The sequence below is a fragment of the Panicum virgatum genome, chromosome 7N (genome assembly GCF_016808335.1).
Source record: "Panicum virgatum strain AP13 chromosome 7N, P.virgatum_v5, whole genome shotgun sequence".
In the NCBI taxonomy this organism is placed as follows: Eukaryota; Viridiplantae; Streptophyta; class Magnoliopsida; order Poales; family Poaceae; genus Panicum; species Panicum virgatum.
Genome location: NC_053151.1, coordinates 28,941,910 through 29,083,239, shown reverse-complemented (window position 1 = coordinate 29,083,239; position 141,330 = coordinate 28,941,910). Strand labels below are relative to the sequence as shown.

The following is a 141,330-nucleotide window of genomic DNA, read 5'->3' as shown; positions in this document are numbered from 1 at the left end:
CCGGGTGAAATGCTACAATGGTATAGCCGTGCGCTTATGGATCCCATCTGTAATCGTAAAGACTATACCACGCGATTTGCAGTCCTTGGTGAAGTTGCTAGGGATGGGCTTAACACCCCTGTTCCTAGTGATTATGCCAAGGAAAGTCAACACGTGTTTCTGGCACCGTTACCGGGAACTAACCCCTCCTGGTGGCGATGTTAAGAAATGCCAACATGTACGTTTAATATAGTTCCGTCTCTAGGTCCACTAACTTGGTTCTTAAGTTGCCAAGGTGAGTATCCCTGTCCAAGTGCGTATCCGTCAACATGGTCCGGGATCGGCATCCATTACAGGTATTGCCCGCCAAACTCCACTGTGGTTCCCGAAGGAACGCCTCCCCGAAGGGATCCTGCACCCGCAATAGGTGCTCCATAGGATTGTGCCCAACACATAGTCCCCAGCCCCTGATCGGGGATCAGGTTAATTCACTCGCCTCCGCTAAGATCCTAGTCACCAACTCCACATATGGTGGATCTCCGCTCATGCCAAGACTATCAGCACGAAATCTCACACAACACTTTCTCAGCAAGCATAGCAAGGTATCTCAACCAGTCAACATGGTAGATACTAGGAGCACAAGGAATACGGTGAATAAATAGGTTATGCAGGTTCATCTCAAACATAATTAAGCACTAGGAAATCGAGCAAGCAATGCCTACTAGGTGGTTAAATCGTAGATAGGCGTGAACCTGTCGATTCTTCGTAGTCTTCTCAGGCTCTCCGGGGCTTCTGGTTGTCTGGGTAGTCTTCCTAGGTCTTCTAGGTGTCGATGAAGTCCACCAGAGTCTTCTGGTTGTCCGGGACGTAGATCAACTTTTCCCTGTAGGGACATAATCGTAAATACATATAAATATAGGGGCTAAAGTGCAAAATTACACAAACACTGCTCAAATAAGATCCAAATCACAACAAAACCTATACTAATGAGTAGATCATGATTTTAGAGGAATTATGAAACTGGTTTCATATTTTTCGGAGGTCCAGTTGATTTAGTATGATTTTTTAAAGTTTAAATCAATTTCTGGAATTTAATAAATGATTTTTGGAAAAAGAAAAACACACAGCGTAACACATGGCATTCTCTGGGCGTGCCACATGTCATGCTGACGTCAGCATGACGTCATCAGTGGGGTCCTATCTGCTGACGTCAGCACTGTGCCCTGCTGATGTTAGCGTTGACCAAGTCAACATGTTGACCATCGACTGGGTCAATGGTGGTGGGTCCACGGGTCAGAGGTCAGTGGGTCCCACATGTCGGTCTCAATGTGACACTGACGGCTGGGACCCACACATTGGGTTTTAAAGGAAAAAGAAAAAGAAAAGGGCAGCTGGGTTATTGGGCTTGAAGTGGACGGGCCGGCTTGGTTGGCCCAACATGGCTCGGCTCGACTCATGTTCAAAAGGCCGGCTCGGCTCGGGGTTGTCTTACAGGCCGGCTCGGATGGTCGGCTTAGGTTTAGCAGGTCGGCTCGGTTACTTGGCTCGTGGGCCGGCTCATGACGATGGCCCGGCTCGAGGTTGGTTCCAGGTTAAAGAGCCGAAAGCAGCCCAGCTCCGGGGCTCTCTTCACCCCTCCCACGCCCGCACCGAGCGGTGGTCCCGGGGTGTCGGCGCCCGCCCGCCCGTCCACTGACAGGTGGGGCCCGAGTGTCGGTGTCCGTGGGATCAGGTATGGCCCGCCGGATCCCGTGCTGCATGGCAGTGTATGTGCGGACATGTGCTTGTGCACCAGCGGCGGCGAGACAATCCGGCGAGGTGTCGGCGGTGGAGTCCAGTGTCGGGGTCCGGTCTGGCGGGCTCCATCTTCTTCCCTAGCGTCGATGATTCCCCTCCTTCCTCCTTTTCTTCCCCTTCTTCTTTCCCATTTTCTTCGTTCTTTGTTCCACGGCGTGGCGGCGTATGGCGGCTTGGCCTAGCGGGGGAGCTCCTCCTCTGTCGGCGATGTCCTTCCTTCTTGGCGGCGATGGTGATAGCAATGCAGAGGGGCTAGGTCGAGGCAGGACAATGGCTCAGCCATGAGCACCCGTGCGCGGCGAGCTTGCTTGTGGCGGAGTCGTGGCGAGGGCATGGTGCTCGACGGGGCTGTTGACGCTCCTTAGAGTGCCAATTTACGTACCACAAGCGCACAGATCGTGTAGCTTTTCCCTTAGAGTATTCCCCAAAGGTTTATCAATCCACGGAACAAGTGTATTACTATGCTTAACTAAGCACTAATGACGTTGGTAAAAGATCTATATTGAGTGATTGAGTGTGAAATAGATATAATCTAACCAATCTAATCTAATCTAGACTAGTGAGCAATGATAGGTGTGTGCACAAGATATGAAGAGCATTTGTCCATAGGGTCTAGGATCACTAGAGATGTAATCGCCAAGCAACGAAGAATGGATCTAATCTACCAAAGGTGTGTTCCAAGATCAAAACATTTCCCTCCCGCATACTGTCACTACACGAGGATAATCGGTAACGAATCAACAAGAACACGATAGTTGATGTAATCTAAGTAAACCATGCAAGAACAAAGCAAACCCAAAGCCAAGTCGCGAACTATTAAGTAACAAAGCATCATCAACAAGAATCGTGATAGATCAATCTCATAAAGGATTCGGCAATTACAACTCAAGATCTCCTTACAATCCCATGAACAAACGAGGACTTTACCCCATGAAGCTAGGCGAAGCGTAGTCGATCATGGTGACAAAATCTTCGGCAAGGGATGGATCCCTTGCTATCCTCCAACTTGCAGCGGCGCCGAGGGACGATGAGGCCTCCGATGTCGCCTTTCTCTTGTGTCTAACTCGAATGGATCTCTGGAAATCGTCTCTGGATGCTTCCTCTCTGATCCCCCTCTTGATTCCCCTCTTTGACGGCGGCTTCGGGGTATTTATAGGCGGATATGGTCGGTCGTTTTGGTAAAACATAGGCTAGGGTTGACGAATACTTCGCGCTGAAGAAAATTGAGGCCGATTAGGCCTCGAAACGGGCTAGGCTAGCCGGCCTAAAGGGCTCCAGGCCGGCCGGCCTGGGTTCTTTTTGGCCCCTCTCGGCTCCATCTTTCGCGTGCGGGTTCTTCTCCTTATTCCTCATCTTAACCCAGTTGTGACCATGCGTCGAAACATCTCCGAAAACATCCCATTTCCTGCCAAAATACAACATGCTCCAAAATCCAGGACAAAATCGAAAACGGTCAAGTTCGGGTGCCAAGTGGTGGGTTAGTACATGAATCATCCTGAATAATTTACCAAAACCTCCCCTAATTGTATAACAAAATGGGTACTTAAAGAGCGCCAACATTCCCCCCATGCTTAGCTTTTGCTCGTCCTCGAGCAAATCAGATCATCAAGTCCTTCCATGGGTTGCTCGAGAGTTCTCAAACTGCAAAATTTACTTATGCAAACAAGTCTAACAATATTTCTTCAAACAAATGTCAGAGGAGCAGCGAGGATAATCATTTCATGGGCATTTAAAAACTCATCCAATATTACTCCACGACTCTTACCTTTATCTGGCAACTTGAATATCGACAACACTTGCTTTTCTTGCCATCCTTGGAGGGTTTTTTTTTCTTTCTTTAGTTTTTAGAAGCAAAATACCTTGCAACAAAGGTTAGACCAAAAATTCTTGCACAAGTCCTTTCATGTCTCTCGATATAAGTGGATATCCTATTATTATTTGCAAACTCTCATCTCCCAAAAGTCTCTCAAGTATAAAGTGGGGCTATAGGTGAGGCTAGCGAAGTATATACATATATTGTCAAGTTAAGAAAACCTTCTAATGATTGCTTACCTTCTGAGTCAATGATCATGAGAGTTTCTCCATAATGTAAGGGGTTCAAGGGTAAGAAGATTTAGAATGGTGGACATGTGCAAAGGCATACAAAAAGATTGACTTCAAGGCACAAGCGTCGTTCTCGTTGTCGGATTGCACATGGTTGGAATTGAGGATATTGTTCAAACAACAAGGTGATATCTCTTTGCACTTCTCTAACCATAGAATCCCTTCATTTATTCTTTTCTTCTCTTCTTATTTTTTTCTTTTCTTTCTTTCTCCCGAATTTTCCTTCTCTTTTCCGAACCTTTTCATAGGACACTTTCTATAAAACATAGATACGCAAATCTCCAAAGTGGCTCCCTGGATTTTTGGAGCCCGAGCCGAGGCCAGAGGGGCCTAGGCCGGCTGGCCCAAGGGGTGTAGGCCGGCCGGCCTGGGGCTTTTCTAGATCGGATTCGGTCTGTCTTTCCAACACTCCTTCCTTTCTTCATCCCAAAATTATTTTTTATACAACTCATGCGCAGGAACAGAACGTATCCTCATAATTGGGTCGTGGTCAAGGAAGATGATAATAAACAAGATAATCTCAGGTTCGGGTTTTGGAATCCGGTAGATTTCATTAGTTGTTCCAATGAGGAATTCTCAATACCGAATATTGACGGGGCTAGCAATTCAGAGATGAAAAATACGGACATGATCATTGATCGAAATTAAAACTCCCAAGAGAAAGAAATCCTAACTCAACTCAATGTACATCCAATACTTATGGAGGAACGAATATAGCTTGTGGATGATAGGATTTTTACTCTCAACTTGCCAAGAACTTGATCAACCTTATGTTTGTAGGGGTTTTATTATTTTTATGAAATTAAAGTCCTCCAAATCATGCCTTACTCGCAAGCGTAATCAAAACCAAGCGCTAGATCAAAGCTCAAGTGTGGGTATTAACATGGACGAATAATTTACTAAGCCCCACAAATAAGAATTAATTTTCATGACAACGCTCGTGAACAATTGCTTTAAAGAAAATAAAGTAAAACTGAATGCATAAATAAAATTGCACGATCCAACAAAAAACAAAGACTCTTTTTATTTTGTTTTCATGACTCAACATTAATTTAAGACTCACTCTCACACACGCGAAAAATAAAGCACACAATGCTAGACTATGACTCTCACACAAACGAAATTAAAGACATGCACACGACGAACTTTCGGCTAAACAAAGACTAACAAAATTCAATCTACGAGCCATCACACCACTCCCCCCATGCTTAGATTATGCGGCGTCCTCGTCGCAATGATATAAAAGACGGGTGTGACGCTCGTCTGTGTTCTCAACGGCACCTAGGCCACTTGCATCTAAGGTCCCCTCCTCTTCCTTGCTTTTGTAGATTTCCGACAATCCCGAATAACTTCCTTATGTTGCGGAGAAGGAAGTTGTAATCTCTTTCAACCAAGCGCTCAATGTCGTCCATCCTTCTATCCATTGCCATGATTTGATCGTGACACCTATCGAAGGTGGCGTGGAGATCCGCGATTTCTTTGCGGCACTTGAAATAGCACCCGAAGTGATGGCCGCCGCGGTTGGGGTCGTCATCCTCGGGCTCGTCGTCGTCCTTCTTCTTCTCCTTGCCACTGTCACCTCCGGAAGGGTCGTCATCCTCCCTTCTCTCCTCTTCGGCCCACCCCGGCCAATCATCATCGTAGTCACGACCGGTGGCGCCCCATGAACCGGGGCTCATGTAGCTCTCCCAATCGCTGTCCCCCGCATAGTCCTTCGGCTCCGGGGTGTGCTCGATGTAGTTTTTCCTTTTAACTCCGAGAAGGTGCAAGGAACGCCTAGGTGCGGGTGGCTCTTTGTCTTGTCGCTTCTCGCCCTCGTCTTCATCGCTGATGACGACGACCACCCTTTGGTCTTGAGCTAGCTTCTCCTTCCACCACAGAGGGCCCTTCCCTCTGACGCTCATCCGTACTTGAGTATTAAATTTCTTCGGAGGGGCCTTCGCTTCACATCGCTTTGCTTCGACAAGGTGGGGCGAAGCACCGGTTGCCGAGATGGGGCTAGGCATCCGCTGGTTTGGCGTGGGGGTGTCGGGTGCCATGCCCCTCTCCTTGATCTCCATTGCTGCAATCATGGCTCTTGCGCTCGCTGGAACGGCCGTTGTTGATGTCTCTCACGAGGTGGTGGTGTAGATTGAAAAGTATGAGAGAATAGATCTAAACCGCGCCTCTATTTAAGTCCTGAAAAGACTTGGACGAGAAGTCCAATATCTTTGCGTCTTTGGCATGCGAAATCTATAAGACATGGGTTTAAAATTTCTTTATCTCGTACCTACCAAAAATCGAGACCGAGACACGCACGAGGAGGCTCAGGCCGGCCGGCCTAGGGTTGTTGGGCCGGCCAGCCCAGGGGGTTTTTCGGCCCCCTGGACTCCAACTTTTTCCGAGGTGCCCACCAATAAATTATGAGCCTATGTTTTACTCAAAGTTCGTCCATAATAAAAATAAAACTACGAAAATAAAATCTAAAAGAGAATATTTACAAACTTACCTTGCTTAACGTCGTTAGGCTTGACGTTCCGGTTCCTCATACATGGTATATATGTCGATGTAATGAAGGGGCACGACATCGGGCTCCAAGAATACCTTTAGTCGCTGTCCGTTCACCACATATTAGTCGCCTTTCACATCCATGATTGTCACCACTCCCATGGGTGAAACCGAGTGTACGACGTATGGTCCATCCCATTTGCTTTGCAATTTTCCTTTGGCAAAGAGTTTGAATCTTGAATTGTAGAGTAGGACCTTGTCTCCTTTGAATTCCTTGTTTTGTAATCGCTTGTCATACCATCTCTTCATCCTTTCTTTATAAATTGTTGCACTATTGTACGCTTTCAATCTTAACTCCTCCAATTCACTTATTTGGATTCTCCTTTTAATTCCAGCGGTGTCCGCATCAAAGTTCATCTCCTTCATTGCCCAATACGCCTTATGTTCTAGCTCAACCGGCAAGTGGCATGTTTTTCCATAAACAAATTGATAAGGAGTCATACCAATCGGGGTTTTGTGTGTCGTACGATATGCCCATAGTATATCATCTAGTCTCTTCGACCAATCTTTTCCTCCTTTTATCACAGTCTTCTTTAAGATATCCTTCAATTGCTTGTTCGAAGTTTCCGCTTGTCCGTTTGTTCGGGGGTGATAAGCCGTGGACACTCTATGTTCAATTCCCAATTTCTTCAAGCATTTACCAAAGTCTTTGCCCGTGAAGTGTGTTCCTCCATCGCTTATCAAGATTCTTGGGATGCCATATCGAGGGAAGATAACCGATTTAATCATGTGTGTGGACTCCTCCGTTGATGCCTTCCGACATGGCATAGCTTCAACCCACTTTGAAACATAGTCCACCATCACCAATATATGCTCAAACCCATGTGAGTTCACGAATATTCCCATGAAATCGATTCCCCAGACATCAAATAGATCTATTTGCAAGTTGTAGTTCAACAGCATGGCATTCCTTTGCGAAATATTCCCCGTCCTTTGGCATTCCGGACAAGTCGAAACAAATCTTTTCACGTCTTCATGCATCTCGGGCCAATAGAATCCACTAGCCCATACCTTAGCTTGAGTTCTAAAGTGCCCATAATGTCCTCCATATCCCGACAAGTGACACTTTCTTAGAACTTCTTCACGTTCCTCCCTCGGTATGCATCTTCTTAGGACTCCATCTTCTCCATATCTATATAAGTATGGTGGATCCCAATAGTATTTTCTTCTTTCCGCGCTCACTCTTTTCTTTGCATTCTTGTCCAAGTGATCCAAGGGCATCCCTTTTATTGCCCTTATTATATCATTCATCCAACTATCTTGGTAGAGAATTCTATATAGGTGATCATCTCTCATTTGGTCCTCGATAGGTTCTTTTCCATCATCTCCATGGTTCATCCTTGATAGGTGGTCGGCCACAACGTTCTCTGCCCCTTTCTTGTCCCTTATCTCCACATCGAATTCTTGTAGCAATAGGATCCATCGAATCAAGTGTGGCTTAGCATCTTTCTTGGACAAGAGATATTTGATTGCCGCATGGTCGGTATAAACTATCACATTTGAATTTACTATGTATGATCTGAATTTTTCGAAGGCGAATACCATGGCAAGCAATTATTTCTCCATTGTTGCATATTTAACTTGGGCTTCATTGAGAGTCTTGCTTGCGTAGTAGATAGCATTTACCTTCCCCTATTTCCTTTGTCCAAGAACGGCTCCTACGGCATAGTCGCTTGCATCACACATGATTTCAAAAGGTAGATTCCAATCCGGAGGTTGCATGATAGGAGCACTTATGAGAGATTACTTGAGTGTTCAAAAGGCGTGAAGACAATCACTATCGAAGGTGTATTCCACATCTTTTTGGAGAAGTTGTGTCAATGTCTTGGTGATTTTAAAAAAAATCCTTTATGAACCTCCTATAGAATCCGGCATGACCGAGGAAGCTCCTCAAAGATTTGATGTCTGTAGGTGGTGGCAATTTCTCCACGGTTTCTATCTTTGCTTTGTCCACCTCTATCCCTCTCTCAGAGATAACATGACCGAGAACAATTCCTTCTTTCACCATGAAGTGACACTTCTCCCAATTGAGCACAAGATCAACCTCTCCACATCTTTTTAGAACTTTCTCCAAATTTGCGAAGCAATTATCAAAGCTAGTACAATGCACCAAGAAATCATCCATGAATACCTCCATAATCTCTTCTATGAAATCTGAAAATATAGCCATCATGCACCTTTGAAAAGGAGCGGGCGCATTGCACAATCCAAAAGGCATCCTCCGATATGCAAAAGTTCCATACGGGCAAGTAAATGTGGTCTTATGTTGATCATCCGGATGAATAGGTATTTGGAAGAATCCCGAGTATCCATCAAGGTAACAAAAGTGTGAATGCTTTGCCAACCTTTCTAGCATCTCGTCAATGAATGGTAGTGGAAAATGATCCTTCCTCGTTGTCTTATTCAATTTTCTATAATCGATGCACATCCTCCATCCCGTGATGGTTCTTTGCGGTATCAATTGCTCCTTCTCATTTTTCACAACCGTGAGTCCTCCATTCTTTGGAACACAATGCACAGGGCTTACCCATTCACTATGTGGCACGGGGTATATTATTCTGGCATTCAACAATTTGATAACCTCCTTCTTCACCACATCACGCATAGCATGGCTCAACCTTCATTGATGCACCACGACCGGCTTATATTGCTCCTCGAGTTGTATACGATGTGTGCAAAAAGCGGGGCTAATACCTTTCAAGTCATTAATCGAGTAGCCGATCACATTTTTGTGCTTCTTTAATAAATTCAGCAACTTCTCCGTCTCTTCCGGGCTCAATTCGTCGCTAACAATCACCGGGAAAGTCTTGCCATCTCCCAAGAATTCATATTTCAATCCCTTGGGGAGTGGCTTCATCTCAACATCGGGCGCACCATCCTCTTCTTGATCTAGTTCTCCAATGTCTTCAAATTTTTCTTCCTCCAAATTCCGGTGTTGCGGCTTCAACTCTTCCATTGTTTCCCCTAGTTCTCCATCTTGATCATCTTGAGCATCCCCATTCTCCAAAGTGCGTTGGAGAGGTTCCCTGAAAGAATCAATGAAATGAATGCTCTCTACCCCTTTGTTATCAAGAGGTAGAGTTGAAGCACGAGACGGTTTTAATGAAATTCGAAAGTGCGCTTCTCTCCATCTAGATCAAAAGTGACAGTCCCTTTTCCAACATCTAGAATAGCATTTACTAATTTGAGAGAGGGTTTTCCAAGGATTATGCTTTCATGTTCATCATCACTAGCATTAATCACAAAAAAGTCGGTAGGAATATCTTTACCCGCTATAGTAACTTTTAAATTTCTAAGCACTCCTAGCGGTTTGATTAATCTACCATCTCCCATGATCAATTTAATGATTGTGGCATCTAGGTTCGGTGTTTCGTTAAAAAGCATAGCATAAACCTTGGAACTCATCACACTAACATGGGCGCCAATGTCACATAAAACATTGCAACATTTTATTCCGTCTATCATGCAATCAACACAAGGTGTGGGTGATGGATTACCTTCGCCTTGATCGCTTCCAATCGCATATACTTGGGCTATGTGCGCGTAGGGTGATGATTCCGATTTCACTCCCATGATCCTTTTGACCTCCAGCACTTCGTCCAAGTCAATCTCTTCCTCTTTTTCTTCAAAAAGTTTCCGAATAATATCACCGGCCGATTCCTTGCCAAATGTATATCCCGTGTGATTATCCGGCGGAAAGCCTTCCGCTATCACCTTCACCATTTCTCGCTGATTTGGATGCGGTCTTGCTTTGTCAAACAATCTTCCGAAGTCAATTGGTATCCAATCCATTTGCTCGAATTCCGTTAGCGATTTGGTGGTGCCCAAGGTTCTTCCTTTCTTTTCCGGGTCGTCTTTCGTTGCACTCCGGATCGATGCTTCTTCATCGTGGTTTGTCTCTATGACTTTCCCATGCTTCGGTTGTTCTTCCCTCACTTCCGATGTCTCTTTTCTGAAAATTCCAGCAAGCACCCGCACTTGAGATTCTTCCTCGGAGCTTGCTGAACATCATTTTTCCCAATCTCTTCGCACAGCCGCACCCTTGCTGATTTTTTATAGGAGTTGGGCGGCTTCCGTGAGTGTTTTCTCCATGAGATCTCCTCCTGCACATATTTGAACAAACTGCATGCACTCGGGGGTTAGGGAAAAATAAAAGGTATGCAAGAGTACATCACCGGAAAATCCGAGCTTCGGTCCTTGTTCAATCAATCCATTGAATCTATCCCTTCTTCTTCTCCTTGCGCGAAGTTGATCACTTGCTTCCGAATATGTTGAACCTTGCTTAACGGAAAGAACTGCTCGCAAAATTTCTTCATCAAGTCATCCCAATTTCCTTTTACCTCGAAGGATGCAAGTGCAAACCATCTTCTCGCTTCTTCCGCAAGTATAGGAAAAGATTCCATCTAAACCAAGCTAGCGGAACTCCGTCTTGTTGTACCGTGTTGCATAGCATTGTGAACCACTTGATATGTCTATATGGGTTGTCCATCTCATCTCCTTTAAAGGGGTTTGCCGCCGCCATCTTGATGATTTGAGGCTTGATCTCGTACTTGGTGGCTCGCAACACCGAATCTGATTTTTGCATGTCAAAGTCCTCCGATCGCAGGCTTGCATAATCCCTTAGTGATTTTTCTCCTTCCTCCACGTGTTGAATGAGATGGGCCATCCAGACAATCAAAACAAAAACAAAAAACAAAAATTTTCTAGGGAAAAGGTTAGGTGTTAGTAACCAACAAAATTAATACAAAGTTAAACGTAGCAAAATCGCTTGTTCCCCGGCAACGGCACCAGAAAAGCTTGTTGACGCTCCTTAGAGCGCCAATTTACGTACCGCAAGCGCACGGATCATGCAGCTTTTCCCTTAGACTATTCCCCCAAGGTATATCAATCCACGGAACAAGTGTATTACTATGCTTAACTAAGCACTAATGACGTTGGTAAAAGATCTATATTGAGTGATTGAGTGTGAAATAGATCTAATCTAACCAATCTAATCTAATCTAGACTAGTGAGCAATGATAGGTGTGTGCACAAGATATGAAGAGCATTTGTCCATAGGGTCTAGGATCACTAGAGATATAATCGCCAAGCAACGAAGAACGGATCTAATCTACCAAAGGTGTGTTCCAAGATCAAAACCTTTCCCTCCCGCATACTGTCACTACATGAGGATAATCGGTAACGAATCAACAAGAACATGATAATTGATGTAATCTAAGTAAATCATGCAAGAACAAAGCAAACCCAAAGCCAAGTCACGAACTATTAAGCATCAAAGCATCATCAACAAGAATCGTGATAGATCAATCTCATAAAGGATTCGGAAATTACAACTCAAGATCTCCTTACAACCCCATGAACAAACGAGGACTTTACCCCATGAAGCTAGGCAAAGCATAGTCGATCATGGTGATGAAATCTTCGGCAAAAGATGGATCCCTTGCTATCCTCCAACTTGCAGCGGCGCCGAGGGACGATGAGGCCTCCGATGTCGCATTTCTCTTGTGTCTAACTCGAATGGATCTCTGGAAATCGTCTCTGGATGCTTCCTCTCTGATCCCCCTCTCGATTCCCCTCTTTGACGGCGGCTTCGGGGTATTTATAGGCGGATATGGTCGGTGGTTTTGGTAAAACACAGGCTAGGGTTGATGAATACTTCGCGCTGAAGAAAATTGAGGCCGATTGGGCCTCGGAACGGGCTAGGCCGGCCGGCCTAAAGGGCTCCAGGCCGGCTGGCCTGGGCCCTTTTTGGCCCCTCTCGGCTCCATCTTTCGCGTGCGGGTTCTTCTCCTTATTCCTCATCTTAGCCCAGTTGTGACCATGTGTCGAAACATCTCCGAAAACGTCCAATTTTCTGCCAAAATACAACATGCTCCAAAATCTTGGACAAAATCGAAAACGGTCAAGTTCAGGTGCCAAGTGGTGGGTTAGTACATGAATCAGCCCGAAGAATTTACCAAAAACCTCTCCTAATTGTATAACAAAATGGGTACTTAAGGAGCGCCAACAGGGGCCAAGGTGGCGAGGCCAAAGGGCTCAGACATGGCCGGCGGCATGACACGACTGTGTGGCAAGGCTGGGTGAGGCGACTACAGTGGGATTAGCATGGACCAGGCAATGGTGGTGTGCGGCGGCGTGGTGAGTCTTCTCCCGGTGGCGACGGCGGCTCTTCACGGCTTCGGCCTCCCTTCTTCAGCGTCCCTCAGCTTCTTGTCCTCGGTGGCGGCGACGGCCGGGTCTAGTCCACACAGAAGATCGACTACGGCGGAGGTTGGCCAGCTCAGCGATCGACAGCGGTGACGACAAGGCAGTGCACGTGCGGGGCGGCACGGCACGGCGACATGGATGGCATGCTCGGTGGGGCCGTGCTATACAGTGTGCGTGCGTAGGTGGAGACCCAGGCTCGGCCTTGGCCCGTGCAGGTGCGCGGGCGGCGGTCCGGCGGCCGGCGATCCGAGTGCCCCAAGGGGCTAGGTGCCCGTGTGTGCGCGATGTCGTGCGCTGGCACGTGGCGAAACGCATGGCGAGGCGGCTGCGCGTGATTTGGCCAGAAAGATATTGCCTTGGCCTCCGTGGCGTGTGTGGGTGATCGTGGCAGGGCAGAGGCAGGGGCTCTGGTGAGCTGTGACACGAGAGAAGTCCCAGTCATGGCTAGGCCTGATCATCTGTCGGGTCGGGTTCGGGTCGGGTCACTCCGGGTTTCGGGTCAAAAAATATTGGCCCATGCCCGACCCATGACATGGTCAGGTCGGGTCAGGTTTGGGTTGGGTCGGGTTGGCCCGCAATTTTGTGTGTAATTTTTAGGTTGGATCGGTTATTTTTGAGTTTCGAGTCAAATATTTCGGCCTGTACCCGACCCGTCAATTGGTCAGGTCGGGTCGGGTATTTTTCGGGCGGGTTGGGTTGGGTTTATCGGGTCGGGTGGCCCATGATCAGGTCTAGTCATGGCCTATGCATGTAGACGGTCACCGCACCGCGACGTCGCCACGAGGCGGTGGTGGCGAGGCACGACGTACGCCAGAGTGGATCGTGGTGCGGCCGTAATGAGGCCAAAAGCTTGGCTTTTCGGACTGGCCAACACACGATCGCGCGCATGCGAGCACCTAGGAAGCTAAGGCTGCAGCACGGCGGTCGGCGAGGCAAAATGGTAACGGCGATCGTGGCTACGAGGTGAGGCAGCGAGACACGGCGGCAGCACAAAGGAGGAGGGCAAGCCGTGAGGAGCCTACCAGGTTTGCGCGAGGGAGAAGGAGTCGAGGCGGTGGTGAGCTGAGGCAGAGATGGCTCGGTGCAGTGCCGGACACGCAGGATCATCGACGTCGTGGTTTGAGGCACCGGCGTGACGTCGGGGTACCGGTGGCGATCCTCATTCCTCTTCCCCTCTTGCGCTTTCCTCTGCTCCTCGGTGCTGTGGAGTTCTGGCGGCGACGTTGAGGCTCGACGGCGTTCCTTTCTCCCCTCTTCTCCCCATTCACCCTCCTCTTCTTCTTCTCTGGTGGCGGCGGCGGAAACAGGGGAAGAGGGAAATCCCGGGACTGTAGGGTTTGGTCGGCTAATTGGGGTCCTTATAGGGGCACCACTAGGGTTTGAGGGGTTGGTGTACAGGAGCGGTGCCGATCCGCGGCGGCCGCGCCCTAGGATGCGTAGCGGCCATCCAGCCGGGCGGCTTGGGCGCCAAGCCTTGCGGCTCCGCGCACGGGCAGTTTTGGTGGCCAACAACGGGTGCAGGTGAAAGGTCCTTGTTTGGTTTTGGTAATTGAGTGACAACTTAGGTGGACTAATAAGTGTTTATATTGAGATACATAGGTGATTAGTCCACACAAAGACACTAGTATGAGCAAAATGTGCCATGGAGGAGAAATGACTAAGGGTTGATGCTATGCTCATATAGTGTGATGGAGGAACTCATTGCATATGAGACATGACATGGAGTCATGTGACCAAAGTGGAGAAGATCAAGACAATGCTTGATAGACCGGTTGCAATGGTGAAGGGCAAGTCAAGGCTTTGAAGCGACGGACCGCGAGGTGGTGAAGCTTGGGCAAGACTTGGCTCTGATGGACCGAGGCGACGGTGAAAAGTGAGCAAGGTCAAGATCGATGGACCAAAGAGGTCATGTGATGATATGAAGTAGATCATATCATTCAAGGAAGATCAAGCCAAGTGTTGACTCATGATGATGATCAAAAGGCTTGATGGAGATTGGTGCTTGAGTGGCATCAACATTTGGGAAGATGAAATGGAATGCGCAAGGCAAAGGTATGACTTGTAGGTGTCACAGAATAGTCCAAATAATACTGATCAAGCGCAATAATTAACAACATAAGATTAAAGGACACCTTCTGCACTCAACCAGTACACCCAGACTGCCTGCTGTAGCCAGGATCGATTACACGGGAACTCTCGCCAAAAGACGAGCACATGTGATTACAAGCAAAACCAGAGTTCAAATTACTTTACAACAAGAGTTTAACACAAAAGTCATCGGATTAATTTACAATAAAGTTTTACAATCCAGGGTTACATTTCAAACATCAGAGTTTAAACATAGCGGAAAACAAACAGAGTTGGAACAAGCTTCAAAATACAATACGGTAGATAACGTCGATGACAAAAGACTTGCTTCACATCTTGCCCACTGATGTGAGGCCCACATGCCCATACTTCACGGAGAAGACGGGACCCACTCGACGATCCAACCTAGAGGAAGAGGCTGACCAATCCAAGACGCGCAGATCTCCTCAAAGTCCTCCGGAATACAGCCTTCTCAAAAGAGTTACAACCAAAATCCTGAGTACTCTAATAGTCAGCAAGGCTTACCCGACTATTGGTATATACTTAGCCGACTCCTAAACATGCAAGGCTTTTTGGCTCTGTAGTTCTTTTGTTGAAAAGCCGCTAGTACTAGATCCTTACTTTCAACATTTTAGCTCCATTTGAGTTGACAGCTATAAACTAGGTTTTCCTAGTTCTCTATAGCAAACATGGTTGACCATCTTATCTTACCAAAGAAATATACCCATAAATTTAACTTCCATCTTTCTGTCCGTTCAATCTTTACTATGTTGTGACGCATTGACCAAGGCTTTCATATCCGCAAGTCACGGCGAATCGATCCGATTTAACCTTGCAAGGTGGACCTAACTCACACGTCAAGTGCGACCCCGTCGAGTCACACTGAGCAACTGTTCCCATGATTACCCTGAGGCTTGAATCAAGCCCGCTAGCACCCGGATGATGAGCCCCGCATGTGCGAACACTCGGTGAACCCGTGGATGACTTCACCATCCGTCATCCCTACCCAGCACCGCAGGTCGAGAATCAGATTCCAACGCAATTTAGGTAATTAGCTTACTGGTTTCGACTACCTCCTACTTCCGGCATGTGGTTAGTACTGTTCAATCCTCAGTCAACAGGCCAACAACGGAACGGTCCTCAATCGACACAGGCGGAGACTCAACTTTTCTTTAATCCATAATCATGTCCAACTTTTCCTCCGCTCGGTCTCAATTTTCATTCTTACAGTCACATTCTCACTTCTCTTACTGAAGTAACAACCTATATCATGGGTGACAGGGAATCACCCGTCTTCTACCGGGTTTTAGTTAAGCGTAGCAGTGCTAGCGATAAATCAAACTAGTAAGACACTGGGTATCCAAGCTTATGCATCTATGGTTCCAATCAATTCCTCCAACGTAAATGCACAATACTTTAATAAAACATGGAGTAATGGAAAATAAGGGATATGCTCCGGGGCTTGCCTTGCAGGTCAGCTGGGTTAGCAACTTCTTCTGGAGCTTGCTCAATGGCCTCCTCGGTCTGCTGCTTTCCTGCTGGTGGCTCCTGGATCGGCTCGGCAACCAGCTCGTTGGCGACTTCAGTGTCGGCAGCTACACGAACAAAAATGATGCCATGCATGAGATGAAAAAAAAAAGATGCAATGCAATGCAATACTTCTAAAAGAATGCATGGCCAAAACTGGAACACAACGTTCTCACTATGGTTCAATGAAATGGTGCAATGCTGAAATGGAATTTTAGTCCTTAAATTGTTTTAGCCTGAAGCGTCTCCATCAAAGAAGACTGGAGAGTACACTCGATCAAATCAGGCTCAGCTCTAAGGCCAAAAAGGATGTGTCCTAGGGTTTATCTACTGGCAAACAAGTGCAAGCAAAACCATCTAGCAAAGGTGACTAAACTAACCATTTCATGGTTCTATCAGATAGAGCATGAAATTAGGAAACTAATGCAACTGGTTTTTCCTTTTTAGGATTTTTTTCTAGCACTCTCTATGAATTTTACCAATTCAGCCACGTGAAAACATAAAGGACCGGTTAGACCAGTCGATAATACCGGTCAAACCGGTGTTGCCCCGACCGGTCTGATCGGTCACGCTCGGCGGTCTGACCGGTCACCGGGCGGCGCGACAGAGTAGAGCTGCTCTGCTCGGCGCGCGGCACGGCGACGGCGTTCTCACCGGCGCAGGGCCAGGTGGTGGTGCGGATGTGCTGGGACGTGTCCAATGGAGGGAGGCGGCCTCCGTGCACGCGGTAGCGGCGCGGGAGCACGCGCAGGCGCGGACGGCGACCAGCGGGCGGAGGTGGCGGGGCTACTGCGGCGGCGCTGCACATTCCTGGTGGCGGTGGTGCGAGAAGGAGAGGATAAAGGGTTCGGGGAGGACGAGTAGGCCTCGGGGAAGCTCACCACTACCTGGAATTGGTTCGAGGAGGGGTGGAGGATGGCCATCGACGAGAGGGGCAGAGCTCCGTCGGTCGGGTTTGGGTGGTCAATGGCGGCGGGTGCGATTCTAGCCGAGTATCGGCCCAATCGAGGTCGGGGGCTGTGGAGGTGCGGGGTGAGGGAAATCAGGGTTTGGAAGGGTTGGGCACGAGGAACGGAGGTGAGACGGTGACGGAACGGTCGGCACGGCGAGCGGCGGTGCAAGGGTTTCTTTGCTCCGCTCGCGGCGCGAGGAAGGGAAATGACGAATGCAAAATGGGATTGGCTATGCAACGGCTGCAGGGGGCTTAAGCGGCGGTGCAGTCATCGGCGCGGCGATGCGTGGCGGCACCGGCACTGTCGCCGCCGCTCAAGCGGAATAGAGGCGCAGACCGGTCCGACCGGTCCCGGCCAAACACAACCAATAATTCCAGATTCCATTTTTAACTGCTCAAAACTCAAATTTTCCCAATAGCACTGGAAATTTGGCCAAAATAGAAGTTGTAGAGGAAGAGTAGTTCTACAACTTTGATTTTGGGCGAAATTTGATTCGGAACTTGGATTAAGGAGAAAAGCGTGCTCAAAATTCAGCTAGAGTTGAGTACTATCGACGATCATTAACAAGCTAATGACATTACTAAGCCATGATTAGCGATTAAACATAGGATTAGCACAAAATATTAACACCGGGGTGTTACAGCCTCCCCCCTTAAAAGAATCTCATCCCGAGATTCAGGACAATCGAATTACGGTGGAAAGTTCCAGGCAAATACCTTGATGTGTGCGTAGAAAATCTGGATACTTAGACTTCAAAAATTCTTCCTCCTCCCAGGTAGCTTCATCCTTAGAGTGGTGACTCCATTGAACCTTATAGAATCTAATAGTAGTGCGACGAGTAATCCGATCCTTGCAATCAAATATCTTGGACACTCCGAATAAGTCAGATTAGGCTCTAATTGAATGGTGTCGCTATCAATGGCTTCCGTCGGAATTCTCAGACATTTCTTCAAATGTGACACATGGAAAATGTTATGAATTGCTGAAAATTTTGCTGGAAGATTCAACCGGTAAGCTACAGGACCACATCTCTCCACAATTGGATATGGACCAATGTAGCGGGGAGCTAATTTTTCTTTTACTCCAAATCTTTGCACGCCTTTCCAAGGTGATACTTTTAAGTATACATGGTCATCAACTTCAAAGACGAGTGGATTACTCCTTCTGTCAGCGTAGCTCTTCTGCCGAGACTGCGCGATTTTCAAATTTTCTTGAATAAGACGGACTTGTTCTTCGGCTTCCAGAACATATCGGGTCCAAAAATAGTTCTTTCACCCACTTCAGACCAATTCAAAGGTGTTCGATATCGACGACCATATAGTGCTTCAAACGGTTCCATTTTGATGCTCTCTTGATAGCTATTATTATAAGAGAATTCCGCTAATGGCAAACATTGATCCTATTTCTGTGGATAGGCTAAAACACAGGCACGGAGCATATCTTCTAAAATCTGATTGATTCTCTCTGTTTGGCCATCTGTTTGGGGTGGTAGGCTGAGTTGCAGATCAATTGAGTTCCTAAACAAGTATGCAATTGTTCCCAAAAGCGAGCAGTGAATTGACTTCCACGATGAAAGATGATAGTATTGGGTATACCATGTAGGCATAAGATGCGCTCAATGTATAACTCAACATATCTCTTCGTGGTATAACGAGTGCCAACCGGAATAAAATGTGCTGACTTGGTCAGTCTATCGACCACAACCCAAATAGAGTCATAACCTTTCTGAGTCCGAGGTAATCCAACTATGAAATCTATACTAATATCTTCCCATTTCCATTCAGGAATAATTAAAGGCTGAAGAGTTCCTGCTGGCCTGAGATGACTAGCTTTAACCCTTCGACAGATGTCGCATTCGGACACATACTTGGCAATCTCTCTTTTCATCCGAGTCCACCAAAATCATTGGTTCAAGTCTTAGTACATCTTGTTGCTACCAGGATGAATAGATAGTCGGGAAGTATGAGCTTCATCAAGAATTTACTTTCGGAGCTCAAAATCCTTAGGTACCACTATTCGGTTGTCAAACCATATCACACCTTCACTATCTTGACGAAACCACTGTATTCTGGGGTCCTCTACCAATATTCTCCTCTCAATTTCCTTCATCCCTTTATCCTTCTTTTGGGCCGCAATAATCAGATCACGAAGAGTAGGAGTAAGTTCGATATGAACCAACGTACCAGAGGGTACAATACTTAAATTCAATTTCTCCATCTCAAAGCAAATAGATTCACTTAAAGGTATAGCAGAGAGGTAATGACAGTGAGCCTTGCGACTTAACGCATCAGCAACCACATTTGCCTTCCCTGGATGATAATGTACTTCTAGCTCATAATCCTTAATCAACTCAAGCCATCTCCTTTGGCGCATATTCAGATTAGCTTGAGTGAAGAGATATTTGAGACTTTTGTGATCAGTATAAATATTACACAAGGTACCCATAAGATAATGTCGCCAGATCTTTAAGGCATGGACTACAACTGCTAATTCAAGATCATGTGTAGGATAGTTCTCTTTATGACGATTGAGTGATCGAGAAGCATAAGCTATTACTTGATTCTCTTGCATCATAACACAGCCAATTCCGGTGCCTGAAGCATCACAATAGACATTGAATGGTTTTGTAGTATCTGGTTGAGCTAGGATTGGCGCGGCCTCCGTGTGCGCGGTAGCGGCGCGGAGCACATGCAGACGCGGACGGCGACGAGCGGGCGGTGGCGGCGCAGCTACTGCGGCGGCGCTGCACGTTCCCGACGGCGGTGGCACGAGAAGGAGAGGATAAAGGGTTCGGGGAGGACGAGTAGGCCTCGGGGAAGCCCGCGATTACCTGGAATCAGTTCGAGGAGGGGCGGAGGATCGCCGTCGGCGAGAGGGGTGGTGCTCCGGCGGCCGGGTTTGGGTGGTCGGCGGCGGCGGGCGCGATTCCGGCCGTGTATCGCCCCAATCGAGGTCGGGACGGGGCTGTGGAGGTGCGGGGTGAGGGAAAACAGGGTTTGGAAGGGTCGGGCACGAGGAATGGCGGCGAGACGGCGACGGAACGGTCGGCACGGCGAGCTGTAGCGCTAGGGTTTGCTTGCTCTGCTCGCGCGCGAGGAAGGGAAACGACGAAGGCAGAACGGGATTGGCTACGCAACGGCTGCAGAGGGCTTAAGCGTGGTGCGGTCGTCGGCGCGGCGACGTGTGGCAGCGCCGGCACTGTCGCCGCCGCTCAAGTGGAACAGAGGCGATGTGCGTGGGTGGAGTGCTGTTTCTTGTTTGTCAGGTGTGCACGTTTTGTTGGTCGATGGAGTATTTGGACAGTCAATAATGATTTGATCATCAAACACGAGGAGTTTGATGCAGACAAATGCAAGAACTTATTTATTTTCTTCTTTTCACAAATTTTGTATAGGGCTAAGCCAAAATATTTCCTAGCCATCCCTTGTCGGCTTGGTAATCTCCTGTGATTTTCTTTTTTTGACTTTGTAACTTTTATTTCTTCAATAAATCTAAGTAGGGGCGCGCCCCTCCTGTTTATCTCAAAAAAAAATGTTTGCTTTTGCTGTTTTTTAGTAGGATGGAACCTATTCTTGTTAGAAATACGAAATGTGCTGCGGTGCATGGCGGCCTAGGACACGGAAGCGTAATTCTAAGGTTTGTTTGCCAGCAGCCTGTGCAACCCTCTTCTTCTTGGACTTTTTTTAATCTTTATAGGTCGCAATAGTAAAAATATATTGTTATATATAGATCGCACCACATTTGGTATTTCTAACAAGATCTATTCGAAACAGTTGTTGTTGCGGGCTAGCCGCACGGTAGCTGCGCAGTTAATAGAAGAAACAGTTCTTGTTGCAGGGCTTTTTTTTATAATGGATTAAATGGACAAAAAATAGAGATGGATTAAAATTGCACGAGAACAATTATAGCAATGCAATCTGGTATACTGTCGAAAAACTATGACGACGAGAACTTTTGCATCTCTGGAAATAAATGGCATGCTTTTGCAATGTCCACCTGACAACTTCAAGCGTGCAATGAAATACTCCTAAAGTAGCAGCGTTTGGTCCTGAGCACTCAGCTAATAACTACTCTACACCAGACTAGCCTTTAAATTGTTTTTTTCCGAAGAACCTCTTCGAAGAGGGCGGGGAGCTCCCGCATTTCACTTAAGAAGAATAGAATTGACCCGGCTTATGAGAAAAACTAGGCCCGAAAACCGAACAACACACGGTTTATTGGAGGAAAACCGGCGAACACCTAAACACGACAGCCCAGACGGCAAACCCTGAGCATCTCGAAGAACACAAAGGGGCCGCTGCAAGTCATCGTTGCCAAGCTATTCACCGAGGTGATGAGCAGCTCCGACTCCCCACAGCAGGCCACCCCCAAGGCTCCACACGCCAACGCCTACGCACAGCTTGTAGCAACACAGCTAGGACGAGGAGCAAACATGCCATCATTGCCAAGCTTAGCCACACCCCATGGCGAGCAGCTCCGACTCCGCATCCGAGCTTCGATCCCATCTGGCAGAAACATGCCATGGCGCAGGCAGCGGCACCAGTGGCAACCCAAACTTGCCGAATGTGACGAAACAGCTCACTTGGACAGGACAACACCAAGGCGAAGAGGAACCACCCAGACGAAACCATCAAAAGATGAAACAACGCTGCACGCCACTACCACTGGCCCAGAGCAACTAGGTGGAGTTTCCCTCGAAAGCTCTGCAATGTGAGGTGGATGTGCCATCGACGACGCTTCCAAGGAAGGCAGTGGCACCCACAGACGCCACCAACCTCCCCACCGCACCAAGGTAGGAGCCAGGCCCATGGGCACCACCACACAGAGGCCAAGGCTAGTGTGCGCGGCCACCGCGGCCACTCAAAGGCAAGCGCCAAGGTTTGAGGGCACCCGCCGCCTGTAGTCGCCCACTGTCATGCAACTCAAAAGCCTAGGGTGCACGGCGGCAGAGGACAAGCAAAGGACAAGAGCACAGCGAGAGGGTCCCCAGCTGCGGCGAGCCAAAGTCGCCGCCACCACCCACCTGCACAACTAACGCCGTGCCCACATGAGCAGACATTGCCACAGCTTCGGCGCAGCCTCCCACCACCTAGCTTTGCCCTTCCCCACCCCGGCTATGCTAGTGCCGCGTAACCAGCGGATTGGTCCACGTGGCCAGGTCGCTCGTCCTTTCTGAAACTAATCATAATTTCGCACGGCTAGTACAGTTCACCACAGCACACCGCACCACACCACACACATTTGTTACGTAGATTTATGCCGCTCACGATCATGCATCTCGAGTCGTCACATGGATGAGACATCTTTTTACAAAAGGCCACATGCCCACGTGGGCATGTCGATGGAGATCAGAGCGAGATAAAAGTTAAATTGAGAAGAAGAACAAAAAAAAAACTTCACCTTATATTACGCCCTGCCCATACCTCTGTCACTGCAAAAAGAAAGGAGCGGAGAAAAGAATGTTTCCTCAAAACAATAGAACGAACAAGATAAAAAAAATGTGTTACGGAGGCAAAATGTTATTGTATTTGGATGCAGTTTCAGTAAGGTACTTGATTTCTGTGAGGAAGTTGTTCGATGAGCCAGTGCAATTCAGAGGTCCGTCGAAGAGCCGCTCTACCGTCTGTCTGTTCGGTGTGGACGGCCAAATGAGTCAACAGGGAAACTTTATTTGCAACTGCATCCTGAAAATCCAATGCTCTACCGTCATGGGAAGCAGCAGCAAGCAGGGAAGAACGAATTTGGTGGCGTGGCGCGCCACATGATGCATAAATTCTTGGATCCTAAGAGTTGCTAATTAAGGTTCATTCTTTCGTTGGAGGGTATGTGATAAGCAAACGAGTTGTACCGCAATGATAATTGTCGGTACCCCAGGTCTGGGGTACCCCCTCTTGCTGTGCCTAGGCAAGAGCCTTATAGTTATCCTTAACTACGTCCAGCAGCCGGACCCCTACGGTCCGGAGCCCTGTTCGCCCGACAACGGTCCCGGACCTGTCCCCTGGTTAGTTCCGGGAGCACCACGTGCTCCCGGAACTAGCAGGCGCTCAGCCCGAACGGCCGATGGCTCTGGACCTCCCGTGGAGGTCCGGATCCCCAGGGAATCCCGGACCCCCCATGGGGTTCCGGACCCCCTGTATAGTAACCGGACCCCTCACCAAGGGAAGGAATCGACACCCCGCCTCGGGGTGGTCCGGAGCCGCCACGTGTCTGCAAGCACAGACACGTATATAAGGCCGCTTGGTCTCCATATTAAGGCTCACCTACCATTGCATTCATTGCGATAGGAGGACGTCCGCATTGATGTAGCAGAAGCCGAGGCGATTCTTTGACCAGGGGGCACTATTGATCGCGTATTACCAAGATGCATAGTGGAGCTGCTGGCGCCGCCCACGCCGCGCCTGCCAGTCTGCCATAACAGATGGATATGACGGCTCGGCTTCACCCATTATGACGCCTACATAATAGCCTCAACAGGTCACGACGCAAGCTACGTTCCCCCAACGGGCACCTTGCTGACGGGACAAGAGAAGACCTCCCTTCGTCGGAGGGTCAGCAAGGCATGGAAGCATATCGGAGGAAAGATTCGCCACCACTGTAGCCATTTAATTACTCTGCGGTACGCTGCACAGTCACGTTGGGCCCACCTGTCGGGGCATCAACGTCCTATGTATCCGCACCCCTTGGTCCATAAAAGGGGGGCGTCCGCTAGAAGAAAACTCAGGCTGAGTGAAAGCCAAGACCCGGCAGAGGATAGGTTCATACACAATCAAGAACAATACTTCTCCCAGTGGACGTAGGGTATTACGCTCCGGCGGCCCGAACCACTCTAGATTGTGTGTTCTTGTGCGCCTGACTCAGAGCTAGATTAGCCCAATCGCCTAGTATCTTCCCAAGTACTCCCTCTCTGGGAATAGGCGGGTGCGTTCCGACACCCGGCTGTGGGTACCCCAGAAATCCCACGATATTTGGCGCCGTCCGTGGGGATGTCAGGCGCGGGCTGGATCTTCAGGCTTCTGGGGCTGTGTTCATCCTCTGCAACGGCGAACGAGAAGATGAAGGAAGGCAGGGCGTCACCCACGCCACATGCCGTGGCACTGGGGCGCCAACGCCCACAGTGCGGCGGTGCACGGCAGCGGCGTTTGTTGTGCGCCGCCACTGCGACACCTCAGAGCCGGCGCGGCAACGCACAGCGGAGGCGCCGCTGGGCGCTACCGCCCCTACATCGGCTCAAGGTTTTCTCTCAAGCAACGGCCACGCTTCCTCGGCGGCAGCATGGCGTGGGCTTAAGGCTTTCTCTCAACATGGAGCCTGGAGCCGACGGCCATCCCGGAGGAAGTCGGCCGAGTCGTCGTATCGTCTCCGGCGCCACCCGAGGTGCTTGGTGCTGCTACAGATAGGACCCCGCCGCTAGGTGCGGGGGCCTTTGGCGCGAGCACCAAGGATAAGCCGGCGAACGACCGCCCTTCTCCACACTCCGTGCTCGTCCATACGAGCACACATTCTCCCGCTGCGCCAGGGCGGAAAGCCAGCTCCTGCCGCAGCGCGTGGAGGGCGGCTGGCTCCCGGTGGCGGACGGCGGCGGCAGGGGGCCTCTTCCATTCAAAGCCAAAGAATTTGTCTCATGCTACCTAAGCATGTGACAGCTCTTAGGCAAGGAGTGGCCCCCCGAGCTCCCGAGGTGATGCTAGATGATGCATTTCAGGCACATCCGGGGCGCCTTCGCCTCCGACGACTGTGAAGAATTCAGGAGTGGCCATACCACTTCCAACCAAAGAGCAATACGCTGAATAGCATGCAGCTGTAGGTTACTCCTAAGAAAGGATTAAGAGAGTTCCTCCTTTGTAATAATGTGGCACCTACGTGTGTGTCCGGAGCGGTCAAGGTCTGACCTTGTAAACCCGACCTTTGGCCCTATCACACAAACAGGCAAAAAACGGTCCGGAGCGGTGGAGGTCCGACCTCGTAATCCCGACCTCTGATGTATACCGTGACAACCACTATAATAAAGGAGATTTTCTTTCTCAGTCTTACCTAGGCTCCATCTTGATTACGCTTATTCGCCTTGGTTTAACTATTCTTTTCTCTTAAACGGAGTCTTCTTTTGTTACTGACAATCTGAGTTAAGTTGCTGGCTCGTGGCCAGGTGGGGACACCCCTTCTAGCTGGAAGGCAGTCCGGACCCCTAAGGACCTGTCCAGGAGAAGTGGTACTCGTATCCAGGGGTAGAGAAGTTCTGCAAAGCTTAGCCTGGTAATGTACCCTAAGTTTACGTACTTCACTACCCTGTTACAAGTACTCTAGTATTCGAGACTGCTATCTTTAGAGGTCTCGGGCTCCCTTCTAGTATAAGGCTTGGTTTCTCTGCACCTTACAATGAGGTCCAGTGACATATTTCATCGGGTCGCCTGCAACGACTCAAAGTCCACTCCGGTGGCCCGCTCCGGCGGAGACCGCTCACCACGGTCGACTCAAGTCCACTCCGGTGGCCCGCTCCGGCGGAGACTGCTCGCCACGGTCGACTCAAGTCCACTCCGGTGGCCCGCTCCGGCGGAGACCGCTCGCCACAGTCGACTCAAGTCCACTCCGGTGGCCCGCTCCGGCGGAGACCACTCGCCACGGTCGCCAAGAGCCGGGTCCGGGAAGTAGTGCTTGCTCCCTGAGCGATCCGAGGTCTGTGTAGTCGCTTAGCTCGGTTCCGCACCCTAAGCCTACACCTTCGTCGCCCTGTGGAGAGCGCTCTAGAACCTGAACCTGGCAACCGGTGTACCGGCCTCGGGGGTCCGGAGCACCCGCTCCTTGCATGAGCACAACGACGCAATCAAGATTGTGTGGAAACACATCACGATAGTAGGCCCCACCCGCGGGTTCGTGCCTCTCCCGAGGTGGGCCCGGGGGCCACTATCGGTACCCCAGGTCTGGGGTACCCCCTCTTGCTGTGTCTAGGCAAGAGCCTTATAGTTATCCTTAACTACGTCCAGCAGCCGGACCCTGCGGTCCGGAGCCCTGTTCGCCCGACAACGGTCCCGGACCTGTCCCCTGGTTAGTTCCGGGAGCACCACGTGTTCCCGGAACTAGCAGGCGCTCAGCCCGAACGCCCGATGGCTCTGGACCTCCCGTGGAGGTCCGGATCCCCAGGGAATCCCGGACCCCCCATGGGGTTCCGGACCCCCTGTATAGTAACCGGACCCCTCACCAAGGGAAGGAATCGACACCCCGCCTCGGGGTGGTCCGGAGCCGCCACGTGTCTGCAAGCACAGACACGTATATAAGGCCGCTTGGTCTCCATATTAAGGCTCACCTACCACTGCATTCATTGCGATAGGAGGACGTCCGCATTGATGTAGCAAAAGCCGAGGCGATTCTTTGACCAGGGGGCACTATTGATCGCGTATTACCAAGATGCATAGTGGAGCTGCTGGCGCCGCCCACACCGCGCCTGCCAGTCTGCCATAACAGATGGATATGACGGCTCGGCTTCACCCATTATGACGCCTACATAATAGCCTCAACAGGTCATGCCGCAAGCTACGTTCCCCCAACGGGCACCTTGCTGACGGGACAAGAGAAGACCTCCCTTCGTCAGAGGGTCAGCAAGGCATGGAAGCATATCGGAGGAAAGATTCGCCACCACTGTAGCCATTTAATTACTCTGCGGTACGCTGCACAGTCACGTTGGGCCCACCTGTCGGGGCATCAACGTCCTATGTATCCGCACCCCTTGGTCCGTAAAAGGGGGGGGGGCGTCCGCTAGAAGAAAACTCAGGCTGAGTGAAAGCCAAGACCCGGCAGAGGATAGGTTCATACACAATCAAGAACAATACTTCTCCCAGTGGACGTAGGGTATTACGCTCCGGCGGGCCGAACCACTCTAGATCGTGTGTTCTTGTGCGCCTAACTCAGAGCTAGATTAGCCCAATCGCATAGTATCTTCCCAAGTACTCACTCTCTGGGAATAGGCGGGTGCGTTCCGTCACCCGGCTGTGGGTACCTCAGAAATCCCACGATAATAATCTTTAACATAATTGCTACTTTATCTCTACAGAGCAATAAGTAATCCTTTTCTTTGATCTAGTGCTAGTTTCCCAATACTATTCTCTATTCATGTGTCAATTGAAGTTTGGTTTGACCACAAAGGCTTCTACCAACAGGTGGGCCAACTGGTCAGGAGTCAGGACGTGGGGTTCTTTCCTGTGTCGGGGAGACTTGCTCAAAGCAAAGGCGCGTGCAGCTGGTTGGTTGCCGTAGTGTTTGTTCTGAGCATGAAACAAAATTTGTGCATAACTGCTAAATAAATAAATCACCGGTTCTTCCCCCAGTCTCTAAGTTTCTTGGCAACTGAAATATCTTATCACACGAAATGCCTTGTCCATCTTAAATTTCAACCACAAAATTAGACTCAAGGGTTGAATAATGATTAATGAGGGCTACAGGCTAGCGGCAGCTAGCGCTAGCATGGCATGAGGTTGCGTTACTAGACCATGCATTTAGACGTGTAAAGCACTGTTTACATACCGTTCATACAGTGGAGTTTGAAATGAGACGTGTAAAGCACTATTTATGCACTGCTTATGGAGTGAAGTTTGAAATGCACGGCCAATTTGCACAGACCGGGGAACTCACGCTCAATGAAGAACGGCACACGCGGCGCGATGGAGCGCCGCACAGCATAGCACAGCAGTGTACATGCATGGCCGAGCAGGCCCTGCACAGGGCACGACACCGCGCACACGGCAACACAGGACAGGGCGACAGCGTCAAGGGCGTCCTAGATTCACTAGCATCCTGATTGTCAGACCTTTGCAACTACTACCTCCGTCCCAAAATAAATGTCCAAGTATGACTCTCTGAATTGGCGTTTGACCACTCGACTTATTCAAAAAAAATTGCAAACTTTCAAAGTTATAAGTCACGCTTATAATACTCATAGTCATTGATCAAATTATAAAAAATTTAATTATTTTTATAAATATTTTTTGAATAAGACGAGTGGTCAAAGTGTAATTTTGAATAGTAGCAAATGGACTTGTATTTTGGGACGGAGGGAGTAGTATCCGGTAGAGCACTAATTGCTTTGTTGAATCATCTATCAGAGCACTAATTCATCCTGCTCTTCAATTGCTAGCAGATAGCAATAGATCGAAAGAGGAGCGTTGTCGGGTCTGCATCGGATAGCGTGGGAGTGGCGGTCAACCTCTGCATCGAATGCAGAGTGTCCCGTGCCTCCTCACCGTAGAGCGCAACGTGTTTCCTTCGGTTTTCAACATTCGTCACTATTCATTTCTTTTTCATAACTTTAACTATAAAGACCTTAGTTCTCAAATATTTATCGTCGTTGAGTTTTTCTACAACTTTCACTATTTATTTTATTGAAAAAATTCGTAAGTTATCATTTATTTTGTTGTGATTTGTTTCATTATTGAAGATATTTTCAGCATGAATTTTATTTTTACACATTTGCATAAATGTTTTGATTAAGATGAATGCTCAAAGTTTTTAAAAAAATCAACCGTGACAATCATAAAAAACTAGAGAGTAGTAAGTTATCGATTATTTTGTTGTGGTTTGTATTTTATATTTGTACATATATTTTTAATAAGAAAACTGGTCTAAGTTATAGAAAAAAAACTAGCGACGGAAAACATTTAAAACCAGAGAAAGTAGCTTTCACTCAAAAAACATTGTCGGACAATGCAACGGGTATAATATACTCCCTCCTTCCCCGTTTATAAGGCATGGTGGAACATGACACGGTCTTCTAAACAACACTTTGACCATTTATTTATCATATATTATATCACTTTTGATTATAAACTTATAATCATTGTAAAATATATTTGATTATGAATCCAATCATATGAAATTTGCATTATAAAAATAAAAATTTAATAGTCAAATTATTGGTCAAAGATGACAAGGTTTGAATCTTGATATACGTGTATGCCTTATAAACAGGGAAGGAGGGAGTAGGAGGTATCGCTGTTCTAACAGCTCCTGCAGTTGCGCGCGCTCTTCAAGTTCATATGAAAAGTTATGAATTACTTTTGATATATAGATTTTAGATCGCCTTGTTTTGACCCATATGAGACTCAAAATCTAGTTTAGGGACCGGAATGATATGATTGAATAAATTTGAGGACGTAAACGTTTAATTTTCTAGTTTAGGGACCAAGATGACACAGTAGAACAAGTTAATTATGAACCAAGATGACACAGATGGACAAGTTTGAGGAACTGAACGGTCGATTTGTGAGTTTAGGGACTGAGATGACACAGCGACACAAGTTTAGGGACCGGTGATGGACTTTACTCTTTGAAAAACGAAATTCCATGCGCAGCTCTGTTAATCTCTTGTCCATCTTTTTAACCACCTGCTCCCACGCAATAAGCAAATTAAGAGCAACTCCAACAGATTGATTTTCTCCTTTTCCCTTTCTCCCCCATCACAATTTGAGTTTATCGGAGAGATGTGCTCCAACATATTGATTTTTTCCTTTCCCCTTTAATTCATGAGTGGGCAGGATCTTTTCATATGGATCTTATGGCTAGGAAAGAATGGATAGAAAGAGAAAAGAAAAAAAAGAAAGTGGAATTCCCCTTTAAAAAGGGGAGAGGGGAGGGAAATATAGGGGAAAGAGGAAAAGAGAAAATCAATCTGTTGGAGCTAAAATTTTTCTTCAAAATTCTCTATATGGCTAAAAAGTGGAAAGGAGAAAGGGAATAATCAATCTGTTGGAGTTGCTCTAAGACAGACATAGTAGAATAATCGTTAAACCGCCGACGCACATGTTTATGCTAGTGCCGCGTAACTAGCGGATTGGTCCACGTGGCCAGGTCGCTCGCGGATTGGTCCACGTGGCCAGGTCGCTCGTCCTTTCTGAAACTAATCATAATTTCGCACGGCTAGTACAGTTCACCACAGCACACCGCACCACACCACACCACACACATTTGTTACGTAGATTTATGCCGCTCACGATCATGCATCTCGAGTCGTCACACACGGATGAGACATCTTTTTACAAAAGGCCACATGCCCACGTGGGCATGTCGATGGAGATCAGAGCGAGATAAAAATTAAATTGAGAAGAAGAACAAAAAAAAAACTTCGCCTTATATTACGCCCTGCCCATACCTCTGTCACTGCAAAAAGAAAGGAGCGGAGAAAAGAATGTTTCCTGAAAACAATAGAACGAACAAGATAAAAAAAATGTGTTACGGAGGCAAAATGTTATTGTATTTGGATGCAGTTTCAGTAAGGTACTTGATTTCTGTGAGGAAGTTGTTCGATGAGCCAGTGCAATTCAGAGGTCCGTCGAAGAGCCGCTCTACCGTCTGTCTGTTCGGTGTGGACGGCCAAATGAGGCAACAGGGAAACTTTATTTGCAACTGCATCCTGAAAATCCAATGCTCTACCGTCATGGGAAGCAGCAGCAAGCAGGGAAGAACGAATTTGGTGGCGTGGCGCGCCACATGATGCATAAATTCTTGGATCCTATGAGTTGCTAATTAAGGTTCATTCTTTCGTTGGAGGGTATGCGATAAGCAAACGAGTTGTACCGCAATGATAATCTTTAACATAATTGCTACTTTATCTCTACAGAGCAATAAGTAATTCTTTTCTTTGATCTAGTGCTAGTTTCGCAATACTATTCTCTATGCATGTGTCAATTGAAGTTTGGTTTGACCACAAAGGCTTCTACCAACAGGTGGGCCAACTGGTCAGGAGTCAGGACGTGGGGTTCTTTCCTGTGTCGGGGTCTCGGGGAGACTTGCTCAAAGCAAAGGCGCGTGCAGCTGGTTGGTTGCCGTAGTGTTTGTTCTGAGCATGAAACAAAATTTGTGCATAACTGCTAAATAAATAAATCACCGGTTCTTCCCCCAGTCTCTAAGTTTCTTGGCAACTGAAATATCTTATCACACGAAATGCCTTGTCCATCTTAAATTTCAACCACAAAATTAGACTCAAGGGTTGAATAATGATTAATGAGGGCTACAGGCTAGCGGCAGCTAGCGCTAGCATGGCATGAGGTTGCGTTACTAGACCATGCATTTAGACGTGTAAAGCACTGTTTACATACCGTTCATACAGTGGAGTTTGAAATGAGACGTGTAAAGCACTATTTATGCACTGCTTATGGAGTGAAGATTGAAATGCACGGCCAATTTGCACAGACCGGGGAACTCACGCTCAATGAAGAACGGCACACGCGGCGCGATGGAGCGCCGCACAGCATAGCACAGCAGTGTACATGTGTGGCCGAGCAGGCCCGGCACAGGGCACGACACCGCGCACACGGCAACACAGGACAGGGCGACAGCGGCAAGGGCGTCCTAGATTCACTAGCATCCGGATTGTCAGACCTTTGCAACTACTACTTCCGTCCCAAAATAAATGTCTAAGTATGACTCTCTGAATTGGCGTTTGACCACTCGTCTTATTCAAAAAAAATTTGCAAACTTTCAAAGTTATAAGTCACGCTTATAATACTCATAGTCATAAATCAAATTATAAAAAATTTAATTATTTTTATAAATATTTTTTGAATAAGACGAGTGGTCAAAGTGTAATTTTGAATAGTAGCAAATTGACTTGTATTTTGGGACGGAGGGAGTAGCATCCGGTAGAGCACTAATTGCTTTGTTGAATCATCTATGAGAGCACTAATTCATCCTGATCTTCAATTGCTAGCAGATAGCAATAGATCGAAATAGGAGCGTTGTCGGGTCTGCATCGGATAGCGTGGGAGTGGCGGTCAACCTCTGCATCGAATGCAGAGGGTCCCGTGCCTCGTCACCATAGAGCGCAACGTGTTTCCTTCGGTTTTAAACGTTCGTCACTATTCATTTCTTTTTCATAACTTTAACTATAAAGACCTTAGTTCTCAAATATTTATCGTCGTTGAGTTTTTCTACAACTTTCACTATTTGTTTTATTGAAAAAATTCGTAAGTTATCATTTATTTTGTTGTGATTTGTTTCATTATTGAAGATATTTTCAGCATGAATTTTATTTTTACACATTTGCATAAATGTTTTGATTAAGATGAATGCTCAAAGTTTTAAAAAACTCAACCGTGACAATCATAAAAAAACTAGAGAGTAGTAAGTTATCGATTATTTTGTTGTGGTTTGTATTTTATATTTGCACATATATTTTAATAAGAAAACTGGTCTAAGTTATAGAGAAAAAAACTAGCGACAGAAAACATTTTAAAACCTGAGAAAGTAGCTTTCACTCATAAAACATTGTCGGACAATGCAACGGGTATAATATAGGAGGTAGCGCTGTTCTAACGGCTCCTGCAGTTGCGCGCGCTCTCTCTCTCTCCCGCTGAACATCACTCGGTGTTTGCGTCTTGCTTTCCGACGCTGCTGGCCGGCTAGCTGTTCTTTACTACTTCTGTGGTGCTCGATCCGCTCACCAGCTGGTTCCGGCAAGCCGCCGTCAACTCAGCTGCTGGCTGCTTCTTCGGGAGCCGCCGAGTGGTAAGCATCTCTGGTTCAACATCTGCCAGCTTGTCCCCAAATACGTCTCAATTTGTCTCACTCCATGCCAGTTTACGGCCTTTGCTGATTTTTATTAACATATCTTGTAATACTGCACGCAAGAGAAAAATCATGCTGCTTTCCGATTTGTGACATTTCAAACTCATCGAGGAAACTGATGGACGCTAGTACCTGCCAAGGGTGGGAGCGTCTTGACTGTCACAGAATGGTTTTTAACTTTACGAGTTTTGAGGTGGTTGAAATCAGGGAAACACCATTTTACAACGCTGAACTGTCGCAACCGCTCGATTTTCGATCACAAACTACAAAACTAGGTAACATGGGTCCATCAACCATCCAAAACCGGACAAAAATGCCCTTGAGCCAGTTTCAATGATGGGTTTCTATGTTTCTGGAAATAATAAAAATCTTATTTAATATATAAAACTAACAATTAAATTATTTTAAATAAAAAAGATGGAATTTATATCAAATTTTTCTAAAAATATTCTATCTATAGATGTTTAGAAGTTTTTATTCCTATTGTTTATTGCTCCAAATAGGATATAAAAAAAGCGGAACAAATAAGGTCCATATAATTCTAAGTAGATTAATAATGGATAGATTATATTTTAGAGAAAACATATACAGGTATCATATTATTATTATTTATTTAAAATAATAAAATAAACTAATTATGATATTTTAAAGATTAAATATGATTTTATTATTTCTAAATATAGAAAACCACCACTGAAACCACTTTCAATCGGCTCAAGGGTGTCTTTTGTGCGCTTTTAGATAGTTGGGGGACTTAGGTTAACCGGATTTGTAGTGCAGAATTGAAAAATCAGATAACCGTGACAGTTTAGAGTTGTAAAATGATTTTTTTCCATGAAATGAAAGAGCTATCCATCAGGAAGGTTTTGTGGCTTAAAAATAGGAGGTACATACTAGTTGCCCATGCTCTTCTCCAACGGTGAGGTCCTTGGTGGTCAAGATTGACTAAACAACTCAGAGCCGCATCTGCTTTTACCCATGGCAACCAACATACTTCATGCTCTGCTAATGCTAGTCTTCACTAGCTAGTTAAACCGACTCCAGCAGTGGGAGTAAAATGGAGTATTTCAAATTTGGTGCTCGAACTGACAGGATAGTACGTGGAGTAGCAGAGAGAGGTGGAGTAAATGACATGACTTTTTGAGGCGGAGCAAAAGAGGGATAGTCCCTCTGCTGGCCTTGGTCTTAGAGCCTTAGAGGATAGCAGAGGACTCTACCGTGAATGGTGACAAAACTGTGGTAGTGAGCCACAGCCACAGGGGCAGTGTTTTCCTACACACTAAACGCTAAACCATTAGTCACCCTCTGTTTAGCGTAGACGGTTTAGACGTTAAATTAAAGGGTTTGCATTGTAGCAATAAATATACATAGAAATATCATAATTCATAGTTTTAGTGTATGATTTTAGAATTTGATTAAATATATTAGCAAATGACATAGATAGTGCACACATGCTTTCTTATATTATCACACGAATACATGTCAATACACAACGCATTTTATAATTTGTTCTAACAACTAGCTTAAATATCAAATAGTCTCATATTAAAATGCATAAAGAATTGTTTAAACACATATTAAAATGCATGATTTAAATGGGTTTTGACTGTTCAAGCAGTTTCTTGACCATTTAAATGATGTTTCATGTAATTCATAGTTTAGGGCCTAAATTACACGTATACCCACCGTGTAGAGTTTAAACACGTGTAGATGGTAGGCGAACAATGCATAGGGGTATGCTTGAGGACGATAGGAAGGAGGTGGTGGGTTTCTGATGGAGTGTTGCAGTGCGTTCTAATGGAGGTAAAAACATGTTTCCATAATGGTTGCGGGCGGTGAAAATCAGCCCTCGAATTTCCTTTATTAGCAGATTATATATAGTGGTTTCATGACGTTTGAGGATGGCCAATTGTGGAATGGGCCTAATGGAAATAACGGGTGTGGTGACACTAATCTGTGGGGGCATCCATGTGGTGAAGAGAGAGGGCGGCGTGGTATGGGCATGGCATACGACAACAAGGTGCACGTGGGGAGTGGGGACTACTAGTGCGGAATGGCTCTAGGCCACCAAGTTGCCCATAGCAGCATGCCACCCATCCTGTCCTATTTTTCCCTTCCTTTTTTTTAATTGCTTAATTTATCCCAAATGGCCGATGTAACACCACTTGCCTTCTACTCTCCAACTTTGTTCCTTCTCCTCTTCCTCCTCCGTCGCTAACAAGGTGGGTCTAGGCTTAGGGCTCAAGCTTCGGCCATGGAGATCTTCTCCACCTCCGGTTTCAGAGGGGAGAGCTATGGGTAGTGCTGGTGGAGGTAGGACGGTGGAGATGAGGCAATAAGGATAGTCGGTGGTGGGAGCGACTGGCGGTGTGATTAGGAGAGGGTCATGGTGGAATGATGACATGAGCTACTGGTCGCGGGCGGGAATAAGGGTGCGACGTCGTGGAGGCACCGGTGAGCAGGGTGGTCAGCTAGTTGGAGAAAAGGATGGGGTTGGACGGATGCTATTGTCCACCTTTGCATCCCCTAATTGCCCATTCTAGTGAGGAGGATCAAAATGTGGCCATATTGGCTGCTATAGAAAGCTAGGGGGGAGGTGAGTATGCTTTTGGCTTCACCCAACATAGTGGAACAACCGAATGTAAACTTTTAGACTCAAGCCGGCCTACATAGGAAGGGGGAGGGAAGGAGAAGATCCGGTGGGTTGATGTCCAGGAAACCCAAAAGAGACGTGGTTGAGCTGGCTAGGAGAGGGGGAGAAGGGCCGCTCTTGCGAAGGAGATGGGAGATGGGAAAATGAAAATGGGATGGGTGGCTCAGGGAAAAACAGGGGGAGAGAAAGTAGAGAATGGCCGATTTTGGGGTTTCAGGCCGAATTGGGTTTCTAAAATTTTTCTAATATTTTTCTAATTGATGTTTCTAATATTTTTTGTGCTATCTAATCGATGTACATGTATTCTCCTTGCAAGATGCATATAACAAAGCCCTGAATTTAAGGAAGGTAGATGACCATGGGAATTATTACAGTGGGGCAGTTTCTCTTGTTGCTAATGGCTTGCAATGCACATGTTGCTGTCGGATCCTTCAATGGGAGTCAGTCAGATCGGATATCACTCCTTGAATTCAAGAAGGCAATCAGTGATGATCCACAACGGGTCTTTATGTCCTGGAATGACAGCATTCACTTCTGCAGTTGGGAAGGGGTCTTGTGCAGGTTGAAGAATCTACATCGTGTAACTTCTCTCGATCTTGGGGGTCGAGGCTTAGTTGGCACCATCTCTCCCTCGCTCGGAAACCTCACATTCCTAAAATATCTCTTCCTTCCCAACAACGGATTCATTGGAGAAATCCCTCCATCCCTTGGCCATTTGCCCCGCATCCAGTATCTCTGCTTGAGCAATAATACACTCCAAGGACAGACACCTGACTTTGCAAATTGTTCCAGCCTCAAGAAGCTATGGCTGGACGGTAATCACTTCGTGGGGCAAATGCCTATATTATTAGACAATATGCCTACTCGTCTTCAATACTTGCAGATTTCCCGTAATAATCTTACTGGAACCATTCCCCCTTGTATTGGTAACTTCACGACATTAGCATGGCTCTATGCCACTTATAATCAGATTCATGGAGAAATCCCGAGCCAAATTGGAAATCTTCCTGTGCTACAAGTCTTTGAGGTTATGAGAAATAAGCTATCTGGAAAGTTTCAACTGGCCATCCTTAATTTATCCTCTATCGTTGACTTACGCCTTTCCTCCAATTACCTGAATGGAGAGTTGCCATCCAGTCTTGGCAGTTCGTTTCCTAACCTACAATTTATTTCATTATATCATAACCTCTTTAATGGGCATATCCCAAGTTCATTGGCAAATGCGTCTAAGCTGATCATGGTCGACTTATCAGATAACAACTTCACTGGGGTGGTGCCTAGTTCTATTGGCAAACTAGAGGAACTCTGGGGTTTGAACCTTGAAATTAATCAACTCCACGCACGCAGCAAGCAAGACTGGGATTTCATGTATAGCCTGACAAACTGCACCAAGCTATGGGGATTGTCATTAGCGGATAATCAGCTCGAAGGACAAATACCAGATTCACTTGGCAACCTTTCCATGGGCCTTCAGATGCTGTATCTTGGAATTAATAGAATATCAGGTTCCATTCCTACCGGTATAGCAAACCTTCGCAGCTTGAATTACCTAGCACTGGGGGGAAATCACCTCACAGGTGCCATTCTAGAGCAGTTAGGAAATTTGGAAAATTTGAGACAGATATTATTACCGAACAACAATTTTACTGGGCATATCCCTTCGTCACTCTCAAACTCAACTCAATTGATATATCTTACTATGTACAACAACCAGTTAGATGGAAACATACCCCCAAGCCTGGGAAAACTCAAAGTCCTCCAAGTTATTGATTTTTCCTATAACAAACTTCATGGTCGAATACCAAAGGAGATTTTCAACATTCCTACAATAGAAATTGTTGATTTTTCTTTCAACAGCTTAGATGGACCACTCCCTCCTGAGATAGGTAATGCCAAACAACTGGAGTACCTGTATCTTTCGTCAAATAATTTGTCCGGTGCAATCCCTGACATGATCGGTAATTGTGAAAGCCTCCTAGAGCTTAAACTGGACCAGAATTTTCTTATTGGCAGTATTTCATTCCAGCATCCCTAGGCAATATACAGTACACAACTTGGGAGTTCTCATTATGTCTCATAACCACTTATCAGGATCCATACCAGAGTCTATTGGTTGTCTGCATTATCTTGGGCAAATAGATTTGTCATTCAACTACCTTGAGGGAGAAGTCCCATGAAGTGGTATAAGTATTCAAGAATACTACTGCTGTACAGATTGATGGAAATAAGGGGCTTTGTGGTGGGCCAGCAGGGCTACACCAACCAGCATGCCCTGTTAAGCAAAAGCAATCTACAGTACTCAGAGTAGTACTCCCTATAGTCGGCTTGGTGTCACTTGCTATGATCATTACTGTTGTCTTGATGTGCAAGAAAAGACAAAAGGCAGATTCTATGTCACTACCATCATTTGGTACTAATTTTCCTACAGTTTCTTATAACAGTCTTGCTAGAGCGACTGATGGGTTTTCTGCATACAATTTAATAGGCAGAGGAAGATATAGTTCTGTATACAGAGGTGACTTGTTTCAAGATGGAAATGTAGTTGCTATAAAAGTTTTCAGCCTAGAGATAAGAGGGGCCCAAAATAGCTTTATTGCAGAATGTAACGCTTTGAGAAATTTGAGGCACCGCAATCTAGTCACTGTCCTTACTGCATGCTCAAGTATGGACCCGGAAGGAAATGATTTCAAAGCTTTGATATATAAATTCATGCCAAGGGGGGACCTGTACGAAGTGCTATACTCAAACTCAACTGGACATGATGAAAACTCTTCAAAATTGGACTACATTTCATTGGCTCGAAGGTTGAGCATTATGGTCGATGTATCAGATGCATTGGAGTACCTGCACCACAGTAACCAAGGAAGTATTGTTCATTCGGATGTGAAGCCTAGCAATATTCTTCTAGATGAGAATTTGACAGCTCACATCAGAGACCTTGGCCTTTCAAGATTCAACGTTGATACTGCGGTATCATCTCTCGGTGGTACAAACTCAACTTCGTCAATCGCAGTAAGGGGAACCATCGGATATGTCGCTCCAGGTTGCGTCTAATTCATCTTTTTTTGAGTTATTTTCTCATTATCGTACTCGAACATGCATGTAACTTTGAACTGAACTCTTCATATGTCCTATCTACAGAATGTGCAGGGGGCGGTCAAGTCTCGACGGCCACAGATGTTTACAGCTTTGGAGTTGTTCTCCTTGAAAGATTTATGCGGAAGAGGCCAACAGATGGCATGTTTAAAGACGGGTTGAGCATTGTAAGGTTTGCAGAGATGAACTTCCCTGACAGAGTGTTGGAGATTGTTGATCCCCGGCTGTTACAAGAACTGCATCCCGACCATGGAACTTCAGAAGCTGTCAAGGAAAGAGGCGCACGATGTCTGGTCTCTGCTCTGGACATTGGATTGCGTTGCACAAAAGGCATCCCCGAGCGAACGAATCAGCATGCAGGAGGTGGCTGCAAAGCTGTATGGAATCAGGATGCGTATGTCAGAGGGAACTGAAGAAGAACTCGACTAGTCTTTAGGCCAGTAGGTGGAGTGGACTATTTTGCTCCACCTCAAAAGTTGTGTTATTTACTCCATCCCTCTCTGCTTTTTAAATACTCCACGTACTATCCTATCTTTTCGATGGATCAAATTTGAAATGCTCCGTTCTTTTACTCCGTCCGTTGCAAACAGCCTTACTAGTAATTGCTGAATGATTTGGTGGTCACTTGTCAGAACTCGCTTCGAATGTGTGTGTGGTAGTTACAATTAAGTGAGATAATTACTTATTAGGATTCTCATGCGTGTGCTCCCTTTGTAGTCAGCAGAGGCCGCCTGAATTTCTGGCAGCTTTTCTGTGTGCGTGGGTGGAGCGCTGTTTATTGTTTGTCAGGTGTGCGCGTTTTGTTGTCCTTCTTGTCTGGTTCAACAGAAAGATGTTTCAAATCCATTTAGCAGAAGAACAAAGGTGGATGTTTCTAATGGATAACAGGACAGCAAAGGACAGTATGTACTTCTCGAAGGAGCTAGCGGTAGACCATCAGGGAACTCAACAGTACTCCTACTGTTCCCATCCATCCATGATTGAAGGGCACGGCGACGAGTTGTGAGCAGTTCACTTCTAACATTGACAGGTGATTCAGTGACTGATTTTTGCTCATTGTCTTCAGCATCAAGTTCGCTGTCAGAGGTAGGTTCGTCTTCAGTATTATCTTCAGGTGATTCCCTAGATCTTTTCTTGCCATCTCTACTAGACTGGGAAGCAACAAAATCATTGTCAGCCTCATACACCTTGCTCCTATTTTTACCTTTCTTCTGAGAGCTACTTCCTCCTTTGCTCTTAGGATCAGGAGCACTACCATCCCAATCTTCAGGAGTTCCAACATTACTTGTATCAAAGTCCTCTAAGTCATCATCCACAGATTTCTTAGCAAGCTGCCTACTCTTCCGGACAGGATCTGAAGAAGGTTCTCTCTGGTCTTTGGCTGATGGTTCCTGTGCCATTGTCTCTTCAACTGATCTCTCCTTTCTAGCTTTCTTGTCTCGCGAAGAGGTTGACCTGTCAGAATCTCTGGCACCTTCGTTCTGCAAGCATTCACCCTTTTGAATCAGTTGCCCGTCGAGTATAGCACCTCGACGTAAACAAAAGAAGATACAGTAAATTCTCCCTAAGCCTAAAATGTTGAGATCAAATCAATATCTCAGTTGAAACTGCATGCACACATCTATATCATGATGACATATCCTGTGCAATCACTTATTTTGTGCAAGCGTGCAATCAAGCGATCTGAAACATTCAATCAACATAGCAAAACTATCTAATTTTCCATTCAAGCAGACTGCGAAACGAAAGCATTCTTAAAACTCACCACATATCCATGCTTTTGCTGCTGCCGCGAATCTACAGGCCGTGGAGGCTTGGCAGGCGGAGCGTCAGGGTTCGGTTTCGGCAGCACGCCACGAATCTTGAGCTTCACCTTCCCAAGCCTGTCACCGGCCGAGGACGACGAGTCACAATACAAAATACATATATATTAGTTACAATTTTTACAGTGACGGAGATCCTCGTTGGGGATTTATTCGCCGTGGGGACGGGGATGGGAGGAAAATTTCCCCCCACGGCGTTCGCGGGGACGGGGATGGGGAATTTTTATCCCCGCGGGGACGGGAATGTGGAGGCAACCCCCGACGGGGAATTCCCCGTTGCCATCCCTACGTTTGCCCCTCGGTCCCCGCGACTCAATGAGTTTGGCACTCAATTTGCCCACCTCATAATATTGCACACCTGGCACATGAACTTTCTCATTTCACAAAATGTTTACACTTCTCCATAATTTATTATCAACAATCAAGATTCTATTTATTTTCACTCACTAGCACCTATGGAGTACCAATTTGTGGCATAGCTTCATTTGGTGGGTGTAGCTCGGATCATCTCCGTGAACACAGTAGTTTGCAGCAATAGGCAGCGTGGAAGAAAGGACGATGGATGAAGCTTCAAAACCTGTGGTGCGGAAGCACAAAGCGGGGTAGACATCGAATGAAGCAGACTCTAGATTGAAAAGGTCATCTCGTTCATCACTTCTGTTATGAAGGTGTCACCGCCCTTGCTAGTACACTTTCCCACAGACATCTGATAGGCCACCCTCTACTGTCAGAAGCGACGGCGAATAAAACGATGAAAAATAGAAAGATCAAACCGTAGAAAAACACGAGGATTTAACGTGGAAAATCCCTCCAATGCGAAGGGTAAAAACCACGGGCGCCAGCCAGCAAGAACTTCACTATATCGGGTGTTTGTGTACAACGCCTAGCGGCGGTTTACAAGAGGAATAATATGATTGATATTTTCCGGTGAAGCCTATGGGTTAGATATATAGGAGAGTCACGTGGTCTCCTCAACTTCTACTAGCAATGTGGGATTAAAAGTTTGCACCACATGGGCCTTAATGGGCCAAGCCCAAATTCCAACAATCTCCCATCAGAATTTGGATCACAATATAACATACTCCACCTTGAGACAAATTTCTTCTTGTAGTATATCAAAATCATCACCTGAACACAACAAAGAACAGAACTTCTGGCGCCAAATAGTCTCTTAGGCTAAACTGTCAAACCAACTAAGCTTGAGCAAAGCTCAAACTTAGCTACAGGAACTGGTTTAGTCATCATATCAGCTGAATTATCATGAGTACTGATCTTTCATACCTTCAATTTACCTTGTGAAATAACATCACGAACATAATGGTACTTGACATCAATATGCTTTGTCCTTTCATGAAACATCTGATCTTTAGTGAGGCAAATAGCACTTTGACTGTCACAGAATAAATCAATGCAAGAATCAACTCCACACAGCTCAGCAAACAAACCTTTCAGCCAAACTGACTCCTTGCACGCTTCAGCAATAGCCATATATTCTGCTTCTATGGTAGACATAGCAACAACAGGCTGCAAAGTAGCCTTCCAACTCACAGCACAACTGCTAACAGTGAACACATAATCTGTGAGTGACCTGCGCCTATCCAAATCAGCAGCATAATCTGAATCCACATAACCAATGAGTCCCTGATCAGTTCTCCCAAACATCAAACAAGAATCTGTTGTTCCTCTGAGGTACCTAAAAATCCACTGAACTGCCTTCCAGTGTTCTTTACCAGGATTAGACATGTATCTGCTAACCAAACTCATAGCATATGATAAATCTGGGCGAGAGCAAACCATGGCATACATCAAAGAACCAACAGCACTAGAATATGGGACTTTTGACATGTATTCAACATCCTCCTCGGAACTAGGGCACTGAGCAGCTGACAATTTAAACGAGGTGCAATAGGAGTACTAACTGGCTTTGAATCATGCATATTGAAACGCTGAATTACCTTGTTAATGTAATTATGCTGACTAAGAAATAATAAACCAGATTTTCTGTCTCTAGTAATCTCCATACCTAGAATTTTCTTAGCAACACCAAGATCCTTCATATCAAATTCACTACTCAACAATTTCTTTACTGTAGTGATTTTTTTTCTGCTCTTAGCAGCAATAAGCATGTCATCAACATATAACAGCAAGTATATAGGTGATTCCTCAACAATCTTAATGTAAACACAGCTATCATATTCAGATCTTTTAAAACCATGTAACAACATAAATGAATCAAACCTCTTATACCACTGACGAGGAGACTGTTTCAAACCATACAAGGACTTCTTTAATTTGCAAACATAATTCTCTTTGCTTTGCACTATGAATCCTTCTGGCTGATCCATGTAAATTTCCTCCTCAAGCTCCCCATGCAAAAATGCAGTCTTCACATCTAACTGCTCAAGCTCAAGATCATGCATAGCAACAATACTAAAGAAAGTCCGAATTGAGCTATGCTTCACAACTGGAGAGAACACATCATTATAGTCAACACCAGGAATCTGACTGAAACCCTTTACAACTAACTTTGCCTTAAATCTTGGAGGCTCACTAGAAGACAAACCCTCCTTTCTCTTGAAGACCCATTTGCAGCGAACAGTCTTCTTTTTCTCAGGCAAGCTTACAATCTCCCGTGTGCCATTCTTCTCAAGAGACTGCATCTCCTCCTGCATAGCTGAGATCCACCTCTCCTTATCAACAGAATCAATGGCTTCAGAATATGTTGCTGGCTCACTAGCATCCTCCACCTGTTCAGCACAACTCAAAGCATAATAAGTTAGATTACACTCCTCAATTAAACGGTTTGGAGGTCCACAACTCCTCTTTGATCTGCGAAGAGCAATAGGTAAATCTACATCCTCCTTATGCTGCAAATCAGACTGTGAAACTGGAGGTGAGTGCTGAACAGTATCAGGAACACTATCTGAAACATCATTACCAACAACTTCATTTTCCTGGTCATCCATAAGCTCCACCTGCACACTAACTTGTGACTGCAATTTCTCAACTAAAGCATCATCTGTGGACAAACTGTCAGTAAACATCACAGATTCATTGAAAATAACACTTCTGCTCATGAAAGTCTTTCTAGTTTCAGGATTCCACAATTTATATCCTTTAACTCCCGAACCATAACCAAGAAACAGATATTTAATAGCTCTAGGCTCTAATTTTCCATTATCAACATGAGCATAATCAGTGCAGCCAAAAACTCTCAAGTGTGAATAATCTGCAGGTGTACCAGACCATACCTCAATAGGAGTCTTCTTGTTGAGTGGAATAGAAGGCGATCTGTTGATCAAATAACATGTTGTATTAGCAGCCTCAGCCCAAAAACGCTTGTTCATATGGGCATTGGACAGCATGCAACGAGCCTTCGAGATGATAGTCCTGTTCATACGCTCGGCCACACCATTCTGCTGAGGAGTGTATGGTATGGTGTGATGCCTAACAATGCCTTCTTTTCTGCAATAATCATCAAAAGCATCCGAACATAACTCTCCACCATTATCAGTTCGAAGCACCTTGACCTTCTTCTCAGTTTGCCTTTCTATCATAACTTTTCATTCTCTAAAAGCAGCAAAAGTATCATCTTTGCTTTTCAGAAAATAAGGCCAGACTCTTCTAGAGTAATCATCAATAATGGTAAGCATATAACGAGCACCACCATATGAAGGCTTACGTGAAGGACCTCACAAATCAACATGAACATAATCAAGTGTACCTTTTGTGGTATGAACAGAGGTATTGAATTTGACCCTCTTATGCTTACCAAATACACAATGCTCACAGAACTTCTTACCACTCAGAATGCAGCCATCCAGAAGGTTTCTCTTCATCAATTCTGTCATACCGAGTTCACTCATGTGTCCAAGACGCATATGCCAAAGGTCAGTCTTACTAGGTTCAGCATTAGCAACATTAGCAGCAGAAACAGAACCATGCAAAATACAACCTCTGAGAACATATAAATTTGAAGGATTGAGATCACCCAGCAAACATACAAGAGAACATTTAGATACCTTCACAACTCCACCTGAACCGGTGTATTTGAGTCCTTCTTTATCAAGTGTGCTCAACGAGATCAGATTTCTTTTCATCCCTGGTATGTGCCTTACATTCTTCAGTATGCGAATCATGCTATCATGGGTCTTGATCTGAACAGAGCCAATGCCAATAATCTCACACGGGTTATCATCTCCCATGCGCACAAAATCACCATTCTGCAAAGACTCATAGGAACTGAACCAATCTCTATTAGTGCAGATATGAAAAGAACATGCAGAATCAAGAATCCACTCATCATGACCAGCAACACAACCAGCAAAGACAACCAAACAATCTGACTCAGAGTTTTCACCAGCAGAAGCAACACTAGCCTTACCATCAGATTTAATTTTCTTCTTCTCCTTATTCTGCAATTTCCAGCAATTCTCAATCATATGAGATTTCTTCTTGCAATACTTACAGAATTTCTTCTTGGGACCTTTGGACTGGGAGCGGTCTCTACCGTCATTGCTCTTGCCACGATCGTTGTTATCACTTGAGGATCTTTGCTCTGATCTGCCTCTGACATGCAAAGCGTCGCCCCTAGAGGACGAGCCATCTGTCTGCACCATGCCTTTCATCTTCTCCTTAGACTGGAGTGCCTCACAAACTTCCGCAAGGGTTAGTTCATCACGGCTTAATAGTATAGTGTCATGGAAACTTGCATAAGAACTTGGCAAAGAGCATAATAAAAGAAGACCTAAGTCCTCATCTTCATACTTAACCTCCATCGACCCTAGGTCAGCAACGATCTCCTTGAAGACAGATAGGTGACCCATCACCGAATCACCCTCCTGCATCTTAAGCGTGTACAGCTTCAACTTCATATGCAATTTACTGATAAGATCCTTCGACATGCAGATCGATTCCAGTTTTAGCCACAATTCTGCAGCAGTCTTTTCCTGCAGCACTTCTTGTAGAATATCATTACATAGATGAAGCTGAATAAGAGAAAGAGTCTTACGGTCCTTGCGCTTCTCCTCATCGGTCCACTCATCCTTCTTTTTCTTCCCGAATTTTTCCAGTGCCTCATCAAGATCATTGGTTTGCGCCAGAATAGCTCTCATCTTGACTTGCCACAGCGAGAACCTTGTCTTGTAGTCCAACATCGGTAGATCATACTTCATCGACGCCATCACGAAACCCTAACTTGAAACCACGGCTCTGGTACCACTTGTTAGAAGCGACGGCGAACAAAACGATGAAAAATATAAAGATCAAACCGTAGAAAGACACGAGGATTTAACGTGGAAAACCCCTCCAATGCGAAGGGTAAAAACCACGGGCGCCAGCCAGCAAGAACTTCACTATATCGGGTGTTTGTGTACAACGCCTAGCGGCGGCTTACAAGATGAATAATATGATTGATATTTTCCGGTGAAGCCTATGGGTTAGATATATAGGAGAGTCACGTGGTCTCCTCAACTTCTACTAGCAATGTGGGGTTAAAAGTTTGCACCACATGGGCCTTAATGGGCCAAGCCCAAATTCCAACAATCTCCCATCAGAATTTGGATCACAATATAACATCTACCACTCTACATTCCCTACCGACGCTCCTCCTCTATCATGTCAATCTCTATAGGCACGGCTCTCATATCTGCCTCTCTACCATTGCGCCTTCACTATTGGCCTTCCCCATTGATGACTCTTGATGAGCGCCACCACGGTGCTCCAGATCACGATGCTGGAGTCTAGGTGGAACTCAGAGTAGTTACACTCCTCAACTCAAGACCGAAGAAACTGGTGGGTTGTGTGCCCTTCCAAAGCCAAGCACAGCCTCACACACTCTTCGCGTGATTGCTACAACAATGGGAATGAAGAGTTCGCGTGATTGCTACAACAGTGGGAATGAAGAGGACAAGGAAAAGAAGAAGCAAGTGGCGCCTCACCCTTGTCCTTCTGATGCGAGAGCAAGTGTAGGTGTAAGTGGGTCAGCATGATAGCTCATCGGCAGACGGCACATGGAAAGACAACTAGGGGAGGCGGGGCGGAAGGGGGCCAGTGGGCTGGTTAGGGAAGGTGTGCCAAGGGGTGGTAAAGAGGTAGAGGCAGCAACAAATACACTACGAGATAAGAGCACGGAGAAGAGAATGCTAGAGGAGCAGAAGCCGGAAGAAAGAGGGTCGATGTAATGGCCGCCATAGATTTTCTCAAATTAATCTAATTTAGAAAGAGGAGGGAAACGGGTGGAGCAAATTAGACTAGTCACATGTCCTAGGAAGTTAATAGATAAATAAAATAAAATGGTAAGGATATCTTAAAATGAAGAAGTTCCCACATCTAGTGTCAAATATTAAAACACGCGCACATTGAATGTCAAATTCAATGAGGCTTATGTATTGAGTGTCAATATTGAAATCTCTTCTCACAAACTCACATACTTGCGATACGTGTGAAACATCCGTGGACATTGATATCCAAGCATGAAGGATTGGAGGTAAGCATCAATACTATATTTTCACTATATAAATGCTTATGAACATTGGATTGGCAGATCTAGTTATCAATAATCTGGCTATATGTGTCTCGATGTTGACGAGTAGCCGGGTAACACTAAAACAAACAACGATACTAATGAAACACATGGCATCACATCTAGAGTTTGATATCTAGACACATATGTACAACCATGTTGATGAGGTATCCAAGATACTCACTCCGTTCTAAATTATAGGTCGTTTGATTTTTTTTTATATTAACTTTGATGCACTCTTCTTATATAAAAAATTTCATATTTTTTTGCTATGATTTAGTTTACCATATAATAAACTTTAAGAATGACTTGATTTTTCCCATATCTCATAAAATTTTTGAATAAGATAAGAAGATGAAACTTTGCTTAAAAAAAGTCAAACGGACTATAATTTTAAAAGGGTGGAGTATTGATCAGTTTCATTATTCGATCGATTAAGGAGAATTCAAGTCGAGATTATATAAATTCTGGCCATGGCGATTTGGCAAATATAGTTATGGTTTTATATAACTTCAGGTTTCAAAATATGTTACTCATTATAAGAGAAGTATTGTTTTCTATATCTTTGTGTGGAGAAATTCATAATTTAAACTGCCGTTTAACCTGTTTACACCTATATGGTGACCAGTTGGCTCTGTTTGAATGGACTTTTAGTTCATGAAAAAGATGATAAGTGTGTTCAAATGGTTGTTAACCTGTTTATTTGATAAACAATGGTGTTTGATTTGATTAGATAAACAGCAGGTGACTGATTGTTTAACATTATTTGAGTGAACGTTACATGGAGATGGCATTATTTCACAGCTATGCAAATAAAAAAAACGCTCGCCGCCGCTCCGCACGCTTGCCACGCCACGCACCGCAGGGCCGTCATCGCCGCCGCGCCACTCGCTGCTTGCCTGCCTCGACGCCCGAGCCCGCGAGCAGAGCTCACGTGCACGCCCCGCCCTCGGCGCCGACTGCCCCTGTGCACGCCCACGCGTGACACGAGCGGCACTGCTCGCCGCGCCCTCCGCCGTCAAGCCGCACAGCGCCACTGGCCCCGCTCGCCACCTGCCTGAGCGGTCGCATCATCCTGTGGACGTCTCTCCGCCCGCGCCGCCGCTTCACGACACCGCGGTGACGGCCAAGCGCCATTAAGGCCGGCCGTGAAGCTCGCCGAGCCGCCACCAACGCGGCCACCGCCCACCGCCTTACCTCGCCCTTAAATAGACCCCCCCACGTTCCGCCATCACCACGACCTCCACCGCCTTCCCTAGCCTCCTCCCCGAGCTCTCAGTGCCGCCACCACCGCCATAGCCGCCGAGCACACCGGCCATCGCGGAGCCGCCCCTCGTGCTGCCTCTGCCCAGGGTAAGAGGTGCATTAGGACCTCCTCGCCTCCCTCTCACTCTCCCTCCTCACCTTGGCCGCCGACAAGCCCCACCGCAGCGCCACCATGGCCGCCGCCGCCTGCTGCCGCCCGCCGCCATGAATCCCTGCCCTGCGGGCCTCGTTCCCCAAAATCGAGGGGGGGAATCGACCCCTTGAGCCTCTCTCTCTCACTCTTTTCCCCTCCTCCCGGCCGCCCCGAGGCCCAGACCGCCGGCGAGGGCCGCCACCGGCACGCCACCGCCCCTCCCCTGTTTCCCAGCAAGGGGAAAAGGGAGAAGATAGGCATTTTTGCCTTTAGGCCCCTGCTTTTCCCGTTATTTCTTAAAGAACCCTCTCACCTCTCAAGTCCTTTTACAAAAGAGACCCTTCCTATTTTTTTATTCGCAAATAAACCCTCCCACCATATATACTTAATTTTAAATAAACCCTACAACTTTTTAGTACATCCAAGATATTTCTAGAAATTATAATCAGGCCCTTCCACTCTCAGAACTAATTACAAATAGGTCCCTGGCCCCTTATTTAACCCCTAAACCTTTATAGAACCTATCATTTCATGCGCCAAACGACCTCGGATCGACCTAAAACTTTTCCACGCCTCTCATAACATAGTTTTAGCCATGCCACTAGGAAACTGCCCTAAAATATTAGTCCTATCTCCATATCTTAATTATTTCCGATTCGAGCTCAATGATAAAGCTTTTATTTCTTTTTTTTGATTATGTACTTGTTTGAATGCGTCGTAGATCACGATGTGAACGAAGGAGAGCCCGTCAACGAGCAGTACTGCGAGCCAGCGAACGAGGACCAGTTCCGTGACCCCGAACCCGAAGGATAGTGCTTCGATCAGGACCTCCCGGAAGGATTTGAAGACGGCAAGTTCAATCCCGCCCTTTGATGCATGTTTTGGTCCCAGTTTTTATAAACACCACCTATTGGCCTGTTTTACAAAATTGCATATGTTTTGCCTGCTAAAAACACGGTTGGATAGCCACCTCTTGATTTGTTATAACCATTCATTGACCACCTAGATTAATGTCTGAATGTATTTTGTTTGGACGTTAATCGCTGCTAGAACACTTAGGACCTTATAGACAATAAAACTTATTTTATAAAGAAAAGGTGTGTGGGGGGGAAGAGATAAAAGTGGAATTTTTGAAAGATAAGTTTAGACGGGATGGATGGCATTTCTGTGTGATTTGCCGATTGGTGTGCTTGTGCCTGTGTGGCAGAGCAAGGAAGGGAGATATCCATCTTGTCACAACTAAGGACCGAGTTGGTGTGTCATCTCACCTAACTCCACTATCGTGCAAACCACTCGACCGTTGAATGGGCAACGGCTTAGCATAAACCCCACTAGTTAGTCTGATAGCCATCAGGAGAGCTAAGAGCAACGGGTGATCAAGGAGAAGGGATTAGCTCTGTGTGACTTATACCCCGGTTAAAACCTCTGTGATAGGTCAATGACCCCTTGGTGCATCCCGTGATGGCTAGTCAGGTCTAGCTAAGGAGGGTAATGGCTTTGTTGGGATCTGTACCGACACTAAGGTGATCGAGTTGCGGTACCCCGCTTGTGGGTAAAGTTGCACACCTCTGCAGAGTTAAGAATCTATTCGAATAGCCGTGCCCACGGTACTGGGCGAGTTACGGTGTGGTCACATAACTAGTGTTTACTTTGGGATGGGTTGGCGTGAGTTGTTTTGGAAATATGTCCGGCAGTTGTGACGTGTGCTACGGCGGATGAGGAGTCTGGTAGCAGCTTAAAACTTGGATCTTGTGTGGATCAACCCCTCGTGTTACTCGGTACAAGAAAACTGGTTTTGGAAAATGCTTTCTTTCAAATGAACCCCTGCATAAAATATTGCTTTCCGCAAATCAAACCCTAGCCTTATCCTTGATTTACCATGTGCATTATATTCTGTTTATACCCCCTCCGTGGGTGTGGTTGGACCTGCTGAGTACGTTTGTACTCACCCCATTCTTAATTTTTATAGAGGAAGACCCAGACTTCGTTTCAGAGGACGTTGAGTAGGGTACCATCCTGCACCCAGCCTTGCCTGTGGATTAGGGTCACCCGCAGGAGATACCGCATGGTGCAAGACTCTGATGACCCTCTTTTTATAATTAATATCATTGTGTGGGTGTGGGTTGTAATCCTCGCGATAGTGGCGCTTCTCTGCCCATTACCGCGTAAAGTCGTACGGTGATGAACCATCTGATGTAATAAATGTGTCATCAGTCTTCTGGGACTGATGTTTGTATCACATTTAAGTCTTCTCTTATGAGGGGACGCCTCATTGGCGAGCGCGGCCGCCGCGGTCTTGGCCTCGGCGGCCTTGGCGCGCACGGCGGCCATCGCCAGCCGCAGCACGCCCGCGCCGTCCTGGCACTTCCCGCCGGGCAGCTGTGGCTGCGGCATCTTCGAGATCACTTACGTGCACAGGTCCGAGTTGTCCGTCTTCAGGCACAGGCTCCTGATGATGTCCTCGTCCGGGACGATGGGGATCGGCTTCGGCGGCGCCGGCTTGGGCTTCGGCTTGGCCTTCGGCGGCGCGTGCTTGGCCGCCGGCGCCCCCGGCTTGCTGTGGCCCCCGGGCTTGCGCGGAACCCAGACGGCGCTGGCCGGTGGCGCCACCACGGCGGCGAGGAGGAGGGCGAGGAGCTATGGCGGCGGCGGCGTCATTGCGTGCATGGCGAAGGGGGGAGAAATGGAGGCTAGAGCTGGTTTAGGGTGGGAGTAAATAGGCGGAGACGTGGTCAATTAATAATTGATTTATTTTAATTCTGATTAGTATATTCGATAATGATATATTTGAATGGGAGGGAAAGGAGGGGATTGGCTGGCTGCGTTTTCCCGGGAGAAGTGGGGGGAACGGGGACCGCTGGTGAAAATCGGTGGCTGAAAAAATGGCAAATGATGGACGGTGACCGAGCGATGCTAAGTTTGACCGTTTCGGGGAGTTCCAAAATTTTGTGTAAATTTTAGAGGATTGCAAAGCAGGAAAAATGAAACAGCGAAATGAATCGCGTTGGACTATGATTTTTCTTTTGTATCTGATATTTGGATAGAATATTAAATAGTGTATTTGAATGAATGAGTTGATTTGGCATTCTTGAAGAGTGATAGAGGAAATCGGGTTGGTCCATTAAGCTTAAAAGTTTTCAATGCAGACTTTATAGGACATCAGAAACAAGGCGGGTGTTTGGAGTCCTAGAGCACAACAAAGTGAAAAGCTTGATGCATTGATTTGGGTGTTCGTTAAAAAAAAAAGTGACTCACTCCTGAGAGTGCACTCTATCTGTTTTAATACACTCATATTGTCTATATATGTGCTTCCTTATCTATGAAGAAATATTTATGAAGAAATGTTTATTAGGCACACTCCAACCACACATGCATAAACGTAAGACGCGTGTGGTTACTCTACCACCGGTTTTCTACAGTATGGACAAAATGTTCGTCTAAATTGCCATTTAGCATATTTAATGGCTGCTTGGCTATGTTACAATGGACTTTTAGTCTGTGTATTAGACAGCGTTTAGCAAGTTTAAATGATTCTTTGACCTATTTGATTAGCTAAACGATGAGTGATAGACGGTTTCAACATTTCACGGAGATGGCAAATCACATAAAGCATTCAGATTTTGTTGAAGGGATTCCTACAGGAATTGCAGGATACAATCAATCGTGGAACTGCTCGTACCACAGAACCCTTTGCGTTTTGACAACTCCAGGAAAACTTCAGTCCTACTTGTCTTGAAAGGACGGTCGGACACTAGAAAGCAACAATTCAGCCAGCAGCAGAAAGCTTTCCCTTGGAGCAGCTCAAACTGTGGGTATGAGCCAGCAGCCACATGCTAAGGCCCTGTTTGGAACGCAGGAATTTTACAGGAATTGTGCAGGAATTTCACAGGAAACAGTTCGATTTCACAGGAAAAACGCAGGAATAGGAAAAATTTTCCCCCAATCCAAACGGGGCCTGAAACTTTCACAAAACTGATGAAACACTGCCACACAAACAAAGTGCTTGGCTTGTTTTTCTAGTTGTGCTATCATTGTAACTGAAAGTACTCATTTCGAAGTACCAGCGCCTTGAGAGCTTCTAAAAGAATGTTTGCAACAAGCTCGTAAAAAGACTGTTTATAACAGGAAACAATACTAACGTGGTAATCAACTACACCACGGCACCATTATGACCGTAATTAACTCAGTTACAGAAACAATCAGTGTTTACATTAACCACTCCGGTAACAAGGAACCATGATGACAAAAGAAAGAAGACACTGCATTCGCGTGCAACATTCAGTTACTTATTTATCAACATCATAGAGGGGGAAGTAGAAGGGGTTAAAATTTTATTGATTTAGCGCTAAAGTTGACTGTTAATGTTGTTCTACATCATCTGGAACACACAACGATTAGACAGATCATTTATGTACTGTACAGGTGCTAAGATGAATAAAAGTATACAAATTGAATAATGCGCAAGGCTGAGACTAGAGGGGAGCAAATGCTCGTGGCCTAAGGCTGACCTCACCAGTACGTTCAAATGGCCGTGCTCCTCCATCAACTGGCTGGCTCGAACCAGAGGGATGCCCAGAGAATGGAGTGTGCAGTAGTGTCCTTCTTGGGTACTCCATGTCCTTCTTGGGCACAAACCCAGCTTTCTTCAGAATCCTGCAAGTGCAGCGCTGTAGCTCTGTCTCTTGCGTAGGTGTGCTCTCTCTCTTTTGTCTGCCTCAGGTAGAATCATAAGCTGGGTTTGTGCTGAAGTATTTATAGGCTCCATAAAGACTGCAATAATATGGTTACTGAATTCTTTTATTTGGTACGATACGCTACGCTACCTCTTTCACCCTTGCCCCTTTCATCTCTGCCAGCCAATTGAGACAAAAAGCATTTGGTAAAGGTGGGAAGGCAATTGGAAGCTTCTTTGCTTGTGGCAAGTGGGCTGCATCTCAGTGGGTTTCTCTGGGAATCAGAGGGCCACACGCAGCACCATCTCTTGTCTGCCTGATAATTCTGTATAAGAAATACATATGCAAAAGCGCGGATATAAGAGTTGCATAATAAAACAGAACTCGCATTTGTCTGGTTCAAGGAAAGATATAAGAATTGCATAAAATGGAACTCGCATTTGTCTGGTTCAAGGAAAGATGCATGGCGACTTGAATAAGATAAATATATATATACTAACCACTATCTGTAGCTGTATCTGTTTCATCCTCTTCAAACTAGCTCTAAGGTTATGCTAGTTGGCTGTAAAATATTGTAGGCTTCTAGCCAGCTATAGGGTCATCATGCGTGGCTGCGAAAATTATGGCTGTAATCAGCTATTTGACCTCTATTAGTGGATTCATGACTTCACAGGAACTAAGTAAGGAATGCCACAAACTCAGTGCAATTCTTCATTTTATATAAAGACGACTCCTAACTGCAGGAAAAGAACATGCTGGATGAGCTAATCATTTCAATTATCTCGACTCATGTGTAAACTACACTATTTAGGCATTAACAGATCCAAGGAGAAAACATGACAACTTAGGATAAAATACACAGCCAACAGTGACATAATTTAACATTTATCTACAAGAAAGATAAGGACAGCACCTAATACTAAAAAATATGGAAAAGGAATCATCTAAGCTTAAATGCAAAGGAAATGGAGCAGCTAAATTCCTTGCGCACTCACAAATTATATGTTTATTCCTAGTTGCTCTGTTTTGATCCCCACCACTTAGTGTGAACCATAGCAATCTTGCAATTTGGAGGATGATTTGTCAGCTTAGAACTGCATGGGCCATCAACAGCAATCCTACTGGGTAAAGCACCCCTTGAATGAGTGGTTAGTCGACAAAAAGCAACTTAGGCACACAAAAAATAAGTTACACATGTTATCTATGAAGCATTATATAAACTATGAGTGTTGCTTCCTCCACAAAGCTGTATGTTTCTTTCATATGGTGCCAACATCCACAAGCTTAGCTGGTAGCCAAGTTAACTATGTGCTGACACCTCGCTGATCAGTGTAGTATAGAAAGGACTGATTAAGTATTATGGTTAACATAAACGGGGCACTCCATTAAAATAATTTGAAGAAAGTACCTTCTTCTAAATATGGATTTGTTGATAATGAGAAGTAGCATGATTTTTGCAGCATACAAATTAGACATGTGGACTCTCTGTTTTTCTTTTGTGCTTCATTTTATTTGTATCATCACCCCTTTTTTAATATTAATATATAACCAGTAGGGGAAACCCTCCTGTTTCATTAAAAAAAGGGAAAAGTCCAATTTTCACCCTCGATCTATCGCAAAAATCTGATTTTCAACCTTCAACTACGAAATTGGACAACATAGGCCATCCAACTGTCAAAACCGGGCAAATTTGGCCCATGGGGTGGTTTTGTATTTTCTAAAAAATTAAATAAATCTAATTAGATTTAAAAAATCAAAACTAATCCACTTTAAATCAGAAAAATATGGAACTAGTACCAATTTTTTTCTAAAAATAAAACCTATCTATTATTGCTCCATTTGAATCTTAGTTGTTAAAAATAATAGGCATAACTGTAAGTAGCCAAATATTATGAACATAAAAATATTAAATCTGAATAGCTCACAAGTCATGTGACAATAGATAGGTTACATTTTTAGAAAACTTTTAATACCCATTTCATTTTTTTTACTTAAAATGAATTACTTATAAATTTTTTAGTGTAAAATTAAATATTTTTTACTCCACATAAGCTGGGTATGTTGGCGCTGCTAGCTGTTGCTCCCAGATCCTATGGATGAAACAAATCTTGCAGGATTATGGACTGAGTTATGATAGGGTTCCCATTTTTATAGACAACATGTCCGCTATTAGCATTGCAAAGAACCCTGTCCTACACTCTAGAATCAAACACATAGATATCCGGTTCCACTTCCTACAAGATAACCATGAGAGAGGCCACATAGACTTGATCCATGTCCCTTCAGAGAGGCAAACCGCAGATATCCTAACCAAATCTCTTGAGCAGGACACCTTTGCTCGCTTGCGAGGGGAGCTTGGGGTTTGTTACCCCTTTTGATCGCTGACTTTTCTTTGGTTAGCTTTATAGGGTTTATTTGTTCTTCTCTTAGTTTTCTAGGCTTGGTAGTTGCATTGTGCATATGCATTGTACATTTCTACATTTTGCATTGCCTCACTTGCGCTAGCATTCTTGTATACATTGTTATGATCTCCTAGTGCTTGCTAGTGTGAGTTTATAAACGTGATCATGAATAGCTTGCTCCACTATGTATATGACATCATCTTAGTTAAGCTATTTTGATTTGAAATTTTGAAAACATAGTCACCCTGTCTTGGCTACTAGCATGTTAGGGCGTGTTGATATGCTTTGCTATCTCATTCATGCTAGTGTAGCCTTTCGTTCAGCAATTCATACTTGATATGATCTAAAATTGATAAAATTGCTTGAATTGTGCTTGAAATGGAATGGAAAGATCCATGTGGGATTGCTTATCGCACTGATCGAGCTTTCGGGACGGCTCACTTTGCACTTGTGAGAATCCGGGCAAGGCTGTGCATGGCTGAAACGAGTGTCTTAAGCTTCTGATTGCCTTTGGCATAGGCTTGGCCTCGTTGCTAAGTAAAGCATGATAAGTTTTCAACCCCTAGCATTAAAAATTGATTGATATAATTTGATTGCAAAATGAATGTTTACAACATGCTTTGGATGTTTTTGGCTCACCTGTATGAGTTTGATTAGCACTGTTTATCATTGCCTACTTGCTAGTGCTAGATCAAGGGTGATGCTTTTATTTCTCCTAAACTGAACTTGCCTAGCTCTAGACTGATTTGATATACCCTGTTGAGCTAGATGCAGGTCTTGTTTATGGATACACACGTGCTTGTGACTAGTTGTTGCTCATATCCTTGTATTCCTAAATGCTTTCACTTACACCTCCTGCATTGCATTCATTGCATAGCATATGTTCAGGGGGAGTCTCAGTTTCAAGGGGAGCTTTAGGTCTAAGCCTTGATGTGTGCATGCGCCAACAAGGGGGAGAAGTTAGTGATCGAACAAGAGGGAAATTGTTTGATTTTTCCAAAAACTTGTTGTGCACAGGGCTTTGAGAGTGCATACATGTGGTGAGAGTTGCATTGGTAAGGTGGAAATGCATGGAGTTTCTGCTTTGTTTAGCTCCTGCTTTTCCTTTCGCTTCTGGCATGACTGTGTCGAGCCATGTCTCTGTCTTTGAGGAGTCATGCCTGTGTTTGATCGATTGCGTCGAGCCGTTGCCCTTGTCTGAGGGAATCGATCTTGGCTTGGTTAAGTTACTTGTTCTTGCTTCTTTCGAGCTTTTGTCACTTGTTCAAGTTCTCTCTTGCTTCCTTGTTCTTCTCTGTTTTTGTTTCTCTCTTGGTTCGATTGTGGTGTGTTGACAATGCACTCATCAAGGGGGAGATTGAGGAATGTGGAGTACTCTATCCTGCTTGTGATGAGTGAATTGTCAACCGTGCAGTGTGTTCGTGCGCTTGGTCTTTGGTTGCAGGTACACGGGCGTCAAGTGTCGACGGAGAGCTGCGTGGAGGTGCTGTGGCCGATGGACCGTGCGGTGGACGCCGGTGAAGGGCAGCCGGGACCGGAGCTCGTGCTGGGCGGCAGCTGTGGCATCCACTCCTGGATCGAGGGCACAAGCGGCGACGGAAGGCGGGTTTCTTGGTTTGCGCCACAAAACCAAGGAGGCGGACGGCGGTTGAAGACGCCAAGTCGTGGAGGCACGAGCGTCGGTCTCGGGACTGACAGAGGCGACGGGCGTCGACGGCGTCTAGGGCCTCGCTGCGGGTGAGGAGGTGACGGGCGGCGGGCGGCGTCTAGGGCCGTCAGAAGGCCGAGGCAGGAACGGCGTCTAGGGCCACGGCGTGGAGGCGGGAATCTTCCCGCGCGTGGAGTTTTGGCGGTTTTCTCAAAACCGGCCACCTACCCGGGTTTCGCGGACCCCCCCCCCAAAACTGCGAACCGGATCTTCATCGACATGGCGGCATCGCGGAGAAGGCTTCAAGTCGAAGAAAGAACCTCAGCCGTCGGATGAGTCCAATGTATCTTTTCCGGTTTTGCCCCTACGGGCTTTCTAGTGTCTAGTTAAGTCTAGGGTTATTTTAGTCTTTAGTCTAGAGATTTAGTGGGGTTAAAAGAGAGAGGAGGGCAGCCAACTCACCCGCCCCTGGAGCTAAGGAACCAGGCGCCACTCTCATCTCCTCCAGGCGCCCCCTCTGTCCCTCTCTCTGTTCTCTCCCTCTCTTCTCTAGGAGTAGAAGTTGAACCATGGGATTTTGAGTTTTTGTACTGAGATTGATCGGGAAAGGAGGCCATTCCCTCCTTGTGCCCTCCGGGGTGTTGAATTCACTTCGATTTTGTTCATCTTGAGCCTCGTTTGTTTGAAATTCGATTTTCCTTTGTCGATTCATGAGCACGAGTTGATGGCTTGGTTCTTGATGATTTCGTGACTCTTTGAAGTGACTCTAATACATCTAGCCTAGTGCTACATCCCCTGGAATCACGAGTCCACTCGAAGTTCTTGGTTCTAGAGAAAACCCCCGTTCTTGCTCAAAATTCTTCGATTCCTCCCAAACTGTGGAGTGATTCATCGATTCTTTCCATGGACATGTTCACAAGTCCTTTGTGATCATGGCTGCAAAATTTGAGCTCCTTTGGACTTGATTTGATCTTCCAATCATCGAAGATTCCAAAGGTCGCGGGCTGAAAAGGGTTTCTGGACTCTGTTCTTCCTAGCACCAGATGAACCGACGCTTTGAAGTTGTCCGCATCGGATCAACCGGTGTGTAGGATCTTGGTACTTTAGGGTTTTGGACGTTCGGCTTGGTTGCACCGATGAAAGCATCGGTTCAACCGGTGAAGCCTGAATATCTGTCTCTGCGTGCTATTTTTGCCTTTGCACCGGTGTATTGAAGTTTGTCTACGTCGGTTTAACCGGTGCTCAGCACTTTTCGCCTTGTGATCTCTCTGGTCAATTGCACCGACGCTAGGGTTTTGTTGGCATCGGTTTAACCGGTGTTCACTACGTCGTTTTGCAGTCCCTCTGGACAACTGCACCGACGATTGGGCTTGATTTTGTCGGATCATCCGGTGCTCTATCACCGGTTCAACCGACGCCCTTCGAAGCCTCTGCATCGGTTCAACCGGTGCTCTCTTTGACTGCTGCCGGCTCTGCTCGTGGGTTGAACCGACGCCATTCAAACTCAAGCGTCGGATCAACCGGTGAGTTATACCATGTTGTTTTGTGCTGCTCTTCGTGGTTGCTTCCGCGGTCGCTCTTGCTTGTTCCTAGGGCTGCTTTGTGTTAGTGTAGCTCCTCTATAGCTACTCTACACTTCACCTAGGACTCAAGGGTTGGGTGTAAACTTGGGATCATAGGCCGAGTTTTCAATTGCGAGAATTTTTTATCGGCTCACATTCACTCCCCCTCTGGTCGCCTTTTCGGTCTCTCAATTAATCCCCACAAAAAATAGCTTCTTGGTTGATATAATATCAGTGCAAGGTAATTCTCATTCCTTAGTCATGTTTTCCCGCACATAAAATGAAAGTGTACCAAACTTAATAAAATAATGATCTTTTAGATTATTACTAGATGAAATAATTGAATTTGTATGGGCTCGATGAAAAACTGGCAGAAATGTTTTGATGAACTATGGGCTCGTCATCCTCTCCCTCTTTAAGCAAAGCCGTCCTCGGCTTTGATGCAATTTTGGAAACTTCTTTGATCAATTGATGAACCCCACCAATTATAGGCTTGTTTGGCATGGAATCAACAGTAATATCCTCAATCACATTCACGTCAGCAACAGATAGAGCTACATGATTTTTCTGAGTTCTCAATGAGCTACCGATTGAAATTTTATTAGAATCCACGAGCGGAAAATTAATGATCACACCCATGGTCAACAATTGATTGCTTACCGAGGGCATCAAAAGAATGCACCGCAACACACTGCTTTTGTGTTGAATAAAAATCGGCACTCCCATGTATAACTGGCCGCTCATGCACTTCGGCCTTCAGCTTTAGCAACAACTAAACTAGAAGGACAGTCAAAAGAGGACTATCCAAGTTGCTACTGGTTTAACCTCACCTAGATAGGTAATCCACATGCTTGGGAATTGGCTTCAAATTTTAATGCACAAGAGGTCTTTACTATTCTAACAGAGGCAGCGGCTCTGTGTTGGGCAATATGCTGTTGTCGAAATGATATTATCTTTGATACGTTAAACATTCATCATTTATGCAGATTATTTTCAAGGGGACCTATTGGCTGCGTTTTTTGTCAATGTTGCAGTATAAGGAGAGGACAAATGATCTATTCATGAAGGTTAGTATTTCTTTGGAGATAGTAGCCTTAGAACTGTTTGCGAGTCATGGATGGAAGCATAATAATAGACTTTGCCGGCTTAATTTTGCTTTTTGATTCTCCAGCTAATCCAGCTATTGAAGCTGAAAAAATGTAATAATTGAAGGCTGTGTACACTAAACCGTAGAGACCGGAAAATTCCATTATCGAAAAAAAGCTTCAGCAACAACTGAGACATTTGTTCCTTCAGTTTCAACTATTAATTGGCTCGGTGGCTAGAGAATTTGGGCCACAAGCAACAGCTACTTTCTCTTGGACTCAAGTGGAGGAGCAAATCGGCGACGGAGCACAACCTTGATATCTTCCCAAGTCTGGCAACGGTCATATCTTTCCACGTCAAGCCACCATGTCAAAGCATCTTTATCAAATACGTGTTCTGCGTAATATATCCTAGTGGCTGATTTGGATCGACGACCCCAGCACAGGTTCCGTGATCTCCCTCTCGCACTGCAACGGCCGCGGGGGCCGGGGGCGCCGCCGCCGCCGTTTCCGCACGGGACAGGGATGTTACCGTGGCCAGCACCTCGGTGCAGACCGTGTCCTTCATCAGCTGCTCATGCCTTAATTGGTTTCGATTCGCTGCTTGTTGCTTCTTCATTTTTTTCCCCTTCATTGACAGTTGCCACCCTTCCGTAGTTCTATTGCCTGTTTCATTTGGGGTACGTCGCGAATCCGCTAGAGCGGCGTCTCTAGGACTTGGAGAAAAATGGTATTTGATGCCTCTCAGAAGTTGGCTTCGCTGAAATAATGACTTCTCTAAAGATAGCTTCACTGGAAAGTTTTCGATCTACAAGTATGCACTACAAGTTTTGGTCCCCAAATATGCACTACAAGTTTTACATCTATTCGAACAAATGAATTTTTAAATTTTCAATCAGCCTCGGATAAAGAAATATCCTATATATAATAGTTGTAGATTTTTATGGGATCTAAAACTTTGTAGTTAATAATTTTTTTGCAGTCGTCTAGGTCACTTAATAGGAATTAGGCGGTATTATAAGGTAATCTTAAAAAAGTAGAATCTCATATCAAATCGCATATATGATTTGAATCTTTGTACTACATGCACGTATATTTTGGTCTAAAAATTGAAAAAAATCTCAAATTTTTTTGTTACCGTTTTTTCTAGCCTGGGAAAAAAACACTCATTCAGGAAAACTATATACACATGTGGGCTAAGTTACTGCTAACATGTGTAAATTGATTTACAAAAGCGGAAGTTGATATTGCTCGTCTGTGTTGCCTATTTGGGTGCATGTGAAAATGATTTGCGTGGTAGTGTGAGACCATGATCATGGGTAGCAAGCAAGTCGTAAACAGGACGAACGATATTGGTCCTTTGCCGGAATTGGACGCGATATTGTGTACTCCCTCTAAGTGGATTAAGGAAGTCATTTCAGATATCGTCATGGTCTCAAAAAAATATCTTTGACTGCTACCTTTTGCTATAAAAAATTATAAAAATATAGTCAATATATACTTCTACGAAACTACATTTCAAGATGAATTTACATGCATGCTTTCATATTTTCAAACCCAATCCAAAAAAATTATTTATAGTTAAAATTTAAAATATGTGATTTAATACAAACTGAAAACAACTTTCTTTAACAACACATAGAGAGTATCTTGTGTGCTCTAATTGTCAGCCCCACACCGCGACCGAGTTTCCCCTAAAAACTATACCCCACATGTATTGAGCGTAGGTCGACACAAGCCTTGCATTGCTGTTTGCCGAATGGATACCCATTGCCTGCCTCACGCTGCTTCCAGTGACAGGCCATGTGTTATAAACTGGGGATTTGCAGGGCAAGGGAGTTTTGTCCTTGCCCAGGAAGGTTCCTCGATGCTTCCTTCCCGAATTCACTCTCGTGTGGCGTAGTCGCCACTTGCTTCACTCTATGCTCCAGATGGGTGGGTTAACGATAACGGCTAGGTGCAGGCCGAATGAGATCTTCCGGCGATAGCTGCAAGCAGCCTTGGCGTGGGAGGCATGTCTACCTGAACAAGACCTTCAAGCATCTGGACCACCTTGCCCATCGCCGGCCGGTCAGCTTCGTTGTCCTGAATGCACCAGCAGGCGACCTTGCACGCCCTCTCCACCTCCTCGACGACGGCGTCGCCGCCCAGCCTGCGATCCACGAGGCTCATCACATCCCCCTCGACAAGCTTCCGCGCGACCAGGACAGGGAAGTAGACAACCTCGTCATCATCCTCGCCGCCGCCACCGCAGCCGCACTCTTCCTCCGAGTTCATCCTCCCGGACACGATCTCCAGCAGCACCATCCCGTAGGCGTACACGTCGACCTTGGGCGTGACGGGCATCCCGCTGATCCACTCCGGCGCGAGGTACCCGACGGTTCCCCTGGCCGTGGTCAGCACCCGGCTCAAGTCCCTCGCCATGAGCTTCGCCATCCCGAAGTCCGCGATCTTGGGGCAGAACGATCCGTCGAGGAGGATGTTCTGCGGCTTGACGTCGCAGTGGATGACGCAGTCCCGGCAGCTCTCGTGCAGGTACGCCAGGCCCCGGGCGACGCCGAGCGCCACCCGGTACCTTGTGCCCCAGCTCAAGGCGGCGGCGGCGTCGCTGCTCCGGAAGAGGTGGGCGTCGAGGGAGAGATTGGGCATGTGCTCGTAGACGAGCAGCCTCCTGTCGCGCTCGCAGCAGAAGCCGACCATCTTCACCAGGTTGGTGTGCTGGAGGATGCCGATGGAGCCCACCTCGGCCCTGAACTGCTTCTCCGCCTGGTACGAGCCGTAGAGCCTCTTGACGGCGATGATCGTGGACGTGTTCAACGACCCCTTGAACACGGAACCGAATCCGCCGGCCCCGATCTTGTCTGAAAAATCTCCGGTCGCTCGCTGCAGATCTCTGTACCTGAACGCGATCAGCCCACCGTCGCAATGTGAACGATGCCTTCTGTTCCTCCTGGCCATCACCATCAGCAGCAGGACGAGCACCGAGACACCCAGAGCTACGATGCCTATTGCAATGGCGCCTCCAATGACCATCCCTCTGAGCTTCTTCCTCGTCTGAAACTCCTTGGCAGCGAGACGAAGGTGAAGAACTTCGCCGCTACCAGCGGCGGCATCAGCAGGCTGCATGTGTCTCACATTGATCAGCCCACCGTGCCACACGGAGCAACCACCGGTACCGAAGGAGTATGCGGAGCAAGAGCAGGTGCTCAGGCAAGCCTGCTCGCATTCGGCTGCGCTTGTCACTGCAGGTCCTCCTACGCTGCGTGGATCGTACGGCAACCTCACGGCTGCCACGGCGTAGAACCTGTCCGCCGGCCCGGCGGCGCTGCCGTTGCCGCCGCCGCCGCCGCAATCCAACGGGACGTCCCTCTTGCATCCGGCGGTTCTGTCGCCCAGCTCCCAGTCACCGGGCGCCGCCATGGAGAATCCCCTGAGGCAGCTGCACGGCGACGGCGAGGCCGCGTTGTCGTCGCAGACCGCGAACGGCCCGCAGGCGGCGTGCACGTCGCACCGGAGCTCCGGGTGCCTGAAGATCGTGATCCACTCCTGCGTGCTCTCCTGCCAGAGGAGGACCTTCCTCTGCCCGGACACGTCCAGGAAGCTGTACACGTCGTCGGTCCCGTTGCGCAGGTGGTACGCGAAGGACACCTCCCGGCCGTCGTCGACGAAGGTGAAGTCGAACAGGTGGCGCGCCGCCATCACCGGCACCGAGCTGAAGTACTGGTACTGCCCGTTCCAGTCGCCGCTGGACCAGTACGGCACGGACGAGTTCCACAGCATCTGGATGACGCCGGCAAGGCCCAGCTCCATGGAGTAGACGCCGGGGGACTGGTCCAGCAGGTTCCTCCGCGACACGAGGCGGCGCGCCCGGCCGGTGACCTTGTCCAGCCCGATCGTCGCGTCGGGGAGGAGGGTGTCCGCCGGGTGGTCGAAGCTCTGCCACAGCGCGTCGGTGGCCGAGCCGCGCAGGACGAGATTCCCGGTGTTCAGGAGCACGAGCGCTGAGGCGTTGGCCGCCGCCGTCACGTTGGCGCCGCTGGACCAGACGGTGGCGTTGGTGGCCCTGTTGAGCAGGACGAGGTTGCCGTCTCCGGAGAACGTGAGCTCGGATGAGCTTGGGTCCGCCAATGGCTCCTCCCTGTTTGCCACCCACACCGGAGTGAGCATGGGAATCTTGTTGAACCATATGCCCAGATGCCAGCGGTTGGTGTTGCGAGAGGACTCACTGCCGGCGCCGGCAAGCTGGAAGAAGCCGAGCGCGAACTTGCCGTTGCGGGAGACGAGCTTGTCGCCGGCGGCGAGGGACTGGCCGGGGATGAGTGCCTCCGTGATGATGGCGGCAGAGCTTGCGGGAGTGTGGTGTCTGGAGAGATGTAGTGCCACTACCAGCAAGAAGAGGAGACGCATGGCGATTGTTGGCAGGCAGAGTATAGCTTGCTGCTAGGAGGAAGAGAGTTGAGCCAGCGCAATGGCGTGGCTGCTGGCTGCTGGCTGCTGCGCAACCCGCAAATGGGCGAAATGGTTTCAATTCATCATCGCCTCCCTCTCGTTCTTGCAGTCTCGCTGGTCACGGGATGCTGAGGTAGCATGGCAGCTGTGTTAGGTATACTCTCCTGTTGGCGACGTTTCCCACTTGGAGTCTTGGACAACAAATTATTAGGCATAACAAGAGGGACTGAGGGGGTGTTTAGTTTGTGAAAAAGTTTGAATTTTGGTACTGAAGTATATTTCGTTGTTATTTAATATTTAATGTTCAATTATGAACTAATTAGATTTAAAAAGATTTATCTCGTCCTAATCAGTTAAATTGTATAATTAGTTATTTTTTCAACTGCATTTAATGCTTCATATATGTGTCCGAAGATTCGATGTAATGGGTACTGTGCAAACTTTTTTGCAAACTAAACACCCCCTGAATGCACGTAGAAAGCCTCCGTCGGAGATTTTGAGTTTTCCAAGATCAAAATATTCCAAGGGTTATTGCGTTCCGGCTCTCATTCCAAACTGTAATTGTGATTTTACCCTCATTTTTATCCGCTTTGTAATTTTATCCCTTCATTTTTAAATTGAAGACTGGGTTCGATGATGCTGATTAGATTAAATAATGGAATACTTTGATTTAGAGTAAACTTTAAAATTCCTTGTATCTGTGGCGCTCTGATTCCCGATTTCAACCTTTCAGCCACCAGTATGCGCATATGCCTATGAGATCGAACATCTCGATTTTTTAACCACCAATATACACTGACTTTTTTATACTATGTAATTATGTATTTATTTTGTTTATAAAAACATGATGTCACTAAAACTATTTGCCAAATTGCCATGCTTTCCTTGAAACGATTAAAACAAGAAAGTGAAACGAGTCAAAGTGCCATATTCGGAAGCGCGTGACAGAATTGAGGCGCGTGGATTGGAAGGAACTCACGCGCCGGCTTTCTCTGACCGGCGGCGGCGCCCGTGCACGGCCTACCGGCCGAGGCGTTGTTTTGTTCTTTCCATCAAAATTTTTTTTGAAGGAATATTGTATGCATGAAGTATTAAATAAATCTATTTGCAAAAACTTTTCAGAGATGGGTGTAACTTTTCGCGACGAATTTAATGACGGTAATTAATCCATAATTTGCTACAGTAACCATTTTCTAATCGTGCGTCAAAGGTTTCATTCGATTCGTCTCGTGAATTTACCCGGAAGTTTTGCAGGTGATTTTGTAATTAAACTTTATTTAGTATTACTAATTAGTGGTCAAAGATGAAAAAAAATTCCATCAAAACCAAACCATACGCGAAACATGCAGGGAACAGTGGCCGTCTCTGTCAAATTCTAGTCAAGTCTAGCAGCAAGTGGGCATGCGGCGGCTGCGGTCACGCATACTTCTTGTAGTCGATCGTATCGTCGATGCGCACAAATCAAAGTCTGCGTGACCAATCATGGCATCCTTGGACGATTCAAGTTTCAGATACGCCGGTCAGGTAGCTCCGGGGGGAAGGAAGCAAAAATGGCAACCTATAGTGCCGGGAACGCATTTGACCACATATTCTTACTTATGCACGCGTCCAAAAATTAGTCGGCACTTCGGTCCTTCACTCTGCGACGTCATCTGATGACCGGGAGTAAGATGCCAGAACGGCCGGGTGCAAGAGAGAAACTGCCTCATAGTCTTTTTTTTGTTTTAGGCCTCAGCCCCTCCAATACAATTTGTAATACCTGAACTCACCTACAAACTCACACTTCACGCACGCACACACCTCTTTGTGGATGCTCCGTTGGCATTCTGAGTTGTTCAATGTGAAACAGCAGCAGTTTCTGATGCCACTGATGGGAATAGAGTCTACGGAGAAATTATCCACCTTCGTCTCGCTGCTAGACAGTTTCAGCCTTTCAGGCAAGGAAGAACAGTTCTGTCTGAAAGCCTGTCTGCTTTTTTTAAAAAAAAAAAAGATTGCGGGAGCACCGCTATGTCATTTAAGAAGGAGAAGCATATAATTTTTTATAAAGTTGATATTATATAGATAAATCATGACGGAGGTGAATTGCATGACGATGGCCTGCACAAGACCTAAGTTATCCAATTTTAATGTTTAAATCTTCCTTTGGTTTTTAAGCAACTGTCACATCAAATGTTCGGATGTCAATTCGAATGTTCGGATGCCAACTTAATATAAAACCAATTTCATAAGTTGCAATTAGGGTTCTGGACGAATCTATCAAGTATAATTAATGCACGATTAACGGATGGTTACTGTAGCAATTAGTGATCAAATTATGGACTAATTAGGCTTAATAGATTCGTCTCATGATTAAGTCACGACTTATGAAATTAATTTTGTAATAAATCTTTATTTACTGCTCCTAATTGGTATTTAAACATGCTATGACGGGACTTATGACTTAAACTTAAAAAAGCACGAGGCCTAAACTTTGTTTCTTCGAGTTCGAGTTGGTGTTCATCGCTATCCTAATGGACATGAGGAACAGTAGGAACTTACACCTCAAACAACATCCTGACGGATGCCTTATTATGTTCAGATACAGAGATTTGAAGCGAGCTACCAATAATTTTTCAGTCAAGATTGGGACCGGCAAACACCGCATTGCAAGTCTTTTAGTGGCAGTAACATCCTCCTTATGTAAGCGCACGCCATCACCGCTAGTGCCAATCATATCTTAGCAAGTGAGGCCCTGTTTAGTTCGCGAAAAACTTCCAACAGCACAAGTCATATCGAATCTTCGGACACATGCATGGAGCATTAAATGTAGTTAAAAAATTACTAATTACACAGTTTAACTGATTACGACGATACGAATCTTTTAAACCTAATTAGCCCATAATTTGACATTAATTGTTAAATAACAATGAAATTGCTAAAATGTCAAAATCCAAACTTTTTCACGAACTAAACATGGCCTGATTGTTGGAAGTTTCTAATAGGGCTATGATAGGCAACAAACAGAGGGGCAATTTCGAGTCAGGAAAGAAGAGGAGATCAATGTGCTCATCAGAAGGCACAGCCTACAACTTGCAAGCGCTTGGTAACGAACAGAGCTGCAGTGGAAGGTACTAGTACCGAATCCAATTCAGCTATGGAGCTAGGTTTGTTCGCTCACTAGACAGAAAAGTAATCTTTTAGCAGCAGAGAAAATCGTCTGTCAGTGAGCGGAGATTAATCTCGGAGAGTTTTGATCGACGGAGGTGAACAGGCGCCCCGAGGAGCCAGCGCGATGGAAGCCGTCGGCACAGGACTGTACCCGGGCGATCCCCCGTAGATCCTCGCCAATCCTACCGTCCTACGAGGTAGGTGAGGCGATGGACTGGCTATGCATAGCGTGCGCAGCAAAATACTGGGTAGCATGTGTGAAACAAATTAAATAGGCTGCATGTGTGATGTCAGCCCGCGGAACGTGAAAGCCTATTGGGTAGCAGAAGGAGGCTGCATTGATGGGAGATGCAGCTGCCATGTACCCGTGTCTATCGTTCTGTATGCTGTGCAAGTTAGGTAACTAATTTGTTCTTTTCTTTTTTTATTTATTGTGACGCAGATGCATTTTTCTATGTGTAACTAATTTGTTCATAATATCGAATTATTTGTTCATTTCGTAGATTAAATTGTTTCGTGATATTAACTTATTTGTTCGTGATATTCATCTTTCATTATTTATGCTATACAGTTAAATGTTCGCGATGTATAATTTTTTGTTCGTTGTACAATATTGGAAAAATATTTTTTTCAAATATCATGCAAACATAGACAAGTGTAATTTTGTTTTGAAGACCTTGTCATAAGAAAGATAATGGTGAAATTCAAATTTAATTTGAATACTCGGTTTAATATTTATAACTTTTTTAGTTTTGAATTTGAATACATGTGGGTGATGTCATCATCTCTATTCTGTTTTGCATGCCACAGAATCTTGTCTTTAGATGCAAGATTTAATCACATCGTTAGCAGACCTGATGCACGGCCTAAAAGTCTACGCTCTAGAAAAAAATTAAACCGAGCCTCTTTAGGCATGGTTGATATATAATCGCTCCCGGCGATGGAGGCAGGCAGGCAGCGCCGTGGCGGGCTGGCGGTGGATTAAAATGGGCCCAAAGTTCCTCACTTGCACAGAACATATGGGCCGACTAAGATTAACGGTAGAAACAAGCCCGTCTCCCTGGCAATGAATGGATTGGCCCAATTCTACTGTTTATTCCTTAACCCCCAGAATTCTACTTTTTACAAATTCGTAGGCTGAAATCGACATCAGCGAGTTGATTCCTTTTTTTTTTGAATTGGGGTGAGTTGATTCCTTCACAATGCGTGCTTGAAAACAGATGGGACAGTAAATATTGCAAGTGCAAAACCATTCAGCCATTCAGGGAACACAGACCATTTTTCCCATTTAATTTGAGCAAGGCCAACATGAGAGCATCACCAGGATACACCAACCAAGCCGGCAAGAAATGATTCCCATTCTAGTTCCAGCAGAGCAGGCTAGCCCGACAGGCCAGAGAAATCGAAAGAACGGTGACGAGGAGCGCCATCGCTCAGGCCCTCTCGCCCCTGATGCGGCGCGCGAGCTGGATGTCCTTTGGCATGATGGTGACGCGCTTGGCGTGGATGGCACAGAGATTGGTGTCCTCGAACAGCCCCACCAGGTACGCCTCCGCGGCCTCCTGCAGCGCCGCCACAGCCGAGGACTGGAACCGGAGGTCCGTCTTGAAGTCCTGCGCGATCTCCCGGACGAGGCGCTGGAAGGGGAGCTTGCGAATGAGCAGCTCCGTACTCTTCTGGTACTTGCGGATCTCGCGGAGCGCGACGGTGCCGGGGCGGAACCGGTGCGGCTTCTTCACGCCGCCGGTGGCCGGCGCCGACTTGCGGGCGGCCTTGGTCGCCAGCTGCTTCCGCGGCGCCTTGCCGCCGGTCGACTTGCGCGCCGTCTGCTTGGTGCGGGCCATCGGAGCGGAGCGAGGAGGCTGCGATTCAATTCCACGGCGGCACGGGGAGGTTGGAGGATTTGGGTGCTTGGAAAGTGGAGCGCGAACGGCGGTGGATGGAGTTGGGATTCGAGGTGGGATATTTGTAGCTGTGGTCTGTGGAAGAAGGCTGAGGAAGGCGGGAGCGCCAAAATTTTGGGAGGCGCGGGCGGCGGGAGAGGTTTTGGCCGTTGGATGGAGATGGACGGTAGGGTGCTTCTGCTTGTTTGGCGATCCGTGTGATGAGCGATGGAGGCAGGCCATTGGCTAGGCGTCTTCGGCGGGGATCGCTGGTCCGACATGGTGGTTTGATGGTTTCACGGCGGCTAGCGCGGAGCTTGGCAATACTGGAGGAACGGGCCGGTGCAGCCCAGCGGCGGACGACCGGCCTGCCAGAGCAGGATGAGGCAAGGCGTCACGTTGTCGTGGGAGCACGGGGTTTTTTTTTTTTTTTTGGGTGGGAGCACGGGTTGGAATGGACGAAAGGAAGGCGGGTGGCGCGGTGGGTAAAAATCGCGCGGGCTCCAAATTCGTGATCCATCACTTGAAGGATGGTGATTCGTTGGTAGATCGGTTAATTAATTTATTTGGTCCAATCACTTGGCTCAGTGCGGTATATTTTGGTGTCTTCTGACTAGCTCTTGTTTAGTTGCCTTCAAAATTTCAAAACTTTATAAGATTTCTCGTCACATCGAATTTTTAAACGCATGTATGAAATATTAAATATAGCTAAATAAAATAACTAATTATATAATTTGTCTGTAATTTACGAGACGAATCTTTTGAGTCTAGTTAACCCATGATCGGATAATAATTATCAAATACAAACGAAAATGCTACAGTTCTTCATGTAAAATTATTTTTTTGCGTGTAACTAATTTGTTTGTAATGCCAAATTATTTACATGATGTGGATCCATTTGTTCATGATATGCATTTTCCGTTATTTATCCTATACAATCAAATGTTCGCGATATTTATTATTTTGTTTGTAGTATATTATTATTTGTTCGTCATGTTTATTTTATGTTTGTAGAAAATTATCATTTGTTCGTGTTGTTAAAATTTTTGTTTATAATAGCGGAAATTAATTATTTAGCATTAGAAATTACTTTTAAAAAAATTGTACAAATATAGTTAAGTGTGGTCTTGTTTTGAAAATCTTGTCATAAAAAAATAATAGTGTAATCGAAATTTAATTTGGATTCACAGATTAAGATTTATAGTATTTTTAAATGAAACTCCCCTTGAATGTGGGTGATAACACCAATTTTGTTTTTACCAGCATGCATGCATGCAGAAAAATGTGATAACAGTTGGAACAAATCACCTTAACATGTCTAAAATTCAGCCCAATAGCACGTGCTCTTGCAGGAGGAAAATTAATTCCGTTTCAGATGATGGTTGGTGTTAACATCGCTTGAAATGACGCCTAATCAAGTCTGACGGGTGGGCCTGACTGGTCATGTTGTCGTGTTGGAAAGGAGGATCAAGGATCAACCATTACTACTCTACTTCAGAGGACAAGATCAGTTAGATGACTTCATGGAGGATGAGCATCTACAGCAATAGTCCCTAAATCAGACCCTGCAAATATTAAATAGGGGCCGCCTCTATTTTTTAGGGGCTTCTAAATTTGTTTCAACTCCAACAATAGCCCTCAATTCCAATATATAATATAGGGCTCTGTCGCGGGGATTTTAGGGTACCCACAGTCGGGTGGCGGAACGCACCCGCCTATTCCCAGTGAGGGAGTACTCGGGAAAGGACTAGGCGGTTGGGCTAATCTAACACTGAGTCAAGCACACAAGAACACACGATCTAGAGTGGTTCGGGCTGCCGGAGCGTAATACCCTACATCCACTAGGAGAAGTATTGTTTTTGGTTGTGTATGAATCTATCCTCTGCCGGGCCTTGGCCTTGTCCCAGCCTGAGTTTTTCTTCTAGCGGGCGCCCCCGTTTTATATACCAAGGGGTGCGGATACATAGGGCGTTGAGGCCCCGACAAGTGGGCCCAACGTGACTGTGCAGCATACTGCGCAGAGTACTTAAATGGCTACAGTAGTTGTGAATCTTTTCTCCGATATGCTTCCACGCCCCGCTGTTCCTCTGACTCAGGGGAGTCTTCTCTTGTCCCGTCAGCTAGGTGCCCGTTGGAGTATCGTACCTTGCGGCGTGGCCTGTTGAGGCTATTATGTAGGCGTCATAATGGGTGAAGCCGAGCCGTCGTATCCATCTGTCATGGCAGACTAACAGGCGCGGTGTGGGCGGCGCCAGCGGCTCCACTACACGTCTTGGTAATACGCGATCAATAGTGTCCCCTGGTCAAAGAATCGCATCGGCTTCTGCTATATCAATGCGGACGTTTACCTACCGTAATGAATGCAGTGGTAGGTAAACCTTAGTATGGAGACCAAGGGCCTTATATACGTGTCTGTACTTGTAGACACGTGGCAGCTCCGGACACCCGAGGCGGGGTGTCAATTCCTTCCTTTAGAGAGGGGTCCGGGACCGCGGGGTCCCGGACCCCGCGGGGGTTCGGACCTCCTCGAGAGGTCCGGAACCCCCGGCTGCTCGGGCTGTGCGCCTGCTCATCCCGGAACACGTGGTGCTCCCAGACCTGTCCCAGCCGGGGGACGGGTCCAGGACTGTTGTTGGGTGAACAGGGCTCCGGACCGCAGGGGTCCGGCTGTTTGGACGCAGTCAGGGGTAACCACAAGGCTCTTGCCTAGACACAGCAAGAGGGGGTACCCCAGTCCTGGGGTACTGACGGTGGCCCCCGGGCCCACCTTGGGAGAGGTACGAACCCGCAGGTGGGGCTACTACCGTGATGTGTTTCCATGCAAGCTTGATTGCGTCGGTGTGCTCATGCAGAGAGCGGGTGCTCCGGACCCCTGAGGCCGGTTCACCTGTTGCTGGGTTCTGGTACTAGAGCGCTCCTCCATTTGACGACGAAGGTGTAGGCTTAGGGTACGGAACCAAGCACAGACTTCGGATCATTCAGGGAGCAAGCATCACTTCCCGGACCCGGCTCTTTGTCGACCGTGGCGAGCGGTCTCCGCCGGAGCGGGCCACCGGAGTGGACTTGAGTCGACCGTGGCGAGCGGTCTCCGCCGGAGCGGGCCACCGGAGTGGACTTGAGTCGACCGTGGGGAGCGGTCTCCGCCGGAGCGGGCCACCGGAGTGGACTTGAGTCGACCGTGGCGAGCGGTCTCCGCCGGAGCGGGCCACCGGAGTGGACTTGAGTCGACCGTGGCGAGCGGTCTCCGCCGGAGCGGGCCACCGGAGTGGACTTGAGTCGTCGCTGACGATCCGATGAAGTATGTCACCAGACCTCATAGTAAGGTGCAAAGAAACCAAGCCTTATACTAGAAGGGAGCCCGGGACCTCTAAAGATAGTAGTCCCGGATACTAGAGTACTTGTAACAGGGTAGTGAAGTACGTAAACTTAGGGTACATTACCAGGCTAAGCTACGCAGAGCTTCTCTACCCCAGGATATGAGTACCACTTCTCCTAAGCAGGTCCTTAGTGGTCCGGACTGCCTTCCAGCTAGAAGGGGTGTCCCCACCTGGCCACAAGCCAGCAACTTAACTTGGATTGTTAGTAACAAAGGAAGACTCCGTTTAAGAGGAAAGAATAGTTAAACCAAGGCGAGTAAATGTAATCAAGGTGGAGCCTAGATAAAACTGAGAAAGAAAATCTCCTTTATTATTGTGGTTGTCACGGTATACATCAGAGGTCGGGATTACGAGGTCGGACCACTACCGCTCCAGACCGCTTTTTGCCTATTTGTGTGATAGGGCCAGAGGTCGGGTTTACAAGGTCAAGGTCTGGTCAGACCTTGACCGCTCTGGACTCACACGTAGGTGCCACGTTATTACAAATGAGGAACTCTCTTAGTCCTTTCTTAGGAGTAACCTACGGCTGCATGCTATACAGCATGTTCTTCTTTGGTTGGAAGCGGTACCGCTTCTCCTGGATTCTTCATAGTCGTCGGAGGCGAATGTGCCCTGGATGAGCCTGAACTGCATCATCCAGCATCACCTCGGGAGCTCGAGGGCCACTCCTTGCCTAAGAGTTGTCATATGCTTAAGTAGCATGAGACGAATTCTTTGGCTTTGAATGGGAGAGGCCCCCTGCCGTCGTCGTCTGCCACCGGAAGCCAGCCTGCCTGCCGCTCGCTGCGGCAGAATCTGGACTTCCGTCGTGGCACAGCACGAGATTGGGTGCTCGTATGGACAAGCACGGAGCATGGAGAAGGGCAGTCGCTCGCCGGCTTGTCCTTGGTGCTAGCACCAGGGGGCCCCGCGCCTGGTGGCGGGGTCCTGTCTGCCGCAGCACCAAGAACCTCAGGCGGTGCCGGAGACGACACGATGACACGGTCAACTTCCTCCGGGATTAGGGCCGGGCATTCGGGTTACCCGAAATTTTCGGGTCGGGTAGTTCGGGTTTTAGGAATTTCGGGTTTCCAAAAATGATACCCGAAATCAGTTGGGAAAAAGAAGAACCCGAAAATTCGGGTTCGGGTTCGGGTTTTACCCGAATTACCCGAAATTCTGGAACTCCACATATGCAGTATAAAATCAAATCAAATACACCCAACCATACATCCAGTTCACACGTCCAAACTGACAGTTCAAACGAAATTAACTAACACTTCACACGTCCAAACTGTGACAGTTCACACTTCACATATCACAATTAATAAACATAGTTTTGAAGCACACAAATCAAATCATAGATGAAAAAATAAATCATTTCGGGTTGTTCGGGTATTTTGGGTACCGTGGCCCAATACCCGAACTACCCGTATTAATTTCGGGTACCGTGGGTTGGAACCCGGATTAGGGTTCGGGTTTTTCGGGTTTGGACTTTTTGGGTTCGGGCTCGGGTTTTTCGGGTTCGGGTATCGGGTATCGGGTTTTCTGCCCAGCCATATCCGGGATGGCCGTTGGCTCCAGGCTCCATGTTGAGAGAAAGCCTTGAGCCGACGCCATGCCACCGCAGAGGAAGCGTGGCCGTTGCTTGAGAGAAAACCTTGAGTCGATGGAGGGGCGGCAGCGCCCAGCGGCGCCTCCGCTGGACGTCGCCGCGCCGGCTCTGAGGTGTCGCAGTGGCGACGCACAGTAGGCGCTGCTGCCGTGCGCCGCCGCTCCGTGGGCGTTGCCGCGCCGGTGCCAGGGCATGTGGCGCGGGCGACACCCTGCCTTCCTTCATCTTCTCGTCCGCCGTTGCAGAGGATGAACATAGCCCAGAAGCCTGGAGATCCAGCCAACGTCTGACCTCCCCACGGACGGCGCCAAATGTTGCGGGGATTTTAGGGTACCCACAGCTGGGTGGCGGAACGCACCCGCCTATTCCCAGTGAGGGAGTACTCGGGGAAGGACTAGGCGGTTGGGCTAATCTAACACTGAGGCAAGCACACAAGAACACACGATCTAGAGTGGTTCGGGCCGCCGGAGCGTAATACCCTACATCCACTGGGAGAAGTATTGTTTTTGGTTGTGTATGAACCTATCCTCTGTCGGGCCTTGGCCTTGTCCCAGCCTGAGTTTTTCTTCTAGCGGGCGCCCCCCTTTTATAGACCGAGGGGTGCGGATACATAGGGCGTTGAGGCCCCGACAAGTGGGCCCAACGTGACTGTGCAGCATACTGCGTAGAGTACTTAAATGGCTACAGTAGTTGTGAATCTTTTCTCCGATATGCTTCCACGCCCCGCTGTTCCTCTGACTTAGGGGAGTCTTCTCTTGTCCCGTCAGCTAGGTACCCGTTGGAGTATCGTAGCTTGCGGCGTGGCCTGTTGAGTCTATTATATAGGCGTCATAATGGGTGAAGCCGAGCCGTCGTATCCATCTGTCATGGCAGACTGACAGGCGCGGTGTGGGCGGCGCCAGCGGCTCCACTACACGTCTTGGTAATACGCGATCAAAAGTGTGCCCTGGTCAAAGAATCGCTTCGGCTTCTGCTATATCAATGCGGACGTTTACCTACCATAATGAATGCAGTGGTAGGTAAACCTTAGTATGGAGACCAAGGGCCTTATATACGTGTCTGTACTTGTAGACACGTGGCAGCTCCGGACACCCGGGGCGGGGTGTCAATTCCTTCCTTTAGAGAGGGGTCCGGCCACTGTATAGGGGTCCGGGACCCGCGTGGGTTCGGGACCCCTGGCTGCAAGGGCTGTGTGCCTGCTCATCCCGGAACACGTGGTGCTCCCAGACCTGTCCCAGCCGGGGGACGGGTCCGGGACTGTTGTTGGGTGAACAGGGCTCCGGACCGCAGGGGTCCGGCTGTTTGGACGCAGTCAGGGGTAACCACAAGGCTCTTGCCTAGACACAGTAAGAGGAGGTACCCCAATCCTGGGGTACTGACAGGCTCCCTAGAGACCCCTTAGGAATGGAGGGTGGATGAGGGATTTTAGTGCATTTTTTGGCTTAGCCCTCTAAACTTAGGATAAGGGCTGTTTAGAAGGTCTGCTGGAGTTGCTCTTACATCAGTCATCTGATACCTTCCATGATATACTAACAACCTCGACTCACCTCACCACCTACCTGATCACAAGCTAATCTTCTTGTATGAACTGATCCTTCTTCCTTTTGTTAGGTACCAGCTTTCTCACGGCCCAACAAACGTAGGATGTTGTCCTTCTGAGTTAGCTTGAGAAAAAATGCACACGGAAACGTGATTGAAATCGGGTTCCAGAAGGAGCGTTCTGCTTCTAGGAAAACCCTTCTAGATAGTTCGTCGCCACCTCTCCCGACTTTCATCACCAGATAGAACTTGGAGAGTCAACGGAGTCAGGTGAAACTGAACAGAGATCCACAACGAACTTCTTTTCAATGCTGTATCCTAGTTTTATTTATTTGTCAAAAGTTCAGATGTACGTCACGGTAAAGAGACCGTATTTATGGAACATAAGAAAATTGCAATTACACTGCGTTAAGTTTTATGCCTCATGCTACTTGTCATATCTAAACTATATATATTTCTCAATCCTAAGAAACTAGTATTTCTCAAGGTCAATTTCAACTTTAGAAACTTCTGTGAAGCGGTACCTGTATAGATTATAGAGATCAACTCAGCCTAACCTGAGTGGAGCAGCAATGTAGTTGTCAGATTTCTTCAAGTGGAGATAGCGTATTGGATAAATCAGGCCGTCGAATAGTAGTAAGCACCATCACTACATTCCCGGTAAATACAATAATACAAAAACACTGTCATTTTGAGATGCCTGCCCATATCTTAGAAAAGAGTCATATCCATGCAGTTTCCGTTTTCACTGACCACAAGCCATGTTCTCAACCTTACCGTTTTGGCAGGCAACTAATCAAACAGGACTAACACAGTTAAGCTAGCTGATTCTGCAACTGCACAAGGCACTAGCCGCTATCTTTTGGTTTTGGACTTTGGAGCGAACAGAAGAATCCCATGAACATTGGGTTTTTTGAACAATTAATTATGTACACGTAACAAATGTCGAAATCAACATGCAGATCTACTCTTGCAGGCCTCTACACATTAATCACAAAAGGAACAGACGAGGTAGAGCATGTCAGCAAATCTCAAAACATAGGCATTCATAAATCAGCGATCATGTCCCGTTACAATGAGGTCAACTGGACACCATTACCAGATAGCACGGCAAGAAATAAATCCTCCCATCTAGCTACATGACCTGATGATGATGAAGGATTGCCTGGTGATCAGCTGATCACCTCTCTTCCTTTAGCTAGGTAGGCAAGTACCTGCTCTTCTCACAGCCTGTTGAGCCGGGATGTTGCTTGAGGAAAATGCATAACGGAACCCTGATTGGAACTGCTATTTTCAACATAGTTTTTATTTTAGGGAAATGCTTTGTACATAGTGTGGTCCCACGTACACAGAACGTCATCGAGCATTTAGATCAAACTAGGGAGTAAACAGAATCCTAGACCTTTTTCCTTTGTCAAACAATCAGGAATTCAGGATACATGCACGGTTGAGACTGTCTGAAACATAATACAATCACAATTGCAAGTGAACTACAACAAGTTTTATGGGTCGGTACACCTCATCTCAACCATTTCAGTCCAAAAATCACCATTTTTTGAGGGGATCAAAAAACAGTAAAACACCATTTAGCGAGTTCATTTTCCACATTCAGAAATTTATGTGATGCGGTACCTGTAAGTAGAACTGATCATCCGTTAGCTCTAGGGATCAGCTCATCCTAACCTGAATGGAGCAGCAATGTAGTTGTCAGATTTCTGCTGATGGAGATAGGATATTGAATTAATCAGGACTTAAAATAGTAGTAGCACTATTACCAAATTCCAGATTGGTGCATAAACACTAACACAGCAAGAATGCAAGATGTGTGCCAATGCCCAATCATCTCTGGACATCCAGGACAGTTTTTCGTTCACGAGCCAATCTTATCATACTGTTTTGTGTTTTCGTGGGCAACTCAGGGCACCCGCAAAGGTTAGCGTGAGTTGCTCTCGATAGAACATGCCACCTCAGCTTGTAGATAGCACAGACAATGATGCATCTAATGGTTTTATCTTTAGCACAGACAACTGTGGGGCCCGCAAGTTAAATTATTTCCATTTAGGGCAAGTACAACAATACAGACAGCTGCTGTCTTTTCATCACAAACAGACAACTGAACAGACAGCTTGTACAATAAACTGTCTATTTGGCTGCCTGTAGGGTAATTAATTCATCCTTTCACACATAAACTTGTGGTGATCTAGTGCATAATTGATCTTTGTTGCCATTTTGTTGCATACATGAGAAAATGCACAATATATTCAAATGGCACTTAAGTTCACATGGAACTTCATTTCACACGGCAACAGACACACAGCAATAGTCATCAGTCACATGGCACTTACGTTCACATGGGATTTTATTTCACACGAGATTTCATTTCACATGGCACCTCAATTCACATAGCAATAGTTAACCAAATCTGACAGGCAAACAAACCAACCTTTTCAGTTCGCACTCCATTTCAGTTAACAAGGGCGTTTAACTGAATCCAAGAAATGAACAGGTAACTAAAATTCGCTCATCAGTACAGATTGCAGAAGGTCCAACGTCCCAAGCCAAAAGACTTCCCAATTTGTTAGCTCCCTGCAAAGCAACAACAGATAGACATAGTCACAAAAACAGAAGTGATCACACATTCCATAGTCAACAAAATAGAACTAATTGGGAAACATCTCCTGTTACTTCTGATTTATGATGCTCATTATTAGATGCAATGGAAGAGAACAAGACAAGCATTTCAGTTGATATGATGTGATGAAATGGAAGAGAACAGGACAAGCATTTGAGTTGATATTTGCAGTAATTTAGCAAACAGAGTTAAAATAACCATTTTGTATCTAGTCAGCTTCAGGATGTACCCAGCCTGATATTGATCATTTCAGAAAAATGAACAATGACTAGTATTGACCATTTCAGAAAAGTGGTGACTAACAAGAAAAAGCTCTTGAATGCAAGTTATTGGTCACTGCTATGCTGTAAATTAACAAATAACAATCTGGTTCAGGAAACTAATCTCAATTTTTCAGTTAACACTGGAATGCAACTGAACGACCTCCAACCATTTGAAAATATTCACCTGATCATGTGAAACATTATGCTATCAATATACATACATTCTGCTAGCAGGTTTCAGAAATGACAGTTTTCTACTTATGTGCAGGAAACTAACCTCAAATCTCAGCAAATGACAGTTTGTGAAACCTCCAGGAGGTGTAGCATTTTGACCCCTGCAAACAGGAAGTATAAATCATGTTCTGCTCTTTAGCCCAAATTTATTCAGTAAACATGATGCTCAAATTAACAATCATGATAACAACTAGCAGTCATTACTGAGAGTTCTTCCATGAACTTGGACAAGTATTTGAAATATTCATGATAACAACTAGCAGTCATTACTGTCAAATTCCTACGAAATTCATATGCCATCCATAGGTCATTCCACAAAAAAGATTACTGTCAAATTCCTACACAGTCCATATACCATTCATAGTTCATAAATTTTACTGGTACAATACAAATTAATTTTACTTCCCTATAAACCAATGCAGTGTGCTGAGTTCTATACTTCTATTCAGTATTCTTCAAAAAAAAAAGTTCTATTCACTATTTCTTTAGATAAACCGGAGAAGGGCAATAGACTTACAACCACAAGTTGTTTAATTCCTGAAATTAAGTTTGTAACTTCAAAAAAAAATTATGCATCACAATGTAAGAAAATTGTAGGTTCAACACAGTAGTCATTCCAGGTCTCCAGCACACAAAGATCATCATATCACTTATTTTAAATAAATTACTGAACACAAACTCCAAACATTGAATTAGCAAAATCGAATTAAAATCAGTTCCAGCATTTGATATTACTATTGAAAGAAGTATTCCATCACAAGAATTACAACATTCTAGACTAACTGCAAAGGGGACAAAAAAAAATGAAGCAGCAGACATATTGAGCCAAGCATACATCAAGAATGAAGTAGGAGACAATACCATGTCGCAAAGGGGAGAAAAGAATGAAGCAGCAGACATACATCACAAGAATGAAGCAGGAGACAATAGCATGTCGCAGGATCTGAAGATTGGGAAAGAACCCATGGTTGAGAGTTGAAGAAGCAGCATGCGCCCGTGAACGAGGATGGTGGAGTAGCCGCGTCATATCCACCCACAGGCCCACCTCCGCCGGACCTCCTCTACTCCGGCAGATGCGCTGCCCTGCACTAGCTCCTCTGCTCCGGCCTCCGGCAGATTCGCAGATGCGCCGCATCCTTCCGAGCTGCAGCGGCCTTGTTCACCCGAGCGGCATCCAGCTTCAACAGATTTCGCGCCGCCGCCGCTGCCGCGCCCTTCCATGCCTGCCGCGACATTGTGACCGAATCTAGGGTTGGATGGGGAGCACGGATGGAGTATTTGAAGAGAGAGGAAGGGATTTTCGGAGAGCAAATGGCGCGAACCTTTGGCGGCAATCGATTCCTCCTCCACGCGCGCACGGGATCCATGCCTCCGCCGTCTCCTCGCAGCACGCCGTACAACGGGAGCCTCCATCGTCGCTCGGCCTGGGAGCACGCACCGCATCTCGTAGTCACGGGCTGCGGAGGGGCCTCTTGCAAAATTGCCGTGCATGTCGACGGATGTCGCCGGCCCGTTGTACATGCCCTTAAGCTGCGCCTGCCCCACCAGCCGCAGAATTCTAACCACTCACCAGTGAACATCCCTCCATCCGCCTCGCCTCACCTGGTCCACATCCAAATGTTGAGCCCACTTTGCTTTGGGACACGAGCTAGCGGCTCTCGCCAGCCGCAGCAACACTCCGTTCTCTCTCCTCAATTCTCTTTCCTATGTGGAGGTCTTATAGAGAGGTTAACGGCACCATTGCGGCTGCCCTCATGAGAACAAGGGGCACAATTAAGGCTTTTAATTCTTCCACAGCAAATGCTAGCCTGGAGCCTTGAGAGCAACTTTTTCATTTTTGACAGAAAATCAATTATACAGGCACATAAGGAAAAAAATGGAAAATGCTAAATTCAACTCCAGCAGACCTACTCTTTTCCCGTGCAATCAACAAGTTATTTCAAAGATCAGAGAGCAAATCTCCCAAAAACAGAGCCATTCAGACATTTCAGAAACTAGCAATCACGTTCCATTGCAACGAGTCGAACCCATTCAGAATCTGACTACAGGATAGCACGGCAAGAAAAAAAATTCCCCCAATCCAATTCTATCGCTACGACGACAATGCAGAAGCAGAAGCCCGGCGCTCAGGCCCTCTCACCCCTGATGCGGCGCGCGAGCTGGATGTCCTTGGGCATGATGGTGACGCGCTTGGCGTGGATAGCGCACAGGTTGGTGTCCTCGAAGAGCCCCACCAGGTACGCCTCCGCGGCCTCCTGCAGCGCCGCCACCGCCGACGACTGGAACCGGAGGTCCGTCTTGAAGTCCTGCGCGATCTCCCGCACCAAGCGCTGGAAGGGGAGCTTGCGGATGAGCAGCTCCGTGCTCTTCTGGTACTTGCGGATCTCGCGGAGCGCGACGGTGCCGGGGCGGAACCGGTGCGGCTTCTTCACGCCGCCGGTGGCCGGCGCCGACTTGCGGGCGGCCTTGGTGGCCAGCTGCTTCCTCGGCGCCTTGCCGCCGGTCGACTTACGCGCCGTCTGCTTCGTGCGGGCCATCGGAGCGGGGCCGTGGACGGGCGGCGCGACGAGGCGGTGATGGCTCGGCGGATTGGAACCTTGGATTGCGAATGCGAGCTGCGGTGCGGCGGCGTGGGGGGTTGGGGTTCCGCGGCGGGGTATTTGAAGCGAGCGGTGGAGCGGGATCTTGAAATTTCCGGGGGAGGCGCGGGCGGGGGAAGGACGAGGGAGGGGTTTCAGCCGTCCGATGGAAATGGACGGTGGAGGTGGCGCTCCTGGCGTAGCCGATCCGCGTGACGGGTGATGCTGCAACGCCATTGGCTGAGGCGGCTGCGGAGAGGATCGACAGTGGTGTCACGTCCTTTCTCCGTAGGTTCGCGAGCCGAGTGGCGTCTTGGCGAGCGATATCACGCACGCGCCCACCGGCCGCGGCCCAACGCGCATTGAAGGCCCATTCTTGAAGCTTTTATTTTAAAAAAAACAGTGGCCGTTCTTGCTTGAAGCTTGGAGTCCTGGTCATGGCCAGAATGCAGGCGACGTGTCCCCGCCGTGCCGAACACGGAGAGAAGCCGACCACGCCGAACGAGAGAATCAGCGGGCGGCGAACATTAAATCAGTCGTCTTTTGTGCCTGCCATGATAGACGAACTCTCTTTGGCTGCGTTTAGTTTGTGAAAAAATTTGCACAGTAACTATCACATTGAATTTTCGGACACATGCATGAAACATTAAATATAGTTGAAAAAATAACTAATTATATAGTTTAACTGATTACCACAAGACGAATTTTTTAAGTCTAATTAATCCATGATTAGACATTAATTATCAAATAACAACGAAATATGCTACAGTACCCAAATCCAAATTTTTTTACCAACTAAACACACCCTTTTTTGCCAACTAAACACACCCTTTTTTGCTGAACTCCCACTTACCCACCGATCAGGTTATCCTTGCGCGTGACATGACCTGCCCCATCCGGTGATGGGCGTCCTGTAAACCTAGGCCCTGTTTAGTTTGCAAAAAATTTTGCACAATACCCGTCAAATCGAATCTTCGGACACATGCATGAAGTATTAAATATAGTTAAAAATAATTAATTATATAGTCTAACTGATTAGCACGAGATGAATCTTTTAAATTTAATTAGTCTATGATTGAATATTATTTATCAAATAACAACGAAATGTACTACAGTGTCAAAATCCAAAAATTTTCACTAACTAAACACACCCCTAGCGGTATCCAGCTCCTTTTGGGGAAGAAGCCTTCTGAGTTCCATCAGAAAGTTGCCACACGGAAACATCGTTGGCGATTGCGCGTTGTGCACCTACCACGCAGTTACGGAGTTAACTGCACGGATCGAGTGTCATCTATCTAAGCAACTTTGTTTGCTGATGAACCCTAGATTACCGTTTCTTTTTGTCTTTCGTGACGATTCATTTTTTTTTAAAAAAAAAGTGTTCAACTGCCACCGTGCAAAACAAAATCGCTCACTTTCCAAACACACAAAAGACAATAAAAATGTGCAGGAGGTACCGCCGTATCTGGGCGAGTGATTCATTTAAGTAGAAGCAGAACTATTACTGAATTTCTTGATCCCCAGTAGCACAGAAGCAATAGTGTGTCCGGGCCAAAAAGCCGTATCATCTCTGAAGAGACTAGCGTATCTTTCTTTGAGTGGGCATCCAGGCAGCCCTCCTTTTCGGCAAGCACAAACCAATGCATTCTATTCTTGCTTCTCACAGCAACTCATACGAGAACCACAAGCGCAGCCGAAATAGCTGATTCTCCGGAGGCACTACTAGCTTTAGCCTTTAGAGCAAACAGACGAAAAACCACAAGCGCGCCGTGCAATGGCGGCTGGACACGTCACCTGGGCTTCTATCACTGGCCAATCCGGTCTCCTGTTGGCAGCACATCACACAAAGGAAATAGCCAGCCAGCCAATGTGCATAAGGTTTAGTGGCCGTGGGGCAGCCTCTCTCAATTCTGGGGGCACACGCACATGATTCATGGCCTCTCTCAATAATGGCTGTAGAATATGCTGCTCCCACTGAAACCATGAACCTTAGCAGCAAAACTGCAAAAAAGCTGATCCCCAATCACCACGATGGACTGGTGGTGCGTCACTGCCCATATCATTAGCCCTGCCAATCATGCCTCTCTCTTTTATCTCATTTTGAAAATTCACATTGAATTGTGATTCACAAAAGGCCCAGAGCACCTGGCATTTTCCATGGCACATTCTCCAGCTACAATTGGCACCAACAAAGCAAATAGAAAACTGAGGAAACCTGTACAATTCTTTTTTTTTTCAGCAACAATGTACAAGCCAGATTGGCAGTATCCTAACGATCACAATTTTTTGTTCCTACTTTTCCTCACCCTCTTGTCCATCATGAAACAACAAAGAAGCAACTGAAGAAACTAAAAATCATATGGAGTGGCCAAACCTTCAGGTCTGAGTGGCACGAGGACAGAGTGGGCAGGCACAGGCTCGACCCGGCTCGACTCAGAGCAGCCAGAGGCCTTCGGCGGCGCTCCAAACAGGGATTGCCGGCATGTCGGGCACGTCGACCGCGCCAAGAGCCATCGGTCGATGCACCTGACATGGAACCCATGGTTGCACTTGGGGAGGACCCTGACATGCTCTCCAGCCTCAAAGTCAGAGAGGCAGATCGCGCACATCGGGTTGGCAGCATTGAGCTTCAGCCCCGCCGAGTAGACCACGATCGGCATGGCTCGGATGGCCTTCCTCTTCAGCCCGCTCTGAGCCAAACGTGCCACCGGGTTCGGCACGGGATCAACAACCGCTCGGCTCGAGCACCGCAGCGCACACCGGACTATTGAGTTGAGCCCGAGCGCACAGATCAGTGCACAGAGAAGAACAGCCAGGATCATGACGACGTTTGCGTCGAAGTTGCTTCCAGGAGAGCCACCATCTGTGGCGGTGGCTCCATCAACTGGCTGGCTCGAACCAGAGGGATGCCCAGAGAATGGAGTGTGCAGTAGTGTCCTTCTTGGGTACTCCATGTCCTTCTTGGGCACAAACCCAGCTTTTTTCAGAATCCTGCAAGTGTAACTCTGTAGCTCTGTCTCTTGCGTAGGTGTGCTCTCTCTCTCTCTCTCTCTCTCTCTCTCTCTCTCTCTCTCTCTCTCTTGTCTGCCTCAGGTAGAATCATAAGCTTGGTTTGTGCTGAAGTATTTATAGGCTCCATAAAGACTGCAATAATATGGTTACTGAATTCTTTTATTTGGTACGATACGCTACGCTACCTCTTTCACCCTTGCCCCTTTCATCTCTGCCAACCAATTGAGACAAAAAGCATTTGGTAAAGGTGGGAAGGCAATTGGAAGCTTCTTTGCTTGTGGCAAGTGGGCTGCATCTCAGTGGGTTTCTCTGGGAATCAGAGGGCCACACGCAGCACCATCTCTTGTCTGCCTGATAATTCTGTATAAGAAGTACATATGCAAAAGCGCGGATATAAGAGTTGCATAATAAAACAGAACTCGCATTTGTCTGGTTCAAGGAAAGATATAAGAATTGCATAAAATGGAACTCGCATTTGTCTGGTTCAAGGAAAGATGCATGGCGACTCGAATAAGATAAATATATATATACTAACCACTATCTGTAGCTGTATCTGTTTCATCGTCTTCAAACTATCTCTAAGGTTATGCTAGTTGGCTGTAAAATATTGTGGGCTTCTAGCCAGCTATAGGGTCATCATGTGTGGCTGCGAAAATTATGGCTGTAATCAGCTATTTGACCTCTATTAGTGGATTCATGACTTCACAGGAACTAAGTAAGGAATGCCACAAACTCAGTGCAATTCTTCTTCATTTTATATAAAGACAACTCCTAACTGCAGGAAAAGAACATGCTGGATGAGCTAATCATTTCAATTATCTTGACTCATGTGTAAACTACACTATTTAGGCATTAACAGATCCAAGGAGAAAACATGACAACTTAGGATAAAATACACAGCCAACAGTGACATAACTTAACATCTATCTACAAGAAAGATAAGGACAGCACCTAATACTAAAAAATATGGAAAAGGAATCATCTAAGCTTAAATGTAAAGGAAATGGAGCAGCTAAATATTCCTTGCGCACTCACAAATTATATGTTTATTCCTAGTTGCTCTGTTTTGATCCCCACCACTTAGTGTGAACCATAGCAATCTTGCAATTTGGAGGATGATTTGTCAGCTTAGAACTGCATGGGCCATCAACAGCAATCCTACTGGGTAAAGCACCCCTTGAATGAGTGGTTAGTCGATAAAAAGCAATTTAGGCATACAAAAAAAATAAGTTACACATGTTATCTATGAAGCATTATATAAACTATGAGTGTTGCTTCCTCCACAAAGCTGTATGTTTCTTTCATATGGTGCCAACATCCACAAGCTTAGCTGGTAGCCAAGTCAACTATGTGCTGACACCTCGCTGATCAGTGTAGTATAGAAAGGACTGATTAAGTAATATGGTTAACATAAACAGGGCACTCCATAAAATAATTTGAAGGAAGTACCTTTTTCTAAATATGGATTTGTTGATAATGAGAAGTAGCATGATTTTTGCAGCATAGAAATTAGACATGTGGACTCTCTGTTTTTCTTTTGTGCTTCATTTTATTTGTATCTTCACCCTTTTTTAATATTAATATATAACCAGTAGGGGGAAACCCTCCTGTTTCATTAAAAAAAAAGAACATGAACTTATCGGTTGTGGTTGCTTTGATGAGAAGCAAATATCATGGTGGAGGAACTAATGATTTCCAGGAATCAAGATTTGCTCAGTTAGTCGGAGGTGTAGGTGTGCACAATATATGCTGACTATCCACCACCCAAATTTGAGTCCACTTCACAAAAAGATTGGGTGACTATTTCCTTCTTAATACAAAATCACTTGGTCCCCCTAGCTAGTCTCTTTTTATTTCAATTTGAACAAATGGTTGTCACTGAAATTCTCTGCCAAACATGCTGCCTCTTTACTAATTCTGATGTAATCTTCTTAGTTTCTAATTATGCTAACCTGCAAAGAGCAAAGCTGTCGTATGAGCTCTGTAGAATGTGAAAATATAACAATAGTTTCAATTTCGGATATGCAGAAAATTGCTTGTCACAAGAACTCCTTGGTGACCCATTGTGCTAATGCATCTTCAGTGTGAAGTTGTAGACATCTACGTGTAAGTCATATGATTGTTCCAGGCTATCCATAATTAAGCTTATCTCAACCCATCACTTTTACACTTTATGCTTTGGAGCCTTAGATCTATCTAGTCAATCTTAAGTTACAGGCATGGTTCAGTGCTTATCTTAAGTTAGTCTGGAGGAGACATAAGGTCCACTCAACGAAAAATGTGATAAAACTAAACCGGGAAAAGAAGGAAAAACAGAACAAAAGGTATGTGTACTGATCCGTGTTCATTCATATAAAAGCTTAATAAAAATCCACATGCGCAATTACATGAATGTATGTTGGCCGTTTCTGTCTTGCCTGCACTGCATTCTTGCCTAACATGGCCACAAGGATTAACAAGGTGAACAACAAGAGAAAATTACCATGGTATCCTTGCTATAAATGATAGAGAAAATTAACATGCTATCCTTGCTATAGACACAACTCCTAAATCATAGAGAAGATAGGATAAGTTGGTAATAGAGAGAAGAAGGGAAGAGCGGGCATCAATAAATTCACACAGATCTATCTCACAACAAGATGGGAATAAAGCTAAAGGAAAAGCATCGTCAGTTGCAAAATTGCATTATATAATGCAGATGATAAAGCCATAAATGTTGGGTATCTCATACTACAGACGTTTTCTAAAACACTGTGTCTTTATGTCCATATTAACATGTATAAAAGACTTTTGACTGTATGGAACACAAAAGGTCAGCAAGAGCACACTCTCACTTGTCACTTTCTGATGTATGCCTGTCCAAGGTCAAGCCATCAAGAAATACGTTTAGCATTGCTGCTGCCACCTCCAGTAAGCTAGCCACCAGATACCATACAGAAAGCCAAGAGTCTGTTGAAACATTAAAGTGCAAACCAAGGCAACATTTGATGGTAGATCCAGAATAAGAAAAACTCATAGTTGCATACGCAAATTGTTTCTCTAGTAAAGGCATTCTTTAATCTAATACTTTACTCAAGAAGACCCTGAAGATAAGACATAACAGATTAGATAAACATGTATATTGATTGGGTGCATTCATAGCATCTTTATCCAATCTGTAGCAATTACTAGAACAGCACTTTATATATAGATTGGGTGAATTCATAGCGCATATCCACACTTCTAGAAAAGGGTTCATTTGGATATTCGTGTGTGACTCACACACACAAGTAAAATATAGTGCTATCACTTTATGTTAACTCTAGTCCACAAGTTCATCACTGCGGATAAGGCACACACAGGTAGGGAGAAGGAGAGAGCTGATTGAAAGACACATCTATGGTATAACTCATACAGGCCTACTATCTGAGCAATTTCACAACATTTGTATAATGAATTTTTTGCCATAATTATTGTAAAAATACAACAATTTGAACATCACTTTATAAATTTCAGCAAAGTGTTCATCGAAGAACAATATACCAAATCTACCTAGCTTATCTTTCATAAACCTGGGACCTACATTAGCTGCAAAGATCAAGGTGGTCTAACTAATGATGCATATCAAGAGATTGGATGCCTTTGTTGATTGGATCATCCAACGACTGATAAAAACATGATGAATCAAGGTAAAGGCGAATGTGACATAACATCTGGTCGATCGAGGGATCCGATCTTATCCGATAGATTTTTTTTCTTTGGGGAGTAAATCCGATAGATAGGTTGCCTTTATGCTGCTAGTGGTTGGTGGAAATGCATGCATTATTACTAAAGTTTATTGACATAACAATTAACTAGATGGCACTAACCGCTGAAGGTTGCAAACAACTAGTCAATTCGGACATCTAGGCCTCAAAATGGCACTCCCACTTCTCACCCGGATCTACAATAGAATTTGCCACCAGGGATCTAAGAAAGCGGCTTAAATTAGTCTTAGGACCCAAGTCCACTAGCACTCAGGACAGCTATGTTGCAACATGTACAAGAGATGCTTCTGCAGTTTAGTTTTCTTTTGGATGGGTATGGATCGCTTTTTCTTGCAAAAATGAGGAAATCCTAAATTCCTCCTAAAGCAAATTGGCTGAAAATCGTGACGACAATCCTGTCTTCTATCGCCGTGCGCCTCAATAATAGCCTGCTAAGCCATGCTCGAACCAAACAAGCTGCAGCGATCCTCGCGAGAACGCGTCTGGGCGCGCAGTCTAGAGAGGAACTTAGCAGGAAGCGAGGGGGAGGCTCACGGGACCTCACCGGGGTGGCGGTGGGTGGCTGGTGGTTCCGACTCGGCAGCGGCGGTAACGCGCCGCGAGGGCGCCGGTCTCCCTCTCGCACCTGTCCCCCATCGGCGGCGTCAGGCTCCTTCACTTCACCGCGCGAAGCAGGATGTGCGCGAGTTCCTCCGCCACCGCCGACTACCCCGGCTGCTCCTCCGGCTCCTCCCGGGAGAGCCGCACTGGTGAGTAGGCCGGTTTGGCTCCGCACCATGACTCCATGAGCTCGTCAAACCGGGCCGTATAAGGAAAAGGCAAAAGCCCAATAAACAAAGAACCCACCACTTGCGTCTTTTTTATTTTTATATTTTTAAAAAATATTTTTTACAGAAATATATTTTCGATTTCACAATTTACAGTTTTGTACCCCTACCGCCTGGCGGGAGGCCCTTGGCGGGAGCCTGCCGCCGCCTTGCCGGGCGGTAGGAGCCCTTGTGCCCCTCCACTGGGCGGCAAGGGGGCGGCAGGCTCCCCCTCCCCGCAAAATTACAGCAGTGAGCCATTAGATGTGGTTTTAGATATTTTGGATACAAATAAAAACCATCAGTAAAGTACATGAATATGAAAAGTATAAGTTAGCAATTCATACACATACGCAAATGAGAACGAAATAGGTGATGCATAAGAACGAAATAAGTATAACATGACGACATGTCTATAACAAAAATACAGAAACAGCTAGAAGCACCTCCTAACCACCCCGGCCACCCCGGCCATGTCGACCTCTTTTACGCTGAGCGTGAACGTGGTCTGTAGAGTAGGTGTGTCGCTCTGGGGGCCCTACGTCTCTACCTGGACGTCCGGTGGCCACTGGTGTCTGGAAGGTAGGATCGGCCTGTTGGTTAGGTGTAGAAAATAACCGACTCCAATCTTCGAAGCTCGCCTCAAAGGTATCCTGTGTGGGCCCTATACAGTAGCAATTAAGATATCTTAATCATCGTCTTATAAATCATATATTTGGGTACATATTCATCATACGTACCTGTTGGTGGTGGATACGAAGAATGACCCATATCAGAAAGCTGGTGGTGTGATCCTGTAAACCGTTCGAATTATTTAAAATATTCATAGAAATAAGAAGCACATGATAAATTCGGGTTACAGATTAGGTATTTACCTTGCGTTCCTTCTGCTGTCGCCGTAGGGTAATACGAAGAAGGTCCAGCATCATATAACTGTTGTGATCCTATATGTAAATAAAAAAGAATTAGACTTCATACCACAATTAATTGAAATTAAGATATGGACTATATGTCTATCGAAAGGTCGTGCTGGTGCCTGTGTTGGTTGAAATGACATCCCTGCAGTTGGTGCCATGGTACTAAATTGAGTCCCTCTGTGAGGTTGATAAGGTGGGTGTGCATCACCTGTATGGACTGAGAATTAATTGTTGGCTTCAAAGTAGGAAGTCAGTAAGTATCCTCACGTACCTGGATAATGCTGCTGAGACCAATAAGGTGCTTGGGAAGGCTGCTGCTGTGTGGGACCACAAGTAAACGAGGTCGAGGCTTGAGACGAACCGTACGAGTCCTTGTACGATGTCCGGCTACCAAAGGCTTCAAGCATGGAATGGTCTCTTTGTGAAACTCGGGTCCAGGCCGACTCTTGCTCATTCCTATCCATCATAGATCCCGCTCGAATCCTCATCAAATTCGCCCTGGCATCAATGTCCATCAAACTACAATTTTTCTGCATTTTTTACAATTTATCTGAAATTTTCATAAACTTTTCTAGTATTTTCGAGCATTTCCTACAATTTTTGTACAATACATTTTTATAAATATATTTTTCTAACATTTTCTAAATTTTTCTGTATTTTCTACAATTTATTTGAATGTTTCATATATTTTTCTAGCATTTTCTACAATTTCTGACTATTTTTTGAAATTTTTCTCATATTAAATAACTAATCAATACCATAAAATTGGTTGGTAAATCTAATTGGTTTTTTCTAAAAACTAATCTTAATTCTACCTAAATTATATTAAAAACATTACCTAAATCGCTAAAATATCATTACTACTCCATATACTAATTATAGAATTAAACAAACAAAAAATTTAGATTGAGAAAGTTGAAAAATATTTATTACCTGCGGTTCAGATCCAATATCCGGCAGGGCTTCGCCGTTACAACTCCGTCCCTCATCCCTCCTCTCTCCCTCCCCTCTCTCTCTGTATGTCGTGGGAAGCAAATGAGGGGCGAGGGGGGAGAGAAGTCTTTTTATACAGTGTGGGGGAGCCTGCCGCCCCCCTGCCGGGCGGCAGGCCCCCTGCCGCCCAGGGGGCCTGCCGCCCCGGCAGGGGGGCGACAGGCTCCCGCCAAGAGCCTCTGCGCAAATAAAAATTATTTTTATTTACATATAAATCCCTGCCGCCCCCTCCGGGCGGTAGGGGTATAAAACTGTAAATTGTGAAATCGAAAATATATTTCTGTAAAAAATATTTTTGAAAATATAAAAAAAAACGCCCCGCCACTTGCTGCTTCGCGAGGCCCAAAACTCTACTCAGGTCAGGCGCAGCCCACTCCTGCTTCTCATGAGCCAACAACTTTTTCCACTATCTTGGGCCAAAATCATCCGCTGATCCATCTTCAGGCGACAATGTCGCGCGCGCCTGACATATATAGTAGTTGTTATTCCGATGATTTGCCATAGCACATGCTAATTAATATAGTCTTGCCTCCTGATTTATATCTGTATAAGACAACCCCGAACATGACAAACACCATTTGCAGGTACACTGTTGTAACACATAGGATCCTACTACTTAAGTTCCGTTGACAATATCTTTGCTTTAATTTTCTGTTAAGGAACTTTGTAAACAATTAGTTCGTCGGTTATGTCTTTTCAGCTTTAATTTGATCTGTTTCGGGTAAAGACTATAACATAGGATCTGAACACTACTTTATTTGTTCGTGTAACAATATGTTTGTCATACTCTCAAGCCACTTTAAGTTTGCATTAGTTCAGTTGATAAAGTTTGACCTTTTGGTTTTCTTCTGTAATGTTAATGACTAAGCTAAATTATGTTGTGAATTTCTTATAGAAGGTTATAATTCAGCACTTTGTGAGACCAATTTCTGTTGCTGGAATCATTCACCAGGTGAGTTCATTTTTCTTTACTATTTTGGTGATCGTATTGAACACGTACTCCCTGCATCTCTCTTTCTTTTTGGGAAGGGAGAACATTTAGCATGGAGCTGTAATTCAGTATGCTTTACAGAGTTTGAGTGAACTAATGTAAAAGAGGTGAGATAGTTCATCTGAAATAAGTTTTTTTTTGTATTTGTGTTGTGTGATTGAATCAACTGTTGGGGTATGATATCGGGTGCTATACCGAAATTTTACACTGGAGCCAATTAAGGTTATGTTTCATGTGATGCATCAGTAGTCAACAATTGGATTAAAGAAACATATACTTGAAAATTGGAGGGAAAACGTCGAATAGGATCAACGACGGGGAAATTTTTTAAAGTACGGTTCTCATAACATAGACACCATCCGACAAAGAGACATTTTGATATAGGACTCCAAGAACAACATGACTTCAAATGTGGTACATAATTGATTCAGTAATCTTCTTACTGGAATGGAGAATGATGAAAAAAGTAAGGCTGCCCTCTGAAGTAGCTAATGAGATTTCGATCTCTTGTGCAAAGTTCAACTGCAAAGTTCTAGCATCAAACATACCACGGAGGTGATGCTCCATTTTGACCTGCCAGAGGCGCGTTACTAGGGGCAGCATGATACGGGAGCTTGGAACCTTGCTCAGATGGTGAGATGGCACTGTAATCAGCAGGTGATGGAGCTAAAGCTGAATATGGTGAACGCATTGGCGGCGGGAATTTCCTGTGGCCATGCGGTGGTGGTGCCTTGCCATGAGAAGGCGGCGGCGAATGCTTTTGCGGTGGAGGTGCTGGTACATGCGGTGGGTAGCGGAATGGAGGCGGGGGTGGCAAGTGGTGTGCTGGGGGTGACGACGATGAGTGGTGAGGAGGTGGTGGTGAGTGGTGGGCAGGGGGTGGAAAATGTGGCGGTGGCGCGTAGTGAGCAGGTGGCGGCGGTGGAGCATGGTGAGCATGGGGTGGGAAATGAGGCGGCGGTGCATAGTGAGCTGGGGGTGGGGGTGAACGGTGAGTAGGGGGTGGAAAATGAGGCGGTGATGCGTGGTGAGAGGGTGGCGGCGGTGAATGATGGGGTGGAGGTGCATGGTGGCCAGGGGGTGTAAAATGGGGTGGTGGGGGTGGCGCGTGGTGATGAGGGGGCGGTGGAGGGTGGTGAGCCGGGGAAGGGCTTGGCGGAGCTTCATGATGGTCATGGTGGTGACGACGATGATGGTGGCCATGATGGCCATGGTGCTTGTGGTCAGGCGAGCCGTGGTAGGCCGGTGGTTCCGCCGGCGCCAGCTCATGGCGGTGGCGCTTCCCGTGCTCGGCGCCATGGTGCCCCGTCAGCGGCGCCTCGGCACTGGGTGCCTGAGCTGGTGCTCCTGCCGGCGGGAAGGCATGGTGAGGCGCCGAGGCGCCGCGGCACGAGGTTAGCGCGGCAGCGAGAGCGACGAGGAGAGCGATGCCCCTCATGCTTGCGGTGCTCATGCTTTGCTCCCTTCACTGGTTGGGTTGCACGGTGTCTGTGTCTTCCTTGTGGCGCCTTATATAGTGGCCGTTTGAGACTTGGATCAGTTTGATGTTACCAAACCCATTATCTTGGGTTGGGAGCTGCTGGACATCCGGAGGAGACTGCGCGAGCGCCGACTGGGCCGTGTTGGGCGGGGCCGCAAATTCCGTGCTGCTGGACTTCCGAGCAGGCACTTTTGCAAAATTCGCGCTTGGGTGCACGGCTAGCAAGGCTGTCTTTTCAAAGTGACTTCGATCTCCTTAATGAACATTAAACCTGACCTCTAAAGATTTTGAAATTTAGGATTTGGATTTCTTCCTACGGTAAGATGGTAAAAAAAGATGCTTGAAGTTGGCGTGGTGGTTTTGAAGTTAAATGGGCGTGCGTGATCAGTATGTAGTAACAAAACAACAGCTTTTTCACGTTTTCATTAGGATTGAAAAAAATGCCATGTTATGGACAAATGAAGTTGCGTCTCTCTTTAGTTCTGTACAAAATCCTATGGAGTATCTTGAGCGTCGGTTAGATTTGGCATGTTCTCTGCTACCCCTGCATGAGCCCGAATGAGTTGCACACTTGCACTTATCTGATGGGCTTTGGACTTCATCGACCGGTCCTTTGTTGCTCGGCCGTGTGTTTGGACCAAACTGCATCCGGCTGAGTGGGCTTCAGCCGCACTGGTCTCCGGACTGAAGAAATCTTGTGGACGTAGGGCGACTGAAAGACATACTCGTCGCCGGCGTCAGGACGGGAAAAAAAAAACCCAACAACTTTTGGGTGCGCCGACTGAGAATTTCGGCCTGGCCGTCCCCTTTCCGCCACTACTGTGCATTTGACTTGTGCTTTGCTGTGCCGTTTCCTGGCACGTTTAGCTAGCTTGCTCCCGTTCCGTCACAGAGGATTGTGGATCAGCACCGTCAGATCGAATTGAAGCACGGTGGGTTCGCATCTACTCTGAACAAGAAGGTGATGAGCCTCCAGAAATCTCAGATCTGTAGGTCCCTGTTAGTGCTAGACCTTAGCTTATCCGGGGCTGGGCAACTGGGCAAGGATCCAGGGCACCAGCTCTTGATGATGACCACCATTGTCTGGGACTTTGAGACTGCATGCGACCGGGATGAAGCCACGAAGGTGCTTGTCAACTCTACATGGCCGAGATGAGTTTATTAGTTTATTTAGCAGCACTGAAAGTTTTTTTACCGATAAAAAAAAGAGAGGTTCTTTTTAACCGTACGTTGCCGCGTTTTGCTGTTGAGGGCAAGAGCCAAGAGGGCAGTTCGGTCCTAACAATACTATTATACTACATTTGTATTCCTACTAGTGGTTATGCATGCTCGAAGCCATGTGAGGAGCACGAGGTGGCTAGTGAATGTTTGGCGAGGCTAGACACTAGCAGGAGGCAGTTCCGGCGTGAACGGCACTGCCCGCCCGGTGGCGAGGTCAACCACTCAACCGAGAAGGCAGGCAGGCAGGCATGCATGCGGAGTGCTTAGTTGGATCAGATCCCGACTCATCGTCACGACGATGAGATCCGGAGCACTTTCCCCCCTCCATGCGGACGACGTGTCCATCTCCCGATCGGCTCGCCGCCGCCGTTGCACGGAAACAGCAGACGCGATCGGGTTCCGGTCCATGTGCGCCGTACCGAAACAGGTAGCCTGATTTCTTTCGTTCCTTTCGTTGCCGCGTCTCCGAGCCATCCTTGCATGCCAACCGTGCTGTCGTTTACTCCAGCCGGGCGGCCGGGGAAGTCTCCGCGCAGCTTCCCCGTTTCCTGCTGATGGGTGGAGCTGGAGCCCCCGTCACCGTCGTCGAGCTGTCGGCTTCCCCGCCATCCACGCGCGGCTCCCAGTGCGATAATTGACTCCCAATCATCGCACTCGCTGGCTTCATTCTCCGCATCGCACTCGCGTCAAATCGGTGGTGTCGGCGCAAATCGGCCGCCTGCCGGTCAAAGCCCGGAGGAGGCTCGCTCTCATCCGCTCCCCGCCATGGATGGCCTGGCCCCATCGGCCGCAGCGGCTTCTGACTTCTGAGGGTAGGGTACGCCGGAAAGGGATCTGCAGTTCGGCAGTCTACAATTGGGTCACTGACAGGTGGGCCTGCATGTGTGGGACCCATGTGTCAACTGCAGCGGATCCCGTTCCGGTACGCCAGCCTCTCTCTCTGTACAGGACTGTACCTGCCCCATCTGTTCTGTGCCTCTGCTGCCATGTCATGCATGCACGCAACGCACGACGCGCTGATTGGAGAGCTAGGCCTGCTGCCTAGTACTCGTATTACAACCGTTCTACGGCTACTTGCGCGCGCATCAGTCGGTGTCGGTCGATCAAAACGTACCCACGCCGTTACGTTACGTGAGAGGGAGAGGGATCACGTCTATAAGGTATAAGGTGGTAAAGGGTCCAATATTTTGAACTAGAAAATCTAAAGATCGGGCCTTAAAAGAGTCGGGTTCTAAACATATGTATTTTTGAACTAAAAATTTTAAGGGCCTTATTGGGCTGTGAAGAGACCACTAGGGCCATGGCCCATTACCACCCCTAGTCTATTACCCTTACGTTCTACGGCGCGCGGCACAACCATTGCAACTGCTGACCAGACCAGGGTTCACCTTACCGTTTGCACTGTAGATTTTACTGTTTTTACTGTAGCGGTAACCGTTTTTTTTTTACTTTTATATTTTTAAATTTTGAATCGGAAAATACCGGTTACCGCTACCGGTAAGTGTTGCCGCCAAGTAGCGGTAACGGTAAAAATCACCGGTAACCGGCGATTTACCGACGGTAAGGTGAACCCTGTTGCTGACCCGTTATTGCCTGCCCTACCTGCACGTACACCAATGCAATTCTCTTCTTTCCATTTCGCCGCACACTGCATGCATGGGTCGCTGCACCTGCACGCGCTAGCGCCCACCAGCGGCCAGCCATTTATGCATCATGTGGCGCGCCACGCCACCAAGTTCTTCCCTGCTTGCTGCTGCTTCCCATGACGGTAGAGCATTGGATTTTCAGGATGCAGTTGCAAATAAAGTTTCCCTGTTGACTCATTTGGCCGTCCACACCGAACAGACAGACGGTAGAGCGGCTCTTCGACGGACCTCTGAATTGCACTGGCTCATCGAACAACTTCCTCACAGAAATCAAGTACCTTACTGAAACTGCATCCAAATACAATAACATTTACATTTTGCCTCCGTAACACATTTTTTTTATCTTGTTCGTTCTTTTGTTTTCAGGAAACATTCTTTTCTCCGCTCCTTTCTTTTTGCAGTGACAGAGGTATGGGCAGGGCGTAATATAAGGCGAAGTTTTTTTTTTGTTCTTCTCAATTTAACTTTTATCTCGCTCTGCCCACGTGGGCATGTGGTCTTTTGTAAACAGATGTCTCATCCGTGCGACGACTCGAGATGCATGATCGTGAGCGGCATAAATCTAGTAACAAATGTGTGTGGTGCGGTGTGCTGTGGTGAACTGTACTAGCCGTGCGAAATTATGATTAGTTTCAGAAAAGACGAGCGACCTGGCCACGTGGACCAATCCGCGAGCAACCTGGCCACGTGGACCAATCCGCTGGTTACGCGGCACTAGCATAAACATGTGCGTCGGCGGTTTAACGATTATTCTACTATGCCTGTCTTAGAGCAACTCCAACAGATTGATTATTCTCTTTCTCCTTTCCACTTTTTAGCCATATAGAGAATTTAGAAGAAAAAATTTAGCTCTGTTTTCCTCTTTCCCCTTTCCCCTATATTTCCCTCCCCTCTTCCCTTTTTAAAGGAGAATTCCACTTTCTCCTTTTTCTTTTCTCTTTCTATCCATTCTTTCCTAGCCATAAGATCCACATGCATGAGAAGATTCTGGCCACTCATGAATTAAAGGGGGAAAGGGAAAAATCAATCTGTTGGAGCACATCTCTCCAATAAACTAAAATTGTGATGGGGAGAAAGGGAAAAGAGGAAAATCAATCTGTTGGAATTGCTCTTAATTAGCTTATTGCGTGGGAGCAGGTGGTTAAAAAGATGGACAAGAGATTAACAGAGCTGTGCATGGAATTTCGCTTTTCAAAGAGTAAAGTCCATCACCGGTCCCTAAACTTGTGTCGTTGTGTCATCCCGGTCCCTAAACTCACAAATCGACCGTTCAGGTCCTCAAACTTGTCCATCTGTGTCATCTTGGTTCATAATTAACTTGTTCCACTGTGTCATCCTGGTCCCTAAACTAGAAAATTAAACGTTTAAGTCCTCAAATTTGTTCAATCATATCATTCCGGTCTCTAAACTTGATTTTGAGTCTCATATGGGTCAAAACAAGGCGATCTAAAATCTATATATCAAAAGTAATTCATAACTTTTTCATATGAATTTGAATAAAGATAAACTTTATATCAAAATGGTATTCCTCGACGTAATCTACAATTTTGAGTTGAAATATTTTTGAATTAAAACTGTTTAGGGTCTCAAAATATTGTTGTAAGTTTATAGATTTTGAAATTTAAAAGTTAAAATTAAATTTTGGGACTCTAAACAATTTTAATTCAAAAAATTTTCAATTGCAAAGTTGTAGATCGCGTCGAGAGATACAATTTTGATATAAAGTTTGTCTTCATTCGAGTTCATATGAAAAAGTTATAAATTATTTTTTTATCAAACATACCTGTATTAAGAGGTAAGGGAAAAGTTATAAATTATTTTTTGATACAGAGGTTTTAGATCATTCTGTTTGGACTTAGATGAGACTCAAAACCAAATTTAGGGACTGGGATGACATGACTAGACAAGTTTGATGATCTAAACAGATGGTTTATAAGTTTAGGGACCGGAATGACACAGCCAAACAAATTTGAGGACCTAAACGATCAATTTACGAGTTTAAGGACCGGGATGACACAATCGAACAAATTTAGGGACCGGTGACGCACTTTATTCTTTTTCAAAATTTAGCTTTAGATATCTCTAAAACACAACGTTGCTCGTCTTTTCCTGACACATGAAGCGCTGCAACTTCCTAAAAATGTTTCCATAGGGCCTCCTTATATATATATATATATATATATATATATATATATATATATATATATATATATATATATATATATATATATATATCACGCAATAATATCGTGCATCATCGGGTTATCTTCTTAATTTTAATAGGGCCTACCAGTAATCACCTCGCTTTTGTATTACACTGCTATATATACGGACTAGCTAGAGCAATGGATAAATATAAAGCATGCGTGCTGGTACACCGGAGGGGTCAGCATGGCCAATTTTTACTCTTCTGACCACAGTACATGTTCTTGCTTATTTTTCCTCCTAGAAAAGAAAAAAAAGGTAGTGCGCTTTTGTCTGCTTTCTCTTGGCTCCACGCGTTCAACATACTGTCACTAGATTTGTTTATTTCAACCACTGGGATTGGGAAATCTAGGCCATGGCCCACCACACTACTACGGTACGTAGCAGTTTTCACTGAGGTTTTGACGATCCTGTGACGTTTCTGAGCTACTTCGCCAAGGTAGATGACCCCTCAAACAGGTTTGTACTACCACAATAGAGTTAAGGTCATCCAGGCAGGTGCATCACTAGCTGGAACAATGCACCTAGACGCATTTGCCATGTCCACAATCTTTGGGTCAAAGGGGTGGCGTCACTGTAGCTGCGAACCATGATACCAGCTCAGGCTCACGTCGCCGCAAGCTGCTTGCTTGCTGCATCAAAGCGAGCAGAGGATTCAGGATTGGGTTCCAGTGTATTCAGGTTGTGTTTAGTTCGTGAGATTTTTTGGATTTGAGTACTGTAGCACTTTTGTTGTTATTTGACGATTAATGTCCAATCATAAACTAATTAGGCTTAAAAGATTCATCTCGTCATTTACAGTTGAATTATGTAATTAATTATTTTTAAATTGCATTTAATACTTCATGCATGTATTCGAAGATTCGATGTGATGTTTACTGTCAGGGCCTCAATGGCAGGATTGGGTTCCAGTGTATTCAATGGAGTCACTTTTTTTCGAAAAGAAAATGGAGTATTAGTTGCCCAAGCTGCCCAAGGGTAACGTAGGAAAAAAAATTGAGACCCTGTTTAGTTTCCAAAATTTTTGGCATAGTTCCCAAAATTTTTCCTACAGTACCCGTCAAATCGAATTTTCGACACATACATGAAACATTAAATGCAGTTGAAAAAATAACTAATTATACAATTCAACTGTAAATGACGAAACAAATCTTTTAAATCTAATTAGTTCATGATTGGATATTAATTGTCAAATAATAACGAAAGTGATACAGTTGGAAAATCCAATAATCCAAAAAATTTCGCTAATTAAACACACCCTGAGATACGCAAAGAGCGCGGTCCATGTACACCGAGCATCTCACATGGAAACATCACATCGTCTCGTCACGTCGTCATGGAGGAAAATGCCGTGAACGGAGCAGGAGAACAGAAAAATATACTAGCTTTCACTTGCATTTCCATGGTTATTAGTTTTACTTCCACAGTAAACCTCCTGATGACACCAATAGTAGCAATACCATTACCCACACACAATACGGCTGCAAAGACAGACGACGAACACGAACTAAACGGACAACAGAAAACATAGCAGGGCGCTGCAGAGCTCTGCGTGCATTATTCCCTCCTCTCTAGCTAGGATAGATGATATGGACGGCAGCGAACGTAAGAGGAGGATCAAGGAAGGGCCTCTCATCTTCAGCTCATCTCTTGGCCGGCCGGTTTGCTGGCACAAACTCTTCCATCACCTTCTGCAACAACAAATAAAAGATTACCATTTTGTTAAGCAAGGACATTCCGGATAAATGAACATAAAAAGGGATCTGACAGAGGTTAGAAGATGTGTGCATGCTCGTTTCCAGTACGTACCCTATGCTCCGAGCTTGACACAGCAGAGTAGCAGAGATCTCACTTGTAGTAGGGCGGCGGCGGGCTGGGGGTGTAGGACACCGGCGGCGTCGGCTTGGGAGCAGGCTTGTAGGTCGGCGGCGTCGGCTTGGGGGCAGGCTTGTAGGTCGGCGGCGGTGTCGGCTTGGGGGTTGGAGTGTAGGGCGGAGTTGGCTTGGGGGTCGGCTTGTAGGTCGGAGGAGTCGGCTTCGGGGTGGGGGTCGGCTTCGGCTTCGGTGACGGGGTGTAGGTCGGGGGAGTGGGCTTGGGGGTCGGCGTGTAGGTGGGCGGCGCCGGCTTCGGCTTCGGCGACGGCGTGTAGGTCGGCGGAGTGGGCTTGGGGGTCGGCGTGTAGGTGGGTGGCGTCGGCTTCGGCTTCGGCTTCGGCGACGGCGTGTAAGTCGGGGGAGTGGGCTTCGGCTTCGGGGTGTACGTTGGCGGAGTGGGCTTGGGCTTCGGGGTGTAGGTCGGCGGCTTGGGTGTCGGGGTGTAGGTCGGCGGCGTGGGCTTCGGCGAGGGAGTGTACGTCGGCGGGGTCGGCTTGGGTGTCGGCGGCTTGGTCGCCGGTGGCTTGGGCGTCGGGGTGTACGTCGGGGGAGCGGGCTTGGGCGTGGGAGTGTAGGTCGGCGGCGTCGGCTTGGGCGTCGGCGGAGCGGGCTTGGGAGTGGGAGTGTACGTGGGCGGCGTCGGCTTCGGGCTTGGGGTGTAGGTGGGAGGCTTGTGCTCCTTGGGCGGCTTGCCGCCCTTGGGTGGCTTCTCCGGCTTCGGGGTCGGGGTGGCCGGCGTCGGCCCGTACCCGCCGCCGTAGCCGTAGCCGGCGTCGGCGTGGATCTCGACGGCCAGGCTCACGGCCACCAGGGCCAGCAGCAGAGCTGCCTTGCCACCCATCCTCTCGCTCCCTCTCTCACTGGCACTCTCCCTCACTCACACTCCAAGCTCTGGTCAGTGTGGCTGGTGGTCTGAGGGAGAAGCTCGCCCTGCCACCTCTTATATACACGGCGGGCGGAGCGAGTGGAGTGGGGGCCTCGGATGCCCGCCCGAGATGGAGGAGAGGATAGATAGGCATGTGGGGGACGGAGGCGACGCGACGAGAGGCTTCCCCGTTGGTCCCTTTGGGTTCGCCGGTCACTGGTTCAGCACGGGCCAGTCTGAACCTGTTGACGCCATGGACGGATCCGAGCTAGCTAGTTACCGGGGCGGGCCCACGCGGAGCAGGTCTATTTACGCTGTTGCATTATACAAGTATTTTTTTTCTGCGTCGCACTGTAGGTCTGCAGTGGCTAGTGGCTACCATAAGCGCTGTTCACAAGACCCATGTGACTTTTGCGCAGCGGGCAGGTCGCCGGGCTGTTGAGATTCACACGACGTGGATGGAGCACAACTGCAGAGCGGAGAATGCTGCGTGGAAAAAGGAAAAGGAAGTAGGTGGTTCATCAGTGAATCGGTGGTTTTTCTTTTACTACTACTTTCTTTTTAGGAGTTGATGGTGAACCATACGATCTTTTGCAGTTCTACAGTAGCTTCAGCCGCTTCAGGGCTGTGGTCCGTCATCGTGAAATGCTGCTATTTATGGGCTACTATATTAAGAGATTTAGTCGTGGATATCAAAAATTTCACTTCCTTGGCCGAGCGACAGCCGCCGCCCCGATACCCAGCTGCTCGCCCCCGCCCCCGCCCCCGCCCTAGCTTCTTGACGGTAGACTTGAGCGCGGCCTCCATCTGGCCGCGGTGGCGATTGAGCTTGCGGAGCACGACCTCCCGCTTCATCCGGAGGAAGTTGCACTCGGCGTGGAGGATCTCCGCCTGGAACCGCCACTTCTCCTCCTGCTTGCCGCTCAGCGAGGGGCCCGACGCCGAGCAATCTGGCCGCTGGGAGGGGTTCTGGTGTTGGAAATAAATATTTCAGTTAAGATATTGTGATCTTCACTATTAAGGAAGCGTTTAAACCATCTAAACGCGATTAAGGAAACCTAATGATAAAACCCTAATGGGCTGTGATCAGCAGGCCCATTAGGCCCGTTTCCAGAGGCTGGCCCCCAGCCCCACAGTGTCTATAAATATAAGGTCGTGGTTAGCACCTTAATTACCCCATTCATCTCAATCTAAAACCCTAGCCACCGCTAGTCTGATCGCTAAAGGCACTGGAGGGGTTTGGAAGGCCAAGCACTCCCGTTTGGCGCCGGAGGACGCCGATTCGCCGCTGCATCTTCTACACCGACAAGAACGCCTACTTCCTCTACGGATCAGGCGTAAATGGCTGCTGCAACTGCTAACACTGGTATAATGTTTACCAATTTATTCCGCATTAGATTGATTTGTCATGAACTAGGTTATGTTAAGATCTTGGGTTATTAGCCTCTAATGTTTAAGCCTGGCTAATTTAACAATCGGTATCATGAGCCATCTTAACCTAGTCATGCACGGTCAATTTTTGAGTATGTTTATGCCTCTGTTTTTCGTCGGTTTAAGATGCAATTAGATCCTGCATAATGGTTTTTACGTGTTAATTATGCGTGATTAGATCTAAATCATGGTTAATTAAGTTTCTGATCACGAAATTAGATCTAATCTAATTCGGTTTAGGTCAAGTTTAAGATTAATCTTGATCTGTTAATGCTAAGTGTCTCGGATTAGATGCAATCATGCCTGACTAATGAATCAGTTTAAGTTAATGTCATGATTAAATCAAGTAATTAAGGTTAGGGTTTAAGTTTGCTGACTGTTTTTCCCCAATTTATGCCTCTGTTAAGTTAACTTCCGCAAAATTAGATCCAAATCCATGAGATTGATGCATCAGTGAGCATGTAGAAGAAGAGGATTGCAAATTTCAGATCGCATTAAGAAAAACCCCAAATCTCATGATGAACCCTAACCCTAAGATTGAAGGAGCACTTACCTGTGTGTGGCCATGAGTATGCCCACTGAGCACCACGGCAGGGCCTCCCCGACGGAGCCGCGCGCGGCTTGAGCGCACGCGGCGCCGGCGGGAGGGCCCGCGGTGGCGCCATAAGGAGGCGGCCGGCGCAGATCGCATCAGGCGGCGTAGCCGCACAGCTGCGCTCCGACCGGCGCTGGCGGCCACAGGGCCCGCTGGCGCACGCGCCCGAGCACAGGCACTGCGGGGCCCGCTGGCGAGCGGCCACCAGGCGGCGGCCGAGCCCGCGCACAGGCAACGCGGGGCCCGCCGGCGCGCGGCACAGGCGCTTGAGGAGCGGCGGCCGCACCACCAGGCGCATGATGCCGGGCCCGCGCACCGCTCGTGAGGCGGCGACAGCGGCCTGCCCAACGCGGCACGGCCCGCACGCGGAGCGCGGCAGCCGGCAGCACACGGCCGGGGCCCGTGGCCTCATAGCGGGCACGTGGTACGAAGGCTCCCAGCAGGCGATGCCCCATGAGGAGGTGGCGCGCGGCCGACGCTCCGAACCCCGGCGGTCCCGGCCTGCACCAGCGCCATGACGAAGCGGCGCAGAGCAAATGCTCCGGCGGCGGCGGCGGCTACTCAGGGAGTGAGGAGAAAAGGGAAAGTGAAGGGAGTTAGGGCACCCTCCGACAGCCGGCTCCTTTGTATATGTTGTTAGATCAGTTTTCGGCCCTTTGATCGGAACGGACGGTCGAGATCTCTCCGCGATTAGGGTTTGCGGCTGATGGGCCGAATTGGGTCGGTGACAGCTTAATGGGCCGCGTGCAGAGGGGAATGTTTTGGGCCGTTTACGAGTTTTAGCCCATTTAAGTTGTAAAGCCTTTTCTCATTTACTGTTTCTTATGATTTAAGCTCAATTTAATTGCTGTTATGTTAAAGGCTTTAATTATTTCTGTTGCACTTATTAATTATCAGCATTATGTTAATTAATTTCCATGAGTTATGTAAATGCTTATAATTATATTTTAATTGCATTTATTCACTGAAAATTATGCTCATCCACCATAAGCAATTAAGATGCACTCTATTTAAATGGAACCATCGGGAAGTTTATTTAGAGCACTTGTAATTAATTCTGACCATCGTTGATTTAATTACGAGTTTTAATGATAAATTTCGTTTGTTTTCCCCATCGGTGATGCAAATTGAAATTTATGTATGATTTTAATCAGACCATCGTAGGGTTAATTTCATACTTCTTATGCGCATCTTAATTGTGAGTTTAATTAAGTTATTGTTCTCATGATTTTCAGTGAACACTGTGACGGGCTACCTGAAGTCCATTGAGCCCCTAAATGGCACCAACTACCCCAGCTGGTATAAAGATGTTCAGGTGGCCATTGCTGTGTGCGAGTATGATCTCACCTTACGTCAAGATAAGCCAGCAGAGCCCGCTGATCCCAATGGTGATCGTACTGCCATTGAGAAGTGGGAGAGATCAGACAGGATGGCCAACATGATCATTAAGAACATGATCACTCCGGCCATCTGTGGTGCTATTCCTGATAAGGACAAGGATGGTAATGATCTGAGCGCCAAGGCATACCTTGCCAAGGTGGAGGAGAACTTTAAGAGTTCTTCCAAGACTTATGCTAGCACGCTGATCATGAAGATGCTGACTTCATAGTATGATGGGCAAAGTGGAATCAGGGAGCACATTATGAGCATGTGTGACATGGCAAATAAGCTGAAGACACTGGATATGGCTATCTCTGATGGTTTTCTGGTGCACTTCATCATGACTTCTCTGCCAGCACAGTACAGTCCCTTCAAAATAAGGTACAACACTCAGAAGGCGACTTGGAGCATGGCTGAGCTCATTAGCTACTGTGTTGAGGAAGAAGAAAGGCAGAAAGCTGAGAGGATGAAGGATGCTGTCAACATAGTCAGCGAGCGCTTTGGGCGTGTTAGCATGAGCAACACTCCTAAGCATCAGGCTGAGTCTGGCAGCAGCAGGCAGCATAAGAGAAAGTTTAAGGGCCATAAGAGCAAGGCCGTGTCACATAAGAAGACCTCTAATGAGAGGTTGTGCAAGTTCTGCAAGTCACCTAAACATGAGCAAAAGGATTGCCATGGATTTAAGGAATGGCTTAAGAACAAAGGTACAATTACTGATTATGTATCTTTTATTGATGAATCATTCTTAGTGAATTTTTCTCCCAATACTTGGTGGATTGACTCAGGTGCCACTGTGCACATTTCCAATTCACTGCAAGTATTCAGTTCGATCCGAACTATAAGAGAGGGGGAGCGAAGTCTAAGAGTGGCTGATGGCAATGAAGTGAAGGTTGAAGGCATTGGGAGCTTCAATTTGGAGTTACCAGGCGGCTTCAACCTTAGTTTGCATGATGTTCTTTATGTTCCCAGTTTGAAGAGAAACCTTATTTCTATTTCACGTTTAGATAAGTCGGGACATATTTGTGAGTTTGGCAACTCAGTGTGCAACATTAAATTTCATAATTTAAGTGTGGGCCTTGGTCATTTGCAAGGCGATCTTTATTTGCTCTCTCTTGATAAAGTTTATTCTGCAATGAATGTGGATGATGTATCGCATAAGTGTAAGCGTGATGATGAGACTTCTTCGAAATTGTGGCATTGTCGTTTGGGCCACATTTCGAGGGGGAGAATTGAGCGTCTCCTAAGAGAAGAGATACTCCATTCATTAGATCTCTCAGACTTAGATCAACAATGTGTTGATTGTATTAAGGGGAAATTCGCTAAGACAATTAAGAAAGGAGCTACTCGGAGTTCGGGCCTATTAGAAATAATTCATACTGATATTTGTGGCCCGTTCCCAGTAAAGTCTGTTGATGGTTTTGACTCGTTCATTACTTTCACAGATGACTTCTCTCGTTATGGTTATATTTACCCCATTCGTGATCGATCCGAGTCATTAGATAAATTCAAAATATTCAAGGCTGAAGTGGAAAATCAGCATAATGTCACTATTAAATTAGTGAGATCGGATCGAGGTGGTGAATATTATGGGAGACATGCTCCATTTGGCCAAGTACCTGGACCATTCACTAAGTATCTTGAAGAGAATGGTATAAAGGCCCAGTACAGTATGCCGGGCGAACCACAGCAAAACGGAGTTGCTGAGCGTCGTAATCGTACACTAATGGACATGGTACGTAGCATGCTTAGTTATTCTACTTTGTCTGTGGAGCTGTGGATGGAAGCATTAAAAACACCTGCGCACATACTTAATCGTGTTCCTTCCAAATCCGTGCCAAAAACACCTTATGAGTTGTAGTTTGGGAAGAAACCATCGCTTAATTATTTGCGTGTGTGGGGCTGTCCAGCCGAAGCTAAGTTATTTAATCCACAGCAAAAGAAATTAGATGATAAGACGGTGAGCTGCTATTTCATCGGATACCCTGATAAGTCTAAGGGATACCGATTCTACTGTCCTGATCGTTTCACTAAGTTCGTTGAGACCAGGCAGGCTGTGTTCCTAGAGGATGCAGGAATCAGTGGGAGCTTTCCGAGGAGGGAAATTAATCTTGAAGAAATACGGGCTGAGCTTCCCATCCCGGTGATTCAAGAAACAATAACACCTCAGTTAGTGCCGCTGTTCGTTCCTTCCGTTCAGAGTACACCATCTGTTCAGATTACGCCTCCTGTTCAGAGTACTAGCGCTGTTCCGCCTGTTGAAGTAGCTCCTGAGCCTGCGAGCGAACAACAAGCTGAGCAAATGGCACCTAATGCTGAAGTTGAAAACCCTGTCGAGGTGCCTCAGACTGCACCTCAACCAGCACCTCAGCCTGTTGAACCATTAAGATTGAGCACATAAGAACTAATTCTATGTTAGCGGATCCGCTCACTAAAGGCTTACCACCGAACGTGTTTAAGCAGCACGTTACTAATATGGGTTTGGTGGATAGTCTTTAGGTCCTGGTTTAGGGCCATTATGACTCCCAACTAACGAATAAGCGTTCTACCGAGGTGTTTCAGTGAGACTGTGGGTAATGGGGTCCCAGTAGTGCATCAAGCTACTGACGACGCATTGGTCCAGTACTTTCTGTTACTACTAAGGGCGAACATTAGTATGATACGAACATTAGCCTTAACCGTTTGATCAAGTGGGAGAATGTTGGAAATAAATATTTCAGTTAAGATATTGTGATCTTCACTATTAAGGAAGCATTTAAACCATCTAAACACGATTAAGGAAACCTAATGATAAAACCCTAATGGGCTGTGATCAGCAGGCCCATTAGGCCCGTTTCCAGAGGCTGGCCCCCAGCCCCACAGTGCCTATAAATATAAGATCGTGGTTAGCACCTTAATTACCCCATTCATCTCAATCTAAAACCCTAGCCACCGCTAGTTTGATCGCTAAAGGCACTGGAGGGGTTTGGAAGGCCAAGCACTCCTGTTTGGCGCCGGAGGACGCCGATTCGCCGCTGCATCTTCTACACCGACAAGAACGCCTACTTCCTCTACGGATCAGGCGTAAATGGCTGCTGCAACTGCTAACGCTGGTATAATGTTTACCAATTTATTCCGCATTAGATTGATTTGTCATGAACTAGGTTATGTTAAGATCTTGGGTTATTAGCCTCTAATGTTTAAGCCTGGCTAATTTAACATCTGGAACTAGGTACGTGATCACCTCACGCGCTCGCCGTCTATGGCCTTCGCCTCTACCGGCCCCAGCGGATCAAGCGCCTCCTTCCGGCGGTCCGACCTCCGGCTCCTCGTTGTCGTCATGGACGTGCCGCTCGCACCCATCCCGTCCAAGCCTCCTCCTTGAACGACTCGGCGCCGTCGATCACCGCCGCTTCGTCGCCCGCGGCCAGCTCTAGGGCCTCCTCCGCCTTCTTCTCCTCCTCGTAGTCCGCCTCCGCAGTCTTATCCTCTGCCTCCACGGCCTTCTCCTCGACCGCCGCCACGCCCGTCTCCTCGGCCGCCGCTGCGGGCTTCTCCTCGGCCGCCGGCACGGGCACCTCAGCCGCCACCGCCGCTGCGAGATGGATGGTGGGAGGGAGCCCCAGTACACACAATCCACTAGAGCAAGGCCTCAGCTCTGCTCGCTAGCCATGGCGCCTCTCGCGGCGCTGCTCCTCCTCTTGCTCGCTGCGTCCTCCAATGCCGCCGCGCTCGCCAAGCCCCTGGAGTACCACAGCTTCGCGCCCACCCCGCTGTCGCCCCACCCATACACCGCCCAGGCTGCCGGCGAGTGTGACTGAGAGGGGAGAAGGACAGGTGGGGCCCAATTTACTCAGCCTGCTAGAGTGAAGGCCCATATTTAGGTGAGTAAAATTTAGAAGTGAGCTTCTAAATAGGCATTTGCTCACCAAAATTTAGCAGCTTTACTGCAGTTGCTCTTACTGGCAGATACACGGGCATTCGGAAATCATTGTGTTGCTCAGAGAAATGCACGTCGGTATTATGGGGCGCCATTTTGAACATGTTAGCTGGCCAAAGAAGTGTAAATGCACAAGTAGCATTTCTCTGATGACGTTTCTAGGGCAATTTCTACATTGGTGATAGCAATAGGATGGTAGCTAAAGTAGAACATGCATGGAAGACATTTACACGCCCACACTTAGGGGTGGTAAAGGGCCCAACATTTTGAACTAGAAAATCTAAGGATCGGGTCCTAAAAGGGCCGGGCTCTAAACATATATATTTTTGAACTAAAATTTTTAAGGGCCCTATTGGGCTGTGAAGAGGCCACTAGGGTCATGGCCCATTACCACCCCTACCCACACTACACATCATCTAGGATGTTTCGAGCATGCCAGCTGACTAATCTATCTCATTACTACCCTACAGTATTGTTAGAACCTTCATCAACGGAGTGTTACCCTAGCTGCAGCATAATTCTAGCTACTAGCAAACTCCAACTTACGGCATTTTTCAACCACTGCGAGTAGATATATATAATTTCTGATATGTTTTTTCTTTCTGTAGGGAAAAAGTTGCTAGCAGCTTCAAATTTTAGGTTTGACACTGGAGATATAAGCAATGAATTGATGGATCAAGATCGGACAGGAAAACACACATCTCGCCCACATTGGAAAAATATTTTAGGAAATACTGGGGCTTTTTGGAACATGAGCTAAAGTAACCAGAAACGAGAATCGTAAGCATGACCACTTGCACACAAGTACAAGTTCTCGGTGGGGAAACGGCCCCCGCGTCGCTCCCTCTAGGGGCGGCTCGGGCGGAACCCACACCCCCAGCGCCGCCCCCTCCCATCCCTGCTCCCCCGTCTCGCCGTCGCCCGAGCGGCTGTCGGAAGTCCGGGCGGCGGCAAGGAAGGCGGCGGCGGGGCTCCGCTTCCCCTTTTTCTCTCCTTTCCTCCCCCTTGCCCTCTCTTGGTGGCCGGCCGTCCTTGGTGGCGGCGGTGGCTGCCCCGGCGTCCCGCAGCCGGATCCACCTCGTCATCGGCCGGATCCGCGCCCACGGCCACCGGATCTCCTCTCCTCGGGCCTCGGCGCGGTGCGTCGCACGTGTCGGTGCGGCCTAGGCTGGGAGGAGTCCCCTGGCTTGCTCGGCACGGCTGCGCGTGGCCGGGCGCGCAGGGCGGCACCCGCGGCTACGCGCGGCTGGGGCGCGGTGGCGTCTGCGGCCTGTCTGGCGCGGTGGAAGGAGGGTAGGCATCATGAGCCGGGGGCCCGCGGTGGCACGCGGGCGGCGTGGAGCCGGAACGTGCTGGCGTGTGTGCGGGGCGGCCGCGCGCGGGCGGGGCATTGGCATGTGGTGGCGCCAATGCGCGCATTGCGGCGGCGGCTCCCGCGGTTGCCCAGGGGCGCAGGGTCAGCGGCGACTGGGCGGGCACGGTAGGGGGCGGATCCCCTTCTATGCTCCCTTGTCGGCGGCGGAGGTTGGGCCCCCCAGATCCGGCGTGGCCCTGGCCGGACCTGGTGGCTGCGCGACAGGGGCGCGTGATTGTGCGTGGGGGTGCGGCTGGCACAGGGCAGCGGCGGTTGGCGCTGGTCGAAGGCGGCGGCAGCGGCTGGTATCTGATGGCGCAAGGGGCGGCTGCAGCTGGCGCGGTGGCGTCGGCGGTGACCGTGGCCGGCTCCGCCAGTTGGTGGAGCCAGGGGGTGTTTTCTGCGCGCAGGAGACGGGGTCTGAGGTGTGGTGGTTGGTGCTTCTCTTCTCCTCCTCGACGGCAATGCTGGTCCGGCGCCGCCTTGGTGGTGGGGGCTGGGGGGCTGGATGGTGCTTGCTGGTGGCGCCGTGGTGGTGCTTCGGGTTGTGCCGGGCTTCTTCCGGTGGAGGTGTTGCGGAGGAGAGAAGGAGCGGACTACGGGCTCGGCCAAGAACGTGCGGCAGGCATGGTGTTGTCGGGCGAAAGCCTTCACTGACATTTTTGTCGGTGGTGGTGGCGGCGTCTTTGTGGCGCCATTCTCCCTATTGGGAGCACCATTGTGAGGCACCATGTTCCTACTGCACGGGGTTCTTTAGGGTGAAAATCCTGTTTATTTTCGGACGTACGACACCGGCGCCATTGGCAGCGGACCCTCGTTGGAGGCGCCGCATCTGGAGGCTCGCCTTGGCCATGCAGTGGCAGTGGTCGGTTGGTGGTGTTGCCTACGCGCAGCGGCAGAGGAGGTGCGCATGGTCCGTGTTGGCAGGGAGGTGCAGAGGATCCAGGGGTGCTAGAGGTTTTGAGCTGGCGCTCATGGTGCAGTGGTGTTCCCGGTGACGGCGGCGCGGATGTTGTTGCTTTCAGAGCGGTTTCAGATATCTGAGTCCTTGGCAGAGGAGTGTGAGGCAGTGGGAGAGGTGAGGCCCCCACGCAGAGTGGCCAGGATTAGTGTTCTTCATCGGCGCTGCGATGGGAGTGTTCTACTGATGCATCACTGGAGCAGGGGGCTCGACGATTGTGTGTGCGCGGCTTGAGGGTGATAGTCCCTTGGTGGAGGAGTTCGAGTTGCCGCTCTGGCTTGCAGCGGGCCGCAGCTTCGGCGTGGCATAGCGTTGGCGACGATAGCGCAGTTCGCGGCGGCTTCTTTCGGCTACTCTCCCAGTTTGTGACGGTGTAGTGTTTTGTTGGGTGTGTTGTTTGTGTGGTGGTGGTGTTCGCTTCGGTGCGTTATGTATGAATACTTCTTCTTCTTATATGATGTGGCAGTGCTCTTGTCTTTTATTTCAAAAAAAAAAAGAATCGTAAGCATTAGCATGCTTTGCGCATTTCGGCACTTGTTTTATCTTACCAAGAGCATTTCATCACATTATTCTCGTTCTGCCTAATGCAAACAAAGCTTCATACATTTATCACTGTAGTTAGCTGTTAAGCACTCCAATAACTGACATCCGCTATAGTCGTGCAAGAGGGGCTCGTGCAGTGTAAAAGGGTTTAGGGCTACCAGAATACAGTAGTAGTGCACGCGGCTCTGCAGCAAAACGAAAGCGAGAGGTGGTTGCCCATTGCCCACAAACGGGCTGACGAACACATGTGCATTCATCTGAGCACAGGCATTTTTCAGCCTATTTTCTTCCCTGAAAAAGCTGAGGCGGTTGTCTTCTTCCCTCGGCCGACCCGCAGGAAAACAGGCGAAAATGGATCATCTCTCCCCCAGAAATCGAGATGCAGATGCGTCCTGCTCAGGTCGTCCTTATTGGTGTGGCCACCCACAGTCCCCGGAAAAACGCCCAGCAGTTGGCACTAGCGTTGCTCGCCGCACCATCAATGCTTCCAAATCCAGTGGTTACAACTTACAAGTACCTGAGGCTACGTAAGGCTGTCTCGGTGAGCTGCATCTTGCATTGTCGGTGGGAGTCGTCGTATTAGCGCCATTTTTCCTAACCAGCTGGTATTAAATACTGGAAAAAATATTCTAGTTTCAGAAAGATGTAAGAGTTTGTCTGGGAAAAAAATACGTCTGTTAACTATTTCTGCAATTTTTCTCAAATTCTTGCGTTCCAAATGTGCCGTCTTGTATTTTTTTGAGTTAATGTGCCGCCTTGTATTAGCACAGTGGCTTAGGATCGAATTCAGAAGAAAATTTTTTACATGCAGCAATGTTCAAGTGAGCACCGTCATCAGCAGGCAATACTTGCTAATGAAACTTAGTGTACGACACCTAAACTTTCATCTGTTCATTGTCTATGATCTCTATCCCACCGCCGATCTAGCTAGTAAGCTCTTTGTCATGGCTCAGGACACTCTACATCACATAGATGCTCATTGCTGCTGCTGTGATCAGCTAGGGTTGGGCATGTCGGTGCCCCGAAGATGACAAGGAAAACCTCCGTGCCCCGGCTAGCTGGCGTGCTAGTGCATGGTATATGCTTTGACAAGAACTGGTGGCACTGAAAGGATGCCCTCGCAGCACATGCATGCATACAGGTCATGAAAATGTCACTCGCTTTTTGCCAATGCAGCTTGTATCGATATGGCGAGCACATTCCCATATGGCTGCTTTTCTCTTAGCCTTTTGTCATGCTGCAGAGTTGCAGTCTACATATATACCAGTACTTACCCTGCTAACATGACCATCACGGTTTTGCTAGATAAAATTATTGAGGGTGCAGCGTAATGCAGATGCCCGCACAGGAAAAGGAAAAGGTTGACTACCTCATGACATCTATCAAGCGAGGCGACTGCGATTTAGCAGTGCTTTTCATAGATCCATCAAGGGAGCATTAGGCCGAGGGCACGTGCTAGGGCTTTGGATCTATTTATCAGGACCTGCAAATCTACTAACTAGTAGTATAATCTAGTGTACTAATATACCATCTGCTAGTGTAGTAGGAAGATGATGCATATAATTGTACTGTAAAATTTTTAGGGGCATTTAGTTCCCAAAAATTTTCACTTCGAAATTTGTGTCTTCCCCTTTGGACACATGCATGGAGCACTAAATATAGTTAAATAACAAAACTAATTGTACAGTTTGGATGTACACGACGAGACGAATCTTTTGAGCCTAATTAGCGCATGATTAGCCATAAATGCTACAGTAACCTACATGTGCTAATGATGCGGTCAAAGGCCTCAAAAGATTCGTCTCGCGATTTCCAGGTGAGTTCTGAAATTAGTTTTTAAATTAGTATCTGAAAAACCCTCCCGACATCTGATCAAATCGTTGATATGACACCCAAAAAATTTTGGTTTGGGAACTAAACGGCCCGTTAACCCATCTCTCCTGACCTGCAGACTGCAGTGCAGGCCATGCATGTGTCTGTCCTTTGGCACTGATGAAATTCTTTCATCCAAGCAGATGAGATTCTCACGCACTTCTAGAAATTTCATGAGAGGCCAATTCTCTACTTGCCCCGACAAGGGAGAGAGAGAGAGAAGGAAAGAAAAGGAAACTTGGTAAGCACAAAGCGTGACGTATTTTATGGCCGCTTCTAGCAGAGTAGGCGTGGAGATGATCATGTCCCGGGTTCTTTAATCAGTGCCGTAGCGGCTAGCGTGGTCTCGCTCATGGATGCATGCATGCTGGTCGACAATCTGTATAAGCTAGCTAGGGTGGATATCCATTGGGTAGATGACGGTATGGGAGCCCCCTTCAGCAAATGAAAGCACGAGCGCCATGATTCGTGGTGTGCTTTCTAGGAGCCACGCATGGAAGGGGCGCATGATGCGTGTCTCGCCGAGCGCCATGATTCGTGGTGTGCTTTCTAGGAGCCACGCATGGGACGGGCGCATGATGCGTGTCTCGCCGGGTTGAGACCAATCTAAATAGAAGTTTTAAGAAATTTCATGAGTATTAACTTTTATATCATATCAGCAAATTTGTCGACATTTCAGAGTCATTATGAGGAGAGATGTGGGGAAGTTTCATGGGATGAGAGGAGTTCGCTCGGTTACTATATTTTCAATCTTGGTAACTATATGATAACACATTTTCTACCGAGACTAGCCAAAACACTTAAGCAGCGGTAATTTTAGTACTCCCGTGGCATGCACACTACTATAAAAACGATTAACTGAGACAAGCAAAAATGATATGCTACCCCCTTGGTAAATCAAATAAAAAAAGAAAAAGCCTGTCGACGAGCCCTCTGAGTCCATCCACGGGTCCGCCAAATCCATCGACGGGTGGAGAGCTGCTGCGCCGGCCGCCCACCACCGCCACGCGTGTCACGCCGCGCCGGGTGCTCGCCGCCTCCACGCGCATCCCACCGCCATCACTCGCGTCCCACCGCGCCGGCCGTCTGCTGCCGCCGTCACGTGCGTACTGCCACGCTGGCCTCCTGCCGCCATGCTCGTGCTGCCGCCCAAGCGCCGGATCCACGCCCCGAGGTCGGATCCACCAAATCTACGAGCCTCGAGGCCCCTGCCTCCGTCAGGGTTGGGGAGGAGCGTCGCCGCCTCCATTGAAGTCAGGAGGGGCGCCGCCGCAGCCATTGGAGTGGGGAGGGGCGGCACGAGATGGGGAGTGAGGGAGGAAGAAAGTGGGGTGAGGGGGGGCTGCCATCCGCGCACCACCACAGTGCGCGCAGGGAGGGGAGTAGAGGGAGAGAAACAGGAGGGGAGGGAGGGGAGGGGAGAGAAAGAGGAGGGAAGGGAGAGATTGAGATGACAAGTCCCAAACCCTAATGGATATATAAATGGAACCTAGTAACGGGCCTTCTGGACCTCTTTGAACCTTGGTATTTTCTGAGGCGGGCTTCATAGGCTTACGGCAGGGTAGGATGATATACGCATAAACTTTGAAACAAAAGGGCTTTGCTTGCTTTGCCTAGTTACACAGTTTTTGCTAGCATGGTGCTGGAAATGTTGTGAGGTAGTAAAAATCGGTGAGAAATGGGTCTCTCCAGATGCTGGATGTGGTCAGATCGCGGAGCTCGCAGGAAGCCTCATCACACTACTACAAAAATAATTTGTAGTAACATCCTATTTTTAGGTGTGGATTAAAAAGTAATCGGTTCCTACAAATGGAGCAGGGTTACTGTAGCTTTTGATCCACCCCTGAAAAAATATTTTTAGAGGCGGATGATGCTATTTATGTCATTTCATTATGCATGAAGTTATCCACATGAATTAGCAATGGAGTCTAAATATATTGCTCTTTGTGAGTGCGAGAACAAGCAGCACCGCGTGCCTCCTCTAGTAGCGTTGGTAAATAGGAGAAAAATATGCATTCAAGCTTCTATTTTAATGATGTACTATAACGATGATATGTAACTATATATATAAATAATATGTGTATTTTATTTCCGTATGATTTGATTTTGCATGCATAATTATTTATATTCGAGTCGATCACTATGACATTCGATTGGGCTCTCTAGGTTGATACCTCAAAATTGACGGGAATCCAAATTTTAAAAAATAGCGGAAATAGATTCGAAATTTTTAAATTCAAATCTATAAAATTTTGGCAGGCTAGGCATTTTTAGGGGCGGGTCACCCCTCACCCGCCCCTAGAAATGAATTTACACGGGTGGAGGCCTCACCCGTCCTACCAATCTATTTTTAGGGGTAGTTGGGGCTGGGGGTGTCACCCGCCTCTGAAAATGGATTTGTATGGGCGGATGAGGGGCTGACCCACCTCTAGAAATAGATTTTCAGTGGCGGGCATGTTACCCGCCCCTGAAAATGGGTTTGTATGGGCGGGTGAGGGGCCAACCTATCTCTACAAATGAATTTTAGACAGGCAGGCTACCCGCCCCTGCAAATATTATTTTTAGCTACAAAAAGCAACAATAGATTTGGCATCCATTCCAACAAGTCCTATTTTGACCACCCTGCAAATATTTTTGGTAGTATTGTCAATCATCAGTCCTTGTAGTTGTAGGTGTTGGTCTGCAAGGGCCACTTGTCCTATCTTCCTAGCTTCGCCCTTGTTTAGTTGCGAAATTCAAAATTCCAAATCTATCACATCGAAAAATAATCTTATAGCATGAGGTATTAAATCTAGACGAAATAAAAAATGAATTGCATTTTTCTTGTAAATTGCGAGACCAATTTAACGAGCCTAATTAGGTTGTGATTAGACACTAAATTGCTACAGTAATTGCTACAGCACACATGCTCAGATGCTCTAATATGGATTAATTATGCTCATTAGATTCGTCTCGTAGTTTATAGACGAGTTCTATAATTAGTTTTGTGATTAATCCATGTTTAATACTTCAAATATGCAAAGATTCTATTTTAACAATTTTACACGGGCAACTAAACGAGACCTTCCTCTTAAGTGCTAGTGTCAGCATGCATGCTGTGACCAGCAGCATGCACTTCAAAATGGCTGTCCCTTATTTACGGCAGGCCGTCCTCTGTTAGTCCCTAGATATCTACAGTTATAGATGTCCATTTGGCCCGCAGTCCGCAAGCCCGACACGAAGCATGGATTTTTGGCCCGGGCCAGCTCTGCCCGGTACCCCGTGTCGGGCTTGGGCCGTAACCCTGGCACGTCGGGCGGCCCGACACGGCCCGTGAAATAACATCCGGCCTGATCCGACCCGGTAAGGTCATATACAGATTTACTCCAGACCTCCAGTCTCCAGGCCAACCCCCCGCCCCGACCCCCACAGCCCAACCCTAACTCATCCCCATTCCCCAATTCCGCACCCGCCCCAAGCCCCCAACCCCTGCTCCCCGTCGGCTGTTGCCTCGCTCACCTCCCAGGCTCCCACTCCCAGCAGTCGGCGGCACAGCAAGCGCGGCGGAGCAGGCGCGGGGGCGGCCAGCAGGAGGCACGGAGGCTAGCAGCGGCTGCGGCACAGCCGGCGCAGTGGCGGCCGACGGGCGCGACATCGGTAGAGGGGGCAGCGGGTGCGGCTTGGCCAAGCACGGCCGGCGGTCTGCGCAACGGCATGATGGAGGCCAGCGGGGGCAGCACAGCAGACGGGGCCAGCACCCAGCGGGCACGGCGTCGGGAGGCGCTAGCGGCGCGACGAAGGCCGGCGGCGCGGCGTCCATCAAGTGCACGGGCGGCGGACGGCACGGGCACGACAGAACCTTCGTGCTATTCGGGCCGGCCCGGCACAGAAATGGGCTCGTGCCTGGACCGTCGGTGCAGCCTGTGGGCTAGCCCGGCCTAGCATGGTGAGACATAGGGCCGGGCCAGGCACGGCCCAGTGAAAAGTGGGCCAGGGCTGGCCCGGGCTCAGGCCAGGCCGGGCGGCCCAAATGGACATCTATACTTACCGTTTAGAAATGCAGTTGAAGCCTGCCTCCACAGTCGTCCCATACATAATCTCGAGTTACAACGTGAGCCGGCTGGCTCAACACCAAGCCAGAAGGGGAGCGCGGGAATGATCTGAAGCCGGCACCCATGATGGACTAGTTTTACCTTCGGCTCGTATCGTATGTTTCGACCCAGAACTCGAGTCGGTGGAGACTTGTTCTTATATATACCCAGCGCGATCTCCTTTTTTTTTATAAAGCCATCTCCACTATGCCAGAACCCCTCATTGGAGACGCGGAAAAACTCTCATCGGAGACCAAAAAAATTTAGCGTCACTAAATTTTCATCACCGATGTGACCATAATTGGTGACGCGTTTTTCCGCGTCACCAATGACACCTCATTGGTGACGTGGTTTTATCAAAATGCGTCACCAATAACCCCTCATTGGTGACGCATTTCGGCAAAACATGTCACCAATGAGGGGTTACTGGTGACACAGTTTGCCAAAACACATCACCAATGAGGGATCGTTGGTGACACATTTTGGCAAAACACGTCACCAATGATGAATTGAAAAAAAAATATCAATAGTATATTTTTTTTCTTCATACACACAGCAGCACATAGGTTTACATCAATAGTGGCATAAACACAGTAATATACATTATCTAAAGTGGCATAAACACTACGTTTAGATTAGTACATGACCAACAATCAAGTTGAGATACATTACGAGCAAAAATGCTATTATGGCAGCGACATCATTTCTCCCTTCTGCTGCTCATTCCTTCATAGTTCTGTTGCTACATTGCTTCTTAGAATCACACCAGAATAAGCAGTTTCTAACACCTGCATGTGACACCAGAAAAAGTTTTTGGTCAGAAACACACAAGAAAGTTCAAGCAATGGTATGGTATATATGAGAATGCTTGTGATAATGCTATGGATAACCTTACCTTAACCTCAAGGTAACATGAGAAAATCTCCATCAGAGGAAGATGTTGCCTTTCCAAGGTCATCCAGAACAATCAAGCTCCTGTAAGTTCATGGCTAACATGTAATCTAATAACAGAACAATAATTTCCCTTGTACTAATAGTAGTAGTTATTCTTCAGACCTACACTATGTATTTACTTGTACCACCAAATCAGACTATTAGAAAGCTCATCATAATGATGTAGTATACTAATAAGTGCCACAATTAATCAAATCGTGTGCTGTATTATATATGACATATCATTCATTAATCAATCAGATAGCGACCAACTTGGCTCTTACTGACGAAGTTACATGCACCATGCCACTTACAGACTAGATGATGCAAAAAATTGAACTACTTCAGAAACACTAGTACTCAAACTGATTGAATTATTGAATAAATGTATAATAATTATAATGCCCTGGAATGAATTGGAAACTTAACTGAATGATAGGCTCAAAGGCACTTCTCCACTTGTAAGTCACGAACAAGCAATTGCACATGAATTCAACACATTGTACAAGGAGTAAATAGGCACAACAAATTAGCAATATTGCATTCATGTAAGTAATCTGTACATGCAACTAGCCACAGTAAAATACTATTCAGCTATTGATATGGACAAACAAGGATCAATCCAGATGTGGCACAAAATATTATGCATGTTGGGACAACATATTATAGTTTGATACAATTCAGATACAAAGTAACAGAGTCAGTCATATTTAAAACAACGAACCAACAGATATACAGATGTCTAATTTGCACCCAACCAACAGAGTAAAAACAAAATCACAGGATTAAATAGTAACTGGATAGGGCCCCGCAATGGATGACTCTGAATCGAGCACTGCATCGAACCCCTGAAGAAATAAAATGTAGAACAGAAGTAATTCCCCATGTACCTTTCTGAACCAAGGGCAAAAAAAAAAAAATAGATGCAGGAGTAGAAGATTGCCGCAATCCTGATACAGTTCCTCAAGCCACCTGCAGATGCTACACTTGTGCGTCTCTGAAATATACTTAAAGGATGCCATTAATCCCCACAAAATCTAGATCCAAAAAACAGACAGGTTGCAAATTGAGGAACGAGGGAGGATTTGAATAGGGAGACAGACCACGGGATCGTCGACGTCCAGCGCGGGGAGCAGGGGAGGATCGTCCTCCAAGGCGCAGCAGACCACGGGACCAGGGAGTAGCTCGGGTTGGTGGGGATCCGGCGGGCGGCAGGGAGATGGAGGCGAGGACGGAGAGGAGATGGAGGCGAGGACGGAGAGGACGAGCTCCAATGGCGGCGGCACTGCTGGGCAGGAGCTCCAAGGATAAGGGGAAGGGGAAGGAGAGTGGGAGGCACTCACAGGTGGGAGGCGCTCCGTCAGGGAGGAGACACCACGACGCCCAGGAGCGCCGACACCGGGGAGGCGGAGTGGGGCGCGAGGGGGAGGTGACAGGCGAGGGAGCCGGACGGACGGAGGAGGGTCGCCGTGGTGGAGGCGGCGGCGACGGCCCGCCAGAGGCGCAGCGCCGGATCTGGGAGAGGAGGAGCGAGAGAGAGATGGGAGAGAGATGAGACGGAGAGGGAAGGGGGCGGGGTGGCCGGGTGGGGAAGGGGGACGGATGCACGACGATTCAACTAGCTTGGATAAAAATTTCGGGTCCGATCAATACCAAATACGTGACGTGTTTTTAAGAGCGCGTCTCCATCTATACTGCAGATAACGGATGAAGGTGTCTCCGATTATCTGATACAGGTGACGCGCTTTGAGATACTTGCAGTAGCTGCTATTTAGATGACGCGGCTAGTTCGGACAAGTCACTAAAAGTTTTTTTTGACGCGGTTAATTTCAGTGTCACCTAATATAGTGTCTTCTTTATTGTATTTTGGCATAGTGCTCCTGTATTGGAGAGCAAAGAAACAACCCACGGCTCCTCTCGTATTCTTCCAGTTCCCCTCCTCAAATTTCTGTGCTAACCTATCCCCATTCTCCTCTACACATATCTACTACTCTCTCTGTCCCTAAATAACTGTCACTTTCGCTTCCCGAGAAATAATTTTGATTAATTTTATATAAAAAATATTAATATTTATGATACATAATTAATACCACTAAATAGATTTTTTAATCTAGTTTTTTTAACAAATTTATTTAAATATATAAATGGTGTGTATTTTTTTACAAATCGAGTCGAATTTGTGGCACGTACGCCAATAATAATAGTTAAAAAAGGACAGAGGGAGTAGATCTGACACCGGCGACCTAAGCTGTCCGACAACTTTGTATTGACGAATATAGACAAGTCCCAAATTGGATTGACAAGTTGAAGTACTCTAGTCTGCTCAGTTTTTTCTTAAAAGCTTAGTCTGCACAGTACGCAACGCGGCAACGCCACGGGCCGGGGATACAGTGATTTGGAACCGAATATCGCCATGCCGCTGAGCATAAGGTAGGCTGCCTAGGGTTGTCTGTAACAATGAATTAGGCCCTGTTTAGTTCACTGGCATATAAACGCAAAATTTTTTTGCGACGAAATCTTACTAATTTGAAATACTAAACGAAATTTATTTACAAAATTTTTTGCATAGATGTGTTGTAAATCGCGAGACGAATCTAATGATGCTAATTAATCTATGATTAATCAAAAATTAACGGATGATTACTGTAGCATCACTGTTGCAAATCATGGATTAAGTAGTCTCATTAGATTCGTCTCGCGATTTACAGCCCATCTATAAAAAAAGTTTTGTAAATAGACTTCATTTAGTAGTTCAAATTAGCAAGATTCATTAGCAAAAATTTACGTTTTTGTGTTTTTTGTTTACGGGGTGGGAACTAAACAGTACCTTAGTATTATGCTGCTGTTTCTCTACATAATTTTTTTCTGACGAGCAAACCAGTACCGGTACCAATAAGCACTGCTCCAGATTGCTGAACGACGTCCCTGCATCAAGCATCTTGGTCTAGGAGAGGTTTGGGAAGGAAAAAAAACAAAAGGACAAATGCAGAGCGATGGTGTTGGATCAAGCTGTAGCTTTTTTTAGAGGAACCGGGATTATCATTCATAATGAAACTGATAGTTTATAACCCATCTTACAAAAATAACCTTAAAAGAAATGAAAATTACATCAAGATCTTTGCAAGAAACCTCGGTCTTCCTCGTCGCCGACGATCGAAGCCATCCATGAGACCGATCACCACACCGACGAAGGAAAAGGATTTTGACCAATGCACCTTGAAGATGATGAACGCACAGGCCAGGAGAGATGGCTGGCAGCCATCACATCGTCGGATCTAGGGTGTCTAGCGCCTCAGACAACGACCCCGGCACGCCGGACAACAGGAACCCCGAAGGGGAAGTAAACCATCAGAGGAGGTGGGACAAGCAACCAATCCGGCTCCATGGATTGGTAAGACAAGATCTCCTGCCCTTTCACACAAAAGCAGGAGAAGAAGAAACCTCACAACGTCACCGTCGGCGATGCTAGATAGGTCTGAGTAAGCAGAGCACCTCGCGACACTACCCAACACCAAACCAACAGAAAGGAGAAGGAGGGACAAAATCTTCACGCCGCCATCGACACCGTCAGCGGGGGAGAACCCTAGCTTATTCACTGACCTCTTGCAGTCGTCATCCGAAGAGACGGGGAAGCCGCCATCAACGAACGAGGAAGGCACGCCAACCTCACCACATCCATGGCATTGCTCACCGAAGACGAAACAGCAGAGGAGGTAAGATCCACGCCACACCACCGACATGGATAAGCCGAACTTACCTAAACTAAGTAGAGTATCTACGCGACCAGCCGCCGATGGACCGGATCCCCACCACCTCCGACGCCGGTGAGGGCTTCAGAAGCGATGTGCCGGTCAAATCGGCGGCGGATCAGAAATCTGCCTTGGAGTCGCCTCTAGGTACTGTGCGAAGGGGAAAGAAGTGTCGGATCAAGCTGTAGCTATGTGTGAATGATGCAGGAGGCCGACCTGAAGGGGTGCTCCAGCTAGCAGCCCAGAGGGACACGTAGGAATAGGCCCATCTGATTGGAATTGTGGTCCATGATGAAATACGCGTACACGTTTGGTGTGGTGCCGTGTGGCAGACAATGTTCTCTCGTGGGCTTTTAGCACCACATCTTCAAGCCCAAGGTCCTCGTAAAGATGAACGTGGCACGGGCTGGAGGAGTTTTATTAAAGGAAAAGGTCCACTTTACCTCCAACTTTCACAAAATCTGATTTTTCTCCTCCAACTATAAAATCAGATATCTCGCTTCCTCGAAGTTATCAAAACCAGACAACTTCCCTCCTGAATGGTATGAGGTTGACGTGGCAGCGATTTTCACAATTATTTTTGTATTTTTCATAGGTGCAACTTTAGAAGTAAGAAAATAAATGTGCAACTTTAAAGTAAGAAAATATCATCTAGAGAGCTCTATAGAATGCTAGTCCATATAGCATGGATCACAATACAATAGGATGTGCAATATTTTATTGAATGAAATTTGAATTGTTGGAATTCAAAAGAAGGCAAAATCAATTTTTTGATGAATTTTTATGATACATAAATGATGGTTAAAATTTTGATAACATTATATTTGTGTGCTCTTTTGAACCTTGTATGATGTGGCACCTTTGTTTGACACATGTTATATATAATGTATTTAAGTTGCTTCACAAATGTGAAGTTTAAGTAAGACTTCAAATAATCTAAGGATGTCAATTAGTGACCCTTAGGTGCACCCCCAACCCTCTTTAGTTCAAATTTTTGTACTATTTATCTAAAATTAGATCTCATTTTAAAAAAAAATAATACAGAACTTTAAACTAAAAGGAATTGGAGATGCACCTAAGAATCACCAATTAACACCTCTAAAATAATGGCAATGAATTATGTACCACAGACTTATATTCAAATAACTTTTTTACATTTTTGGTTTAATACGTTGCCCTACAAATTTTTATAGCAATACCCTACAAAAATTCCGGACCACATTGTGTGACATGAGACAATATGGAAATGATGATTTTCAATGAGAGATAGCTAAAAAGAATCAAATGCATCTAAAATGAATACGTAGGCAATCTTTAATTTTCTTTGAGTTTAAAATAAAATATTCCATATTCTCATAAGTAACATAATGTGCTTTCAAATTTTGATTTTGCATCCTTTTGAAATTCAACAATTCAAGCTTCATTCAACAAAATCTTGCACATCTTATTGAACTGTTATCCATGCCCTATGTTCTAGCGTTTTACGAAGTATCATGATTTTTAAGCTCTCTAGGTGATACTTGGTTACTTCTAAAGTTGCGCATATTAAATTTTTTTAAAAAAATATCAAAACTGTTGCCACCTTAGCCTCAAACTACTCAGGGAGGAAAGTTTCCCGATTTTGATGAGTTGGAGGAGGCCATATATATGATTTTGTAGTTGGATGAGAAAAATCAAATTCTTCTGAAAGTTAGGGGAAGTAAAATAGACTTTTTCCTTTATTAAAAGGATAAGTCCTATTTACCTCCCTAAATTATGGGCTAAGTTTACGTTTCCACACTGCACTTAAAAACTAGTAATTTAGGTCCTTAGACTTGTGATACCGAACAAATAACCTCATTGGCTGGGTTCCCTTATTGGTTTCTATTTTTCTTTTATGTTTATTTTTGATGAAGTTTTAAAAAATTATAGTAAATTACAAAAAATCATAAAATAGAAATTTTAGTTTTATTGGACTCCACATGAGTAGATGTGATCGTATGATATGATATGATATAATTTAGTAAAGATTACTGTTTTTACTTTTAGATATATATTTTTATAATTAATTCATATCAACATTTTTCGTGGTCTAATTATGGTGAATTTTTTTATGATGGATAATTATTATATGATTGAGCTGTAATTATATGATTGAGCTGTAGTAAAAATTTCACGTTCATTAGATCATATATGCTTGAGCAACTGAAGAGTCTGATATAGTTTGAAATTAAACTTCTGAATCTATAACTCAAACATATATGATCGATGTTGTGACGGAGCGTCCGAGGAAAATTTTCCATCTGACGCGCGGACATAAGTAACAGCGTTGTTTATTTGCCGCTACTCAAGATGATCGATGTCTATCCGGAGTACTCGATCTTTAGCTGCCTGATGATGTGGGCCGGCTAGCAGAGTTCGTAATTCGTACGCACGCGAGGTCGGGAGCTGCACCAGGTGCGTACTCTGTTTGCAACCAACTAACAACGAGAACTCTTGTTCCCTGCTTATTATCCGGAACAGCTACGACGTACGGCAGCAGGCAGATCGGTGGGCCAAGGCCTGGTGCTGTTAAGCATCTATCTCGGATGTACAGCATGTGTACGTATTTCGAATACGGCTCTCACGAGTACACGGAGTGCATCCCCTCCGGACTCCGTCCCTACGTAGAATACTGATAGTCTGATACATATCTCTATATACCATTCACACACCAAAAGAGACCTAGCTAGCGTGGCCACATCGTAAGCTATTCTCCGCCATCAGATCTAGCGGACGGTCTCGTGCGACTCCTACCCATTTTGCAAAAATACCATCGATCTTTCACGAAATCAACCTACAGTCTGACTTCCTTTCTTAGATATTGTACAGAAAAACCTTTAATTTTACTCAAAAAAATCTGCAGTCCAACATTCCCGGATTAAGGAAATTTGCAAATAAAATCCTAAGTTTTTGTTGAATCAATCCAACTTTCTGATCCTCTCTTAGCAATCGTTTTAAAAAATCCCTCCCATTTCAATTAAATCAAACCACAATCTGTTCCATTTATTACTTCTAAGCAGGCAACAATATACTACCATTTGAGCACCAAAATGCGTTAAAATCAAAATTTGTTCAACATAAAACTTGATCTAAAATTTGAAAAATACAATTTTATTATAGAGAAAATTTTAAAATTCAAACGCTTTCGCATTTCATTTGCACAAATGCTTATATACGATCCATTGTATCTATAATTTGAGGACACTAAAATGTCTTTAAATAAAAAATGATAAACACCAAAGTTATTTAGAATTTTAAACTCTACATCTCTAATATATACTAAATTTCAAATTTGAAGCACTTCTAAAATAAATTTCAAATACAAAAAATATTCAAAATTGCAAAACCTAAAAACTTTGCTAGACAACAAAATTGTAAATTTAAAGTATTTTTGTAATTCATTAAACATAATGTTTTGTTCAGCTAAAAGTACCGTTCTTCTGTGGCTTCTCACGTGATCTCCACAATAACACGACATATTTTAATATAAACACTACTTTCTTAAAAAACATCATGTCTATTAGTTACCTCATAATTTTGTAAATACATTAAGTATCCAACTAATTATACTCCGCCCTCCCTAATAAATTATTTTACCTCTTCTTTCACAATAATAATACAGCAACAAATGCCATACCTTCATTTCGGTACCCACAGTAATATACTACTTAAATAATAGCGTCAGAGTAATAATTGCCTAAAATATATACCAAGTGCGATAGCAGGCTGCAGAGTGCAGACCATGACACCTATGTGGAAAATAACGAAATGATAAATTTATCTTGACTAAAAATTGTACATTTGTATGTACACGACAACTACTACAGGCATGAACTGAAGTTCGCTGTCCGCGTTAACTACGATACTACGGTATGGGATATGGGTCACGCGGCAAAACCGCGAGCCTTTGTAGTGTAAAGATTTGCACAAAATCTCGTCAAACACGTGCGAGCAAACGGCCGGCCGGCCGTTGTAGTTTATGGGCTGATGCCGGTCGTCAATAGTCAGCCGGCCAACACACATCATCTTACTATACATAGGGTGTGTTGGTTCCTCCATTTTGAAATTTTGAAAGGGATTTTTTTATATTTGAAGTATTAACCATAAACTAATCACAAAACTAATTACATAACTCGTCTGTGAATTACGAGACGAATCTAATGATCCTAAGTAATCCGTCATTAGTATATGTTTACTGTAGTTTTACTGTAGTAATTTAGTTTTTAATCACGGCTTAATTAGATTCGTCTCGCGATTTACAGTCTATTTGTGTAATGCGATTTTTTCGATAATATTTAATACATCATGCAGACGATTTAAAAATCTTTTGAAATAATGGATTTTGGATCTAAACAAGTCCCGTCGTGAATCCTATTCGCCGACGAACCACCTCGTTGGTTATGGCAACCTTGTTCTCGATCCAGGCCGCCCACGATGCATCGGCTGCGCGAGACGCCGCCCGCGCAGCGGCCGCCGCCGCATCTCGTGTTCGTGTCGCCCGCCGCCCGGCGGCCGCATCTCGTTCTGCACGCTCGGCGGCCGCCGCTGCTTCCCGCGCATCCATTGCCGTCCGCGAAGCTCTTACGTACACTGATCCCGAGGAGAAGGAGGAACGACCGCCGCCAAGCTCCTTCCAGCATGTAAGCCAATCCCTCGCTCGCTCTCATGTTCTGAAGAGGTGGCGGGCCTGGACGCCCCTTCCTCGCAGACCTCGCTCCTCGTAGTGCAGTGCAGGGAAGGTAGGCAGGGGCCAGGGGGTCTGGGGATCCATCTTATAAATTCCTCCTTTGGGCAGTTTGCAAGCAACAATCAATTCCCTGCTCTTAAAACTACTAACCTTGTTGCTGCATTGTGATAGATGACCCTGTGCCTGGTAAGGATGTGACGGAGAAGGATGTCGAATCTGACGAAGCCATGTGGCCGGCCTTGTATGAGCTCTGGTGCAAGGCTTACAACAAGGAGCGTGACCATGGTGAGATGGCTCGCCGGTTCAACAGGTTCAAGTACTTTGCAGAGGCTGTATATTCCTGGAACAAGGGTTGTCGTTATAGAGAAGAGGAAAAATATTTAGGCAAATACGCTGATGGGATAAATGCACAAGAGATGATTGAAGTTGAGAACCTAAGAGGTTACAGTGATCCTAAGAGGTATCTTCAGAGCCTAGGCATTTTCATTGAATTTCCAAATCAATCCCCGTGATCGTCAAACTTAACACAAATGATGCTGTGATATTCCATGTTTACTAAACTATGGTTCTGTCTGCACCATCTTTTTAGCTAAGGGGTTATATATATATATATTTCGTATGCAACTTAGATCCTCAAACTGTAATAAAATATGCTGTGTGCCATGTCTACTAAACTATGCTTCAGCGACATCTTTTTAGCCAAGTGGTTATGATATATTCCATGTGCATCCCATCTGCATATTATTTAGCCTTTTGAGTCTACAGAGGACCTCAAACGGATCAAGGCGCACACATGTTTCTTCGATCTGAACTTTGGTCTCCACAGATAGCATTCTGTGTTGTGGAGCTGCCACGGTATCTTGCAGACTGGGCCAAGCGAAGGATGAGTGAGCTGGACTACTAATTCTGTATCGGCCCATGGAAGTCTATGAGGGGTGCAGTGTATACAAATACAGAATGGAGAAGCAACAAGAGGGTTGTCGATTGACCAGAAGCAGAACCGGGCAACCGGCGGCGGCGAGCTCACGCTCGAGGCGAGCACCTGCTCGAGGCTAGCTTAGGCTAGATTCCCATCCCTACCCTTCTTCCTCCTCCAATCTGTTACCCGGTTGTATCTAGAACCTTCTAGAAGCATCCAGAGCCTAAATTCGCCTTCCTGTACTTCCATTTTCTGTATAAAGCAAGTGGGTTCGTGACATTTGGTAATCAGAGCTTGTCGATCCGGGAACCACCACCACAACCTTTCCGGAATACGAGTGGACATGACGACGGAGGAGATGATGGAAGAGGAGATGTTTGCTGCGATCCTGGCGAAGCTTGAGGAATTAGGGAAGAAGATGGATGACACAAATCGGAAGGCGGATGGTGTAAATCAGAAGATCGATAAGATGAACGTTGAGTTGTGCAGCCGTGCTGAGGCACCGAAGCCCTCAGCAGTGCCGCCCATCCCTTCCCCGACCTCTTCTCCACTACGGGATGCCGCCCTAGTCGTTTCCGTCGCGACCACTGAGCTGCTACCCGAGGCGCCCACCAGGTGTTCGATGGCGGATCCCAGTCAGGCCACCTGCAGTGCGGCGGCCACGTCCTTAGCATCAGCAATGGCTTCACCGACCTCCTCTCCACCATGGGATACTGCCCACGTTGTTCCTGGAATGGCCACCAAGCTCCTGGAGATGGCGCCTACAAGGTGTTCGATGACGGGTCTCTACTCTCTACCAGAATGCGCATGTTCCGGCGTCTGTGTCCACGTCCGCCGCACCGCCCATGCCTTCATCACCTCCGCCAGGCCTTCCAGTGTTGGCGTCCACTGCAACGGTACCACCCTCCACTTCCTCAGCTCAGTCAATGGCTATGTCAATCACTACACATGTTCCAAAGCCTACGAGCATAGCCGACACCAACCCAATGCAAGATACAGCCGCCTGCCTGTTTGACAACTTCAACATCATAGGCAACTGTGTCGAGCAGATCCGGTATGCTGTTCCCCACCAAGCACCCTTGGACCTGATACAATTCTGCACCAAGTTTCTTAGTACTGGTGTCTGGAATTCACAGAACCTGTTAGAGATGATGCCCCATAATCCTTATGCTTGCTCACTGGATGAGGGCAACTATAAGGCTCCTGATCTGACTACTAAGCATGTTCATATGAGTGAATGCTTAGAGATGCATCAACCATGGCCACCATCAGCATTTGCTCTCATTCCTGAAAATAGTATAGGGCAACGTCCGATGCCGTGGCCATCTTTCAGCTCTCCTCTAGTCTCAATGTTGAGAAGAGCCTCTTATCTGCCACTAATTTACAGACTCAACATGGGAAAGGGGTTTAAATTCAGGTCACTCATTGGCCAGAGCCTGCTGCACGGTGATATATGTGCTTACTTATATGTGGTCGTAATGGAATGGACAATGGACAGGATGCTGATTGGTACTGCAGAAATTGATCAGCATTGGAATCATGGCAGCATGTTATGTGTTAGCTATCTACCTGTTTGGCCATCGAGTATGCTAGTGCTGGGGTATCAGACGTCAAAGAAAGGAAGGCCATCAACTGTGATATTGGCTAGTTGTCTGAAGTACTGCAGAATGAGTGCATGTTTTCTGCATCATCTGTTTTACCTTGAGCAGCTACTTGTCAGTATGGAAAAGGTTCAGATTCCAGTCCAGAGAGATGTGCTTCAGTGTCTGAAATTTCTGGTATGGTTGCAGCAGCAGTTATGTGATGGACTCTTGACTAGCATCATCAATTATCAAGTGATCCCTTGGGATCCAGGTGGTGATCAATTTTTTCTTGATAGATCTGGGTCTCTTGATTGCTTGGGAGACCTAAAAGTGAGGCAGATTGATGAAGTGTATAATCTGCACTGTACTTGCAACTTTAGTAATGGACTAGGATGCATAACCCCAAAGCCTCCTGGGTTGCTATGTAATGAAGCTTCAGTGGCATCTTCGCAAGGCTACACCGTCAGTAGCTCTTTCTCAGTTCATTTATTGGATGGTCTCATAAGAGCCGGAGTAAGTGAAGGGATATTGAGAAGAAATATTCACTATTCAGTTCTTATGCATGATATCATAATAGAGTTAATTCCTGGAAATTCCACTCAGTCAGATGATGTCCCGGGAATGGTTGCTAGTGAAGTTAATGGTGCAACTTGGATATGGAATTTGGATTATTGGGGAAGTTGGGTTCATGCTAGCTATCTGAACATTGAACAAAAGTGCACTTGCTTGCTGGATGAAGCCAATCAACAAATGCTTAAGCGAGAAGGTGTCAGGATGCAAGTATTTGAACTTGATCTATACATGGGCTATCCGAAGCTACTGGACATTGTCATATGTTGTGATCGGTTGACATTCTGCATCATAGTCATGCAAGTTCCATGGGATCCAGGTGGTTCAGAGTTTGTTGATTCAAGGAGGGAAGAATGTCACGGTATCTTGCAGACTGGGCCAAGCGAAGGATGAATGGGCTGGACTACTAATTCTGTATCGGCCCATGGAAGTCTATGAGGGGTGCAGTGTATACAAATACAGAATGGAGAAGCAACAAGAGGGTTGTCGATTGACCAGAAGCAGAACCGGGCAACCAGCGGCGGCGAGCTCACGCTCGAGGCGAGCACCTGCTCGAGGCTAGCTTAGGCTAGATTCCCATCCCTACCCTTCTTCCTCCTCCAATCTGTTACCCGGTTGTATCTAGAACCTTCTAGAAGCATCCAGAACCTAAATTCGCCTTCCTGTACTTCCATTTTCTGTATAAAGCAAGTGGGTTCGTGGCAGGAGCCAGTTCAGGGTTCTGACTTTGGGGCAGCTCGCCCTGTATTGTGATGCCTGCAGCAGCTTTAACTCTTGAGAAATGAGAATACAGAATTTAAACCCTCAAGAATCCATAAAAGCCTTGGGCTCCATTACAGAACCACAAAACTTTTATGATCCAAAAAGCAGGTATATACCAAACCAAACTAGCAGTTCCCACTGCACCTCATCAAATCAAACACCAGCCTCAGTTGCAACTCCTTGAACAATCGATTACAGGAGATGCAAACAGAGGAGCAAGGAACACAACTAGGCAGATGCCGAATCAAAATCCCATATCATGTTCTTCAGCAAACCAAGACATGCATATAACTGGATCCAGCACTCCGCACCTGCAACCTACTACTTACGCCAATGAGTTACCTACTTACTTAGCTGTTCATATGGGACTTTGTTCAACCCTCTACCACGATCTCGTGTAGTTTCAGCATGATGTGGCTGCAGTAGCTGCGCTCATCCTGGGGCACCTCACATAGTTCCTGCAGCACGAGCTGGTCTCCCAGGCGCACAAGCTTGAGAGGATGTGTCTTTCCCCTTGCTTCCACAAACCTTGCTGCTGGTAAGGCTGCAGCAGTTTCTTCTGACGCAGTCGGCAAGAGGTGGAACGCGTTTTCAGATGGTTCGTACAGTCTTCCTCCTTGTGTTGTTCAATGTGGTGGCTGCCATGGTTATGCTGCTTGTGAGTCTCTTTCAGGTAGTGAACTGATTGAGGATAGTTCTTGAACTGACTCAGCTGCAATCTTGTTGTCCTGATCATGAGGTTCATGGCAACAATGGCTGTGGTGGTGCTGTAGCTCGGCATGACAATCCTTTTCAGCTAAATCCTCAATCTCCCCATGGTTATGGTCATGGTCATGGCAATGTATATGCAATGTGCACAGTTTGCTGCTCAGCATGGCACTGATGCTCGTGGTCGTGGCAAGCATGCTCAACTGTAGAATGTGAATGGCTATGCTCATGCTCATGGCAAGCATGCTCACCTGCAGAATCTGAGTGGTTGTGTTCTTTGCAGTAGATATGCTCATGCTCATGGCAGCGGTGTTGCTTTCAGAATGTTGCGAAGTACTGGCTTCTTTGAAGTGGCCATGACCATGGTCCTGGCAATCATGCTTGTTGCGCAGGCTGCTTAGCTCTTTGCAGTGGTCAGGGTAACCATGGTTCTCGATAAGCACCTGATTGTCTGGCCCTTTGCGGTGGTCATGGCAAGCATGCTTTGCTGTAACCACTTGGTTTGTTGGGCGCTTTGCAGTGGCTGTGGCCATGATCATGGCAACTGGCGAGCATGCTTTTCCGTAGACAAGTCGAGCGTACGGCCGCAGGCACACGCAGCACCCGGACGGCACGGTGCCTGAGCAGCCGCTGGAGGACAGGAACAGGACGGAGGAGTACGAGCCGAAAGCCTCTGACCACCGAGGTCGACCGACCGACCGCGCGGTGCGGGTTCCCGCGGCCAGAGAGGCATCGCGCAAGATCCGTGCCTGCTCGCCGTCGGTCTCCCCCAGCGCCCTGGGGGCTGGGGCGCGTGGATCCGGCCGGCCAGCCGGATGCCATGGCGACGCGCCGGGCTCGATACGACTCCGATTGCCCCCCCTGCAGCTTTCACGCCATGCCAACTGACCGTCTCCGATCCTTTCTCCACGGCCCACTAAGCTAGCTAGCAACGCGTCTGTTCCGATTCAGAGTTTTAAGAGTGATCATCACACGCAAGAACGCGCTAGCTTGGACGGAACGCATAGTATAGTTGGCCAAAGGCCACACGGCACCATCCGAACCTAAACACTATCCGGCACAACATGACTAACGGCACGACTAGGCACAATATATAGTTTAATTGTAATGTGCCGGCATGTCTGCCCCCGACCCAGGCACGGCACGTTGGAGGCTTGACCGTACCAGGCCGACCCGACTAGTTCACGAGCACGCTGGCCCACGCCACCATCCGTGCGGCAGCACCACTGTAGCTTGCCGGCCAACCTTGCTTAGCCGCTGCTCGCTGCCTCGATGCCGTGCCCCTGGCCGTCGCCCGCCGCTCGCGCACTGGCTTCTCCATCCACAAGAGAAGGGAAGGAGCGGCGGGGGATTTGAGCGATGGATGGCAGGGAGCCAGGGATTGAGCGATGGGGTCTTAAATGATCAAATCGTACCAAGCGTTTAGTGGTGTCGTGTCCGAGCCGACACTACATGCCGAGGTTCCGATCCAAATACGACACGGCTCATCGTGTCGTGTCGGCACTGATCTTATTGATCGTGGGCCGGATCAGGTTAGTGTCGTATTTTTTCGTACCATGCCTCATACAGCCCACTAGATCGAGCCCATTTGACCATCTGTAACATATAGTGGTGAGGGATAACTTGCCAGAGAGGCAGAAAGGAGCGCGAGGAGATAGATGACCAACATGTGAGAGGACCATTCAGGCCTTGAGGGGCACGGTGGTCAAAAAGAGTACCGAAAAACGAAAAAAGAGCCGTAAGGCTATCCACAACGGCAAGAGCAAATTTGCTCCTCCTCCTCGTTTCCCGCACCCCCTCATATATTTACTGTCTACAGTATGTCTACAGTGCCAAACAGTATATTTGCTCCTTCATTTGCTCTCTCCACTGTGGACGGTCTAACACGTTCCGTCCTCCTTGCTCCGACCTGTTCTTCTTCTCTCCTTTTTTGAAAAAAAAAACGTTCACCGCCTCTTCTTTATGGCCGCTCTCCCGTTCCCCGTTCCGTCTCTCGCTCCCTCGCCGCGTATCCCCTAAACAACTGCCCCTGGATTGACTCCAGCGGGCAGCCTAGAAGTTTGGGCGCCGCTAACGAGCGCCGGAAACTCTGCCCGGCCGGCTAGGTGGCTACACTTCGTCCGGTTCGTCGGAACGGAACGGGGAAAAGGAGCTGGTTTTAGCGGCGGGAAAAGGGTAGAGATCGGGGCGCGTCGAGGCATGTGGTGCGCAACCCCCGGCCGGCCGTTCTGCCTCCCAGTACGCCCTCGCTCACTTCCGTTGAGGTGCTCCACCGGCGCCTCGCCACCACCTCGCCCACCTCAGAACGCCATGGCTAAATCCGAGTAGCTCGTGCTAATCAACTAACGGCTGCTGTCCGGAAGCTCTTGGGCGATTCAGCTCCTACTAGTTGCAGCTAAACACGGCAGTTGCCAACCGGATGGTTCCTCCGGTCCGTCCAGGCATGGCGAGATGCGATGCCCCTGGCGTGTGGGTGGAGTGAACTGGACGTGATGCCCTGGTCAGATGGATCGTGAGCTCCGGTCAAACGCCAACGTGGAGGGAGATGCTCCATTTTTAGGCTTATCCTGGAGACTAGCGACCGGCCATGCTGTCCGCATTTTTTTGCTTTCAAGCTACGGATATGCGTAGGAGGCGTGATCTGTTCTAGAGTCCAGGTTACGACATTCTGGATTAGGTAAATTTACAACTTGTTGCCTGATATAAGCACCTTTCCTCTCTCTCTCATTAGGACCTAGTAACACTACGAATTACCAACTGTAGACTGTAGTGTAGACCAATGATTCAGATGGAATTTCATTTTGATGGATGTCATCGTCCTCCGCCTTGTTTGGTTCTATTGCTTGCACACGCAAGTCGAGAAAAAAAATCTTCCACATGAAGTCCAGAATAAAATCTATTTACAAATTTTTTTCAGAGATGGGTGTAACTTTTTCGACGAATGGTTGGCTACAGTAGTGCTACAGTAATCATCCTCTAATTATACGGTCAAAAATCTCATTAAATTCTTCAAAGTTCCTAGCACAGGGTTCTGAAGTTGGTTTTATAAATTAACTTAGTTTGACACTCGTAATTAATGGTCAAAATTAGCTTTCGGAGATTTTGGTCAGAGCAGCGTGTAATGATTTTTGCTTGGAGCTGCAGCTTTACCATTCCGCAGCCATGGCGATCGATCATTGTTTCTCTCAGAATGCAATTCCACAGCTGAAAGCTTTACCATGCACTTGCAATCGCCTTGGCCTAAAAAAATCAATTCTTTGGTTAAAATTTGTCCCCTGTGCCTGTTTCTGATCATGTCAAAACTCTCTCTACCCATGTACAGATTATTCATCCTCCTCCCCTCCATGAACCAATTCTTCTTCGTTTCTCTATCTATCGACTTACATCAAAAGAAAAGGGGGAAAAAGCAAAAAACATCATCACAGGAACAAGAACACATTCAGTTGATCGGCTGACCACCTTGCCGCCGTTCCCGTCCGCTTCGCTTCCTCAGAACGGCATGATGTGGGTGGTCTTGGAGTCGTACCCGGCGAGGCAGCTCTTGGCGTTCACCCTGTACATCTTGAGCAGCTCCAGCGCCATCTGCCGCGCCGCCGGCGAGCACCCGCTCTGCACCACCACCAGCAGCCTCGTCAGGCCGCCCTCGGCCGCCGCCGCCGCGTCCGCCGCCCGCCGGTCCCGGTACCGGTGGCACACCGCCCAGAGCACGGCCACCGCGGCCTCCGCGCCGTCGCGCCCGGCCTTCATCATCTTGCCCACCACCGCCTGGACGGCCTCCTCCGCGCCCTCGCACAGCGCGGCGCGGCCCTCGGCGCAGCCCACCGCGGACTCGAGCACCCGGAGCGCCTTCGCGGACGCGCCGGGGTCCGCCGTGGCGCGGAGCGCGCGCACCGCCGCCGGGACCGCGCCCAGCCGCACCATCTCGCCGCGCGCCGCGCGCCGCGACCGGCAGATGGCGGCCAGGCACGAGAGGCCGGCCTCCACGGCCTTCCCGTCCAGGGTGCCCTTCTCGTCGACGGGGCCGATGAGCCGGATCAGCTCGGCCACCAGGTCCGACGACTCGGCCGCCGCCGCCGCCGCCCTCGCCTCCTCGGCGGCATTGGCGAGCAGGAACTCCGCGAGCCTCACCGCGGCGACCCTCGCCTCCAGGCCGCTCCCGCCGCGCATCACGCGCGCCAGCGACGCGGCCGCCGCCGGCGCGTCCGCGGCGAGGCCGGCGGCCACCCGCTTCTTGTTCGCGTCGTCGATGCCGTCCGAGGCCACGATCGCGGCGAGCACCCTCGTGGCTGCCTCCGCGCCCTCGACGCTGGCCTCCTCCTCGCCTTTCCTCCGGAGCACCGACGCGACCGTCTCGGCGGCGCGGCCGGCGCCCACAAGCGCGTTCTTCTCGAAGTCGTCGACGTCGTCGTCGGAGAGGTACGCTGCCAGCTCGCGGAGGGCCGGGGAGGGGTCGGCGCCGGAGGCCGCCACCTGGCGGACGAGGCTGGCGGGGGAGGCAGTCCGCAGCGAGGAAGCCGCGGAGGCCCCTCCGGCGGCGGTGGGCGAGCAGCAGGTGGCGGCCGAGGCGGCCCAGTGGGCGATGAGGCTGCGGAGGGTGAGGTTGGGGACGAGGTCGGTGGAGGGGAGCGGGAGCATGGTGGCGGGGCAGGTGGTGTTGCCGGAGTCGAGCCAGCGCTGGATGGAGGCGCGGTCGTAGGTGACGCCGGTGCAGAGGCTGACGGGCGAGCGCATGACGTCGAGCGAGATGGGGCAGCGGAAGAAGCTGGGGATCTTGACCTCCAGCCCCCGGTGCTGCGGGGGCAGCCTCATGGCCGTCTCCTTCCGGACCATGGGACGGCCGGGGAGCTGGCGACGGCTGCCGGAGGAAGAGGGAATGCGGCAGAAAGGGAAAGGCCGGAGGTGGTGGGAATGGTGGGTATATGGAAGCCGAAGGAGAAGCAAAAGCGGTGGTGGTGGTGCTGTGGTCGTCGCGTCGGGCGCGCTGGTCTACCGTGCCCGTGTGTAACGTGACCGTTACGATTTTTTTTTCTGGAGAATTCTTCGCGTGTACCCCTCAAAGACTGCATATTTTCCTCCACACATTTTTTCTCAAGCGAATAGGAGTATAACAAAGAATCAAAGATGAATCACGATATATATCCTCATATCACATGAATCAACCTAAACAAAATGAAATGGCTATATTAAAGAGAATTTTAGGCCCACGTTTACAAAACAGAATACCGATATTTTAGTGCCATTTCCTTGCTTAAAAAGATGTTACACCCATTTATCGTTGTAGTCAATAACCTATCTCAAGTTTTATACATTTTTGTGAAGTTTTTAATCACTAGGTGGAATATCTCATGACTAAACAAAACCACACAATTGATAGTATTTGTGATATATCTAGAATAAAACACAATTGTAGTAATACCTTGTGCCTACTCTTCTGTTACAAAGGACTAACTTCCCAGAATGATACTGTTCACCAAACTTTTAGCATGCTCGTATATTGAATTAATCACACAAGCACAAAGCCATGGTTCCTTATACCCTTTATTTAGTCATTGACAACGAGGATTTGTGAGATAAGTGGCTATCCTTTCTATGGGGAAAAACATTTGCAAAATTGCTTAAGCTTTTGTCAGCCAGTATATCAAGAAACTAAATCCATCTCGAAATGCATTGATCTATGCCAAGAAGTACAATTTTTCCTGTGATGCTGTATTTTTTTACGCGGCTCATATAGTTTTTTGTCAAATTCTACGCATTAGTCGCATAATATCCACCGATTTGAAAGGGACACTAGGTAGTGTGTTTGATTACACAAACCTCCTAAACTAGCTGGAAAAATTTCCATCCACGAACCCCATCACGCTCACATGCAAATTCCCAAACCGCAAGGCGGATATTTGCAAACATGTGGTTGTACATTATAAGAAATGAAAAACAAAGAAAAAAGGTTGTGGAGTGCAACAAGGGAAAGGAGGCGGTGTTCAAAGCAGGAAAAGGCAGGAGTCAAAGGAAGAAATGAGGGTGACGTATGGGCGCGGGGTGGGTGGTCGCTTTCGCCCCCGGCCGGGCCGGCTCGCTTTGGTGGTGGTGCCCTGCCTTTAATTTCTGGTCCACAATCTCCAGTCTCCACGGCAAGCAAAAAAAAACAAAAAACAGAAAAACAAAACAAAACAAAAATCGTTCGCTGGTGCTCTCCTCCCGCCTGGAATTATTCCGGCCGGTCAATGGTCAAAGCCGCCGCGATACGGGTTGACGTCGACGTCGCCGGCCACGCGATACGGGCCGAGGGCCGAGGCTTTCTGCTGCTGGTGGTGTGGGTCGCATGGCGTCCTTTTTTTTTTTCCACCCCCGCCTCTCTGGCTGGCTGCGCTTGCGTCGCGTCCGCCCGTCTCTTTGCCGCCGCCGGCGCCGGCGCCGGCGGTGCACGTCTGGAGGAGGAGCTGCGTGCCTGCGTGTGGTTCTTGAGCTCTGCTGGCATCTGCAATGGCTTGGTTTTCTTGTTATGGGTGGGCATATTTGGTTTGGACAGTATCACACATAGTATTATTGTAAACAATTATCGATTAATTATTGTCATTAGATTCGTCGTGAAAAATTATATTTATTCATGAAAAAATTTTACAAATAAATTTAATTTAATATTATATGCATGTAAGAATCTTTTTAGCACGAATAGCGCCAGCAAAACAAACTAGGGGTGTGTTTAGATGTGTAAAAAGAGTGTAAAAAGTGGATGCGAAAAGTCACATCACACGCTGTAGCGTACTGTAGCACTTTTCGTTTGTTTGTGGTAATTGTTGTCCTACCATGACCTAACTAGGCTCAAAAGATTCGTCTCGTCGTGTACATCAAAACTATGCAATTAGTTTTTTTTATTTACCTACATTTAATGCTCCATGCATGCATCATTTGCTATATTTAATGTTTGGATGTGATGTTGATGTGATGAAAAATTTTGCTATATTTAATGTTTGGATGTAATGTTGATGTGATGGAAAGTTTGGAAGTTGGGGGGAAGTTTTTGGATCTAAACACACCCTAGACCCTTTTTTCACGGGCGATTGTTGCTGGCTGTGAAAAAGGTTTCGGGTGGTCTGTAACTGCTGATGGGACTTCATGCGATGGCGTGTTTTGACTTTTTTTTGATCGAAACATACCTGTATTAAAAGATAAGGAAAGTACAAATACAGTACACATACAGGTACATACGAGAAGAATACAGAAGACAGCTGTCACGATCTTTTACACAGAGGCCCCTAAGAAACACAGAAATTACAACAAAGTCACTAGACACTTTGCCGATCGAATCCACCCAACTCCACTGCCGTACCGGCGGACCTCCGCCGCGAAACCCAGGTCAGAAGGAGCTCAAACGCCCTAAGGCTTTGGAAATAGCCGCAGTAGAGACCCGTTACCATGAACGGGATGAAGCGACAAGAGACCCGTTACCATGAACGGGATGAAGCTGTCGCTGAAAATGCATCGGCCGGGGACGCACCCCGAACTCCGGCGACCATGGACGCGAGCTTGTCGTCGACGACAGCCGCCGCCGCGAGGAAGCCAAGCCTTGTCCACCCACCAATCTTCCACGGATCCCAGAGCTGCCTCTCTATCCTCAGAACAAAAGGACGGCGAACTCACCTCCCAACCGGGATGCCGAGTCGCCATCGGACACCTCCTGTACAGAAGCTCCTCGACGGGAACTCCACCTCCACCGGCCCGCCGTCGATGTCGGAGAGAAACACCAACGGAGCGGGGACGAGTCGGAGAGGACCTTATTCCACTATGACGACGCCGCCGCCGCCGCCTCGGCCACGCCGCCGGGACATCAACCCTAGATCTACTAGGACTATCTCTGACCGACGAGCGACCGGCGGTCTCCGCCACCTCGCGAGGCCTTAGAGGCCATCGGAGGCGAGGAAGACCGCCGGCCTCACCGGCGGCGACGAAATCGCTCTGACTCGCCTCTCTCAACTGTAGCTAGGGGAGAGAGTTCGAGAGAGACGGAGACGGAGGCTAACCTGACAACAACGACCTAAATGTATTATGGCGTGTTTTGACTTGTGGTGGCGCTACCGGCTGCCTCTCCGCCCGCTCGGTAAAAGGTGTGCCGACAGTGAATCCGGCTGTTGGAGGGTAGCGATAGAGTTCGAATCAAAATGTTCGGTTTATTTTGGCTTGGTTTGTCTCGATTTGTCTCGATTTATTTCCTCTCACATAATACTATTTATTCTACCAGTCCTATACTATTTATGCGATCAGCCGAACAGGGTCAATATACACCACGGTAGCATGATGTATCTTATCTAGACCAAGCATCGGGATGTGTTCTGTACGTGACATATGCTAGTAAAATGTATATATTTTTGTAACCCGTATCTATACGCATACACTTGTCCTGAGGTGTACACCTGCTCTGGTGTGTGAGGGTTGATACTTAGGGGGTGTTTAGTTCCAAAAAAAAATTTACGCAGTACCTGTCACATTAAATTTTCGAACACATGCATGGAGCATTAAATGCAGTCGAAAAAATAACTAATTACATAGTCTAATTGATTCATACGAGATGAATCTAATGATACTAATTAATCCATAATTAGACATTAATTATCAAATAACAATGAAATGTGCTACAGTACCCAAATCCAAATTTTTCACCAACTAAACACCCCTTATATGGCCTGGATGGTGTTGGGATGGAATCATTTCGAATTTTGAAATCCAGATCCACCGAGATAGGGGAGGAAGACGCCGAAGAGCGGTGCTCCGGCAGCCAGGCGGGGGGTTTCGCCACCGGGAACCGTACCTAGCTGGGCGACGGCTGTACCACCGAGCAAGACCCAGATCCGACGGTGGCAGGCGCATATCTTTCAGTTGCCGGGGCAGTGTCCTTGCCGGCAGCGAGGACCGGCAGTGAGATCCCGTCCTCCTCGCCGCCACCTCGTTCACCTTGTAGATGGTGGCCCGGCCGCACCACCGAATCTCCAGCAACCCGATGGAGCAGTCCGCCACGCGGCTCTGCCGGTACAGCGAGCTGAGCGCCTCCTCCATCTCCAGGCAGCACCGCTCCAGCGTCTCCCCGTCCACCTGCCACCGCTACTGCTCAGGATCGGCGGTGGCCAGCAGCTCCCAGTACACCACGTAGTGGCCCGGGATGTTGTGGGTGCACACGTGGCTCGTGTACTCCACCACCGTCGTGCCGCCGCCGCACCGCAGACGTGGCCGCCCCGCCGTGCCCCGCCTGGCTGTTCTAGCCCGGGGAGGAGGTGGAGGCCACGGTGAGGGAGCGACTGCGGTGCGCGCTGGAGCGCATCGCGTCGATGTCGCAAACGTAGCCCGAGGAGCTGCTCGGCGCCATGGCCGGGGCCAGAACAAGAGCGGTGACGGGGAGGCCAGAAGCAGCAGCACCGCGCGCTTGGCAGCCGCGCCGTCGTCCTAATCTGGCAAGACCGCCTCCATCGTCCTCCAGCGAGGCCGCCGGCGTCTCGGTCCCCGGCGCGCTGGCTGCCGTGGCCACCGAGCAGACCATCTGTAGCAGGGGGTGGCTCAGTGCCGACAGGGTGTGCCCGATCCTGGGCAGCAGGAGGCCGTTCCGCCGCCGCGCGCGGCCGCCTGCGGCTCTACGCCGGCACGTCCCCCACGGCCGCGCAGCCCCACTCCGCGTGGTGCGCATACTCTAGCGCCGCACCAAGAACAACCCAGTCCTCATCTGTGAGCGTTGTGGTGGTGGTGGTGGTTGCCCGGAGGAGGCGCAGCCGTCGACGTGGACGGCGTCGTCAGCAGCGTCGAGGACGACGAGGCAGAGATGACGGCGAGCATGGCCTCCGCCATCGCGGCGTCATCGTCAGTGGAGCTCGAAAAGTGGACGCGGCCGTGCTGGCTGAATCTGGGGGCCACGAGCAGCGGGCGCGGGTGGAGCAGATGCGGCGGCACCGGCACCTGCCGCTCTGACCCGGAGGACGGCGTGGCAGCCGGGGTCACGGCTATCGTGCGGAGCAGGGGTGTCGAGCCCTCGCCGCCAGGCTACCCACGGAGATGAACGGCAGCAAGGGCGACGGCGATGATGGCCCCATCGGCGGCAGCTGGAGCAGCTCCTCTTCTTCGCACATCAACTCCACGCTGTCCTTCGACTACGAGCCCGGCTTCGCGTCCTCCTCGTTGCCCCGCGGCACTGCCACCCACGACCTCGACTCGCACCCTGCACGCACTCTA

At 47.3% G+C, this 141,330-nt stretch overlaps 12 protein-coding genes and 1 long non-coding RNA gene across 24 annotated transcripts; 3 read left to right on the top strand and 10 right to left on the bottom strand.

The window, feature by feature from the left end:
- The first annotated feature begins 32,518 nt into the window (after positions 1-32,518).
- Positions 32,519-39,127, top strand: LOC120682857 (probable LRR receptor-like serine/threonine-protein kinase At3g47570). Of its 3 annotated transcripts, none has more exons than XM_039964888.1 (3): positions 32,519-32,687; positions 35,717-38,443; positions 38,542-39,127. In XM_039964888.1, exons 2-3 carry the CDS (start codon positions 37,741-37,743, stop codon positions 38,907-38,909), a joined length of 1,071 nt encoding a protein of 356 aa, XP_039820822.1. In that variant the 5' UTR covers positions 32,519-32,687; positions 35,717-37,740; the 3' UTR covers positions 38,910-39,127. The 3 variants fall into 2 exon arrangements, 2 of the variants coding, with proteins under 2 accessions (XP_039820823.1, XP_039820822.1); XM_039964889.1 differs by having other exon boundaries at positions 37,829-38,443.
- Positions 39,128-39,271: 144 nt separating this feature from the next.
- On the bottom strand, positions 39,272-40,401 carry LOC120681109. Its single transcript, XM_039962647.1, has 3 exons — positions 40,262-40,401; positions 39,407-39,977; positions 39,272-39,312 (listed from the first exon to the last, which is right to left on the bottom strand). Exons 2-3 carry the CDS (start codon positions 39,894-39,896, stop codon positions 39,272-39,274), a joined length of 531 nt encoding a protein of 176 aa, XP_039818581.1. The 5' UTR covers positions 39,897-39,977; positions 40,262-40,401.
- Positions 40,402-61,098: 20,697 nt separating this feature from the next.
- LOC120681899 (G-type lectin S-receptor-like serine/threonine-protein kinase At2g19130) lies at positions 61,099-64,228 on the bottom strand. 2 transcript variants are annotated; one of them, XM_039963557.1, is made up of 2 exons: positions 63,838-63,971; positions 61,099-63,749 (listed from the first exon to the last, which is right to left on the bottom strand). In XM_039963557.1, the coding sequence occupies exon 2, from the start codon at positions 63,419-63,421 to the stop codon at positions 61,565-61,567; it is 1,857 nt and encodes a 618-aa protein (XP_039819491.1). In that variant the 5' UTR covers positions 63,422-63,749; positions 63,838-63,971; the 3' UTR covers positions 61,099-61,564. The 2 variants fall into 2 exon arrangements, with proteins under 2 accessions (XP_039819491.1, XP_039819490.1); XM_039963556.1 differs by having other exon boundaries at positions 61,100-64,228.
- Positions 64,229-68,470: 4,242 nt separating this feature from the next.
- Positions 68,471-69,160, bottom strand: LOC120681902 (histone H3.2). The gene has a single exon (XM_039963567.1). It carries the CDS (start codon positions 69,052-69,054, stop codon positions 68,644-68,646), a length of 411 nt encoding a protein of 136 aa, XP_039819501.1. The 5' UTR covers positions 69,055-69,160; the 3' UTR covers positions 68,471-68,643.
- An 8,778-nt stretch (positions 69,161-77,938) lies between these two features.
- LOC120681903 lies at positions 77,939-80,374 on the bottom strand. Its single transcript, XM_039963569.1, has 4 exons — positions 80,055-80,374; positions 79,635-79,955; positions 78,776-78,833; positions 77,939-78,189 (listed from the first exon to the last, which is right to left on the bottom strand). The coding sequence occupies exons 2-4, from the start codon at positions 79,865-79,867 to the stop codon at positions 78,085-78,087; spliced, it is 396 nt and encodes a 131-aa protein (XP_039819503.1). The 5' UTR covers positions 79,868-79,955; positions 80,055-80,374; the 3' UTR covers positions 77,939-78,084.
- A 174-nt stretch (positions 80,375-80,548) lies between these two features.
- LOC120681901 (histone H3.2) lies at positions 80,549-81,372 on the bottom strand. The gene has a single exon (XM_039963566.1). The coding sequence runs from the start codon at positions 81,267-81,269 to the stop codon at positions 80,859-80,861; it is 411 nt and encodes a 136-aa protein (XP_039819500.1). The 5' UTR covers positions 81,270-81,372; the 3' UTR covers positions 80,549-80,858.
- Positions 81,373-83,409: 2,037 nt separating this feature from the next.
- LOC120681900 (RING-H2 finger protein ATL74-like) lies at positions 83,410-88,842 on the bottom strand. Of its 7 annotated transcripts, none has more exons than XM_039963558.1 (3): positions 84,859-88,842; positions 84,393-84,683; positions 83,410-84,360 (listed from the first exon to the last, which is right to left on the bottom strand). In XM_039963558.1, exons 2-3 carry the CDS (start codon positions 84,448-84,450, stop codon positions 83,660-83,662), a joined length of 759 nt encoding a protein of 252 aa, XP_039819492.1. In that variant the 5' UTR covers positions 84,451-84,683; positions 84,859-88,842; the 3' UTR covers positions 83,410-83,659. The 7 variants fall into 7 exon arrangements, with proteins under 7 accessions (XP_039819492.1, XP_039819494.1, XP_039819495.1 ...); XM_039963560.1 differs by having other exon boundaries at positions 85,359-88,842; XM_039963561.1 differs by having other exon boundaries at positions 84,393-87,272; positions 88,614-88,826.
- Positions 88,843-92,081: 3,239 nt separating this feature from the next.
- Positions 92,082-93,251, bottom strand: LOC120682327 (extensin-3-like). Its single transcript, XM_039964170.1, has one exon. It carries the CDS (start codon positions 93,227-93,229, stop codon positions 92,315-92,317), a length of 915 nt encoding a protein of 304 aa, XP_039820104.1. The 5' UTR covers positions 93,230-93,251; the 3' UTR covers positions 92,082-92,314.
- A 6,443-nt stretch (positions 93,252-99,694) lies between these two features.
- On the bottom strand, positions 99,695-101,130 carry LOC120682328 (extensin-like). 2 transcript variants are annotated; one of them, XM_039964172.1, is made up of 2 exons: positions 100,138-101,130; positions 99,695-100,016 (listed from the first exon to the last, which is right to left on the bottom strand). In XM_039964172.1, exon 1 carries the CDS (start codon positions 101,041-101,043, stop codon positions 100,177-100,179), a length of 867 nt encoding a protein of 288 aa, XP_039820106.1. In that variant the 5' UTR covers positions 101,044-101,130; the 3' UTR covers positions 99,695-100,016; positions 100,138-100,176. The 2 variants fall into 2 exon arrangements, with proteins under 2 accessions (XP_039820106.1, XP_039820105.1); XM_039964171.1 differs by having other exon boundaries at positions 99,695-100,019; positions 100,138-101,126.
- Positions 101,131-117,701: 16,571 nt separating this feature from the next.
- On the bottom strand, positions 117,702-119,711 carry LOC120682140. Of its 2 annotated transcripts, XR_005678232.1 has the most exons (3): positions 119,226-119,711; positions 118,085-119,119; positions 117,702-117,977 (listed from the first exon to the last, which is right to left on the bottom strand). It is a non-coding gene; the product is annotated as an uncharacterized LOC120682140 (long non-coding RNA). The 2 variants fall into 2 exon arrangements; XR_005678231.1 differs by having other exon boundaries at positions 118,085-119,703.
- Positions 119,712-126,292: 6,581 nt separating this feature from the next.
- On the top strand, positions 126,293-127,338 carry LOC120681108. Its single transcript, XM_039962646.1, has 3 exons — positions 126,293-126,532; positions 126,571-126,631; positions 126,751-127,338. Exons 1-3 carry the CDS (start codon positions 126,293-126,295, stop codon positions 127,089-127,091), a joined length of 642 nt encoding a protein of 213 aa, XP_039818580.1. The 3' UTR covers positions 127,092-127,338.
- A 503-nt stretch (positions 127,339-127,841) lies between these two features.
- On the top strand, positions 127,842-128,513 carry LOC120681107. The gene has a single exon (XM_039962644.1). The coding sequence runs from the start codon at positions 127,842-127,844 to the stop codon at positions 128,511-128,513; it is 672 nt and encodes a 223-aa protein (XP_039818578.1).
- A 5,827-nt stretch (positions 128,514-134,340) lies between these two features.
- On the bottom strand, positions 134,341-136,107 carry LOC120683580 (U-box domain-containing protein 27-like). The gene has a single exon (XM_039965668.1). It carries the CDS (start codon positions 135,949-135,951, stop codon positions 134,611-134,613), a length of 1,341 nt encoding a protein of 446 aa, XP_039821602.1. The 5' UTR covers positions 135,952-136,107; the 3' UTR covers positions 134,341-134,610.
- Between the last annotated feature and the right edge of the window lie 5,223 nt (positions 136,108-141,330).

Excerpts from the sequence above, each read along its gene's own strand:
- LOC120682857 (XM_039964888.1), top strand. The coding sequence starts at position 37,741 with ATGATCATTACTGTTGTCTTGATGTGCAAGAAAAGACAAAAGGCAGAT. Across the intron at positions 38,444-38,541 it reads CATCGGATATGTCGCTCCAG|AATGTGCAGGGGGCGGTCAA; the intron begins GTTGCGTCTAAT and ends TCCTATCTACAG.
- LOC120681109 (XM_039962647.1), bottom strand. The coding sequence starts at position 39,896 with ATGGCACAGGAACCATCAGCCAAAGACCAGAGAGAACCTTCTTCAGAT. Across the intron at positions 39,313-39,406 it reads ACCGCTAGCTCCTTCGAGAA|ACAAGAAGGACAACAAAACG; the intron begins GTACATACTGTC and ends CTGTTGAACCAG.
- LOC120681899 (XM_039963556.1), bottom strand. The coding sequence starts at position 64,018 with ATGCGTCTCCTCTTCTTGCTGGTAGTGGCACTACATCTCTCCAGACAC.
- LOC120681902 (XM_039963567.1), bottom strand. The coding sequence starts at position 69,054 with ATGGCCCGCACCAAGCAGACGGCGCGCAAGTCGACCGGCGGCAAGGCG.
- LOC120681903 (XM_039963569.1), bottom strand. The coding sequence starts at position 79,867 with ATGCGGCGCATCTGCGAATCTGCCGGAGGCCGGAGCAGAGGAGCTAGT. Across the intron at positions 78,834-79,634 it reads TCCTGCTTCATTCTTGTGAT|GGGTCAAAATGCTACACCTC; the intron begins GTATGTCTGCTG and ends TCCTGTTTGCAG. Across the intron at positions 78,190-78,775 it reads GTCATTTGCTGAGATTTGAG|GGAGCTAACAAATTGGGAAG; the intron begins GTTAGTTTCCTG and ends GTTGCTTTGCAG.
- LOC120681901 (XM_039963566.1), bottom strand. The coding sequence starts at position 81,269 with ATGGCCCGCACGAAGCAGACGGCGCGTAAGTCGACCGGCGGCAAGGCG.
- LOC120681900 (XM_039963558.1), bottom strand. The coding sequence starts at position 84,450 with ATGGAGCCTATAAATACTTCAGCACAAACCAAGCTTATGATTCTACCT. Across the intron at positions 84,361-84,392 it reads GATTCTACCTGAGGCAGACA|AGAGAGAGAGAGAGAGCACA; the intron begins AGAGAGAGAGAG and ends AGAGAGAGAGAG.
- LOC120682327 (XM_039964170.1), bottom strand. The coding sequence starts at position 93,229 with ATGAGCACCGCAAGCATGAGGGGCATCGCTCTCCTCGTCGCTCTCGCT.
- LOC120682328 (XM_039964172.1), bottom strand. The coding sequence starts at position 101,043 with ATGGGTGGCAAGGCAGCTCTGCTGCTGGCCCTGGTGGCCGTGAGCCTG.
- LOC120681108 (XM_039962646.1), top strand. The coding sequence starts at position 126,293 with ATGGCAACCTTGTTCTCGATCCAGGCCGCCCACGATGCATCGGCTGCG. Across the intron at positions 126,533-126,570 it reads CGCCAAGCTCCTTCCAGCAT|GTGGCGGGCCTGGACGCCCC; the intron begins GTAAGCCAATCC and ends TGTTCTGAAGAG. Across the intron at positions 126,632-126,750 it reads CGTAGTGCAGTGCAGGGAAG|ATGACCCTGTGCCTGGTAAG; the intron begins GTAGGCAGGGGC and ends GCATTGTGATAG.
- LOC120681107 (XM_039962644.1), top strand. The coding sequence starts at position 127,842 with ATGACGACGGAGGAGATGATGGAAGAGGAGATGTTTGCTGCGATCCTG.
- LOC120683580 (XM_039965668.1), bottom strand. The coding sequence starts at position 135,951 with ATGGTCCGGAAGGAGACGGCCATGAGGCTGCCCCCGCAGCACCGGGGG.